The 134988-nt window shown below is 38.6% G+C and overlaps 2 protein-coding genes across 10 annotated transcripts; both read left to right on the top strand.

The window, feature by feature from the left end:
* Window positions 1–41906: 41906 nt before the first annotated feature.
* Window positions 41907–46414, top strand: LOC108707694 (serine/threonine-protein kinase N1-like). The gene is made up of 7 exons (XM_041581184.1): window positions 41907–42155; window positions 42636–42698; window positions 43053–43129; window positions 44302–44444; window positions 44598–44705; window positions 45668–45748; window positions 45927–46414. Exons 1-7 carry the CDS (start codon window positions 42085–42087, stop codon window positions 46122–46124), a joined length of 741 nt encoding a protein of 246 aa, XP_041437118.1. The 5' UTR covers window positions 41907–42084; the 3' UTR covers window positions 46125–46414.
* A 25076-nt stretch (window positions 46415–71490) lies between these two features.
* hipk1.L (homeodomain interacting protein kinase 1 L homeolog) lies at window positions 71491–122813 on the top strand. 9 transcript variants are annotated; one of them, XM_018245259.2, is made up of 16 exons: window positions 71491–72105; window positions 84082–85159; window positions 89004–89127; window positions 95318–95437; window positions 96486–96572; window positions 97279–97463; window positions 98836–99019; window positions 100809–101031; window positions 101412–101536; window positions 106671–106805; window positions 114004–114146; window positions 114439–114624; window positions 115023–115232; window positions 116431–116675; window positions 117572–117708; window positions 120287–122066. In XM_018245259.2, exons 2-16 carry the CDS (start codon window positions 84084–84086, stop codon window positions 120782–120784), a joined length of 3678 nt encoding a protein of 1225 aa, XP_018100748.1. In that variant the 5' UTR covers window positions 71491–72105; window positions 84082–84083; the 3' UTR covers window positions 120785–122066.
* Window positions 122814–134988: the final 12175 nt, after the last annotated feature.

The raw sequence follows: 134988 nt of genomic DNA, 5'->3' as shown, positions 1-134988 counted from the left end.
ACCAATAAGATGTTTTTATTCAGGTGATCAGTAAATGCTACCTGCTGATTGGCTGCTATGCATTACTACTCCTGGGCAAGCTTAGTACCTTTATTACATACCCCCATAGATTCTTAGGCCCTGGACACAAATGTATTCTTTTGGCGCATTCGGCTCCACAGTTTTTAAAAAGCTAGCATAGTAGCTTGAAGCTGCTTAGCGTTTTTACGCAGCAGTCAGCTTTTTTTAAAACCCTGCTGCGTTTCAGCCTCTGCGTGGTAAGACCACACGTGTATCCAGGACCTCCAACTACAGGCCTTTGCATTACCTGAAGGGATCTATAGCAGGAAAATAGAGATAACCCAGACCTTGTGTTGAGTTTAAAGACAATCCTATCTAGGCAAGTAAGTCCCACCTCAAGTAAGAAAAATCCAGATTTGTGATCAGAATATGAGGGCTTTCATCCTATGTTAATCCTTTTTTGTTTATATTAAATACAGGGTAAACCTTAAAGGAACAATAACATGAATTTTTTTTATAAAAAATGTGTTTGCCCTTAAAAAAAAACCCACCTGCACACATTTTTTTTTAATAAAAAATAAGTTTGCCCTTAACGAAAAAAAAACACAGCACATATTTAACTATACATTCGCAAAGACTTTATTAAGAAATATCTTACCGATACTCCGCTTGCGCTCCTCTTCTGAAAAGGTGACGATCCATCCGGCGGCGCTCGATTTCTCCTCTCTGGCTATCTCCTATAGAAGTCAGGGAGGAGAAATCGAGCTCCGCCAGATGGATCGTCGCCATGTCACCTTTTCAGAAGAGGAGCGCAAGCGGAATATCGGTAAGATATTTATTAATAAAGTCTTTGCGAATGTAAAGTTAAATATGTGCTGTGTTTTTTTTTCGTTAAGGGCAAACTTATTTTTTATAAAAAAAATTCATGTTACTGTTCCTTTAAGGCAGTTCAAACAAAAACTGAGCATCTTCTGTACTTAATACACTTCACCAACAGGTGTCAATGTTACTTTAGGTATCAATACCTATTTGATTACCTCCTTTCTCAAAGAGTGAAACTGTGACACTGAGTGCATCATGTCAGAGGCAGGATGCACATTAGTGTCTGTTTAATTTAGCAAATAAACCCGTCTGTTCAATCTATAAATACAGGCTTTTTAACCTTTAGTAAACGTGTAAGGGGATCATTTACTTAGACCCAAGGAAGAGCTGCAAGATTGCCCTTAAGGGGGTATGTAAGTAAAAAACGCAAGCGTTATTTAAAATGGCATTTTTGCGAATGCTTAGCACTGATCGCAATGTAAAATCATTCGCTGTGGAATATTACATTGTGCATTATCGCTGAGCAAAGGTTAACTTTGATACCACCTGCCCTGAAGATTTGTTAAATAATATGTTGTAAAAAAATGCTTTGCTATTGCAAAATCTTATTACAAACAGAATGAGGTGCAGAATACAGTGTCAGAGGTGCACAGGCCAGCCCTGTCCATTATGGCCTGTGCCAGTTGCCACTCCCTTATCTTGTACATCTGAATTATGCCCAGGTTAGGGGATGAAAGGTGTATAAAGGAAGACACCCATGCACCTCCCCCTACAATTGCTCATGAATCTACAGATACTGAAAGCAGGCAGCACTGTATTCATCAAGGTGGTTGCAGGTCTCTGTGCCATAAAATGGAGTGCAGAGACCTGCAGTGATTTTTTAAATCAATAACGCAGTGTGCAAAATAAAAAAAATGACAAACTGTGTCCATTTGCACTTAACACGCTGCTTTTCTGCTCTTAAATGACTCTTTAGAGATGATTGAATGAAGAAGAGTGATAGTTATACAAAAAATGGTGCCTGGGGAAATCAAATACTCATATGCTTATGTGATATTGATATGACCACCACTAAATGGCGTTGCAAACTTTGTAATGACTATATAGTGGGAGGAAATGCAATAAAAAAAAGTTTGCAGAAGATCTAGTAACCCATAACAACCAATCCTGTGCCCATGGTACATTCAGCTACCAGTTTACATTGTGTCAGTGCATCTTCTGTGTTTAAAACCAGGCTGTCATTTCAATGATATAAAAGAATATAAATTAAGGGCATCTGATAAACCTAAAGTTATGGAAACCATTATCTGGAAACACATTATCCAGAAAGCTCCAAAAATGGAAATGGAAAAGCTGTCTCCCATAGACTCCAATTTATCCAAATAATCCATTAATGATTTTCTTTGTAATAATAAAATAGTACCCTGCACTTGATCCAAACTAAGATATAATTAATCATTATTGGAAGCAAAACCAGCCTATTGGGTTTATTTAATGTTTACATGATTTTCTAGTAGACTTAAGGTATGAAGATCCAAACTACAGAAAGATACGTTATCTAGAAACCCCCAGGTCCCGAGCATTCTGAATAATAGCTCTCATACCTATTTTATCCTCTGCCCAAGGAGTGCACAGTTTCCTAAATGCAGAGCAAGGAGCACTTATCACTGACCATAGGACCATTAGCCTAGGAAACCAACACCCAGGAGAAATCGTCAAAATTGAAGCTGGCGACAACTCTGACACCAGCGACATTTGACGCGCATTAAAGTCAATGGGAGTCCGTTAATTTTGCGAATAAATTCGCCCATCACTACATATAAACTCCTTGCAGAGAGTGCCCCTGCTGGAAACAAAGCAACAAACCCAGCTATACAAGGCCACAGTGCTACCCATTGGGGCAAATTCACTAACCTCTGAAAATTCGCCAGTGACTCCTTCGCCCACAGTGCAACAATTTACCAGGCGCAGATTCACCAGGACAATGCTAATTCACTAAAATCCGAAGTTGTGTCCAGGGGGAAGTTAAATTTCAATGAACGTATATGTTGCAGCAAATACATTACACTACACAAGCCCGGGAAACCTTAATAAAATAAAATAGAGTTGTTATATTGCCCTACACATGAGCCCAGTGTATAGTTTATGTGCCATATATTAGGAAATGTAGGGGGGAAGCCGGTTACCCCATAAAATATGCTCTTTTGTAGCCTATCACCCTGAAAAAAGGAAAAGACGCTAGCGTTTTTTGGGACTTAGAAAAATGTTCAATTATTTTTTGAGGAAGTCCTATCTACTCTATTGCACTTCTTCTGGTCTGAGGTGACGAAGGCAAGTCTGGCGCAAGAGGTAACGTTCAGTAAAATCCACATCTTAGTGAATTTGCGTAGTTACATCCATTTGCCAAAGCGCAAATTCGCCAGGCGTTAGGAAGCGAAGTATCAGTAATGCAAATTGTTGTGGAACAAATCCAGGGCAGCAAACTTGACTGCAATATTCTTTATTGGGAAGCAGAGTTACACAATATGTTTCGGGCTATACCCTTTGTCAAGTGTCCCAATAGCCTGAAACATGTTGTGTAACTCTGCTTCCCAATAAAGAATATTGCAGTCGAGTTTGCTGCCCTGGATTTGTTCCACAACAATTTGCATTACTGATACATTGATTTGGCATATCTAACAAAGGATAACCCATGGAATTAAACCAACAAGGATTTTTGGTGAGCCGCACTTATTCCCTTATTCCCTTATTTGTGTTAGGGAGCGAAGTACCTTTGCCAGCGAAGTTACACCGGCGACCGTTAGTAAATTGGCGAAGTTCCCGAAATGATGTCACGCTAGCGAATTTTCACCCATCGTTAGTTACTTTGCCCTTTAGTAAATTTGCCCCATTGTATTATCATGATTAGAGATGTCGCGAACTGTTCGCCGGCGAACTTGTTCGCGCGAACATCGGGTGTTCGCGCTCGCCGGAAGTTCGCGAACGTCGCGCGACGTTCGCCATTTTGGGTTCGCCATTGTTGGCGCTTTTTTTTGCCCTCTCACCCCAGACCAGCAGGTACATGGCAGCCAATCAGGAAGCTCTCCCCTGGACCACTCCCCTTCCCTATAAAAACCGAAGCCCTGCAGCGTTTTTTCACTCTGCCTGTGTGTGCTGAAGAGATAGTGTAGGGAGAGAGCTGCTGCCTGTTAGTGATTTCAGGGACAGTTGAAAGTTTGCTGGCTAGTAATCGTTTTGATACTGCTCTGTTATTGGAGGGACAGAAGTCTGCAGGGGTTTGAGGGACATTTAAGCTTAGGTAGCTTTGCTGGCTAGTAATCTACCTTCTACTGCAGTGCTCTGTATGTAGCTGCAGTGGGCAGCTGTCCTGCTTCTGATCTCATCTGCTGACTGCTGCAATAACAGTAGTCCTTGTAAGGACTGCTTTTATTTATTTTTTTGTTGTTTTACTACTACTACTACTACTACTACTACTATAAGAGCCCAGTGCTATTAGTCTAGCAGTGTTGGGGAGTGGGACTGGTGTGCTAATCTGCTGCTCCTAGTAGTTCAGCAGCACCAACTTTAATTTTTTTTTTTTAATATTCATTTTTTTTTTATTTTACTTTTTTTTATTTTACTACCGCTGTAGTAGTGTATAAGTTGACCTTTTAGGCATTATTTGCCCTGTAGGCATTATTTGCACACTGTTTTCTTCAACCCGCCATCGAGCTGTGTGACCTTGTTCACATTCTGTCTAAATATCCATAATATTACCGTCTCCAGAAAAAACACCGGAGTCACTTTTTTCAAGCAGCCATAATATATTTTACGTAATCCGTATCCACCGCTGTAGTAGTGTATACGTTGGCCTTGTAGGCATTATTTGCACACTGTTTTCTTCAACCCGCCATCGAGCTGTGTGACCTTGTTCACATTCTGTCTAAATATCCATAATATTACCGTCTCCAGAAAAAACACCGGAGTCACTTTTTTCAAGCAGCCATAATATATTTTACGTAATCCGTATCCACCGCTGTAGTAGTGTATACGTTGGCCTTGTAGGCATTATTTGCACACTGTTTTCTTCAACCCGCCATCGAGCTGTGTGACCTTGTTCCCATTCTGTCTAAATATCCATAATATTACCGTCTCCAGAAAAAACACCGGAGTCACTTTTTTCAAGCAGCATTCATATATTTTACGTAATCCGTATCCACCGCTGTAGTAGTGTATACGTTGGCCTTGTAGGCATTATTTGCACACTGTTTTCTTCAACCCGCCATCGAGCTGTGTGACCTTGTTCACATTCTGTCTAAATATCCATAATATTACCGTCTCCAGAAAAAACACCGGAGTCACTTTTTTCAAGCAGCATTCATATATTTTACGTAATCCGTATCCACCGCTGTAGTAGTGTATACGTTGGCCTTGTAGGCATTATTTGCACACTGTTTTCTTCAACCCGCCATCGAGCTGTGTGACCTTGTTCACATTCTGTCTAAATATCCATAATATTACCGTCTCCAGAAAAAACACCGGAGTCACTTTTTTCAAGCAGCATTCATATATTTTACGTAATCCGTATCCACCGCTGTAGTAGTGTATACGTTGGCCTTGTAGGCATTATTTGCACACTGTTTTCTTCAACCCGCCATCGAGCTGTGTGACCTTGTTCACATTCTGTCTAAATATCCATAATATTACCGTCTCCAGAAAAAACACCGGAGTCACTTTTTTCAAGCAGCCATAATATATTTTACGTAATCCGTATCCACCGCTGTAGTAGTGTATACGTTGACCTTGTAGGCATTATTTGCACACTGTTTTCTTCAACCCGCCATCGAGCTGTGTGACCTTGTTCACATTTTGTCTAAATATTGATAATATTATCGTCTCTAGAAAAACCACTTGAGTTACTTTTTTTCAAGCAGCATTCATATATTTTACGTAATCCGTATCCACCGCTGTAGTAGTGTATACGTTGACCTTGTAGGCATTATTTGCACAGTGTTTTCTTCAACCCGCCATCGAGCTGTGTGAGCTTGTTCACATTTTGTCTAAATATTGATAATATTATCGTCTCTAGAAAAACCACTTGAGTTACTTTTTTTCAAGCAGCATTCATATATTTTACGTAATCCGTATCCACCGCTGTAGTAGTGTATACGTTGACCTTGTAGGCATTATTTGCACACTGTTTTCTTCAACCCGCCATCGAGCTGTGTGACCTTGTTCACATTTTGTCTAAATATTGATAATATTATCGTCTCTAGAAAAACCACTTGAGTTACTTTTTTTCAAGCAGCATTCATATATTTTACGTAATCCGTATCCACCGCTGTAGTAGTGTATACGTTGACTTTGTAGGCATTATTTGCACAGTGTTTTCTTCAACCCGCCATCTAGCTGTGTGTATTATCGTTTCCAGAAAAACCAACTGAGTTTTTGTTGTTGTTGTTGTTTTTTTAAAAATAATGCCAGGCAAAGGCAGGCCGCCACGCAGAGGCCGTGCTAGGGGCCGTGCTGCTATGCAATCCTGTGGCCCTAGCAAATTGCCCAGTTTTAAAAAGCCAATGACCCTGAACTCCCAAAATGCTGAAGAGGTAGTTGACTGGCTTACACAGCACACCCCCATCCTCTACCATTTCTAACTTTACCACAACATCCTCCTCATCCTCCACTGCTATGGCCACCCCACGTAACACTTCCTCCACCACCGGTGCCCCTTCTTCACTGGGGTCAGAGGAGTTATTTTCCCATGAGTTTCTTGAACTGAGTAATGCGCAACCATTATTGCCAGAAGAAGATGAAGGAGATGAGGACCTTACACCAGATTTAATTCTGGCAGAGAACACGATAGAGATGGACATAATGAGTGATGAGGAGGAGGTCCCCGCTGCTGCTTCCTTCTGTGATGTGTCAGAAGAAATTGATGCATCTGAGGAGAATGATGATGAGGAGATTGATGTTTTGTGGGTGCCTAGTAGAAGAGAGCAAGAGGAGGGTAGTTCAGATGGAGAGACGGAGAGTCAGAGAGGCAGTAGGAGAATAAGACTTAGAAGAAGCAGGGAGGACAGCCCGCAGGGATCAGTAGGGCAACAACATGTATCGGCACCTGTGTTCAGCCGGCCAACGCACCCGCCATTGCCGCCAATACCGCCAACTCCGCCAACTTCTACTGTTACCGCCAGATCGCACACTTCCAAAAAGTCAGCAGTGTGGGATTTTTTTAATGTGTGTGCCTCTGACAAAAGCATTGTAATTTGCAATGAGTGCAGTCAGAAACTGAGCCTTGGTAAGCCCAACAGCCACATAGGTACAACTTCTATGCGAAGGCACATGAGCGGCAAGCACAAAGCACTTTGGGAGCAACACCTCAAAGGCAACAGGCAAACTAAAAGCCACACTCCTTCTGGTCCAGCATCTTACTGCTCTACCTCTGCTCTCCTTGACCCGTCTGAACCACCCTCCACTCCGCCTTCCACCTTGACCACCTGTTCCCATTCCCAGTCATCTGCCACCAGCCAAGTTTCTGTGAAGGCCATGTTTGAGCGTAAGAAGCCAATGTCTGACTGTCACCCCCTTGCCCGGCGTCTGACAGCTGGCTTGTCTGCACTCTTAGCCCGCCAGCTTTTACCATACCAGCTGGTGGACTCTGAGGCCTTCCGCAAATTTGTAGCAATTGGGACACCGCAGTGGAAGGTACCCAGCCGCAATTTTTTTTCTAAAAAGGGAATACCACACCTGTACCAACATGTGCAGAGCCAAGTTACCGCATCTCTGTCACTTAGTGTTGGGCCAAAGGTCCATATGACTACTGACGCATGGTCCTCCAAGCATGGTCAGGGCAGGTATGTCACCTACACTGCCCACTGGGTGAACTTGGTAATGGCTGGGAAGCAGGGAATGGGTAGCTCAACAACAACAGTGGAGTTGGTGTCACCGCCACGGATTGCACGCGGTTCTGCCACCACCTCTACTCCTCCATCGCTCTCTACCTCGTCTTCTTCTTCTTCTTACTCTGCTGCTGGGTCCTCCTTCTCCTCCTCCACACCTGTGCACCCCCAGCTCCCCCTAGGCTATTCGACGTGCCAGGTACGCCGTTGTCACGCTGTCTTGGGGATGACGTGCCTGGAAAGCAAAAACCATACCGGATCTGTACTCCTGTCATCTCTGCAGTCACAGGCCGATCGGTGGCTGACCCCACACCAACTGCAGATCGGAAAAGTGGTGTGTGACAATGGAAGCAATCTGTTGGCAGCGTTGAGACTAGGCAATTTAACACATGTGCCCTGCATGGCACATGTGTTAAATTTAATAGTCCAACGTTTTGTCTCCAAGTACCCAGGATTCCAGGACGTTCTCACCCAGTCCAGAAAGGTGTCGGCCCATTTCAGACGTTCCTACACAGCCATGGCACGCCTTGCTGACATTCAGCAGCGCTACAACATGCCAGTCAGGCGTTTGATTTCTGACAGCCAGACTCGCTGGAATTCAACGCTCCTTATGTTGGAACGTCTGCTGCAACAACAAAGGGCCGTCAACGAGTACCTTTTTGAACTGGGTGGTAGGACTGGATCTGCACAGCTGGGGATTTTTTTCCCCCGTTACTGGGTGCTTATGCGCGATGCCTGCAGGCTCATGCGACCTTTTGAAGAGGTGACAAATATGGTCAGTCGCACCGAAGGCACCATCAGCGACCTAATACCCTTCGCTTTATTCCTGGAGCGTGCCGTGCGACGAGTGACAGATGAGGCTGTAGACCAGCGTGACGAGGAGCTGGAAGCGCACGATTTCTGGTCGGAATCACCAGAACGAACCCAGGCACATGCTGCAACGCAGGGAGAGGTGCCAGAAGTGGAGTCAGAGGAGGAAGGTGGCTTTGTGGAGGAGGAGGAGGAGGACCAACAGGAGCAGGCTTCCCAGGGGGCTAGTGGTGACCTTTTGGGGACCCCTGGTCTTGTACGTGGCTGGGGGGAGGAGACCGTGGATGATGCAGTCCTTGATAATGAGGAAGCGGAGATGGATAGCTCTGCATCCAACCTTGTGAGAATGGGGTCTTTCATGCTGTCATGCCTGTTGAAGGACCCCCGTATCAAGAGGCTTAAGGAGAAGGACCTGTACTGGGTCGCAACGCTACTAGACCCTCGGTACAAGCATAAAGTGTCAGAAATGTTACCAACATACCACAAGTCCGAAAAGATGCGGCATTTACAAACCAGCCTGCAAAACATGTTGTACAATGCTTTTAAGGGTGATGTCACTTCAGGAACTCATCAACATTCCAGGGGCAGAGGTGCCAGTAATCCTGCCACGAGCACACCTGCAAGGACAAAGCCCTTTGGCCAGTCTGTAACGTCAGACATGCAAATGTTTTTCTGTCCAAGGCAGCGCCACAACCCTTCTGGATCAACCCTCAAAGAACGCCTCGACCGGCAGGTAGCGGACTACCTGGCATTAACTGCAGATATCGACACTCTGAGGAGCGATGAACCCCTGGACTACTGGGTGCGCAGGCTTGATCTGTGGCCAGAGCTGTCACAATTTGCCATGAACCTCTTGTCTTGCCCAGCCTCAAGTGTGCTCTCAGAAAGGACCTTCAGTGCAGCAGGAGGGATTGTAACTGAGAAGAGAACTCGCCTAGGTCACAAAAGTGTCGATTACCTGACCTTTATTAAAATGAATGAGGGGTGGATCTCGGAGGGTTACTGCACGCCGGAAGACTTGTTCTGACTTCTATGCAGCTGTCCTTCTCTTCAAGCCTCATGACTCCACACACAGCTGTCCTTTAGCGTCCTCCTCCTCCCTCCGCCACCGTTACAAACTAGGGTGCAAACCCTACTGGTTTAATTTTTTCTGGCCTCTGTGCTTCAGTGGCTGCGACCAAAAAAATGCCTATTTTCTGCATTTATATGACATAATTTTTCTGGCCTCTGTGCTTCAGTGGCTGCAACCAAAAAAATTTATATTTTCAGCATTTATATGGCATAATTTTTCTGTCAACTGTGCTTCAGTGGCTGCGACCAAAAAAATGCATATTTTCTGCATTTATATGGCATAATTTTTCTGGCCTCTGTGCTTCAGTGGCTGCAACCAAAAAAATTTATATTTTCAGCATTTATATGGCATAATTTTTCTGGCAACTGTGCTTCAGTGGCTGCGACCAAAAAAATGACTATTTTCAGCATTTATATGGCATATTTTTTCTGGCCTCTGTGCTTCAGTGGCTGTGGCCAAAAAAACTGGGCAAACAATGCCTACAAGGTCAACGACGTTGACCTTGTAGGCATTGTTTGCCCAGTTTTTTTGGCCACAGCCACTGAAGCACAGAGGCCAGAAAAAATATGCCATATAAATGCTGAAAATAGTCATTTTTTGCCATACGTTGACTCAACGTATATGGCAAAAAATGACTATTTTCAGCATTTATGTGGCATATTTTTTCTGGCAACTGTGCTTCAGTGGCTGCAACCAAAAAAACTGGGCAAACAATGTCTACAAGGTCAACGTATGGCGAAAAATTACTATTTTCAGCATTTATATGGCATATTTTTTCTGGCAACTGTGCTTCAGTGGCTGCGTCCAAAAAAACTGGGCAAACAATGTCTACAAGGTCAACGTATGGCGAAAAATGACTATTTTCAGCATTTATATGGCATATTTTTTCTGGCAACTGTGCTTCAGTGGCTGCGTCCAAAAAAACTGGGCAAACAATGCCTACAAGGTCAACGTATGGCAGTTGTTTAAAGAGAACAGTAGATTACTAGCCAGCAAAGCTACCTAAGCTAAAATGTCCCTCAAATCCCTGCAGACTTCTGTCCCTCCAATACAGAGCAGTATCAAGCAGATTACTAGCCAGCAAACTTACTATCATCTGTCCCTGAAATCACTAACAGCTCTCCCCCTACACTATCTCTTCCAAGCACACACAGGCAGATTTTTCAGATACATTTTTGCCCTTGATCCCCCTCTGGCATGCCACTGTCCAGGTCGTTGCACCCTTTAAACAACTTTAAAATCATTTTTCTGGCCAGAAATGTCTTTTCTAGATGTTAAAGTTCGCCTTCCCATTGAAGTCTATGGGGTTCGCGAACCGTTCGCGAACCGCTCGCATTTTTGCGCAAGTTCGCGAATATGTTCGCGAACTTTTTTTCCGACGTTCGCTACATCCCTAATCATGATTAGCACAGACCTCTCTGATCTGGACAGCCCCCTAAACTTACATATTTTTTGTTCCTGAGATGTCTGAATAAGTCTTAGTGAGTTTAAGGTTAGATCATAACAATCATATCTCAATTTATACATGCAGCTGATCCAGCACCTCCTCACTTTTCTGTATGTTGAATCTGTGTCAGTAAAAAAGCAAGACTACAATATAGATCTCTTCTATCAAAGTTCAGCATGTTCTTGCGTTTTGCACATAAATTGATATAACCCTGTTTCATGCTTTTACAAACCGCTTCCTCCATATAGATCTGCTTGTTTGACTGAAAATGAAAATATATTCTGTAATTTACCTCAACAGAAATACATATTTTATACAAAATATCTTTATCTTCTCCCCAAATTTCCCCTTAGGCAGCCAATTAAATAATATAGAGCCATGTCAACCCCCAGTCCTCCAGCCATTTATTTTGTCTCAATATCACCACTTTTATGACTCCCCCCCCAATAATTGAGTCCGATTTTTTGCCAATTTCTACTTGGAATGTTTCAGGTGGTGAGGTTTTTGATTTGTTAGATTTATTCTTTTTTTGTTAGTTTTTTTGTTTATTTTTATATTGTAAAACAAATTGTCAAAATATGCCATGATTTACATTTATCTCAGTAAAACACATATGTGACAATAAAGTGTGTTATAAACAGCAGGCATATTTCTGCCAGCAGAGCAACACCTGTCACCTCCAACTACTGATTTCAGTGGTATATGGAGATATTTTTGAGGACTTGAGAATTTTTTTGGCCAAAACCTGTACAAGAAGTAACAGGCAGTTGTTATTTTAGTGGCATGATCTGGTGAAAATACATCAACAAGAAAACGTCTGATGTGCCTTTAGCCTCAAGTTAAACACCTTTCCTGGGATACTGGAGATTGCTCTATGTGTTTGTTTAGAAATAAACTCCATTATAGATCCTATTCAGTGGTTCACTCTTATCTGGGATGTGTGTGTGTTGTCAGTCACTGAAGCAGAACACAAAAACTGGAGCCCCTCACCTGGAGCTAAAGGGATCACATCCTGTCATCTTCATTGTGTAGCACATAAAAGAGTGTAGAGACCCTGAGATTTGGGTGTATTTATCTCAGGCATTTCCCCTTGGTAAATGGACACCTAAGGGCCCTTTAGTTAACTGAGGCAGCTATGTCCCTTGCTGGGTCCACATTAGTTCATGGAGTTTGTCCACTAGATGGCACTGTTTGTCAATATAAAAGGGTTTAGCACCATGCGGTCTGGGTCTGTCCTGGGACTTTGCCTCAGTGTAAGATACTACAGGTCCAGGTCTGCCGGGAAAGTTAGTTAAGTGTAAGATAGTGATAGTAATACAGTAATAGTTGCTCTAGGAGTGAAAGTCAGCACAGGGTAGCTAGTGAGCAGATGTGGCTCCAACGAGGAGAAATAGTGGGGTTAGGACCCCGTGGTATTTGAACCACTAGTGCAGGGACTACAGTGGGTGAGTTGAGGACCAGATAGGATACCAAGACCCAAGACCCCAGGCTGAATACAGTGGGTGAGGTGAGGATCAAGTCCGGTGCCAAGATACAAGACCTCAGGCTGAGAAACCCATGCCTTAGTGCTTCACCAGAGGGATAGTGCCCAGTGAGAGTGGTAACTATTCCCCAAGTCTATTGTTGCTGTAACTTTGATATATATTGAATATTAGCCCGTCTGCTGCACCTTGCCCCCCTGGAGGGAATACTACTGCTTGAAGCTACTCTATGATTACTGTGAACATCAAAGTGCTTGTGAACTACGACCTTGCCATTGTTCTCTGTTAATAAACAAGTTATAGTTTACTGCAAAGAAACTGTCTGGCTGAATATTCTACCGCATTGATCTACACCAGGTACCGGGAGTTGCAGGGAGTTGCACGGGTACACTGGGGGTCCAGAGCACACTACAAGCAGTTTTAGCATGGTCACACACAGCCTTAATACACAGCAAAAGCGACACCTACGGGTGCGCTACACAAGCTTTTCTAATGCTGCTGGAGTCTTCATCCTCAGGAAAGGGATTCCTACCAAAACATATACATTTATAGATAATATCTGTTTACCTAGCAGCTGCAAAGAGTCCTGTTTTGTAGAAATATTTTTTAATTCCATATGCATTTGTAGACAGCGATTTGAGGCCTGGATATCTTTAAAGGAGAAGGAAAGTTCCAAGACGGTTTATTGCCAACATATTAGCCACAATAGTGCAAGCTAGAATGCTATATTTATTCTGCAGAATGCTTTAACATTCTGAGTAAACAGCTCTAGACACTGTCTCTGTTTGTTTATGATAGAAGCTGCCATATAACCTTGGTGTGACATCACTTCCTGCCTGAGTCTCTCCTTGCTCACTTACAGCTCTGAGCTCAGATTACAGCAGAGATGGGAGGAGGGAGGGGGAGAGGAGCAAACTGAGCATGCTCAAGCCCTGCCCTGGAGGTTTCAGCTGAAAACAGGAAGTCTGATACCGAAGCCCATGTGTACACAATAGAAGAAAAGAAATGTGGTGTTTCTTTTGACAGAGGCTCAGAGCAGCATTACTCTGAGGGTTTACTGATGTATTTATATAGACCTTTCTGATAAGGCTTACTTAGCTTTAGCCTTTCCTTCTCCTTTAAAGTGCAACAGATATTGACCTACATTAGTAGAGCAACAAAAGGTGCAGAAGTAGCCAGTGTTAAAGGGGATTTAATTATAACAAATTCATTAAGGTATATGTACTCAGAGTAGCCCTCTGAACTTTTTTTCTTCAATCGATATTCATTTTCTATTGTCATTGGTTTCTAAGGGGGTTATTTACTAAACCTTGAATTTTTGAGGTCATGTAGTAAACCCAGAAATCCCAGATGCTGCAAAAAGCCCAGATCCAGATTTGAGTGCAGGTACACTGGGGAGCTGTGCGTCCCTGGTGCTCCTTATAGAGCGGCTAGGCAGCATGTTGCCCCTAGGAGGACTTTGCTGCCCGAGGCCCGGGCCTTTGTGGCCTTGCCACAATGCCGGGCCTGAAAAAGCCCAAATCCGAAAATCCATCATCTCAGACCTGTCGAGGTCCTGATGAAGGGTGGGTTAATCCCCCCGAAACGTTGATCTTGTTGGTGGCACAATAATATTCCCAAACTGTTAAAAAGTTTTGTGTGTGCGGTTCCGATTACTTCTTTTCGAGGTCCTGTATAAGTCAGTATAAGTCTGCGTTGGGTTTAACCCAATAATCTGACTTTTTCTGTGTTTTTGGGCAAAAACTTGAAAGAAATCCAGCTTTCCAGGAAAAAAGCTAGAAAAATAGTACGATTTGGGTTTTTGCTCGATTTTTATGTTTTTTAGCAATCCGATTAAATCAAGTTAATTCATTAATAAATAAATAAGGCTAAATCGGGCATGGCAGTTTGGTCGAGCTTTTTTTTATAGGGAAAATGAGATAAATTTGGATTTTAGTAAATAACCCCTTTAACGTTAGCAGTTAAAGGAGTTAAAGGGGGGCTTTTGGCTCTACAGGTCTCTGCATGTCAGAGGAAGTACATAGGTAGGGTCACTGAAACTCTGACCTGAACTGATGAGCCAAAAGCCTGGTATATCTTAGAACAGGGGTCCCCAACCTTTTTTACTCGTGAGCCACATTTAAATGTAAAAAAGAGTTGGGGAGCAACATAAGCATAAAAAAGTCCACGGGGATGTCAAATAAGGGCTGTTATTGGCTGTTTGGTAGACCCTAAATGGACTGGTAGCCTACAGGAGGCTCTCTTTGGCAGGACACCTGCTTTTTATGCAACCAAACAAGCCTGGAATTCAAAAATAATCACCTGCTTTGAGGCCACTGGGAGCAACATCCAAGGGGTTGGAGAGCAACTTGTTGCTCGCGAGCTACTGGTGGGGTTGGAGAGCAACTTGTTGCTCGCGAGCTACTGGTTGGGGACCACTGTCTTAGAAGCTACTAAAAATAGAAAAGTTATGTAAACTGCATAGGTGTTCAGAGGACATCTCTGAGTAAGTTTATTTTTTGGGTTTAGATAGTCCTGAACCATTTAAGTGGTTTTTCCATACATACACACTGGAGCAAACTGTACACATTTAAAATCATTTTTTTATTCTATTGCAGCAACAAAAGTTCAAACTTTTACCCCTAAATCTATAAATATCTAAATCTATCCATAGAATGTTCAACTTCTTTCCATCTCTACAAACACACACAAACAGGCCTGTTATTGGGTGGTCTAATGAAATATGGCTTTTGACTAAACACACATGGCTGGACAATTCAATACTTTTTGCAAGAAATAACTATTGCATCTATTTGCACTTCCAGGTGAGCCAGTAAACCATAAATGCATCAACTTGGGTAATCAGTGCCCTGAATGTTTAGTTCTGAGTGAACCCATAGGAGCAGAGTGCATCAGACGATGGTCATATAAAGTTAATTTGCCCGGCAACATTAACCGTAAGGCAGAGATTTTTGAAAGTATTTAGTTCAGGCCCCTTTAGAAGCCCAACATTTGATCAGTGTCCCATTTAAGTGATAACAAGGTTATGGATATATGTTATAAGAAAATTTGCCACAGCCAAGTAGCCATAGTTCCAATACTATCTAGAAAGTCAAGAGTGTGCCTTAAAGTTTGCTCTAATTCATATCTTTCCCATAAGCCTAGGCATACCAGCATTTTAACCACAGTGTTGCTCTCATGAGATGGTCGAAATTACTATATTGCAGATGATTGTGGACTGCAGGCTTGAATTGTATAGGAAGGTGTGTAAGTGGGCAGGAGCGATCCTGGCCCCTCCGCTGCTGCTGCTGCCCCCCTCTGCCGGAAATTCGCTCTTAAAGTACCAGGAGCAACATTTCTGCTGCCCCTGGTACCTAGTGGGGTGCTGCTGCCTGAGGCGACAGTCTCAACTGGCCTCATTGGCGAAGCACCCCTGTAAGTGGGATTTGCTACCCCGTTGTCTCTTTAACACTCAGCATTTAAACTTAAATATATTTTGTATTTATCTTTTATTCTATTATTATATCGACCTCTTTTATGAATGTATTTTGTACACAAGTAGCCCTTCATGAATCAAAATAGACATACATATACATACATACAGACTTGCCCCTAGCCTGATATAAAATTCATATGGTGAACAAGTGAGAGAATAAAAATTGTCTGCGTCATTTTGGGAAGAGTTTTCATTTTGATGTAGTGCAAGAGCAACACACAATGTATCCCTTTCCTTTGAGGCAACTTATTAAACTCCGCAACTTACCATTGTAAAGAGCCCCTTTGTCATTACTCCTCTTCAAATCAATGGCGTGCAGCTGTGAATCCCACTTCCCTGGGTCTCATTTGAGATGCTGGCATTTTCATGCAAATATATATGGAAACGAAGGAGCTGGTATAATTATTATTATTTATTATTAAAATGTATTTATATAGTGCCAACATATTTCGTACTGGTAGCTTGTAACACTCAAGTTCTATAGCGTTAATGTGCTTGTATGGTACAAAGACATATTTCCGTCACTGGGATTTTCTCATAAAAGAAAGAATAAAGAGAGACATACTATTAGGGGCAGATTTATCGAGGGTCGAAGTGAATTTGAGGGAATTTTCGAAGTATAAAAATTTATACTTTATAATATAAAAAATTATCGAATAGGATACTACGACTTCGAATTTACTTTGACTTTGATTTGAAGTAAAATTTGTTTGAATATTCAACCATTCGATAATTGAAGTATTTTACACTTCAAAATTCGACCCTTGATAAATCTGCCCCTTAATGTCTAGCAATCATTAAAGGAGAACCAAACCCTTAATAATAAAAACCCCTATGCTACACAGACCCCCCTCCCTGCTTCAAGTCTCTTATTCAAATCAATGCACGATTGCTAGGATAATTGGGACCTTAGCAACCAGATTGCTGAATTTGCAAGCTAGAGAGCTGCTGAACTAAAAGCTAAATAACTCAAAAACCAAAAATAATAAAGAATGAAAAGAAGTTGCACATTGTCTCAGAATATCACTGTCTACACTATACTAAAAGTTAACTCAAAGGCGAACAAACCCTTTATTGAATTGCATTAATACAGGCAAAAGTGACATCAAATATAATCATAAATAATCTGTTACAATATGAACTTTTTACTTAGCTCTGAATAGCACTGTGTAGTTATATTCTTTTTAAAAGAGATTCTAGTTTGACAGGAAAGGGTGTGTCCTGCTTATTAACTGGTCTTGTTTCTATCACTGCAAGTCAGTACTGAGCAGAGCAACTGAATAATGGTGCCAGTCTGTGACTTCACTGTAACTGTAACGCTATATAAAACCTGCTTATGACACAGCTCAGAAAATGCAGGTGGTGAAAATCCAATAAAACAGGCTTGTGTGCCATTAGTCTTACTGGTCCTCTTATTTGTTGCTGTCGGTTACTAGAACTGGAGCTAACTTATGAAGCTTTTATTAGACTGACCTCTTTAGGTACACGTGCACATGTGTTGCAAAATATGTCATTAACGTTTGATAAATCTAGCAATGTTAACAATGCACATTAAAGGGGAAGTTAATCTTTTTTTTATCGATTATCCTTCCTATTGTCCATATGAAAATGCTATCTGGTTGTTGAGGAGGGAGTCACTGTCCAGCAACCAAAAAACTAGAATAAATGTGAGGTATCAATGTTATTGTTATTCTTTTAATTTTCACTGCATATCTTTCTATTCAGTCCCTTAAGGTGGCCATACACGGGCCGATAAAATCTGCCGACAGACGGAGTCGGCATCTTATTGGCCCGTGTATGGGGCCCCCCAACGGGCTACCCGAAAGTCGGCCAGATCTCGATCGGATGGGACTAAAAATCCCGTCGGATCGCGGCCGCATCTGTTCGTTGATGCAGTCCCGCGATCCGACCACCCGTTACTATTTGTTAGGATCCGATCGTTGGGCACTAGGTCCCACGATCGGATCGGCCCAATATTGTCCACCTCAAGGTGGGCATATTGGGGAGAGATCCGCTCGTTTGGCGACAACGCCAAACGAGCGGATCTCTCCGTGTATGGCCACCTTTACACTATCCGTCATCCATATTGACTTCCCAACTGCTGTCTGGTTTCTGGATTAATTAAGCCCTAGCAACCAGATAGCTTTAAGAATTCCAGGGCCAAAAGCGGAATAGATAAAGAAATTGAAATAATTAAAAATGACAAAAACATTGTCTTACCATACCACTGTCTACGCCATACTCAGTGTTCATTTTTTAGTTAACGCCTAAAACCATTCAACCATCTTGAACTACAGCTCCCAACGCCCACTTCTTCAGGATTTAAGGGAATTCACTGAGCAGTTGATTGATTGCAATTACTGCCAACTTGGATCTGGCCAAAAAATTCCAGGGCTTCTTTATTGGGTTACATAAATAACCGTAAGTAAATCAGATGCTTATGTCGTAATTAACACGGCAGAAGTGATGCCATTCATGCTAATACTGTGATGCACGGCAGATGTGATGCCATTTAAACACAAATTTAAGGGAAGGAAATGGTACTGCAACTTGCACTCGATTTAAAAAAATAGAACCTAATTTGTACATATTGGTGCACTGCAGACACATTTTAGTAGATGCAACTTGGCTTGCATCCGTAGCTATACTGGAAATTTGGGGGCAAACATGGTGATTTGCATCTGAATGGTGCACTTTGCATTACATATGTAAATGAGCTCTAGAGAGTGCTTGTTTTTTTTCCAGTTTGCATCTAGAGCTGACCCTGCAGCTGCAGGGGAGCCCAGGAAGTATAGGGCCCCTTGCAGTCCCAACTAATGAGCACTTTTAATATATATTGGTAAAACAGTACAACCTCTGAATATTTTGGGGGCCTAAAATTGATATACTGTGGGGGCCGGTAACATCTAGTTACACCACTGCTCTCCACCAAAACACATAACTGAGGACTGCCTGTCACTGCTCTGTGTGCATTTAATACTCCTTTACATTCAATACTATCAGAAATAGCGACAGGTGGACAGGGGCATTTTGATGTGTATGCCATTAGCTTTAACGTTATATGATATTTTCAGACAATTTAGTTTAAGACATAGGTGAAACTTGAGTTGATTTTGAGTCGCACCCTGGGGACTGTAATGCACAGGCCATGATGATGGCTTGTCATGATAGTCTGTCATGATGTTATTGTCAGCCGAATGTCTATGTTACTATGTTCTCTTCATTGCTCCTAGGCATTTGACATTTAAAGGAAATGTTGCAAATCTTTCTGTAACTGCTTGCGTGCCATGGAACTAAGGAAGCTGTTGTCCTTTAGGGCTATTCCACACGGGGAGATAGCGACGCGTTTGCGGTCGCGGCGACAAAGCGCGGCGACAGTCGCCGCGACCGGCGCAGGCGACAGTTTTGTATGGGCGCCTATGTAAAAACGCCTGTGCTAACCACACGAGGCGATGCGCTTTTCAACAGTCGCCTGAAAATGCCTCGCCAGGCTTTTTCAGGCGACTGTTGAAAAGCGCATCGCCTCGTGTGGTTAGCACAGGCGTTTTTACATAGGCGCCCATACAAAACTGTCGCCTGCACCGGTCGCGGCGACTGTCGCGGCGCTTTGTCGCCGCGACCGCAAACGCGTCGCTATCTCCCCGTGTGGACTAGCCCTTAGTGTATATAATGCAACATGATAAATGTGCGTGTGCATATTAGACTCATCATGCCGTTCATTAGTATAACGTTTGTTTTGCCTTTTTTTTAAATAAAGACGTCTGTGTCTGATATGTATTTCCCAGTGCAGTTAAACAATAGTAATAATTATGTTTACCCATGGAAAGATGACTGTTTATAAGACTGTGCAGATTCCAGGCCCATACAATGTGCAGATTGCAATCTATTCCTGGTGCCTCAGGGCACCGCTAAATACACAGGAACCTGGACAGACTTTCTTCTTTCACATTCATTGCTTTAATCAACAAGTCAATCAAACATCTGCATTTACAACCTGTCTCTCAATAGAAGTAAAACATTTGTAAGGGTAAGGCCACAAAAAGTAACTTTGGGCAACTTCGGAAAACGAATCATCGCGTTTGATTAGCGTCTGCGTTTTTTCATTTTAGCCGGCGCAGAGTGAGGGAAGGCGTTTGGGCAGATTGGTCGCCGCTAAGACGAGGCGATGTGTCGCCAGGCGACCAAATCTCCCCAAAACGCCCAGTGTGGCCTTACCCTAAATGGGATTATTGTTTTTATTACAATTTTATTACAATTAATCATATTGTTTAACTTTTTTTAATGAATGGAACAAATTATGTACAAAACACTATATAGTTAAATACCATTACATTGGAGTATTGGAATATGCATCATTTGTATATTATGTTTGTACTGAAAAATCAAGAAGCTAGTCATTTGACACCTTTATTAATACATGAAATTTCAAATATCCTTCATTTCCTGGGGGTTTATTTCCTGTCATGGGAAAACGTGTTTTTTTACAAAATGCAGTCACTGAATGTGGATAAAACGAAATGATCGTCGACTTCAGGAGAACTCGCCCTACTCACACACCACTCAACATAAATGGCTCCACAGTAGAGACAGTAAAGAACACCAAATTCCTGGGAGTCCACATCTCTGACAGGCCCGGACTGGCAATCTGTGGGTTCTGGCAAATGCCAGAGGGGCTGCTGTATGGTTCCATAGAAAGTTACCATATAGTGGGCTGGTAGGGGGCTGTTTGGGCCTCTGTACTTGGAATGGCAGGGCCTATTTTGACTCCCAGTCCGGGCCTGATCTCTGATGACCTCACCTGGACCACCAACACCGCCTCCATCATCAAAAAGGCTCAGCAGCGTCTTCACTTCCTAAGACGACTGAAACGGGCCTGCCTTCCGCCTCCCACCCTCACAGTGTTCTACAGGGGCACCATAGAGAGCGTCCTGACAAGCTGCATCTCCATCTGGTACAGTAGTGCCAGCTCTGCTGACCGGAAAAGTCTACAGCGGACTGTCAGAGCAGCTGGCAACATCATTGGAGCGGCTCTTCCATCACTGCAGGACATCTTCCACAAGCGCTGTGCAAGAAAGGCCTCCTGCATCGCACTGGACTCCACACACCCCTCACACGGACTGTTCACGCTGCTCCAATTCGGCAGACGCTTTCGCAGCATTAAAGCCCGAACAACCAAGCTGTGCAAAAGCTTTTTTCAGCAAACTATCAGACTCCCCAACTCACTGCCTGTCCTCCTACTACATTCCAGACACACCTGAACTGTGAACGTAACTTTGTGAGCTGTTAATTTATTTGCACAATTCTAAAGGTTTACACATGTATATATCCAATTTCTGCATATCTATTGCACATTTCATGTTTACATATTTATTGTGTTATTTCTAAGTGCCTTTTTCTAATATGTACTAGCTGGAGCCACGTCGTCTCGTCTCACTGTGTATTCGTATACTGCTGAGATGACAATAAAGTTTACTTTGACTTTGACTTTAACTATTTGGAGTTAATTGGTGGACTTGAAAAATCAAAGTTTTTTTTGGGAAAAACTTTGAAACCAAATTTATCAAATGTGCTATTCATTTGAATTCGGCCAAATACGGGCCTATTCGATCTAAAATGGACCTATTCGACCAAAAAAAACTTTAACTTCATTTCGGTTGGTCTTTTTGAATTCGAATTTCGACGTTTTTTCAATTAGAAATTCGACCCTTGATAAATATGAAAACGGTACACAATAGTAAAAATCCAAGTCCTGTAAACCCAAATCACAACTCCTTCAGCTGAGCTGGCTGTTAACACACCAGTATTACATCTAAAAAATATATATATTTTTTGGTTCAAGAATAACATTTTTAAATGGTAGAATGAATTACTTGCAATGTATACAATCATGACAGAATCCCTTTAAGCTAAGGAGGTATATGTAGAATTGAAACAAAAGCACTATATGATATAGTAGCAAAATGAGAAAATGCTTTAGGAATAACTGTGCAGCTTCCACTCACTGCTCATGTGCAATGCAACGAGAAAAACCCAACACGATCTACAAGGGAAGCCGCAATACTCAAACATAATTCAGACGCAAACAATATAATGCAATAGCCACTGGGGCCAAAGAAGAAAACCTTTCACCAAGCTTATAGTTTCTACTAGGGGTCCTTCTATCCCCTGACCACAGTTAATTATTTTAAAACGGAATTCTTCACTGGTTAATGCATAAAGTCAAACTGTATCAGGTGTGTAACATAATACATAACTGAATTATAAATAGAAACATTCATTAAATATGAATAGAAACATAATTTTGAACGGAAAGGTAAATTCACCATGAGGAGGGGACAGCTGGGACTGCTGTAGCGTGTTTGGCAAATTTTAGGCTTTTTTCTTTTATGCAACAATATCTGGCTCTGGCTGGTTCTGGGCAGGCAAGTTTATATTTTGGCTCTGGTGACTCTTACACTAGACACTGCTCTATTATAATAGACCCCTGGCCAATTATATGTATGGACCCCCAAAATGTCTGTACCCCCAAAAAGGATGATGATCCTGTCCTTAATCCTATTTATTACTGGGTTCCACTCTCTAAGGAAAATATCAAAAAGGTTTAAAATAACACAACAGATAATCAAAGAAATAAATGATTAAATTGTTACAGGTATCAGATCTGGTATTCGGAATCTTGTTATCCAGAAAACTCAGAATTATGGAAAGGCCATCTATTTTAGACTGCATTTTGTACAAATAATCCAATTTCTTTAAAATAATCTCCTTTCCTTTTTCTCTGTAATAATAAAAAAGTACCTTGTACTTGATCCAAATTAAGATATAATTATTCCTTACTGGAAGCAAAACCAGCCAATTGAGTTTAACCCTTTTTCTGCCAGCCAATTTGGTCATTTGCAAACTTTTATTGCCAGACAGTTTTTGAACATTGAGGGGCAGATTTACTAAGCTCGAGTGAATAGTTCGAATCAAAAAATATTCGAATTTCGAAGTAATTTTTTGGGTACTTCGACCATCGAATTGGTCAAATTAGATCGAATTCGAAGTAAAAATCGTTCGACCATTCGACCATTCGATAATCAAAGTACTGTCTCTTTAAAAAGAACTTCGACTTCACCAAATTAAAGCTACCAAAGTCCAATGTTAGCCTATGGGGACCTTCCCCACCACTTTTCAAAGTTTATTTTGATGGAATAAAAATCCTTCGATCGATTGCTTAAAATCGTTCGATTCGAACGATTTCATCATTCGATGGGACGATTTTTATTTGATCGTTCGATCAAAGCTTTTGCGCTAAAATCCATTTTACTTCGAGGGTTTTTAACCCTCGAAATTCAACCCTTGATAAATCTGCCCCTTAGTGCTCTTTCACTTTATGGATCTCTCCTGGAGGGGACATAAGGTTTACCCAGGAAAACAATATATTAGAACAACCTAAACTTACAAAATATGCTAGAATGTTGATTCAGTTCCACTTCTGTAATACTTATAAGATTCTTACTATCATAAAATTGAACAGATATAGTTAAAACACAATTTATTTTATGCCTGAAATTACAACTGGTTTGGATAGGCCCATGTCTCCAGAACACGGCAAAACCAAATAGCTCTGCTCCGGAAACCTGAATACCTCTGATTTCAAGGCCAAAACCTCCACTAACAGTTAGTTTAAAAACTATAATTTTTTGGAAAGCACAGATTTTGATGAATATAAAATAAGTAAATAAGTCTACTACTCCACCACAATGCTTTCCTATAGTTATAACATTTTCTGACATTTATGAAAAATGACCTAAAAGCTTCTACTTTGCTGCATCCTATCTCCCACATATCATTAGATATCTAGATAAATCACCCAATTACACAATGTTTTATGTACGAAGGAAAATCACCCTTATAAAGCTGGCCATAGATGTAAAGATATTTAAAAGATCTGATCGTCATCGTGAGACCACGATTATCTCGAAAGGATCGTACGAATTGTCCATCAACTAAAAAGACCATTTCAGGTGATATTGCCAGGAAAACAAAGGGGAGCTGCCTGCTTGGCCCTGCAAACATAAAGATAAAGATTTTTTAACCTGGCCGATCAATTTTATGACAGATGTCGGCCGAAAAATCATAATATGCACGATCGTTCGAATCCCACTAACCGCACGATAATTTTGAAGGATTGGTTGGACTTCGCTAAAATCAGTCGTTCAGCAAGAGAGATCTTTGCGTCTATGGGGACCTTTAAATATCAATGCCAGAGGTCTACTGAACAGTTTGATGCCCCATATGCGTAGATTTACCAAAGTATGCAGTATGTATGGACCCCAAATGAGTATGCAAATGGAGAAAAAGTTTGCAAAATAAAAATAGAGCAATCTTCATTTAAATGTGTATAAGTGTGTGTAAGAGTTTTTCTGGGAGTTCTAATTTCACACTTTGATAAATCTGCCTCATTGTGCACAGATTTATAATGCAGTAATAGTGTAATACAATGTAAACTTTTTATGAAAAAAGTCACATGTGAATATTAGTACTTGTTACTGGGGCCCCAGTGAAAGGACAACAACATTATAGATTTTTCCTTCGTCATTTAAATGGCACTTGACAGTTCAAAGCTAATTACTAATTGGTTTGTATGAATTACTAAACCAATGCAAAGTTTGTCCATGTTACTAAATAACTACAAAGGATTAAAGTGGCCATAGACACGAAGATCCGCTCGTTTGGCTATCTGTACGTTCCTATGGCCGAACGATTGGATTATGATGAGAGCGCAATGGGCTCTGGCGGGACAGTCGGGACAAAATCAAACCTGTCCGATCAACCAAACGACCGATCGCCGCTGGACTTTCCACACACGGTCCGAAAATCGTACGAATCCTCGATTCGTACAATAGGATCTTTGCGTCTATGGCCACCTTAGATACACTAGTCTGTGTGGTGTTCAGCCATCTTCTCTCATATATCTTATCAAATTCCTACTTAAGGCATCCATACATGGACCCATTTTCCATGAAAGGATGGATACCTTATCAAGGGGCATACACTGTGTGGCTGCCTGTTCTGATAATCTGGGCTGATACACCTGCTACTTCTGATTCACTTCCTAATCTTCCAATGCACTGCCAGATATGGTTCATCAAAAGATTTTCAAACATGCCCAATCCAAGATATATGTTGGGATCACCGGGCCAGAATACCTAAACTGAAAATCGTACAAAGCTTTAAATATATATATAATTGATTTGTATATGTCAATCAGTTTAGCTCAGTGGAGCTTCGGGACACTGTTACACAGTAGTGATGGGCAAATCTAACCCATTTCTCCAAAAATTTGCGAAACAGTGAAAACTCACCCAAATGCAGTGAAGTCTATGGGCAACAACATTTTTTTTTCACCCATGGGTGTCATTTCCATAGTGAAACTTGGCAAAAATGTTATCTCATCAATATTACACAGACCTGACTTCTGGCTATGGTCCCAGTAGCTTGAAAATGAAGTGCTAAAGTATCCAAAACCAATTCCATTGACGTCAGCGTCCTATTGTCTGCAAGTGCTTGCCTAAAAATGTGGTAGTAAGCAAAGCAATGCTCAATTAAACTAAACGTATTTTGTGGGAACCAATAAAGGTAAGAAAACTGGAGTTTCACTGAAAAGAACAAAAAATTGTATTTGTGAGACCACATACAGGTAGACCCTTTGTACACCATCATGGCTAAATTAAGATAGTGTGTAAACCCCTCTCCACCACCACCATTATTTATTTCTCTGGTGTTAGTCTCCTTTCTTTACTACCAAGACTTCCCTTGTAAACTATGAAAATACATGATTTGTACAGATGTAAAACACTGCAGACATGCAAATGTATGTCACTCTTTCCATACCATCATTTGGCCAAGTAGCACTATTAATCCATCAACAGATAGATATCAGAGGAGCTTAGCCTGCAGTGAACTCCATTTTCTGGCTCATTAGAGAAGGAATGCCAGCCTGCATAATGATTATATTTAATATCATGTTAATGAAGCTAAATGGATTCCCTTTGTGGATCTAAGTAGGGGGTTGTTATACTCCAGGCAATTCACAGACATTCCCATCCTAAGACATCATTCATGGACCAGTCGCTTCTAATTCAAACAAGTACACTGAAAGTTGCTTTGCTTAATTCAGGCTCACTAGGGAAGAAAATAAAATAATCTGCTTGTGTGATCTAAATCTCTAATTGTAAGTGCACACAAATGGCCCGGCACTGGAAATCTTTCTATACAATATCACAGTACATTTTATACACAAAAATATATAGTATATATATTAGGGCAGGCTGGCAGTTGTGGGGATGGTGGCAACATGGTGGCTCAGAGGGTAGCACTTCTGTCTTGCATTGCTGGAGTCATTAAATTAATTCTGGCTTGTCTGCTGTCTGCAATGAGATTGTATAGTTCCTTGTGCTTGGGTTCCCTCTGAGTACTCCAGTTTCCTCCCACACTGCAAAAATGTATATATGCAGGTTAAATGCCCTCTGATTAAATTGACCATAATGTGTTTGTGAATGTAATAAGGACCTTAGATTGTAAGCTCCACTGGGGCCTGCATTACGCTGTGCTAGATTCAAAAGGGGAATGCGGGGGATGCACGTAGGTTTCCTCTCCCCTGCCTTGTGCATAATTCTGAGGTGAGTCAGATCTCTTTATTGGCACCGATTGCCCCTCCCCCAATGTAGCTCTCTGCAACATTTTGAATGATTGCACAAGGGGCTCCTCATAATCTGGCCATAGACAAAAAGATCTGTTGAATCCTCGATTTGTATGATTTTCGGAACGTGTGTGGAGTGTCTAAATTTAATCTTTCTGAGAATGAGAGGGTTCTTTATTTTCAGATCAAAGAGCATTTGCGTCTATATTTTGATGCGAGATCTTTGGCATTCTCTAGACATAATCTGGCCCAACTAGTGAATAAGATTATAGAATCTCCTTTTTGTAATAAAGTTAATTTTATATCTAACAATTTCATAGATTTTCTATTTAAGTTGGAAAACCGTTTGCAGCTTTCATCTAGTAAATGGTCAGAGTTTTTGAATTTTACTATCACATGGGGACTGCTTATTACATCTCTAAAGAATTATAACAATAGGTTTGGAGCTGAAAATTGGAGATTGCACCATTTTAAATTAATCCATATAGGCTTTAGTTGCTGTTATAAAAGAGCTGAAGACTTTAAGAGCATTTTTTTCTGCCCAAAATTTAATGCTGAAAATGTAGACACGTTTCATTATTTTTGGTCATGTCCTTTAATATCTCAATTATGGGGGAAATTAGAATAATTAGTTTAGAAAGAGAAATTATGTTGTGCCTTATTTTTGCTCTACTAGATTTAATAGATGGTGATATAGGCTTCATCAATATAGGCTTTCATAATGATAAGGAATTACTAAATGTATCAAATCTTTTCATGAATGCCACAAGAAAACGTATCTCTGTTTACTGGATAAGGAAGGAGGTTCCTACTTTAAGGGTTAGTTCACACGAAGAATTCGGGGAGATTTTGTCGCATGGCGACTAATCGCCTCGTCTTCTGAGCGACTATCTCCCCTAACTGCCTCAGCGTTTTTTCCCATAGGTTACAATGAAAAGTCACCTGCGCTAATGCACACGCGCCAATGCATTTTCTATAGTCGCCTGAAGTTGCCTGTGTGAAAACGCATCGCCTTGTGTGCATTAGCGCAGGCAACTTTTCATTGTAGCCTATGGGAAAAAACGCTGAGGCAGTTAGGGGAGATAGTCGCTCAGAAGACGAGGGGATTAGTCGCCAGGCGACAAAATCTCCCCGAATCTCCTCGTGTGAACTAACCCTAAAGGAAGTTCTGTCCTCTTTGGGCCAGTTGTGTTTGCAGGAAGCTTTACGATTTGACTATAGGAATAATAAACCCTCTCATTCTTTTTATCACCTCTGGTCTAAATATTTAGACTTATTTGATGGGTCAAAGAAGAGGTTACTGTTCAATTTAGGGTTTATTTAACATCTAAACAAGTACGGTTAATTTATTTAACTTAAAATAATTCCAGGATTATTTTTATTTTATTTTTTCATTTTTTTGTGTGCTCTGAGTGTTATTTTATGTTATTTTATGCTGTTTCCAATTCCGGAATTTATAATTCACGCTTGAACTTTGAAGTAATTTGTTGTTTACTTTGAATGATTTGACTCATGTCATATGGAATCTTTACACTTGTATTGTAATATCTTATACTTGTTTATGAAACTAATAAACATCTTGAAAAAGTTAAGTCGGCTGCCGATAATAAAACATAAACTTTATGGACATAAACTTTTGTACGATTGCTGTTAGGGGCAGAACATCGGATGATCTGTTCTTTTACTACAGGTATGGGATCCGTTATCCGGAAACCCGTTATACAGAAAGTTCCGAATTACGGAAAGACCATCTCCCATAGACTCCATTTTAATCAAAAAAAAATGATTTCCTTTTTCTCTGTATTAATAAAACAGTACCTTGTACTTGATCCAAACTAAGATAAAATTAATCGTTATTGGAAGCAAAACTTTTTTTGGGGGTTTATTTAATGTTTACATGACTTTCTAGTATACTTAAGGTATGAAGTTCCAAATTACGGACCCGTTATCCGGAAAACCTCAGGTCCCGAGCATTCTGGATAATAGGTCCCATACCTGTACTTTATTTCAACTGAAGGTTAGTGGCAGGTTGGGAGATCGTGAAGTCCAATTGTTCAAGGATTCAAAAGATCGGATCTATGCGCCTATGGCCAGCTTTAGAAAGAACCACTGCATTCACAATGCCCTTGCAAGCTGGCAGCCTCTTCATGTCATAGAAAACAAGGTGCCACGGACAGTCACTAGTTCTGTCAGACAAGAATCAGGAAGGGACAATACCTCGTTAAAAACATGTTTCCCATGCAAAAATTATGGTAGGTAAACATGGTGGGTTTTTAGCTTACCTTGAAAAAGGAACTACCTTTTATAAACAATTATATTTTTCTCTGTAAAGCTGGCCATAGATGTAAAGATTTTTAAAAGACCAGATCGTCGTCGTGAGACCATGATTAGCTCGAAAGGATGGTATGAGCGTACGAATTGTCCATCAACTAAAAAGACCATTTCAGGAAAACAAAGGGGAGCTGCCTGCTTGTCCCTGCAAACAGATAGATTGCACTGGGACCGATACAGATTTTTTAACCTGGCCGATCAATGTTCTGACAGATGTGGGCTCGAAAAATCTTAAGATGTTCGATCGTTTGAATCCCACTAACCACACGATAATTTCGAAGGATTGGTTGGACTTCGTTAAAATCGGTCGTTAGGCAAGAGAAATCTTTGCGTCTATGGGGACCTTAAGAGACAAAGGTTGAGGTCGAGGATGGTATGAATAAAATCTTTACACATTTTACTTGGAGACAATGATTAGATCCTTGCCTTGGATGTTAAATAGATAAAAAGATACCTTGATCTACTGCCACAACATTTATTTTATTTATTGCTCAGCTAATTACAGACAGGGCTGCCATTAGAAATCACGGGGCCCCGTACAACAAAATTTTTGGGGCCCCCTGGGCCCCTCCCACACTGACGACCAAGCTCCGCCCCATATCCCGCCCACATCGCAGTTAAAAGACCACACAGACATCAGCGCTAAAAAAGTAACCCCCCCCACACAAGTTGTAAAAAGCTATTGATGGTCAGGGCCCCCTTATAAAAATTTTTTTTTTTTTTTAAAACATTGGTGGCAGGGGCCCCCTTATAAGTTAAAAACAAATTGGGGCCCCAAAAAAAATTAAAAAAAAAATTAATTTTTTTTTTTGAAAAAAAAAAAACATTGGCGGCAGGGGCCCCCTTATAAGTTAAAAACAAATTGGGGCCCCAAAAAAAAAATTTGGAAAAAAAAAATTTTTTTTGAAAAAAAAAAAACTGGTGGCAGGGGCCCCCTTACAAGTTAAAAACAAATTGGGGCCCCAAAAAAAAATTTAAAAGAAAAATTATTTTTTTTTTAAAAAAAAAAAAAACCTTGTGGCAGGGGCCCCCTTACAAGTTAAAAAAATTTGTGGCCACCAAAAAGAAAATTAATTTTTTTTTTAAAAAAAAAACCCAAAAAAAAACAATGGTGGCAAGGGGCACCTTACGAGTTAAAAAAAAAATTGGGGCCCCAAAAAAAAAGTTTTAAAAAAAAGATTGGTGGCAGGGGCCTATAGAATATTAAAATAATACATTGGTGGCCAGGGGATTAAAAAAAAAAAAACCACAAACTGGTGTTCAGTAGGATTGAACTCATGGCTTCAGTACTTCAACTTCCCCTCCTTTCGTGACTTCGGGTCTTTTCACCGCTTCAGGACTTCAATTTCGGCTGTTTTCGTGACTTCGGGTCTTTGCGCTGCTTCAGGACTTCGGCTTCGGCTGTTTTCGTGACTTCGGGTCTTTTCGGCGCTTCGTGACTTCGGGACTTCGGCTTTTTCCGTGACTTCGGGTCTTTTCGGCGCATCGGCTTCGGCTTTTCAGCACTTCCGCATTCGGCACTCAAGAGGAATGACGTACGGCTCGGGCGCTCGTAAGGGGGGCCCGGATCTTAAAAAAAATGCAGCGCTGCCGGGCCCCCCTTCATGCCCGGGCCCGGTACGCTTGTCCCCCCTGCCCCCCCCTGATGGCGGCCCTGATTACAGAAACACAGTGATAGGGGTCATTTACCATGATTCTGGCCATACACTAAAATATTCAAGCTGGCAAAGTCGCCAAATAAATGGATTTATTCCTGATATTCCCACACTGAGGTTGGATTACAACAATGACAAATGCAGGCTGTATTTTTTAAACCTGCTCAAACAATATCAGTCATAACTGCACCCCTTACTGCACATTCACTGAAAACTTACATCTGGTTCACAGCTGTGATCTGCACCTCATGCTGGATTAAAAATCTAGTGCATGGCACAGAGCACATTGCTGGTCGGTGCAAGGCAGCTCTGCAGGGATGGGTGGGATGGGTGCAAATGCAAATTACATGGTGGCTTACTCCTGCAGTGCAAACTGAATCACTGGTTGTCATGGTATTAAAGACAGGAACTCTTGTTTACTATTAGAAGTGCACAATAGCTAGACACAAAATCATGATCATTTTGTATGTTACAGCACCTTGTATAAAAACCTTTTCTGCATTTAGCACCATTTAATTTACTGTGCCTTGTAATGCAAATGAGGTACAAAGTATGGTGCAAAGGATGAAGAAGAGCAAAGATGTTCTCTGCTTTACACTTTAGGGTCTGGCCACATGAGTATATTCAGTCACCCGAAGTTTCCTCGTGAGGCAACATTTGAGGGTTTTCTTTCTCTCAAAATTCTTATACTGGAATTTTTTGAGATTTTAACATTCACTTTTTATTAAATAACCCCCAAAATGTTAAATACATGATCATATAGCTGCTTTTTTGAGCCGGATGAAGGTAAAAAAAAAACCCAGCCTGAAGCCAGTGCCAGTTATCCCACAAGAGGGTAAAAATTCCTTCCTGACCCCAATTGCAAGTGGAAATTGGCATTTGTTTTTTTCTTTTTATAGTTTATTTAATTGTTTGCCTTCTTCTGACCCTTTCCAGCTTTCAAATTCGAGTCACTGACCCCATCTAAAAAAATGAATGTTCTGTAAGGCTACAAATGTATTGTTATTGCTACTTTTTATTACTCATCTTTCTATTCAGGCCTCTATTATTCATATTGCTGTCTCTTATTCAAATCAATGCATGGTTGCTAGGGTAATTTGCACTCAACCATTGATAAATATGCCATTACAAAACCTAGTGAAATCAGGGAAATGTATAATGTATAAAATAAAGGTGGGACCACAAACAAACAACAATGTAAAATAAGGGAAAACTTAAAATTGATGTTTTACTGTTGTTCCTTTATAACATAATGTTGATGCTATTAAACATTTTCTTAGCATTGTTTATCTCAATTCAGTTATTAGTTAACATAATCTTTAGTCAATAGGAATACTTCCTGTGCACCTGGAATAACATGGTGATGTCATAATAACCAGGCTTTGTTGCTATGGCAATGGCATTATGTCACAATTACCTAAGCAGCTTGTTGATCTCACCACCTGAAAAGTATCAGTTGCAGATTAGCCACCGAACGGATTGCATCCCAATTCTTTGGTGCTAATAAGTGACTATTTAATCATTACCTAATTTCAACATCGGTAAGTACATAGATATTTCTAAGCTGTCTACATTACTTTATTGCTAATTAGCTGGTTAATTACCAATTACTAAGAGTTATTTCATATACAATACAAATAATTTTACACTGTGAGTAGATTAGAAATTGGCTTAATTATATGTAATATCCACACTTACAAAGATGATTTTTTTTGTTTAATGACGTATTTATTAGTATTTTAGAAACATAGATCTATTTTTCCCAAGGAAATATTATTAAAAGATTCATGTTCAATTTGATATCCTAAACTCATTGTGATGTCATAATAATCAGGCGTTGTTGCTATGGCAATGGCATTATGTCACAATTACCTAAGCAGCCTGCTGATCTCACCACATGAAAAGTATCAGTTGCTGATTAGCCACCGATCGGGTTGCATCACGATTCTTTGGTGCTAATAAGCGACTATTTAAGCATAACCTAATTTCAACATCAGTAAGTACATGGACATTTCTAAGCTGCCTACATTACTATTATATATTTATTAGTATTTTAGAAATAAAATATTAAAAGGTTCATGTTCAATTTGATATCCTTAAACTCTGTTTTTCTTTTCTAAATTAAGATTAATCAAAATGAGTGAAAGAATTAGAAAAATCTTCAGAAACATATTTCGACGGAAGAACAAGGTAAGACTAAAATTTTAGTATTATTTAGGGACCAGTGACATTTACAAGGGTACAGCCACCATGATGTTCTCATAGAGACTTGTCCCTATTCCTCTATGTAAATGATAAAGATTTATTTAAAGGAAGTAACGCAATGCACAACATTCATTTTGCTTTCACTACAAATCAATAGCCCATAATTCATTCTAATTCAACTCAATTGTACAGGAATAAATCTGTATATATTTAGTCTTTGACCCATAAATGTACGATGTTTATTGTACAGACATCAATACGATGCTATATATGCACAAGGCAGATTTATCAAGGGTCGAATTGAAGATTAGAATTTTAAATTCGAATGTCAAGTTTATTTAAGGGCATATTTATCAAGGGTTGAATTTCGAATTGAAAAAACTTCGAAATTTGAATTCAAAATGACCAACTGAAATGAAGTCAAAATTTTTTTTGGACGAATAGGTCTGTTTTCGATCGAATAGGTCCGTATTCGGCTGAATTTGATTCGAATTACTAGTACATTCGATCGAATTCGATTAGAATTTTTTCTCAAAAAAAACTTTTTCAAATATTTCAAAGTCCAACAATTGACTCAAATAGGTTCTAGGAGGTCCCCCATAGGTTAAAACAGCAATTCAGCAGGTTTTAGATGGCGAATGGTCTAAGTCGAATTTTTAAAGAGACAGTACATGATGAATTTCAATATTTGAATTTTTTTCAAATTCAAATCGGATTTGGACCTCCTACAATCAATTTGTATTTTAATGGACTTTTTTCATTCTTTTTGGTAAAAACATTCGATTCGAATTCAATCAAAAATAGTTTTTTAATAAGTTGCAATTGGTAATTTTCCCCCCGCAATTTCAAATTTATGGGAATTGATAGGAGAAACTCCCATAAACTCAAACTTCAACCCTTAATAAATCTGCCCCTTTGTGTTCAGTTTAGGATTATATTTAATTGTTTGCCTTTTTCTCTTGCTTTTCTTCATTTACTAAGGCCAACATTGAAATTCAAGAGAAAGAAACATCACTGAGCCCAGAACCTACAGTTGAGAAAGCTCCAGGTAAGGAATCTATAGATTTATATATACATTTATTTCTATTATGTAAACTATATTGTACTCTTTTCATAACAGTATTCACTTCTGTTCTACTGTATCTATTAATTCCTATAAATAAAGATGATTTTTTTTCTCTATTTTACATTATAGAAGGAACCAGGAAGCCTGGAAATCTCAGAAAACTCAGAAAGAGAATTTCAAGACTCTTTGGATGTAGGAAGAAGGTAAGGGTGAAAACTTCTAGGGAATGGGAACATAAATCATCTGCCAATCACAAGCCCGTACACAATTCCAGAGCAGAATCTGATTGGCATTTTCATTTATTGAGCTCAGTGCTTTAGTGGTTGGTATTTAGCCCTTGAGCCAATACTGTTTGTGGGAGTCTTTAAGTCATAAGAGCAACACAATATACAAATACAATATACAATATTCAAATTACAATAATTGATTAATTGTGACTTTTGCTTGTCTCTTCCATAGCAATGCAGTAGCGATTTTGCAGATGAACCAGAATTTCCCAAAGAAGATATGGAAGAAGCAGTTACTCCTGGTAAAGATTTTTAAGGAAAAATAAAGAGCAAATATGATCACAACCCTGCCTAAAACATTGTGTATCCCTAGATGCTTAATTTCCATCTCAGTGCATCTAAATACATCACTCACATGCAAAATAATTCTAAATACACTCTAATATAAGGGATTGCGCTGTTCTAGGCAGTGATAGTTATGTCCTTATATACATATTTCCTACTGTAGTATTAGAACCGCCTTACTAAAAACCAACAGGGATTGTGGTCTTTTGACAAAGGCTCTTGGTCTCACCCAATTGGGATATATATGGTGGCGGAAACAAATAATTGGTATTGGAACAGAACCCAATATTCTCAATGTTTGTAAGAACACATTCTGTAATATTAGTATGGTTGATATTATATATATATCTGTTGTTGTTTTCACAGTTACTTCCCTGGAAGAGGAAGATATTGAAATCATTAAGCTTGATGACAGTCAAAGATGGATGGAAGATGAGCAAGAGCTCTTTAGGCCGCTCACTCCAGGTAAGATTAGTAAAGAATTGGAGTCTCTGATCATGAGCCCATTTATGTACATGGCAAAGTTACCATGACCTGGTAGCACATCAAATACCTGGAACTAAATCAAGTCCTGCTCTGTCTGTAAATCCCTTTAGGCCAATATCCATTTGCCCAATCATTTTATCTGTACAGTTTCTAATGATGTTTGGTACTAAATAATGATCTATTTCTTTTTATTCCCCAGCTCTTTTTAGGAGACAGTGCTGGATGGAAAATGTAGATCCTGCCTGGAACCCACTGGTGAGTTTTATGTTTGAGAAGGATAAAAACTATGGTTTTATTCTGCTCATAAATTATGTACTGCTTGCCTTTATTTTAGTTTGTTTTATTTTCTCCTTAACATTATCTTTGTTTACTTGCCTTCACTATAGGACTATAGCACAGATATTGCCTCTATACCTGTTTGCTACCAGGAAGATGACTATATTGAAGTCATTTCACTGGATGACACTGAAAGCGAGGAGATTGAGATTGAAGTACTTAGTCCCATCACTCCAGGTAATGTTTATAAAGAAGAGGAGGTTAGGATTAGAGAGGGCAAATATGATCATAATCATATTTATGTAAATACATCATTTAATATGTAGAGTTTCTAATGGTGTTTGGTACAAACTGATGACTTATAGTTGTCTTTGTCTTTTTCTCTAGCTTCTTTTAGAAGAAATCGCTGGATGGAAAATGAAGATCCTGCTTGGAACCTGCTGGTGAGTTTGGTGTTTGGGAAGGACAATAAGACGCTGTTTTATTATTCCCATGGTATTGAGTAAATGTGCTTCTTGCATTCATTGCAATTTTATTTTCTCCATTAATGCTTAATGTTATCTTTTTTTATTTGCCCTTGCTATAGGTCTCTAGTAACAACGTATCATCTATACTTGTTTTCTATGAGGATGATATTGAAGTCATTGTGCTTGATGACAGAGAGTGGATCAAGGAAGAGAAAGAAATAATTAGACCGGCTTTTAGGAGACAGTGCTGGATAGAAAATGAAGATCCTGCTTGTAACCCACTGGTGAGTTTTGTGTTTGAGAAGGATGATAAAGGAGATAAGAATGGAAAAATATCCATGAGAATTGAATAATATCCATGAGAATTTAATTTTGTCTATATAATAATGATATTAGATCACATAAAAGAACCAGGCTGCTATTGTCTTTATACTGGTCAGGGAACTGCAATGTGGGGGATAGGGAGCATTATCTGTAATTCATTAATAATCTGTTGTTGTGATTATTGTTGTACTGACTCCATAACTTGGTACTTATAAGCAGAACTTAGTATGGATCATATACTATGAACTATGGTTTTATTATTCTCATGGTATTAAAACTGTGTACTTGTTGCATTCATTTTAGTTTTATTTTCTCCTTATTTTCTTAACAGTCTCTTTTTTTTATTTGCCCTTTCTATAGGTCTGTAGCAACAACATAGAATTTACACCTGTTGTCTACCTGAAAGATGATGAAACTGAAGTCATTTCACTGGATGACATAGAAAGAGAGTGGATCGAGGAAGATATTATTAGACCGATCACTCCAGGTAAAGTTTGTAAGAAACAGGATATTAATGTAAATGCAGGGGAAGAGCATTTCTAAATGTAAGGTCTTGGCCTGCCCTAAGTAGTAATATGGTAGTTATAAAGTTCTATTCATATTTCTACTACAGTGTCCAGAGAATGTGGTCTCTTGATCAGAGGGTCTTGGACTGACACTACTTGAAGGCTTGTTTGTTTGTTAAAACTGCTAGTAATATTATAAGCCAGACTTTACCCACAGCAGAAGCCTGTTACATTTTCATTTTATTTCTGCAAAGAGTTACCATAGTAGTATCTGGCTGAGGGAGCATTATCATTTCCTAATAGCAGATTAAATGCCTGGTACTAAATCAAGTCCTGCTCTGCCTTTAAAACCCTCTAGTCAATAAGAGAGGCTTTTCCTTTGCCCAATCATTTTATCTGTACAGTTCCTAATGGTGTTTGGTACATAGAGATGACCATTATTTGTTTTCCCCCCAGATTATTCAAGGAGAAGTTGCTCAATAGAAAACGAAGATCTTGCTTGGGAGCCACCGGTAAGTTTCCTTTTTGGGAAGGATAAAAGCCTGTTTCCTCCTGGGGAAATTGCCTTTATACAGGTCTTACAACTGCAAGATAGGGTTAGGATTAGGGTTAGAGTGACTTTTAGCTTTGTACAGTGAGTCTCAGTGCTACTTAATACAAACTGAGTCAATACACTCATCACCACAACTCTACTGACACTATATTATTTTTGTACTGACAATAACCTGATACTCATGAAATTGGCTTTATCTTTTCAATACATTGTAGACCTTGGTTTTATTAAATAGTGTACTTTTTAGCCCTCGGTTCTTAACATGCTTTTTTCTTTCTCCTGACTACAGAGCTGTAGTAGCAACATCACACCTATGCCTTTTGGCTCCCAGGAAAACGATGAAGTTGTATTATTTAAACTTAACGACAGTCAAAGAAAGTGGATCGAGGAGGAGCACGAGCGAATTAGAATGATCGCTCCAGGTAAAGTTTCTTTAAGAGCAAATATGATCCAAAACCCATTTATAGAAGTGAAAAGAGATGGGTTTGGTCTGGCACCACTCGGGGACTGGTTGGTTGAGAATTGCCAGTAAAAGAATACGTCCAGCACAAATCACGTAATCTGCACAAACAGATCCCATAAATGATCACTATGGATACTGCAGGCGTAACATGTTCTGCCAGCAGCTCAAATGCCTGGAATGTATTTCAATTTCTCAATTGAATGTCAGATTCTTCTATATTCCAATCATTCCATATGTACATTTCCTAATAGCATTTGGTAGAAACTGATGCTCAGTAGGTTAACTGCTATTTGTTCTTTTTTATTTCAGCTTCTTTTATTCAAAGTTACAGCAATGAACATGAAGTACCTGCCCAAAATGATTCGGTGAGTTTAATGTTTGTAAGGGAAAATCCTAGGCTGTGATACCCAGAAATTACAGCTTATACTAAGCTATAGAACTTCTTTCAATAGTGAGGCTTAATGGCACCAAATGCTACACATACTCTAGTATTCTCTTTATCACATCTATATAAACAATATATATATATATTACTTGGGATGCACTGAATCCACTATTTTGGATTCGGCCGAACCCCCGAATCCTTTGCGAAAGATTCGACCGAATACCGAACCCGAATCCTAATTTGCATATGGTGGGAAAGGGAAAACATTTTTTGTTTCACAATACTACTTCCTAGTATTGTGACAAAAAGTCACACGATTTCCCTCCCACCCCTAATTTGCATATGCAAATAAGGATTTGGATTAGTTTTAGCCTGGCAGAAGGATTCGCCCAAATCCGAATCCTGCTGAAAAGGGCTGGATCCTGGCTGAATCCCGAACTGAATTCTGGATTCGGTACATCCCTATATATTACATTACCTTACCAAGAAATGGGGACTGTAAGTGATTTGACAGTGGGGTTAGAAACAGATATATTTTTACAATTCTGACTTATGAAACCTTTGTAGTGAATGATACAGAGATAAATGAAACGAAATGTTTTGGAATATTTCAAACACAACTTGCATCTAACATTAATGGAAGTGAAATTAAAGAATCATAATGATTAACATTTTATTTTCTCTAAAAACGTATTTTATTCATTCGAATAGGACTCTAATAGGGACGAGATACTCTTCTCAGTGTTTGCTCCGGAGGCAGATGAAAATAAAGAAGAGAGGGCAGAATTTTATTCAGTGAATCGAGATAGAAATGAGGAAGAGAAGATGGAAAATGTAGAAAGGATAGATAGCGAGAGAATAGCTCTGACCCCTCCAGGTGCAGTTTTTTAAAATAAATATTTGTTATTCTGAGTTTTATTCTGCTTTCCAAGCACAATGATCATCACAGTTAGATCCTTATACTAAATATATATTGGGCTGGAGATCTCCATTTCCACACTTTTTATATATATATATATATATATATATATATATATATATATATATATATATATATATATATATATATATATATATATATAATGAATGAAAGAGACCGCACTCACAGGACTTTCACAAGAAAACAAGCCCCAAAGGCTTTGGGGCTTGTTTTCTTGTGAAAGTCCTGTGAGTGCGGTCTCTTTCATTCATTATATATCATTTTTACCAGCACCAAGGCGGCAACCATTTTGTTGTGGAGTGCACCAGTGTGGGTCTATATATATATATATATATATATTCACATCACAGACAGAGCAGTTAAACTTTAAGTATATGGAAGGTGCAGGTATAGGATTGGGATCAGCCCCTCCTGGACAGAAGTCCTGTGTAGCCAAGAAACCTACAGACTTTAGGCAGGGGCATAACCTTTAGGCAGGGGTGTAACCTTTAGGCAGGGCTGTAACCTTTAGGCAGGGGTGTAACTAAAGAGGAAGCAGATCCTATGGCTGCAGGGGGGCCAGTAGGTAAAGGGGCCCCATGATGCACTAATTAATGATCAATTTCAACATATATTGGTAAAACAGGACAAAATCTATATATGTTGGGGGCCCTAAGATTAATTTGCTGTGGGGCCCAATACCATCTAGTTACGCTACAGACTTTTTATTCACACTCACTTCCAAAATATTCTGGTGGTTGCAGCGGCTTCTTTCTGAACCATTTCTTTTTTTTTCTTTTACAGGACTTCTAAGCTTTGCTCATCCTGAGAACCAGAGGGTAAATCTTCATATTTGATATTTTAAAACAAACTTCCAGGAGATTTTATTCTTAAATGACATCATGAGCCTAAATTAATGGTATTCCCTTCTCCTCCCTAGAATACTCGCTTTGATACTACGATCCAAAGGATTGATACTGCCCTGAACCACACAAGGTATGGATATAAGATCTGTCTGTTGCTTTCTTGGTGTCCATTTTGGATGGCATATTGCATGAGGTCTTGTTGATGGTGGATATATGTTCCATTAGATTGCCTGTTATACAAAGGATTCTTAGTCTAGAACTGTGAAAGTTCTACCAGTGAAACAAACAAAAGGGTTAATCAAGTGTATTTATTTGCTTTCAGGCTTGTGTGCGGAACCCTACCATCTATTGATGACTTCAACATCCAGTCACTACTTGGTGAGGGATCATATGGAAAGGTGAGTTACTTTGCCTTTAAATACGATAGATCTTTATGAACATACTCAGGGGTTTTACACTTGGAGGGTTATTTACTTAATTCCAAATTTTTCCGATTACTTAGATAAAAAAGTCCAACCAAACTAGAATCCTAATTTATTATTGCACAATTTAATTGGACTGGGGAAAAACTTGATTAAATCGAGCGAAAACCCGAATCGTGCAATTCTTTCTGCCTTTTTCTTGAAAAGCCCACATTTTTCAGATTGTTGCCTGAAATAGATTTTTGGGCTAATTTCAGTGCAGACCACATAAACTTCGAAATAGGATAGGAACCTCTCCCATTGATTAGATAAAGGTCTGAGATGCCGGATTTTTGGATTCAAACTTTTGCAGCATTGGACTTTAATAAATACCAAAAATTTGAGTTTTGCACCAAAAAGCCCAACCGGACTTTAGTAAATAACCCTCTTGAACTTGAAACACATGAGCAATATATTGCATAACATCCAACTCTTACACTTTTGGCACATTATGGGGGACATCAAAAGTCTGCATAAAGTTCAGTATCCCCTAGTGGCTATAAGTTACTATGGATTACTAGGCCCGGTGCAAACTGTCATTAAATGAACCCCTAAAATACCAGTTTTGCAGATATGCATTACAGACAAGTAATCTACATGAGCAAGTCTTGTTGCTAATTCATTTAATTGTGTGTAAGATGAAACATGCATTGTGTATAAACGCTGCACTTTTTCATTTCAGGTCTATAAGGCAAACTACAGAAAAACAGGAAGGGCCGTTGCCATTAAGACTATTGAAAGCTTTTATATGGATCAACCTACGGCGTTTGCTGGGTGAGTTATTCTTAAACGAGAACCAAATCCTAAAAATGAATATGGCTAAAAATGCCATATGTTATATAGTGAACTTATTGCACCAGCCTAAAGTTTCAGCTTGTCAATAGCAGCAATGATCCAGGACTTCATACTTGTCACAGGGGGTCACCATCTTGGAAAGTGTCTGCGACACTCATTGTACTCACATGCTCAGTGGGGTCTGAGCAGCTGTTGAGAAGCTAAGCTTAGGGGTCGTCACTAATTATCCAGCAGAAAATTAGGTTGGTCTGTAATATAAGCTGATGCTACAGGGCTGATTATTAAATTCTGATGCTAATTGCACTGGTTTCTGTGCTGCCATGTGGTAATTATCTGTATTTATTTCTAATCAGCCTTATATTGTGACATTTTTATTTTATGTGTACTGTATTTTGTGAGTGGGTCCCTAAGCTCAGTAAGTGGCAGCAGCACAGAGCATGTGCAGTGAATCAGCAGAAAAGAAAATGGGGAGCCACTGGGGCATCTTTGGAGACACTGATCTTTACTGCTAAACGGTTGTGGTTGCCTTGGGCTGATACAGAAGCACAAAACATCATGTACAACATTTCTAGCTACATCTTTAGTTAAGCTTTAGTTCTCCTTTAAAGACTGAATTTAAGACTTTAAATAATATTATATTTTTCCATAAAAATATATATCATTTGCTGCCCTGTAGTTTTAGACATGTGATGCTTTTAAAATAAGAAAAGGCTATACATAAATTCATGTTTATTAATTTTGGGGATCACACCATAATTGTCACAGGTGGATTTATATTCGAATTGTATTTGATTCTTAATACAGCTATGGAACTATAAACCACAAACCCATTACTTTGAGTTAATAAATGATATATTGGGGGGGTTACTTTATAAACGGGCCTCCCCGTTAAAGGCTCTGCCCCAGTCTCAGTTGTAGAACTAGTCCTGTGTATGATTCTCCTGTATTGAAACTGACGTTGTTATTTCTTTGCCAGTGTTCTCCGAGAGCAACGCATACTGCTATTGGCCAAGAAGGAAAATTGCCACTTCCTTACTAGATTATTCGCCTCTTTCTCTACGGAACATTATATCTGCCTGGCTATGGAGTTTGTAGAAGGGGGAGACTTGGCATCCCATTTGGTCAGAAACGGAATGTCACAGGAGAGAACTAGGTAAGCACCACTGGGAGTTCTAGGGAAGGTGGCAGGTCTTATCCTTATGTTATTCTCACCATTGCACTTAAATAGCACCATTGTCATTGAGATATCCATAGACAGTGTATGGGAGATTGCTTCTTTCCCACTAGACAAGCTGGAACTTTTTGTACTTCCAGTATTTCCCTGGGAATTAATTCCATAATAAGATCAGTCGACAGGAAAATGCTTTGATCATTCATGGCCCAAGGAAAACTGTCACTAACATTTTTATAAGAATATCTAGATCCCAAGAAGTAAAACCCATCCCTCCATTCATTTCAGTGGGAAGTACAATAGAGGATTTAAGAAAGATTTCCCTACCATTAATATCCCAATCTAGGTGCTCCGTAGGAAGGTGACACAGACAATGACCTGCTTAATATTTACGTTCAGGAATAATTTGTTGCACTTATAAATTAATTACTCTAATATATTTGTGTTTTTTTATCTTTATAGATTTTATTCCGCCTGTATTGTACTTGGGCTGCAGTTTTTGCATGATCGGAACATCACCCATAGGTAAGTACTACTGAGCGTTGGACTGGAGGTCTGGGATCAACCAGGGCATCCCACACAACCCCCCAGCCCCACTCACAACCCCCCTCTCCCAGTCCCCTGCCCTGCACCCGAGCTCTTTTATGTCTAATCATGATGGAATAGGGGTCAGTAGAGGAGACCAGGGAGTGGCACAAGTAGTGGGTCTGGGTTTGCCCACTGGGTTTTTTTCCCCCATTGCCCCACAGGTCCAGTCTGACCCTAATTACACAGCCGCGTCCCCAAAGTCTTTGACATTTCTGCCTTATTTAGCTTCTTTCTACTTAATAGAATTTTTTTTTAGTTTTATTTTAAAATGTTCATTTGTTTTCCTTGCAGGGATTTAAAACTAGAAAATGTATTACTGGATAGAGATGGATACGCCAAAATTACTGACTTTGGCATTAGCAAAGAAGGTAAGATTTCTAGTTATAATTCCATAGCACTAAACTCTAGATAGGAGGGATTTATTCAATTTGTTCAAACCAAATGGATGGGCAAATGGACACAACAATGAGTGATGTATCTGCCTCTGACACACAAACACAACTTTCCAATCACACTCTCATTTTATTTCAAGACAATAAAGGACGTGGCTATGGTACTTCTATGTATATGTCACTAGTAAGAAAAAAACACATGACCAGGGGCGCTCCGCCAATGAGGCGAGCTGAGCCACTCGCCTCAGGCAGCAGCACCTGAAAGGATTCCAGGGCCGGCTAAAAGCCGCTCCTGCACCTTTATGAGCCGAATGTCCGGTTTTTAAAGCAATCCTCTCCGCAATAGTGTTTCTGCCTCCCCTCCCGACATGTAAGCTGGAATCGGCGCTGCACATGACTAATTGGAAAACTAATTAATGTGTCCAGTTTATAGTCATTTTAAGGCGGCATGAATGGCAGAGGTAGAACGGCTACTGGAATTTGTACATTTTCCCTGTGTCTTAGTGATGTGTGGCCGGCCCGATACCAGCGGGTCCCGCAGGTCGGGTTGAGTTCAGGCCAACCTCTCACCCCCCCTTTGTGGCTTCCGGCTTTATAGCTGCATGCCTGGTCTCCCTGCCATGTTTGTGATGTTATTGGCAGGGTGGGCGGGTCTATGAAGGGAAGCCGGAAGTCGGACTCGGGCGTTGCGGGTGGTGGAAGGGAAGGGGGCAGCACATAACTACTGTATCTGTGTTGGTTTCCTCCCAGTGGTGTAACTAGATATTACTGAGCCCCACACCAAATTATTTTTAAGGCCCCAAAAATATTTAGAGGTTGATCTATTTTACCAATATTTATTGAAATTGTATATAAATTAGAGCCTCATGGGGCCCCTATACTTCCTGAGCCCCCCTGCAGCTACAGGGTCTGCTTCCTCTATAGTTATACCCCTGTTTCCTCAACTTCCCCCAGTTTCGACCCTCAGTTGAAATGTACCCCCTTACATGCAAGTTCATTGTAACTTAATTGAAACTAGTTTGTGTATCGTGCCTGTGACTCAGGGGCAGAGACCAATAAAAATGATCATCTGTGTTCACACTCTATAAATAAAGGAAAATAAATGTAGAAATGATCCAACTTGACTGACTTTTTATTTTCTACTTCAGGAATGAGTTTTACAGACAGAAGCCAAACTCAATGTGGAACTTTGCCGTATATGGCCCCGGAAATGTTTACACAGTTTCCCTACACAAGATCAGTGGACTGGTGGGGATTGGGAGTGTGCATTTATTTAATGCGCCTCAGTCAGGTAAGTGCACTTCAATAGATTCCATGGTGCTTGCCCATAGATTTATTGGGGTTATGGACTTAATCCTAGAAATACAGGCCCATAAATGATAGCGCTTTGCTATTGTTGCAAGTTAATTCCCTAGAAAACCCTAGTGTTCTTTTTGTCTTGCAGATACCGTTTACAGGAGATGACGCTGATGAAATTATTCATAAAATTGTCTACGAAGAGCCGATATATCCGCCATCCCTAACCCCGGAAATCTACAAAATAATAACACAAGTGAGTTCTAATGTGCAATGTGAGACGGCCCCTTCCATTATCACTCACACCCACGCTTATATTTGTCCTTACTGTTAGACACACAGTTTTACATTCTTATTATCAAATTATATTATACTCTTTTCCCCTGATTTCCCTGGAACTCCTGGTCAATTTACTAGTTGGATTAAAACTACCAAAAATTAGGCAATTTGGGGAATTAAAAAATAATCATCCTCAGGGAATCAGGTCTGTGCCATGGAAATGTTTGTACAGGCATGGGACCTGTTGTCCAGAATGCTCGGGACCAGGGTTTTCCAGATTAATGTAAATTGCATCTATCTACTTAAATCAGCCTAACGATCATTTAAAGATAAAATAAACCCAATGGGATTGTTTTGCCACCAATAAGGATTAATTATATTTTAGGTGGGATCAAGTACAAGCTACTGTTTTATTATTGCACAGAAAAGGGAAATCATATTTAAAAATTTGGATTATTGGGATAAAATGGAGTCTATGGGAGACGGCCTTTAAATCATTTAAAACTTTCTGGATAACAGGTTTCCGGATAACAGACCCCATACTTGTACTGTTATATTATTACAGAGAAAAAAGAAAATCATTTAAAAAAAATAATTAATTATTTGATTAAAATATCTATGTGAGATGGCCTTCCCGTAATTTAAGATTTCTGGATAACAGATGCCATACCTGTTTATGTTTAGCATTTTATTCTTCCATTAAATAAAATATATGTACAGTTACTATTTCTGAATGTCCAGCCTATAGCAAAGGTCCAGCTCATAAATGATTCCCCCTTTGAGGACATTGTGGTGGTCAAGTCCCCAGTTCTATAGGTTACAAATCCCTTTAGATTGGAATGGTCTGGAACCCACTTATAATCTTAACTTGTTGCTAAGACGATGCTGTCTGTGTATTGTTTAATTAGTTTTAATTTGTATGTTATTTCTTTTTTGCAGCTATTGACCAAAACCCCATATCGTCGCCTTGGGTCTGACAAAAATGGTGCTGAGGATGTAAAGAAAAGTGATTTCTTTGAGGTAAGTTGTTTAGGCATCTTGATTAGCCTCCATGTTTGGAGTGATTGATGCAAGTCCCTCTATTTATGCCTTTTATTTGATATTACTCACATCCTCTATACAGTTTTACTCTGGCCCATCTGGATTTATCTTACAAGCACAGAATTGTAATTGCAGTTTTCTTTCTCCTCTTTTCTAGGGATTAGACTGGGAGGCTTTACAGAAAAAAGAAGTCCAGCCTCCATTTGTTCCTAATATAAAAGTTCCAGAGATCTGCACTGAAGGAATTGCATTGGAACCACCAGATATTACATTACCGCTGTTAAATGAAACCAAAATGGCCTTAAAGGAATTAGATTATCCAGTATGTTCAGAATCATCAGAAACGGAAACCTGAAAAAGTATACCTACGGAAAATGGCATAAAAGGAAGACGGGTCTAAGAGATGGATAGAAAAACAGAGCCAGAGTGATGTTCATGAATTATTCCAGTTAAGGACGGACAACTTATGAAGAACATCAAAGGACTTTTACTTGCACCTGGCTAATTCATTGAAAGGAGCGAAGACCAATCTACAAATACCAAATAAAAATGGACATCTCACGTCCAATTTAAAATACATTTGTTTAAAAGAGTATTATTTGTTTGCACGATGTTCCTTATCTTTACGCCATGGCATTTCTCGCAAAAAATGTTTTCACCATTCTGTAGGCCAAGAGTGTGACTCCTGACCAATAGCATGTTTTCCTTACTTGTTTATATGGTAGTCCTAACCCCCCAATGGTAACTAAAACACACTCCCAGCCCACACATAAGTTAAATATATACTCCCCAAGTGAGTGAAGTGATACATTTTGCCAGGGCAGGCATCAGGAGGGGACAGGTGTCCGGGAATCGTGTTTCCTTCAGTCTGGGAATTCATAATTATAGCAAGCAGGCAGGAGCCATTTTGTGGACACTGTTATTAAGACAAGCCTTGTATCATCTCAGAATCTTGTTTGTGCACCAGAATGGGGGACCCGATGTCCATCCCCATGCCCTGGCTACACAATTAAATGGTGAAGAGAACAGGGGAATGTGGGGAGAGCAGTGACATCTAGTAAGTGCTGAATGGAAAGTGAAATAATTGTTAGGGGCAGACAATATTTGATTGATAGCTGAGATTTTTAAATGAGCTTACTACAGCTATGAATGCTTTAATAAAAAATAGAAATTGGAGTTCATGTTTAATTTCAAAATTACTTTTATTATACAGATTTTTGTGTAAGGGTGACAGATCCACTTTAAAGGGGTGGTTCACCTTAAAGTTAACTTTTAGTATGTTATAGAATGTCCAATTCTAAGCAACTTTCCAATTTGCCTTCCTTATATATCTTTTATAGTTTTTTTTCATTATCGGCCTTCTTCTCCTGACTCTTACCAGCTTTCAAGTAGGGGTCATTGACCCCGTCTAGAAAACACATTTTATTACTACTTTTTATTATTTCTATTCAGCCCCTCTCCTATTCATATAGGAAATCTAGCTGTGATTTTGTTCCTTGTGGTGCTACAGGAGTCTTGTGTCTGGGCTACAGGGGAGAGCACATACACTATGACTGGGGTCAGGACAGACTGGGCTGTGAGACCCCTCCCTGGGCCCTTCCCTGAGCCACAATCCCACACAGAGGAGAGGTTGGGGGGTTTATTTGTAGGACACAGTGATAAACACAGCCTGCCATCCAGGAGCAACTTCATAATATTTCACATGGTTTTATCTCTGAGCTGCTGAGGGGAATCCCCACCTATGTGGCAGTTACTTCAGAGTCCTGAGAAGAACTCTTTGTGGCTTTCCATGCCCTGAGAAGAGCAGTTTTGTTCTTCAGAGCCCTGACAAGGACCCCCTTTCCTTCCACACCCTAAATAGAGTGAGCTTTTCTGCCACTGGGGTTCCCTACTGACTTGTCACACACACTAATATATGGGACTAGGGTTGCCACTTTTGTTGGTGCCTATACCCAAACAAAGGGGGGTGGGCGGATAGCATTAGGGGTGGAGCAGTGGTGATATAAGAGGCAGACACATTGAAGTAGGTGGAGTTATGACCCTAGGGTGGAGTTATTTCATCACTAAAGGCCCTATACACAGGCCGATAAAAGTTGCCGACATACCAAGTCGGCAGCTTATTGGCCCGTGTGTGGGGCCATCCGACGGGCGTCCCCGATCAATATCTGGCCCGTGATCTGACCTCCCATATTGCCTCCATTCTGAACTGATCGTAGGGCCCACGATCGGATCATCCCAATATTGCCCACCTCAATGCGGGCATGTCGGGGAGAGATCCACTCCTTTTGCGACATCTTCAAACAAGCTGATCTCCCTGTGGATGGCCACCTATAGACACAACTACCTGGCTTTCCATCCAGTTTTCTCAATGTTGTAAACCGAACAGAAAGTTTTGATGTCCAGTTTAAAACCACACTGGTGGCAACCCTATCTCTTATCGATATTCTGCCTGATGAGTAAGCCCAATCCTTTAATTACAGATATGGGATCTGTTATACAGAAATCAGTTATCCAGAAAGCTCTGAAATCCAGCAATGCTAATTTAGAAATATAGTTTTTAATTTTTATTGATTTGCTCTTTTGTTGTTGTTTCTGTAATAAGACATAAACCTCACTTGATAATTTATTGGCCAGATTAGTGTTCGGTTTTCACAAGGCTGAAAACCAAACAGAATCTTGAGACCCGAACAAGCCTTAGAAAAACCGTAATGTTCGGGGCAAAACCGAACAGGTGGCAACCCTAGGCTCCACTCACTCAGACCCCTGACCTCGCCCACTGGCTCGGTCACGTTGCATCAAAAAGAAAAAACAAATTACGTGTGGGGACAGCGCTGGTGGGGGCGGTTGCAGCTGGGATGGGGGCCGGGAAGGGATGTGGGGGCAGTGCTGGTGGGCCCCCGGACCTCCAGTCCAGCGCTGCTTTCGAAATTGCTCCTACTTGTGTTGCAGAGTACATGTGGGATGTCTCTAGCACTGACCGTTAGATCAGATTGCCTTTTCTCAACATTTTATAAATGTATATTATGGGGCAGATTTACTAAGCTCGAGTAATTTTTTGGATATTTTGACCATCGAATAGGATACTACGACTTCAAATTTACTTCGACTTCGATTTGAAGTTAAAATCGTTTGAATATTCGACCATTCGATAGTCGAAGTACTGTCTCAACAACTTTTTTAAAGTTGTTGGCTTCAAATAAAAATCGCTAAATCGATCGCTAAAAATTGTTCGAAACGTTCGATTAGAAGGATTTAATCGTTTGATCGAACGATTTTTATTCGATCGATCGAACGATTTTTATTCGATCGATCGAATGCTATTTTTGCTCTAAATCCTCCGAATTCGATATTCGAATTCGAAGGATTTCAATTCGATTTTCGAATTTCGAGGGTATTAACCCCTCGAAATTCGACCCTTGATAAATCTGCCCTTAAATGTTAAATTCATTAAAACAATTAGTTATCATTGTAACTAATATTGCCTGATTAAAAAACAAACTTTGCTAAAAAATTGCCTCCTGAATTTGATATATTTTTAGTGAGTGCATAAAGCATTATTCTAAATTCAGCTCCATGTATTGTACTGTTTATCCAGCGACCTATTCATATTGCTTTATAAACAAAGAAATGGCACATAAACAACTTACTTCTAGCTAAGAAGATAACTAAACATTCCAGATTCCACACACTCATCTTTCAACAGCACTTGAATAACAATCCATACATAGAGCACTACAGTATTGTTACCGGACTGTTCTATACAGATTGCAAAACTAATTCCAGTTTAAAAGTTATTTTATTTTTAACTTAAATAAAGTATTGGTAAAAACATGAATGAAAATAATTGATCTGAGCCAACATACTGTTACCTTGTACAGATACAAATACAGATTTAGTCGCCTGGCGACTAATCGCCTCGTCTTAGCGGCGACCAATCTCCCCGAATGACTTATCTCTGTCTTGCGCCGGCTAAAATAAAAAATCGCCTGTGGCATGGCACACGCGTCGCTTCGTATTCCCAAGTCGCCCGAAGTTGCCTCGCGAGGAAACTTCGGGAGTCCTCGGAATACCAAGCGATACGTGTGCCATTTCCGCAGGCGACTTTTAATTTTAGCCGGCGCAAGACAGAGGTAAGGCATTCGGGGAGATCGGTGGCCGCAAATATGAGGCGATTAGTCGACAGGCGACTAAATCTCCCCAAATTGCCCAGTGTGACCGTAACCCTTACAAGTCCTTTCATATAAAAGCTACTTTATCTTAATTTATCTAATGATTTTAAACTTGATATATGTCACTGAGTCTAGAGATAGAAAACAGATTCATTTCACTAAAAACACAGGGTTCCCATAATGTGGACCAGTACTGGAGCCCATATCTGATCTTTAAAATCCTTGGCCATACAACATAGCACTTCTGTGACACAGGATATGCAAAGATATATTGCTGACTAATTAAAACCCTCCAATTGTTTGGCATCCAAGCAAAAAAGGAAAGGTCAGTAATTTACCTAATCCTTACGCCATGACCCACGTGACAAGTCAACCTTTCAGCACTGACATCACCAACGTTTGATCTGATTCACAATTTTACAAGTACATTTTGTTTGTGAGCCACAAGGCAAAGTATTCTTTTTTCTGATAAAATCTCACTAATAATGAATGTCTGCTTTACTTAAATTAGGAGGATGTTTATTATATGGAGTCCAAAGGCCAATTGTTATAATGGACATAATTGTTAAAACAAAATTCAAGCCTGAGTGCAGCTGCCAGTTTGACTTCACAGACCATGGAAAAGAACTTAACAATTGATATGTTAAATCTGTTGTGAATTTTGCCGCCGTTCTCAACAACAAACATAACGGTACATCTGTACTGGAAATGTGAACCCATTTAACAGTTCAACTCTTGATCAAGAAATAATATCAAGAAAATAAAAAGTGAGTGAGTGAGCAATTGTTTTTTTTAATAAGGGTTACATACAAATGACAAAAGTGGCATATTTAATTAAATATATATTTAATTAAAAGTGCGAACAGAAATTGTAAAGGGGTGGTTCACCTACTTAGCAACTTTTCAAATGGTCTTCATTTTTTCTTTTAATTGCTTTCAAATGAGGGTAACTGGCAGCCAAAAAACTATTGCTCCACAACACTACAATTTCATTTGTTACTTTTTGTTACTTATCTTTCATTAAGGCCCTCCTCCATTCTTATTCCTCTCTCTCTCCACTGTTCGGTTGCTAGGTTACTTTGGATTAATTTATTACTTATCTTTCTATTTAGGCCTCCTCTGATCAGGGCCGGATTTACATAGCAGGCGCCCCTAGGCCCCATCCCCTCCCCATCCATTGTGCACATGTGCAAATTTTCAGCATTGAGTACGGAGTTCTGGGGATTGGTGAACAGGAAATTTTAAAAAGTATTGTATCTCCTGCAAATCCCTAGTGCTTCCGAACCACTGCGGGTGTGGTTGGGTGGCATGCTGCCCCCCTAAAATTCTGCGGCCTTAGGCCCCTGGCTTTCCACAAATGCCTCTAATCATATTCCTCTCTCTCCTCACAGCCTAGTTGCTAGGTTAAGTTGGACCCTAGCACCAGATGGCTTCTCAAATTCCGAACTAGAGAGCTGCGGCACAAAAAGCTAAATAATTAAGAAATAACTAATACAAAATAAAAACCAATTGAAAATTGCTTCTGAATATCATTCTCTACATCATACTGTTTTGAAGTTTAACTTTAAGGGGTACATTTACTAAGCTCGAGGGAAGGATTAGAATGAAAAATACTTTGAAGTTTTTCTTTGGCTACTTCGACCATCGAATTGGCTACTTCGACCTTCGACTATGACTTTGAATCGAACGTTTCGAACTAAAAATTGTTGTATTTACTAAGCTCGAGGGAAGGATTAGAATGAAAAATACTTTGAAGTTTTTTTTGGCTACTTCGACCATCGAATTGGCTACTCGACCTTCGACTACGACTTCGAATCGAACGTTTCGAACTAAAAATTGTTCGACTAATCGACCATTCGATAGTACTGTCTCTTTAAAAAAAACTTCAACTACCTATTCGCCAACTACCGAGCACCAATGTTAGCCTATGGGGAAGGTCCCCATAAGCTTTCCTAGCTTTTTTTGATCGAAGGAAAATCGTTCGATCGATGGATTAAAATCCTTCGAATCGTTCGATTCTACGGATTTAACGATTTTTCCTTCGATCGTTTGATCGAACGAAATGCGGTAAATCCTTCGACTCCGATATTCGAAGTCGGAAGAATTTACTTCGAGGTTCGAATATCGAGCGTTAATTAACCCTTGATATTCGACCAATAGTAAATGGGCCTCTAAACTTTTTATTTACTTTTTTTAACTTTTTAACTTTAAAATCGAAGTTAATTTAAAGCAAAGTTTGTGAATGTGCATATGTGCTGATGAAAAAGTCAGTGCATCATTTTCTTCAACACTCTTTCAATAGACCTACTTCTCTGTATAGCACAAGAGCCCTCCCATGGTGCCTTTACCATCTAATTGTGGTGCCTGAGGAGCGGAGAGATTAGATGGCATGCCCAAGGCATGTCCATTCAAGAATAATATCCAACCCTCCCTGAATGCAATTAGCTAATAACTGTGACACTCCCTTTTAACTGTTTTTTAACCATTATTTTTTAAGCTGTTTTTAAAATTCAAAATAAATTAAAAAACAAGAAGCCATCTCCACAGTTGAAACATACCACTTCAGGGGTATGTTCAGCATCTCATCTTAGGCATGGTCTATATCCAAACACGGTAGAAAGTTTTTAACAAGAGCTGACTTACTGGTACAAATGAAATGTTATAAAGGGCAGCATGGATCATGGATCATAGTTTATGCAGTTCTAGCTCTAAAGCATAAATATACCATAGTACAGCCATTTTGATAAATATATCAAAGATAATGTAGAGCTTTATACAATTAAACTAGCAATACTACCACTGATGACCCTAATCCTTTACCCAACTCTTCATCAGTTAATTACTGGGAGATAATTCTTGCAGTCTTTGATTCTTTTTTTTACAAGCCAAAAACTGAAGCTGCTCTATGTTTGGTCTTTGCAAGGTAGGTAATTACATTATTAGTATACAACCCCCTCCCCCCCTTTGTTGTGACTGTTTTGTTAGGGAGAGCACATTATGCGGGGGTAATATCTGTGGTACACTGGTAATTGAATTATCTACGTTGCAAGGACCAAACATGGATTAACTTCAATTTCCCTAAAAACCTAGATTTTTCATGATTAAAATAATTGACAAGTTCTGACCTCATGTTGAAGAGGGGGTATAATGGCCATTTCGACATATAAGTGGTTTAAATGGAAGCTCCGGAGTCTGATTAGCACCTTTACCTTTAAATTCATTAAAAGAGCATAGCTGACTCTTTGTCATCCTGTTATATATTACACATACAGTGTCATCGAATATTACTCCTCTCACATTTATGTGGGATGATACAATTATCATTTTTAATAGTTATGTCAAAGTCTGAATAACTGTAAAGCCCCCACCAAAAGATATTTTGCATGGCACAGAAACACTTCTTAATGAACTTGGTACCTTTTATCTGATAAACTTACTGGTCTATGCTTCCTCTAACCGCTAGCACACCTGGCATCACAAAACCCACAGTAACATTTCATCTTTGCTATTTTCCATTTCATTATCTTTCATTTTTTCAGTCTGGTGTACTCTGCAGTATTCTTTAATTGTGAGGTTTCCTGGCACATGGAGTAGTTTTGCAAGCCGTGTTTATAAGTGGCCCCAAAACGCAGCTCCCAAGTGCTCAAAATAGCCCCCCACATATATATATATCTATATATATATATATCTATATATATATATATATATATAATACACAAAAGCCATGAATATCCTGTAATTTATATCCTTATAAACGGTGAGTTCTGATGTCATCAGTTATAAACGGTGAGTTCTGATGTCATTTCTGTCACATGACTCACCGAAACTTGTGTATTATAATAAATAAAGTACCCCCAGTTGTAAAATATGAGGATATTAGAAGTTACCTCGGAGTTTCCTGACCTGTATAAAAACACTCGGCCTTCGGCCTCGTGTTTTTATATGGTCATGAAACTCCTCGGTAACTTATAATATCCTTATATTTTACAAAAGGGGGTACTTTATTCACTATATATATATATATATACACTGAAATAACCTTACAAGAACGCCTGCCTTAGACAGTGTTTTTCCATACATCGCTATGAGAAGGGCTGTACAGTGGTGGTGAGACAAGCCTTGAGTGCCATAGGCCTTATGAACAGAGGCGGATGTAACTGTTACATGCATTTCAGACTGTATCTAGGTCAGCTGTCAAGCGTGCTGCATCTTTTTGATCTATGGAACATGTTTCCTGTATTCAGATGTTCCTGTTTTCAGTTTTCTTAAGGAAGCCACAACTTTGAATATGCAGTTATTTCCACTCTTATGTGCTACTATAAAAGGCAGTACTGTAAAGCTGGCCATCCATGGTGAGATCAGCTTGTTTGGTGTAATCCCACACGCAATTGGCCAATAATTGTATCACAAAGTGGGGCTTATGTACCCCTGTTGGATTTTTTTTAGACCTGCCTGATAGAAATATGCCTGTTTTTTGGCTAGGCAGGTCAGTGGGATTTATACGTGGCACAACAAGCTGTCAACCCTGTATGATCAAAATGTGCTACAATGAACTGTATTTTAGCAGGTATGAATTCTCACATGTGATATTATCCTGACTCCATGATAACCATGTCCCTGTTAAGGGCAGAGAAACACGCTGCTTTTTCAGGAGATTAGTCGTCCAGCGACAAATCGCTTCTTCTTTGGCCGACTAATCTCCCCAAACTGCCTTCCCGCCGGGGGGAAGGCAGAAGTTGCTGGAAGTTGCTTTCCGAAGTTGCCTCACGAGGAAACTTCGGGCGACTTCGGAAAACCGTCGGAAAGACAGTTTGGGGAGATTAGTCGCCCAAAGAAGCGATTTGACGCTGGGCAACTTCTCTCCCGAAATAGCAGCATATGTCTCTGCCCTAATAACGATTTTTAGTAAGTGAATGGCAGACCACCAATCCATATTCTTTGGGATAGGGCATGTTGAAAAGTTTAATCTTTGATGCACCATATGTATCAGTATATGGCAGATATAAACAGGAACTGCAGCGTGCAGTTCTGTGTGGTATCTAACGTATTTCTTGTGCTATCTGTCATGTATTAAATAACCCCAACCCCAAGCTCACATAGTCCGTGCAGTGATCTAGAAAGAGAATATGTATAGATATGAGGTCAGGCAAATGAGTAAAGGTCAGCCAAATTGTGACCCTAACCCTGTGTGGATGTACTATTAGGCAATGGCACTGTATCACAGAAATAGGGAATGGAATAAAAATAAAATGTGGATGCAATAAAACTTACTAAAGTCATTATTTTGGCACCACCTTTAAAAGGGATGTAAACAACACCAAAATACAGTTTTGCCTAGTGAATCTAGAAGAATGTAGTTCTAAGCAATTTTCCACTATACACAAATTCAAAAAGTTTAGTGGTTTTATAGGTAATTGTAAATGAAATTGTTACTGAAATTAGTACCTGTATGTCACTCCTCTGCACTTTTGGTTCTGACTAATGAAAAAATGTAGGAGAAATGAGTTGATTACATATCTGTGAAAAAGCATGCAAGGCACTGTAATAAATGGAGTCTTGGCTCAAGGTGAGCTGACCTCTGCTATATTTTATATATAGGTATGGGACCTATTATCCAGAATGCTCGGTACCTGGGGTTTTCCGGATAACAGATCTTTTTTGTAATTTGGATCTTTTTAACTTAAGTCTACTAGAAAATCATGTAAACATTAAATAAATCCAATAGGCTGATTTTGCTTCAAATAAGGATGAATTATATCTTAGTTTGGATCAATTACAAGGTACATTTTTATTATTATAAAGAAATGGGAAATCTTTTTTAAAAATTTGGATTATTTGGATAAAATGGAGACAGCCTTTTCATAATTTGGAGCTCTCTGTATAATGGGTTTCTGGATAACAAATATCATACCGGTGATTTTATTTTAAGTCCGAACCCAAAAGGGACACACAAATACTGAATTGAATCGCGTTTTGATTTACAAATAAATAACTTCAAATCATTGAAACATTTTTATTAATGTATTCGGGAAAGTTGATTTTCTTTTATCGAGCAATGGGCTTCATTCAATTAATATGGCTTGTTACTATATATCAAGTAAAAAAGATTACATTGCAAAATGTACATGTTTGAATTTATGATGTTTCCCCCCATCCTACAACTTTTATTACATTTACCCATAAGTGTTTTCAAGCACATCTGGACTGGTGATGCCTCCATCAGTGCTTGTTTTAATGGAGGTCACTGGTTGACCTTTATATGGCAGGATCCACCTTTCCTGTACAGCCCCTATTGTAAGCTACTTGAAGGCCAAGGGGCATATTTACTACAGTGTGCAGTATAAAATATGCCAAACTTTACACAAAAAAAAGATTACAATTACATTGGCGAATATGATCTGATTATGACAAATGATGGTGAAAGCTTGGGTGAGCACATATATACTGCCCTAGCTAATTCTAATTATATTACTTATGTTCTGATATAGCAGTGTTTTCCTATTGCTGGAACAATTTAACCATAGGAACTGTACAAAAAATTACAAAAAAGTATTATTTCTACTGATATTTTGGCACATTATGCTTGTAATAGTGCAATTATGATGGTTAGTAAACACACAATGTTTTCAAGACATTAGAGGAAGTTTAAATTTGCATTTTAGTAATAATGCCCTCAAATGACAATATTATTGCAACTATGCCATCAAAGTACAAATCGCACCCATTCTACTTGCTCAGCAAATCTGAATAGATACAGTGTATGGGTCTTCTTACCCTCATAAATACTGTATACATTTAACTTTGACCATCTTGAAAGATTCATGTGTGAAACGAAAGCTACAGTGAAACCTCAATTTTACAAGTTTTCCTGCATTTGGCACCATTTTTTGTAGCCACACCAATATATAATGCATAATGCTTTTTCCATGATTTTACATTTTCCCGGATTTTACACCATATTTTAAATGAAAAATTGACAATAGAGGTACTTCTGTATATAAAACTGTCAGTAGTTGGCATAGTTTCCTGTAAAAAGAGGAGCTTTTTCCTTTTTCTCTGCGAACATCATCTACTCTCACTACCCTGTGTCAAGGGTGTAACTACAGAGGAAGCAGACCCTGCGGTTGCAGAGAGCCCAGAAGTGTAGAGGGCCCAGAAAGGTCCTAATAAGTGAGTAATTTAAATATATCTTGATAGAATAGGTCAATTTACAGGTTTTTGGGACCCTAAATTGAATTTGCTTTGGGGCCCATTGATATGTAGTTACGGCACTGCCACATGAACCCTTCTAGACTGGGTATTTTCAGGGCATGGAGCTCCCAACCCAACCTGTCTGCTAACATACTTACATAGGAATATTTTTATATTCTTTCCATAATACATAACAGCATCAATTTAAATTGCATTGTCTCCATCACTATGTAAATAGGTCACTGGCTTTGTGACTCAGTGGCAGAGGTGATAAAAGCTTTATTTATAGCTTTTGCATTTAAAAACAGAAACAGCTATCTGATTGCCATTCATTGAATACTCACATGAGTTCACTGAGCTGGCTTTATAAATTCTAACAATGAAAAGAAAGCCATTTTGAAATGTCATCATACCATAACATCTGAAAAAGTCGGAAAATGTTTTAGGTTGGATTATACAGTAAATGTAATAAATCATAATTGAGGAATTATAAAAACTCGTGATTTTGGATTAAAATGGTATAGGGATAGGCATGATATATTGCTTCCTTCTGGTAATAGATGCTATTTTTCCTCATTACTCTGAAGGATGAAATAATTCCTGTAGTTCAGTACTCTGTTACTGAAAAAAGGCCATGGAGAGACGAGGGCAAGGTTTGATCTGGATAAAAGGACTTTTTGGGTTGCAGTTGCTCTTATAAGTGAATTTATTTATTATGCTCCTGAATCTTGGCAATTAAAGTCCTACTGATGGTTGCCTGAGAGTTTGTAAGGGCAAGTATCAGGCCACTTGAGTGTTCAGTTAGGGGTGAACACAACTACAATGCATATGAGGTCCAAATAGGGTTGCCACCTTTTCTGGAAAAAAATACCGGCCTTCCTATATTCTTGGCGTTTTTTTCCTATTAATAACATTGGCATCAAGCATCATTTTTATTAACAAGAAAATGTTAGTACACAGATAATCACAATCCATAGTTGCCAGGTTACTTTCTCCAAGTGCTAGGCGTATGCCAAAACATCTGTACATGAGGCTCAGTGTATCCTGGATATGGACAAACGTATTACTCACTTGAGGTTTTGTGATGTTTTCAACCCACCATGTAAGCATGCCAAAAAGAGAGATTACAGGTGCACAATAATTCCAACAGTTTGGGTTTTTAGGGAACATTTTAATGTTTTAACATGTTAATTAAATCAACAAATTGTGGAATCCTGTCCCACTTTTAGTTTAGAAATTAGAATTTGCACATCATTCCTTGATACTAAATACATTCTTGATTTTCTATTTTACAGATATCCGAGGGTTCAAGTTGCAATTTGCATGTTATTTATAATTTACCTATGTGCATTCAGAAGGCTTTTTTTAATATCCCACTATGGTGCAGTGGTTATCATTGCTGTTTGGTCTAGTCCCCATGTCTGGTTAGTTTCCTCTGGGTACTCCACAGAGTTTAACTGACCTTATTTAAAGTGTGTGTTATAGTGACCCTAGATTGTAAACTCCACGGGGGCAGAGTCTATGTGAACGATATATAATCCCTGTAAAGTTATTTAGAATATCTGAGCTTTATAATAATATAATAATTCTTTGCCAGCAGATATTCTATTTCTATGTCCATGTTGTGTTTTAAAGGGGCAATGTATTCAATGAGTTCAATAAATTATGCCTAGAAAGAACACACTTTTGGCTTAATGTTTTAATTATGAAAAATATCTATCTATCTATCTATCTATCTATCTATCTTTTGTTGTTTTTTTAAAGCCATACAGGACAGAGAAACAGAAGCTACTCCATGTTTAATCCTTGTAAGGCAGATAATTAGAATGGGCCAGTTTACAACCCCTCCATTCTCCTTTCTTTTTTGCAACTGTTTTATTAGCAGGAGTCCATTATGCAGGGGGATTATCTGTGCACTGATAATCTAATTATCTACTAGGTCTGATTCTTTTGGTAGGTGTGCTTATAGACAGACCAAGAAAATTACATGGCATTCCTTTACAGGGCCTGTTTATCATGGTGTGTAAAAAACAAACAAATATCACCATCTGATCTCCAGGAATCGGAATCCAGGAATAAAAATGATATATATACAGCAGGGGTCACCAACCTTTTTCACATTTAGATGACAGGCAACACAAGCATGAAAAATGTTCCTGGTGGTGCCAAATACTGTACGTGGACTGGCAGCCTACGGGAGGCTCTGGTTGGCAGTACATCTGGTTTTTATGCAACCAAAACTTGTGTCCAAGCCAGGAATTCATTAATAAGTACCTGCTTTGAGGCCACTAAAAAAAGTGTCAAACCTCTTTCTTTTTTTATTTTTATATACAAGAAGGAGTACATTATCTGTTAGTTATGCACTTGGTGTCGCATACAAGTCATTAGGGTTGAGGAGACTGCCTCATACAGATTTAAATAAACAAAAGGAATCCTGGGAATGAATTCCAAACAAGCTCCAAGAAAATCCCATTTACATGGGTTTATCCTATAGGCTGAAGCTCATCTACTGGGTGAGACTATAAACATCAGATATCGTTCTATGGTAGTTTATAATATATGATAATACATGATTATGTATGGCCATATTAAGCATATGGAATCATCTCTAAATATTTCCATTTTGGATAACTAAAACAACCATAATATGGCACTATGGCAAAGCTGTACATTTGTTGTAGGACCAAACATCTATGAACTGGAACTAGACAAACCAGAACAGAGTTACGAGCGTCACACAGAATATTCATGTACTTATTTCTGGTCCATGAACTGTGGTGGCATGTGGTGTCTCCAGGGAGTTGCACTTTCAGCAGGTGACAAAATGTTAACAGCCCATGACTTGGGGGTGGAGTTATTTATCTACTGAAGAGGAATCTGCACCTGTGGGGGGAAGGACTTGAAAATTTCTAACACTTCACCCTCAGCTCCAGTTTTAATAATGTCCAGTGGAGAAAATTTCCAGTAAAAGTTTATGCTGTAAAAGTGTATACATACATTACATACAAGTATATACTGTGTATATATATATATCTATATATATATCTATATCTATATATATCTATATATATATATATATATATATATATATATATATATAGTGTATTGATCTGCCACTTGGTCTATACTGCTGCCTGTGTGCTGAAGGTGTTAGCAATAGACACGTAATGGCATGTAGAGACGCGCTGTTTTCACATACTTCTTTAGGGCTGAAGGTGTCAATAGACGTACTTACGTGCCAGTACAGTAAACTAAAGAAGTATGGTGTCACTATATGCAGTTACGTGTCTATTGATTCAGCACACAGACAGCAGTATAGACCAAGTGGCAGATCATTTCACTAATGTGCCCAAATATTACTGCTACGATTACTCGATTCCTGTAATTTAATGTTAATGGTTCAAAGAATGTCAGGCTGTATGGTCGGCCCCCACACATTTTCACCTCACCAAATCTGGCCCCATTGCAAAAAGTTTGGGCATCCCTGGCCCAGGGGTTATCAATGTATAGATTTGCCTGGGTGTTTGTTGAACATCAAAGCTTGGGTGAATCTGCAAGCAAAGGGAGACTAGGAGACATAAATCTCATCTTGCTTTTTCATTTTGTTACAACACGGCTTCTAATAACATGAACACATTTTAATCAGTAAATAGTGGATAATTATGCTGAATATAGTACAGGCTAAAGTAGTACCTAACCCTCCTATTATGGGATAATGCAGAGGATGAAATCATCATGATCTTCTGTTCAAAATATTTCCTTCCCATTTTTATGTAAGAAAATCAAAGTGTTAGCTGTAGTCCTCAAAACTGTTATGTTATAAATGTCCAAACACAATTACTCGCCATCACATGACTCTAGGCACTAAACTTCTGCACTCACAAACAGACAGAAACCCACCCATTAAAACTAAACATCAATTTTATCTTATTTCTTGCCTGTCTGATTTGTCGTGTAGTTAAGACTGAGTTGGTACCTTTCTAATAAACATTTCTGGGGCTTTAAATGTATTTTGTTCTTTTGTTCTGACTCCTGAAACCAAAATATCAGCTCTCCGCAGCTGGCTTCTGCTACATTGTTGCAAGAATCAAATGTTCCCCCCAGTCTAGACTGTTACAGCAGCAAACCAACTTTATATCAATACCCTTGGTGAGATATTGAGCAGTCAGGTGAATATTATTTGTGCTACAGTTTATTTTCAATACGTGGTCATTAATGTTTTTCATGTGTAGTATTCCCTGTTTAGCCACTGCAATGAATGGTGTGTCATGTAGTGCTTGAGGGTCACAGGTTAATAATTCTATATTTCATTTTACATTTATATGTGTGTAAGTAAATGTGTCTTCATACAGGTTCTAAATAAGAACTGAAATGTTGACGCTTACTCAAATGTAAAATAATGTAAACTAAAGACTGAGTTTTAATGGCTATGTGCTGTATCTACTCTCTCTCTCTCTCTCTCTCTCTCTCTCTCTCTCTATATATATATACACACACACATATAAATACCGCCTACGTAACCTAAAGGAATTTACATCCTGAAAGATAAACTTTTCTCAAGTCCATCTGTATGTAATGGAAGTCCCATTCTTAATACCATCTCAAGGGTATATTATCACTCTTCCCTCTGTCAGACACTTTATCACCACCCTGTGACATTAAGCATGACAACAGAAACCATAGTAACCAATGAGAGGTGACACCTAAGTGTGAATGGAAAAGCAACCTGAATTAGAACATAAGTGTCCTTTGTATCTCATCAAGGTGGCAAGGGAATAGCAGAGAAAATAAACATGAGCAAAAGGAAAATGACTTTTATACATTTCACTACATGTGATCATTGAAAAAGATCTACGTCTAGGGGTTGTTCACTTTTGAGACAACTTTTACCATGATGTACAGAATGATATTCTGAGACCATTTGCAATTGGGGTTTTCATTTTTTATTATTCATGTTTATTGAGTTATTTATCTTTACTTCAGCAGCTCTCCAGTTTACAAATTCAGCAATCTGGTCGCTAGGGTTCAAATTACTTTAGCAACAATGCATTGATTTGAATAATAGGCTAGAATATGAATAGAATTAGTATAAATTAGTTCTAAAAATTAGCAATAACAATACATTTTTAAGCCTTACAGGGCATTTGTTTTTTAGATGGAATCAGTAACCCCCCTTTGGAAGCTGGAAAGAGACAGAAGAAAAAGGCAAATAATTAAAAAACTATAAAAAATAAATCATGAAGACCAATTGAAATGTTGCTTAGAATTGGCCATTCTATAACATACTAAAAGTGAACTTAAAGGTGAACCACCCCTTTAACAGAAGTAACTTCAATATATTTTTTATTTTACTCAAAACACACTTATTGATAAACACGAAATTGGCAAATATAGCCATCTCTTTTAACCCTATACAATTTTACTATAACTATTTACTATTGCCTCAGATACAAGTGCAAAAGCTTCTATGCACAGATCACTTGTATATAGGGTCATGTTAATGGCAAACAGCAAAAAAAAGCTTTCCATTCAAAACAGAAACTATTATTTTCAATAGGTGATTATGATATTGCACTAAAATGTATAGCTACTAAAAGTATAAATAGTGGACTCTATGTACTGCAAACTATGCAAAGGTAATTTCTCAAATTCTTATTAAAATAGTTCTTGTTTTTTTTACGGATTTTTAAGTATCAACCATTACTAGCCCTTAGCCTCATAGGCAGTGAATATCAATTAAAGTTTAAATGTTTCATGCTTTGCCTATATCCAGGCAGCCGGAAACGCTGTTTTAAAAATTGTAGGATATGATATTATAACAGGATGCCTTTAAAAATTATAGGGACCTGTCATGCTCAGTATGCAACAATGCGGGTTGTTGAATGTCTCTTATCTCCTTCTGCTCTGTGTGAAATAAACACTGGCAGCACTCTTCCTTTGTTATTCCTCATGCCTAGAAAGGGGGAAGATGAATAAGATTTAAGACTGGGAACAAAGGCCCTTCCAGAGAGGAGATTAATACGTGTTTTGATGCCTTCTTTCTTCTACTGCCATTTGACATTAATTATCAGGTTTCTGTCTATACTGCCCATCCCTTGAGACAGGAGACAGTTGCAAAACAATGTTGGAAGACAACAGTCAGGTGACCTCACACCACTGCCTTGTGAATAATCTTAATTTTCTGTATGAACTTTCTGCATTGAATCCAAATCAGCTTCTTACTCTAGTCTTACTCTAAGTTGTAAATATTAGAGTTTTAATTTTTGCATAATTTGTCTGCAGTGTTTAATAAAACTATGAACAGAGAATGTTCAGATTTGTAGAAGGGCATTTTCAATACATATAATACATCAATAAAAATAAACATGTTGTATCTAACACAGGAGCAGCCATATAATTTCTTACTTCCCTTACAATAATAATGTCTTTTCCCTGACCCAGCATAATCCATATTGATGGCAAACAAGCATATATCATTAGTTTGATTTAGATTTCTTTTTGTTTGTTTTTAGTCCCCATGACTTCATAAAGAAAATACCTGTCTGAAAGAAAATATGGGTTTATCTTGCCATGTTTCACATCGTAAAAATAAAAATTTGCACTTGCACTTGTCTAGGAAAAGATTTAACAAAAAGGGTTTTTTCGATATACTAAATAGAATTTAGGAAAACTCTAAAGGTGGCCAAAGACGTTAAGATATTTTTATTAGTACGATCCAACAAATCCGTTGGTTAGTGGGCACTGAATGCCCTAATGCCTAACGTTTTTTTATCCAACATCAATCAGAAAATCGGTCAGGTTAGAACATTTTCATTGTTCACAGTGAAATGTATCCATTGTCCAATTGTTTGCAGGGCCAAACAGGCAGCTACCCACAGTTTCCCTAGCTTCATTTAAAAGTAACGTTTTTAATTTGTACATTTAAACAATCGTTTCAGGATAAGGTCCTGCGATAACCAAAAGATCTTTTAAAAATCTCAATGTCTATGGCCACCTATAGACAAAAGAGATGCCAAATCAGGATTCAGTTTACAATGACTAGGCCCCATGGGGATCCTTTAAACTGGGTGTAGCTGATTATGGTAATGCTCTTTTTTAAATGTTGAAATGCAAATGTGTCTCCCTGACAATATAATTGTTGGTGATATAAAGGGGGTTTTCCAGCAAGTTTCACTGGATTATTTTCTAGAGATTTTTGGGACGACAGATTAATTAACAATCAAATTTAAAAACAATATTATGAAATGATCTGTGATGGTTAATAGTGAGAGCCCCATGAGTGTTTGTTTCAACAGAACTCAAAATGGAGCTCCCATACTTCCTCTACTTGAACATGTTATAGCCTTTATTGATCAAGTCATTTGCATTGTGTTAGATGACTAATATACACGGCCTCCCATATAATTTTGTACTGTGCTATACTCCCCCCTCACACTTTTCCAAACCTTAAATTTGCTAATTTGTAGCACATACATCCTTTTTCTGTTTTTTTAAAAATAATTGTTGCTACGCTAATAGGCTCGCCGTTATCTTTCCTGAGATCTAAGAACACGGGAAGCTGTTGGTTTTAAATCTCTGCGGGAAAACAGAATTTTACAAAGCAAACACATCCCTGTGACAAAATGATTTACACCTTAGTGAGGCCTTTGCAGCTACTCCAACCATTCTCCTCCCTGGGGTTTGTTATATTTTATCTTGCAGCTGATATTCACTCCCCCAGCACAAGGACTGGAAAAACACTTCAAGGATTTCAAATATTCAAATCCTTATCAGTTTGAAAGCATATTTCTACAAACAAAGGCAATACGCCCGTGTACAGCAATTGAGAGAGTTGTGACAGGGAGCTTTGATATTGAAACTAGGCAAACAAACATGTCAGTCAGTTTGGTCAAATGGTTATAAAACATATTTCAGGCTATATTTACTAAAGAAGAAATTTGCCAAGGTACACATATTATGCCTTTCAGCTAGACAAAATTCCTTCATTTAAAATAAAACTATTTGTGTGATGTGCTTCTCAGTAAATAAAAAGCTGTCAAATTATTCCCTTGAGCTTTTACAGAGAAGCAATAAACTTCTTATGCAATTTCAAACAAAATTTCCTTTCATACAAATATTTCACTTGAAAAAGTACTGTCATAGAAAAAACTAGTCTTAATTTTAACAGTGTGTATTATTAGATGAAAATATAAAACTATCAAATACTTAAAGGGGCATATTTACTAAAGGGTGAAAGGGAAAATGTGGTGTAGCTGTACCAAAAATAAGGATTCCACTCAACATGGCTAATTTACTAAAAGAAGAATACAACAATTCGAATTGCCAGTTTATTTTAGTGTAATTCGACTAGTGAATAGTCCAAATTCAATTTGCATTTAAAAAAAAAACAAATTCAAACTTCTTCATGTACTGTCTCTTTAAGAATTCGAATTCAACTATTCACCATCTAAAAACCTGCCGAATTGGTGTTTTAGCCTATGGGGGACCTCCTACATGGACTTTTGAAGAAAAAAAAATTTTTTTGGTTAAAAAATTAGATTCAAATTTGACTGATTAGAGTTTGCAGCTCAATCCTATTCACCCAATTTTTTTTAAAAAAAAACTTTTTTTTATAAATTTTGATTGTTGGTTTTTTTTTCGAATTTCGAGTTTATGGGAGTTAGTGGGAGTTTTTAGAAACTCCCATAAACTCGAAATTCGTCCCTTGATAAATCTGCCCCAATTGTTGGAGAATTAACTTGCAGTGGCATTATCTTAGATTCACATCTCTTCTCCAGATGCAGTTTCTCCAGTGAATATTCTCTGATTCACTAAGAGCACAAGAATTTTATCCAAGAGAAATTGCTCCAGTGTATGCCATGTAAAAATGTTTTGCCTTAGTTTTGGAATTCAGATATATAAATGACCTAAGAAATAAACTTGCTAGATTATATGCAACAATTAGTCTTAGTATTCAGATACAGGAATGGAACCTGTTATCCAGAATGCTCGGGACCTGTGGGGTTTCCAAATAACGTATCTTTCCGTAATTTGAATCTTCATACCTTACATCTACTAGAAAATCATTTAAACATTAAATAAACCCAAAGGGATTGTTTTGCTTCCAGAGAGGATTAAATCATATCTTAGTTTGGATCAACTAAAAGGCACTGTTTTATTATTACAGAGAAAAAGGAAATCATTTTTAAAAATTGGAATTATTTGGATAATAATTACGGAGACTATGGGAGATGGCCATTCAGTACTTTCTGGATAACGGGTTTCCAGATAATGGATACCATACCTGTATCTAAATGACCTTAAGAATATACTTGTTATTAGTCATGGGCGAATCTGACCCGTTTCGCTTTGAAACACGGGAAAGTTACATTACAATTTTGTTTAATAAAAACTAGTGCTGGTGTGGTGCTTCCAGGCGGTATTCTTGTATGTAACTAGAGTGATACAGAATGGTCTACCAGTTGTTAAACAATGTTCATGTGTTGAAAGAGGAAGTAGACATGAAAAAAAATCTTGACAGGTAACAGGGGAAAATATCTCTTTATTTACCAACAAACTGATGTTAAACTCTCTTGGTTTACATGGCTATATAATACTACTATATTTAATAAATAAAGTTTTTTTTTAATAAAAGGAAGACAGGGTTAAAGGTGGCTACAGTTGAGACCTTGTTAGATTGGGATTTGGGAGTGTGGCCAAATATGTCTCTATTTTTCATCTGTATATGTTGGCAAGAATATGCAGAGATAACTTTTAGATTAATGGATCCTAACACCGTCAGCTTTAATTTACATTATACAATGTACTTTGAGAAAAAAAACACAAAAAAAAAACAGGAAAATAAACTGCACAAGGATGAAGCACAAAGTCAGCTCAATAACCACCCTGTAATGAGGAACTTTATACAGGTATGGGACCTGTTATCCAGAATGCTTGTGACCCGGTGTTTTCCGGAAAAAATAATCTTTAAAAAATTGGATTATTTGAATAAAATGGAGTCTATGGGAGATGGCCTTTCCCATAATTCAGAGCATTTTGGATAACAGGTTTCCGGATAACAGATCCCATACCTGTATTTCAGTTGTAATCTCTCCTTCGAAATTTTTAATGTCAGAACTTTAAGAATACACAGAACACAAACATATTACAAAAAACAAATATTTCAGTGTAATTGATCTCTTATATGGATTTACTGAAGTGATTTTATAAGTCATGTGCCTAGAATTGTTATAACCACAGTAACACAAAAAGCACCACCGCCTACTTTCACAATTCCCTGTTAGAATTTACAACCCATAATTGCTTTGGGTTCTTGGTTTGTTTGTTTACTTTTTCCGCCCCCTCCCCCCTTGTTTTAACCTCATTTGTAAATTTGTCAATATTAACAGACGTTTGAAAAAAGGAATATATAAGTTTGTATGTCTATTTTATTTATGTAGTGCGAAATAATAGCTTGCTCATGGCAACGCCATCAATTTTACAGAAAAATAAACACAAAAGTGGATTTTTTCTTACTAGTAATTATCAAGACAACCATAGATTTAATTTTAGTAACTAAGTACATAAGCCATATCTTTCACGAATCCCCTCCTTTCAGACAATGCGGGTAACTTTGTTAAAGGGAGGAGGTGTTGATTTTGGTGTTTTGTTTTCCTGTAAACCACCTCTAATCATAAAAGTTCCAAAATACAAGGTTAATGGAAGTTAAGCTAAGCTATAACCAAATGCATAAGGTGATTCAGGTACATGAGAGGGGCATATAAACATATTGTTAGGAGACAAGGGATAAAGATAATTGCAGGGGGAAAATGGATTTATCAGAAAACAGTTAGGGGCAGATTTATCAGGGTCGAATTTCGAAGTAGAAAAAGCTTTGAAATTTGACCATAGAATTGGAATACTTCGAAGTTTTTTTACATTAGATTTGGCCATTTGCGGTCAAAGTAAAATCGTTCGATCGAACGATGAAATCCTTTGAAACAAACAATTCGAAGGATTTCAATCCGAACGATTTTTCTTCAACTTCGAAAAACTTAGAAAAATGCTCTAGAAGGTCCCCATAGGCTAACATAGCACTTCGGCAGGTTTAATTTGGTGAAGTATTGAAATCGAAATCGAAGACAGTACTTAGATTATCGAATGGTCAAATATTTGAACTATTTTACTTCGAATCGAATTCAAAGCCGTAGTATACTATTCTATGGTTGAAGTATCCAAAAAATTACTTTGAATTTTGAATTTTTTTACTTCGAAAATTCCTTCGAATTCACTTCGACCCTTGATAAATCTGACCCTTATTATCTACAATATAAATGCTTGGTTTATAGTCCAATTCAACTTGAATCTATGCTTTATGTATGTTTTAGGAGGAAACTAAAGTAACTGTACATGGAGGAAACCCCTGCAAACACAGGAAGGAACATACTGTAATTATCTAAAGATCTCTACAGGATTACTAAACTAAGTGTGTGTCTACTCAGAGCGAAGCGTAATGGAGATAGGTTTCGAATAGCCTGCTTTTGCTTTTTTCAGGCTGATCTCCCCTTGGCTCAGGTCTGTGTAGCCTCACACAGGCAGAAGCCATACAGATACAGGAAGCTGCTGATTTCAGGGGATCAGCTTCTCTCCACCTCATTAATATTGCTCAGGTGGAGAGAAGCATTTCATGTCCTAGTCTGCCGTTGCCCTTAAAGGTGGAAAAAAAATGCAGAAAAAAAATTCTCCCTTTTACTGCCAGATATTTGCCTACTAAATCCGGTGGCAGCACTGGACCAAAATACAGTGTCTGACCCACAAACACCAATTTTACCCGCAGTCCGGCGCTGACCCAAACATCCAACGGAGTCGCTGCTATGATTTTTCAATGAGGCTTTATTTCAACACTCTATGTGATATACATTGTCAGTGGGTATGTGGTTAGTCTTACTACATACAGTACCCACTGCCAATGTATATCACATAGTGTTGGATGTTTGGTCAGCGCCGGACTGCGGTTAAAATTGTTGTACAGAAGTTCCAGATTGAAGTAGCTGGATTCCCGCGAGAGCAGCGTCCGACAGGGAGACGCTGTGCTGCACGAGGGTGAGCTCTGCTTCTTTTACACATCCATAATTTGTGTCTGACCCACAAAACCTGAAATCTGTCTTGTAGTTTACATTTCCTTAACCTTGCTAAAACCCACTTGTTCCTATGGGCATTGTTTTGTCCAGGCCTGAACTGGTAAACTGACCGCTCCATTTCAAATTAAGTGGGCTGCTCAGAAAGCCACCAAAGCTGAAATCCACCGAAGCTGCCACAAGGAGCCAAAGAAGTTCCACAGAGCACCATCTATTTTTTTTTGTTTAAACCTCTAGCCAGTGGCGACCAAAGTTTTTTTAAAAAATTGTTATGGTGGGCCCCTGTCTACCAATTGTTTTTATGGGCGACCCTGGCTACCAATGTTTTTTTTAATTTTGGGGGGCCACCAATGTTATTTTTTCTTTAATGGGGGGACCCTGGACACAAATTTTTTTAATTTGTAGAGGCCATCAATGGTTTTCAGGGGGTCCCATGAGGCTCAAATAAAGAGCAATTTCAACTTATACTTAAAATAGGACGTCTTTATGTGTTGGGGGCCCTAACATGAATTTGCTGTGGGGCCCACTACAGCAGTGGTCACCTGCATGATTTTTTTTGCTGTTAGCTAAAATATAAGGCATTGAGCTTTTTCAAGCAATATTATACTGGCAGGGCCACAGCTATGTTTAATGCCAATGTTAGAATTGGGGAAAAAATTAAAAAATATATAGGAACACTTGTATTTTTTTTTACAGGAAAGGTGACAACTTTAGTCACAGCTCCCTTTTTTGGGAGCTCAGCATGAGTTGGCAGGAAAATTCTGTCAGTTTGTGCATATTCTTAGCCAGTGTTGGACTGGCCCATCGGGATACCAGGAAAACTCCCGGTGGGAGAAAAAGGACTGCGCATACAGAACGCATTTTAGGACATCCTGCAGCGAAATACCTGTCCTTCATGCGATGTCCTATGCCTTCGGAATGGCGCATCAGTTGCTTTTATCGTCACTCATTGTCCAAATCTGCAATCACACCTCCGTCCTCTACCCTCCCTTCTCAGCTGTCAGTCATACGAACTTCGCCCTCAGCCTTCCGCCCACCATCCTTCTCCCTCCATCCTCTGCTAGGGTTGCCACCTTTTCTGGAAAAAAATACTGGCCTTCCTATATATTTATCTATTTTACCTATTAATAACATTGGGATCAGCCATCATTTTTACCAGCCAGGCCGGTAAAATACCGGCCAGGTGGCAACCCTATCCTCCGCCCTCAGTCCTCTGCCTTTCGTCCTCAGTTCTCTTCCTTCAGTCCTCTTCCTTCCGCCCTCACTCACCACTTTAGAAACATAGGGGCAAATTCACTAACCTGCGGAGTTTCGCAAGCGCAGGCTTCGCCACACTTCGCCAGGGCGCCGCTAATTCACTAAAATCCAAAGTTGCGCTCAGGGAGGCGAACGGTAGCGAAGTTGCGCTAGCCTTAATTCGTCAAGGAAAGCAAAGTTACGCTAGCGATGCCTAATTTGCATAAAGCGCCAAGTTAAAGTACAATGGACGTATATGTAGCAGCAAATACATTACACTACACAAGCCTGGGAAAGCTTCATAAAATAAAATAGAGGTGTTATATTGCCTTATACATGTGCCCACTGTATAGTTAATGTGCCATATGTTAGGAAATGTAGGGGGGAAGGAGGGTACCCCCAAAAAAATTTACAATCTTTTTCAGCCCATCACCCTTAAAAAAGGAAAAGATGCCAGCGTTTTTTAGGACTTTTTTTGAAGCAATCCCTATCTACTCTATTGCACTTGTGAAGGTGGTGAAGGCAAGTCAGGCGCAAGAGGTAACGTTCAGTAAAATGCGCAAGTTAGTGAATTAGCGTAGTTACATCCCTTCGCCATAGCGAAACTTCGCCTGGCGTAAGGGTGCGAAGTAGTGCTAGAGTAGGTCCACTTCGCTAGCGAATTTACGCCAATCGTAAATCGTCGAAGTAATCGGCGAATTTGCACTAGCGTTAGCCGCTTCGCACTTTAGTGAATTTGCCCCATAGGTACAAGACTGTAGGATGAAAAGAGAAATCTGAGGGGGGGAGTGCTGAAAGGAAGAGGAGTGAGGGCGGAGTTCATATGACTGACAGCTGAGAAGGGAGGGTAGAAGACGGAGGTGTGATTGCAGATTTGGACGGTGAGCGATGGAAAAAAAACAACCAATGCGCCATTCCGAAGGCATAGGACATCGCATGAAGGACGTATTTCGCTGCAGGATGTCCTAAAATGCGTTCCGTATGCGCATGACCAAGACTTGCGCACTTAAACACGCCCCTTAACTATGTGCGTCATGCTGGTCCTTAAGCTCCGCCTTTTTTTCCAAGACATTTCCCTAAATGACGTCTAAAGGAAAGTTCCATTGCTAAATGAATTCGCGGCCGAATCGATTGGTTACGCCTGCGTGGGCTATTCACGCTTCCATTTGTTGGGTCTGAGCGTCGGTCGTGAAAGGTTCAGTGCTTCTCTGTTCCTCCCAGTGTAACCCCCTTACACCCTTCCTTCCCCCTCTTCACCCCCGGCTACCGCTCCAACTGGTCCGGCATTGTGTCTCTGTATATAGCCAAGAAGTCGCCGGGCCCTGGTGACGGAGACCGGGGGAGGAGAGGGAGCGGGCGTCACGTTCTCTACAAAGCCAGACCTACAGACTGGGCCTGAGCGCGGAAGAGAAGTGCTCTTGTTCGAGGGGAAACTCGACGGCTTTAGGACGGAAGTATTTGTCTGCCCCGGGCTCGGGACGGTGCTGCCCGAAGGTGGGGAGCAGAGGAAGCAGGTTTCCTCCCCGGGGTTTGATGATGAACCCGCGGTGGGGATCCGGCACGTCCCAGGCAGCTCCTCTCACCAGCGGCTGATCTTCCCAACACACCAGCGGTGAGTACCTGGGTGAGTAGGGCCGGGCGGCTTTGTCTATAGATTTATTTATTTACTGGCGCCACAGCTGCTCAATTGGCTGCTGGAACTGTTTCAAGATCTGGAGAACTGAAAGTTGCCTCTGATTCAACACACTCTGATCCCTGTTATTTACATTCTATGTCCATGTCTTCTCGAAGCCTGTGAATCTACATCTAGAATCTTAAAAGTGCTTCTTCAGCCAAAAGCTGTCCCAATTAAAAAAATTTCCAATCAACTTTCCAATATCCATTGCATTGTCTCTAAACTTATTTGCAAATGTTCTCAAGGCGGTGGAACCCAACTGATGAATAGCCCTGGGGGAGAACTCTCTTCTCTTCCACATTGTCTCATCCAGACAACAGTCTGCTACAGCTTTCCATAGCAATTGCATCTAAAAAATAACACCTGAAAAGCCACTGCTGAATTTTACATTTGACACGAACATTTGAAATGCCGCGGACAAACTTTAGTCAAGGTATAATGGAAAGTTGTTTAGAATTAGAATGTGTTTGTTTTGAATTAGAATGTTTTTTTCATATTGCAACAACATTTCCTATTTTTACAAGTGTGTTCCAACTGTTGATTTGGTATCAACAGCAGGTTTAATCCAGAGATGTGCACAGTAAGAAAAAAGAGAGATTAGGCCGCACTTTAGTGCTCTGCCATCAGCGTTCCCAACAGGTCACTGACCAACACCTGACGCGTTTCGGGAGTCCCGAAACGCGTCAACTTTTTGTTGAGCCAATATTAATCCTGAGATGGTTACCTTTTTCTTGGTAGTAAGGCACACGTTTGCATTTAGCTACACGTTTATGCTGTAGCAATTATATCCAGCTCAGGATTCACAGTAAGGTACAAGATAAAATGTTAATCAGCTAGCAGGCCTGAATTAGGCAAATATAGCTAACAAGTTCTGGGCTGTGATTCAAAATAAGCAGAAAGAAGAAAAAGTTTGTACCAGTGTCACGATAAAGCTCCTGCGCCACAGCTTCTGTCCCAAATAAGAAGCAATGCAAATGCCAAATCTTTAAGGTTGTGGACAAACAGGAACATAAAACCGCAGAAACTGTGCTGCAAGGTTTTTTTTATTCACTATATATGAATAAAAAAACCTTGCAGCACAGTTTCTGCGGTTTTATGTTCCTGTTTGTCCACAACCTTAAAGATTTGGCATGTGATTCAAAATAGACCCTGGGACATAGAGTCCCAAACAGCCCCCCCCCCCACAAGCCTAATAAATAGTGACTGTCTGGCAATTTACAGCAGCCCCTCTGGCATTTGCCTGAACTCACAGATTGCCAGTCCGGGCCTGTATCGTAATCAGATTTTAGCATTATGTGGCCAACATTATGGAAAGTACAGCAGGTGGTGCTCTTGTTGAAACTAGCAAGGTGATTGTGTAACAGGTGTAATGCAAAATTCTGTACGAGATTGGTATGGGCAAACGTATCCTGATAAAATTAGTTTTAGTGTTTGAAATGGAAAGCCTAAAAAGATTAAATCTCATTATATAACTTTGGGTCTCCTGATGTTACTGAGCAAATATATATCAAATGGTAGGGTAGTCTATAAATAATGTAATGGTGAGTTATAGGGACTCGCCTCAGTTCTCACAGCTTCAACAATTACAACAATACTGACCCCATATGGCCCACCTTGCGCATTTCATACCATCCGGTACCATCAAAGTCACCTATGACTAAGTACCGGATGGTATGAAACGCATAAAGTGGGCCATATGGGGTCAGTATGTACCTTTTTAATGTGATATTGAATAAATGTTTGAATTTTAACTAATATTCAGTCATGGGACATATCAGATATAGATATATATATATATTTTCTGATGTTACTGGACTTCCCAACATTTGATTATATGTTGAAGCGTCCTGTTAGATACAGTTCATCAGCTTCTGGGAAACCAAGCTTAAGAAACAGGGCTGTAGAACGAGTGAAGCTTTACAGCAAATGACACTTACTGTGGGCCCCATCTAATGTCCTGTGCAGAAATAACACTTACAAGCAAGCACACATGTGCTTTATGGTTTGCATGTAGAATTGATTGAAGTGCACATGCTGGGAAGTCTGGCTTGGTTTTGGATTTTTGGGTTCTCTGCAAATCTGCGAAAGATTCAACTATTTATTAAAATTAACCTTTTGCATGATGAGGGAAAAGTAATTCTAAGCAACTTTTAGATACATTTTAATTCAAAACTTTCAATGATTTCCATGTTGCTGCTAGTATTCTCTGTCTGCCCTTTGCTATTTTTGTCATTGCTTGACTGATTATAGAAACCGTGCAGCACGAATCTGCTCTCTTCCAGCCAAGACTCCTCATTCCCACAATACGGTGCATGCGTCAGTCTCATTTTTCTCAGGCCTGTTAATCACACGGCATAGAAGGCATTGCAGTAATTGGTGACTCAAAAGCACTACCTCATGCTTTCAATTAAAATTATAAAAAAAAAAGTCTTGGCTGGAAGAGAGCTGACTACCAATACGATGAAGGATGAACAGCCAGAATCAGAACAAACCGCAAAGAACAGCTAGGGACTAAAAGTTCCCACTGCACTTTCATGACATGCAGCTATAATTTGAAAGTGCACTCTATTCATGTGATCGCATATCAAGGAAAAGCACTGGCTGATTTCAAACACTTGCCATTCACGTAAATGGAGTAGCCTTGACGATTGTACCTGGCTTTACTAAAATGTCACAACATAACTCCTGAAATGAACTCCATTCATTCTTCTTTCTGGAAATGATACTTTACTTTTCGGTGATGAGTGTCCCTTTATTTGCATAAGGCAGCTGGATGAACCCCTAGTCACAACAGTTATTTTTGTGCACACAGTCTCCTGAAATACTGCTAGATGCCTCTTGTAATATGTACCACGCGATACTGGACTTTTTATACAGGTATGGGACTCTTATCCAAAATGCTCAGGATCGGGGTGTTCCAGAATAATGGATCTTGTCATAATTTGTCTATTTGAAATTAAGTTAAACATTAAATAAACCCAACACACAGGTTTCATTATATTGGATTCAATATATCTTACTTTGTATCAAGTACAAAGTACTTTTTCTTTGTTTCAGAGAGAGAGGATTTTGTCAGTAAGTAACTCTCCTATGCAATAAAATCTTGGTATACGTCAACAAAATTTGCACCAGTGGGAAGTACCCAACTGTATTGCACATGGATTTTTCTCATCGGTTTCTTTAGCAACTTCATGTTTGTATCCATGAGGCTTTTAGAATTCCCTGGCAAGTGGTTACATTTCCTTATGACAAACACCCCCTCCAACTATAGTCAGGTGATCCCACTGGTGTCTAATAAAAGGGCAGCCAAGTTTGGGAGTTTTACTTTGAAAGCAGCTAGTAAGTTGCAGGTAAAACGTATTCGTCCCTTTTATAAAATGTATAATTAAACCATAGAATTCTTAATGAATCAGATGAAAATTGAGCATAGGACTGGCCAGATATGGGATGACTTTGACGTAGTTGGCCAGCTTAAATATATTGCAATATATGGACAAACAATCCCTGTTTTGTTTAAAGGGTAAGGCATTTTTCAGTAGCAGTATGCACAAAATGTCGCTGTCTTAAATATATTGATAATGGGTTGAGTGCAGAGGAATCTTGTATTTGTTTATACATTTCCTTATGGCAAGACCATGTGACTTCTAGTTGCTTTTTTAATAGTTTCTGTAAATAGCATTTGTCTGTTTCTGGCATTCAAAGTGAGTTTATTACATAGAGCTATTTGTTTTTGTGGTTCAAAGCCTTATTCATTAGTTTAGCAACTTGATGGTAAATGCTAAGAAGTCACGTGTTGCTGTTTTTGTGGCGGAAAGCCCTATGGTAGCAAAGTCCTAAGAAGATTAGGTTGCAAAGAGCACATTAATCAGGTCTGTGAAACGCTTGGGGGACTTCCTTTATTACTGAAAGAGGATCAGATTGTGCCAGATGTGTGCATATAAATAAATGTGTATGTATTCATGTATTTAAACTTGATGTTTTAATATCAGTTTGTAGGATACATTTTTATTGTTATTTGATTAGCACTGCAGGACATAAAGGGGCCGGCCTTCACCAGTGTGTTGTATGCCATAGGGATTGAAAGCTGATATTTTTCTCCATGGTGATGATCTGGGAATTCCAGAAAAGAACACTGATACCAATGAATCACTGGAAACCCCACATGCCTTAAAGGAAAAGCATGCTTTTCTTTAAACTAGTTTTTATTTTTAAAACCTGTATACATAGATTGTTCTGCAGAGAGAGAACAGTAATAACCTGCACCTGTAGTGGTTATAGTAAAATTGTACTTAGGCATTAATGTATAAGTTACCTGATGGTCCGATTTATCCTGAAGAAAGCTTGTATGCATTCATTGATTTACCATGAAATAATGCTCTGTCCTAAAGCTGAGCTACTTGAGAGTTCTGGTTTCTTTTTAAAATGGTGGTATCATTGGTAAAATGTTATTATGCAGGATACTGGTGTTAGTGCACAGTGACACATGTAAGTACTGAATTGGTCTCTAGGCTAGGGGATGAACCAGCAGCTATGATCAGCTAAAGGACCAGTAACATCAAAACATTTTTTTAAAAAAAAAATCGTTGGTATACAACGAAAAATAAACACCAAGACAAATAAAAATTGCGAAGCCTTATTAAGAAATAACTTACCAAAACACCACTTCCGTTCCTCTTCAAAAAAGGTGACAGGGCGACCATCCATCTTGTTGTGCTCGACTTTCTCCTCCCTGGCTATTTTACTGACCACACCTTCCTAATTCTGCTGCCCCACAGCCAAGGCTAGGGATCCCCGCACTTTCCCTGGCTGAGGAAGTGCTACTTATCCAAGGTGCTTCTTACGACGAGGTCAGATCTTAGACTGGCCTTTACACCAGGCATCTTTCAGTTGCCAATGTGACCCGGGGCATAACCTTGGAGTGGGAATCCAGAGGAGCGGGGATTACGGACAAGTGCTCGGCTTGCTGGCATTGGATTCTGTGCCTCGGTCCTGGCAGTTTTCGGGAAGAGGATGCCAGACTGCCGCTCATACCCGCTTGCCCTGTACCGACTCATCTGCCTTCATCACTTCGTGCCCATCCTAGATCTGCTAGATCCCCATCACTGCTGCCCCAATCAGTGCCAGTCCCGTTCATTGAGCGCCCGCCTGTGCTGTGGCTGCTCCTCTCGGGTTCAAGGCGTGAGTCAGTTTGTGCTGCTCTATGACTATGCCCACCATAGCTGCGCCCCAACACTGCCCGAGGATCAGCCTTTTCTGATGGATGCATCCGGTACTTTCCGACTGGAGCTGAATGGATCCGAGAGAAACAAACCCGTTAATGGCTCCCTGATAAATCTGACCCTCCCGGCAACTGGTCCTCAGCGCAACTGCTTCTTGTACAGCTGACAGCAGAACTGCCCCAAGTCTTCCTCCCTTGTTAGGGTGCCAGGCAGCTCACGTGCAGAGCAGACACTAGTGAGGCCTCACCCCCATAACTCTGCACCCGGCGCAAATAAAGTGCAATGAACAAGTGCCCGGACAGTGCAGAAGACAACTGCAGAAAACTCGGGGCAGTTGTCAGGTTCAGCACTATTGCCCAGTACATTCAGGATTAGGGGGCAGATTTTTACGAGGAGATTGTAAAACTGTAAAAGAGGGTTCCCCAGCCTGGCCCTGGTACAAGAGCCGTTCCCGTTACCTGCACTGTGCTGTTGATAGCCCGAGGCTGCGGAGTTACAGTCTGGGATGCAGCTCACTTTGATCTCCTCGTAAAAATTGAATTCGATGTCCGAGCTGCTGTGCTGCCCCTTTCATTGTCCAGTCCTTGGCAGCACAGTAGGAGGGAGACAGGGCAGCGCAGTGCGGGGGCTGGGGGTGGGGGAAGAAAAAAACATGAACATAGGAGTAATGCTGGGAAGTGGGGAGCAACTGGCAGGCAATGGTGATGTGGGCTTGAGGATTCGACATGTGCCCCCGCAAAAGAAACCAAATACATCGCTTAGAAGTGCTGCCTCAATCTTGCCGGCAGAGTAGAGTGGCCAGGAGAGATAGCCAGGGAGGAGAAATCATCTGCTGCAGAATGGATGGTCGCCCTGTCCCCTTTTCTCAAGAAGAGCAGAAGTGGAGTTTTATTTTTTAATAAAGGCTTTGCAATTTAAAAGTTTAATTTGTGTTGCTGTTTTATTTTTCGATGTATACTAATGAATTTGTTAAAAAATGTTGATGTTACTGGTCCTTTAAGTTTTGATCAAGTAGCATAGCTAAGGGCATAGATTTGTGTGTTAAATATTTTCTTTTATCTTTATCTAGTCATATGAGTTGGAGTTGCTCTACTGCTTATCTCCACGAATGCCTTCTCTTTAGTCTTGCATAGACCAGTGTTTTCTGTTGGCGATAGATAATACATTTCTGTAGATGGGTGAAAATAAAAATCCTCTCCACCCCATGTAATAAAAACAGGGTGACCAAATATTAGGTTTCCAGTTTAATCCTTGGAATAGGTTTTTAATTTTTTCTTTTTTTTTTTTTTTTTAAGATCCCATGTTGGGACCTGTACAGTCTTTTTTTTTTTTTTTTTTTTTTTTTTTTTCAAGGTAACCTGTAACTTGTGCGTTTCCAGTACTTTCTTTATCTTTATCCTTATCTTTATTTCTAACAAAGCTCTTAGTGGGAAGCCAAGTACAATTTAATGTTCTTGCAATGATTGTATTCAACTGCTTGAAGCCTTTTGCTCCAGTTTTTCTATTTTAACCTTTTCTTCTTAAATTATTCATTGAATTTTCAGGTTAAATGGATGTGTGTGTATCTTCGGGAGACCAAATTCCCCCGAGCGGATCTTTCCCCGAAATGCCACTAACGGCATGGCTATATCGGGGGTAATTCGGCCGTATGGCCGAACAATCAAATTACGATGCGCCAAGGGGCTCCGACGGGTCGGTCGGTTAAAAATCAAACCTTCCCGATCGATATCGTGGCCAGATATCGATCGGGAAGACCCGTCGGAAGCCCCCATACACGGGCAGATAAGCTGTCAAATCGGTCCAAACAACCGAAGCTTTATCTGCCCGTGTATGGCCACCTTAACTGTTCTAGATATTCCTGGAACCACAGCAGTCTGAATGCTATAACACTGTTTTTGTACATATGTTACCTTTTGATTACGGGTGCCCATGATTTTAAGTTTTTTTTAATCCTTTATCTACATCAGTGGTATTCAACTGTTGGCATACTATTATATGCAAAATATGTAATAGATTATTCACTATACTATGTTTGAGGGGCCAGTTTATAATAACATGCTGTAATCCAAAGGGATAAGTGGAACCTTTGAGCATTCTTAGTACCATACACTATAAACAATCTCTTGAGGGGTTCCAGCCTGACAGTCCGACCTAAAACCAAAAAAAAAAACCCACATATTATAAAGCATTAAATTGTTGTATTCAGTGATTGTATATAAAGATCTTACAGCATTTGCCATCTATAATGATTCTTTCCTGCTTAAATACAGGGTGTCAAGTCATAGGTTATTTAAGGATGTCCGAACTTCAGATGAATGTTTTGTATTGGACAGAGAAGGGGTTGAGAAACAGTATAAAAGCGCTAGAACAGGAGTACTTTACAAATGCAAGATCTACTTTTAGTCATGATTTCCCATAATGCGCTACATTCATTCTGGCATTCTGCTCCATGGAAAATATTACTTAAACATTGATTTATACCTTTGATATAAATGATTTATCAGAAAATGAATATTTAACAAACAACTAATCGTATGTAACATAATAAATATCTGAAAAGAATTAAATAGGTAAGGGGTATTTTCACAAGCCGTTTGTTGACAGTGTCTTGAGATCTACTGATCACCAGCTAAAGGTTTACTGATAGATCCTGCTCTAGAATAAGTACTTATTCAAATAATTTAAAATAATTGACTAATCCTGAGAACATTTTAGCCTGCTTTTAAACTTGGATGTTTTAAATTAGTTAAAACTAAAATTGGGGTGTGGCTTGTTTGCTTCTTCCCTGGGCTGGTGCTCTTCTTCAAAAAAGCACTGCCCCGGCATTCTTTTCCACCATAATGTTCCATTGACCAGTCATCCACTGCTTCACTACTGGTTTCTCTGCTGCCCATATGCCTAGCTTCCGTAGATGCAGGGGATGCCTGGAACATTAACAAAATATGGAGACGCAGCGTTCAGAGGAAAAGTATATTGGGCTGGTTTTGAAGAAGGAGGAGCGATTGCCCTGGTTAGGAAAATGTCACCCCTTCAGTGACTAAACCTTTAATTTTAATGTAAAGGTAAATGTATGTGTGATTAATTGCCCCTGCCCAAAATCGCATGTGGAGTCAAAGGTTCCTACCAAACCACATTAAACCAACCCTACTGCTTGGCTGTATCGCTTTTATCATGACAACTATTTATCCTACCAGTTATGGGCTAAAACAATGGTAATAGTTTAAAGATCCAGTAACGCTAGGAATTTAAAATCCCTTAAAATAAATGAAGGTACAGTTAAACAGTATATATTAATACTGAAGATTTTAAAGCTTTTTCTCTGTAATAATAAAACCGTACCTTGTACTTGATCCAAACTATATATATATATATATATATATATATATTTATATTATATATTTATTTATATATTTATATATTTATATATTATATATATATATATATATTATATATTTATATATTTATATATTTATATATATATATTTATATATTTATATATTTATATATTTATATATATATATATATATATATATATATATATATATATATATATATATATATATATATATATATATATATTTATATATATATATATATATATATATATATATATTTATATATATATATATAAAAAATATATACATAATACTTTATACATAAATACTTTGACCCAGCACCCACGTTCATGGAAGACTGGTTTAGAGTGCAAGCGTCTGATTCAGGTTATAATTTAATCTTTATTGGAGATAAAACCAGCCTATTGGGTTTATTTAATGTTTACATGGTTTTCTAGAAGATCCGTTATCTGGAAAACCCCAGGCCCAGTCATTCTGGATAACAGGTCCCATACCTGTACTTGATACACATTTAAGATTTTACCTGTCTCCAGCAACTGCAAATATTATTGGAATTATTGGTAGTCTTTTTATATATGAAATGCAGATCGGGTGAACAGACACTGCATTGAATAATGATCTGACTTCTGTAAGTCCGATATCATTTGTAAAATAAACACCATTATTTATCAAACCTACATGCCTTAATCTGAGGGTGTGGTGTCTTAGTGAATATGTACCAACATCACAAGTACTAAAAGGAGAAGGAAAGTCATTGCCAAAAGTTAGACATCCCCAAGTGATGGTATTTAATTACATGACACCCTGGGCCGGTGTTCCTATTAGGAGAAGACTGCATCGTCTTTCAACTTATTTCTTCTCACGGCTGCGCATGCACAGTAGAAAAAAAAAGCTGGATTTTAACTCAAAAGCTGCCTATTTTGTTCTACTGCGCATGCATCTGCTCTGGAAATTTGGAGAGTAAAAAGGCAGGAAGACAATCATTCTGTGGTACAGACCTATTCAATTTTGTGAAAGTGCAACTAACTTTTTTTTTCATGAACGTTAGGTTATTTTAAAAAAACAAACCTTGGGACTTTTTTTTTCTTTAATCAGGTTAAAAAATACTCATGAATATTTGTTTTTGCCAACATAGATTTTTCATAAATAACCCCCTTAATGTTTTGTTTTATTGTTATTGAGAACGTTAACTTTTCAAATTCCAAAAAGCTTACAAGCAGTTCTCTTCATACAAGACTTCAAGTCATGAGGCTGAGTTTATGAACTTTGCCTTTTTTGTGGCAGCAGTTATATTTAACTGGATGAACAGCAATTACACTAAATAATTCATGACAAAGAACTGCTTTTCACATTGATCTTATCTAGCAAGTTTCTGTTCCAAAGATTCCTTTGTATGTGGCGCTCATTCGCATTTCCCTTTTTAGTAGTTGGATGCCTCTTGAGAGTTGGAAATTAGCTTTTGTGTGTTAGTTAACATTATACATTTCATGCGAAGGCAAAATGTCATTCCCTGGGAGGTCAGAGCTGCATAAATTCTTTCATGCCCCTGGGGAGCTTCCGTTTGGAAAAATAAACACCAACTCTTCCATGCTGAGATTTTTTTCATGGTATCAGATGGTTTGCTGAATTTTCCAGATTACTCCACCCCCCCACACGCCTCAAATGTATTTATTTATACTAAAGTTTAAAATTCCTTGGTTTATTCATTGTGTTAGTTGGGACAATGTTAGCTTGTTTCTTTTTTCATTCAAAACAAAAAAAAAAACAGTCCAGATTGTCTTTTTTTTTTTAATATGCAAACTTAACGAGTGCAATTTGCAACATTTTGGATTTTAATTGGTTATGTTTGGTGGATGATCTGAGCTTCCTGTGTTTTTTGTAGTCATTCAGGGTATCCTGTTATCTAGTCTTTTGACTGCTTGATCAACTTGTGTGATCTAGTTTGATGCAGATCCATTCATATGTTGGTCAAGTTAAACCATGTCCTTTTAGGCTCACTCTTTTCCCTGTTGTCAAGGCAGAAGTGCAAGGCTCTGTCCAGTTGCATTATTGATCATTTGGCCATGATTTCTTAATGGGTCCTTGAACACAGACTGAATTGTGTTGTTGTCCTTGAAGGTTATTAAGTTTCCTTGACCAACAATGACTCCTATTGCATCCACACTTCTGGTTCCTCTCGCCGCTCAAGTTGAACAATTGAATCAGCAGAGATTTACTGTGCATTTTCAATTGCGGACATCATTATATGAGTAGGAGTGTTGCTTTTAGAGACTGGAGGTTGCCCTAGTGCAGGGGTCCCCGACCTTTTTTACCCGTGAGCCACATTCAAATGTAAAAAGAGTTGGGGAGCAACACAAGCATGAAAAATGTTCTTGTTGGTGCCAAATAAGGGCTGTGATTGACTATTTGGTAGCCCCATGTGAACTGGTAGCCCACAGGAGCGTCTGACCGTACACCTGTTTTTTTATGAAATTAAAACTTTGCCTCCAAGTTGGGAATTCAAAAATAAGCACCTCCTTTGAGGCCACTGGGAGAAACATCCAAGGGGTTGGGGAGCGACATGATGCTCGCGAGCTACTGGTTGGGGATCACTGCCCTAGTGAATGCATTGAAGGGGTTTCAGCCTATTTGTGTCAATAACGGTTAAAGGAAAACTATACCTCCAAAATGAATACTTGAACATCAGATCGTTTATTTCAAATTAAGTGGCAAATTAAAAAATCTTATCAAACTGGAATATATATTTAGGTAAATATTGTCCTTTTACATATCTTGCCTTGAACCACCATTTCGTTATGGTCTCTGTTCTGCCTCAGAGATCACCTGACCAGAAATACTACTAACTGTCTGTTAATTGGCTCATGTGACCTAACAAGTATAGTTTGTTTGTGTGCACTGTGAATCATACAATCCCAGGGGGTGGCCCTTATTTTTTAAAATGGCAGTTTTCTATTTATGATTACCCAATGGCACATACTACTAAAGTATATTATTATGAAAATGGTTTATTTACATGAAGCAGGATTTTTTAATATGAGCTCTTTTGTGAAATATATTTTTATAGAGACCTACATTGTTTGAGGGGTATAGTTTTCCTTTAAATGCTAGAAATACACTGGATGATTTGATAGTAATCTTTGTGTCTTGTTTCACATGAAAAATGTATACCTAATTTATTGAATTAAACTATTTTTTGCCTTAATAAAAGTCTAAATAGTTTTTTTTTTAGAACCGATTTGCAAAATGTATCTTGCTTGTTGGAAAAATAGATACTGTTGAAGTCAATTTGGTTAGAAAAGTAGGATTTTAGTAAGGATATTAAAATATTTTTATATATTTTTTTCTTGTAGGTATGGCATCACAGCTGCAGGTGTTCTCCCCTTCTTCAGTATCGTCCAGTGCCTTTTGCAGTGCAAAGAAACTCAAAGTTGAGCCTTCTGGCTGGGATGTTACAGGACAGGGTAGCAGCAACAAGTATTACGCGCGCACCAAAAACCTCCCAGTTGCTCAAAGACACGCAAGTTCATCTCACCAGGTAGCTGGTTTCAGTCTATCTGCCTACGAACCCAATCTCCTAATCCATGCAGCAGCTGCTGAGCACATTGTGGTAACAGCTGCAGACAGCACAGACAGTGGCCCCACCACTTCTCTCCAGAACAGCCAAATCTTAACCCATAGAAGCAACGTTCCTTTGCTGGACCCTTACCAAAAATGTGGACTGAAAAGAAAAAGTGAGGAGGTAGACAGCAACGGTAGTGTACAGATTATTGATGAACGGCCACCTCTGATGCTGCAAAACAGAACCGTGGTGGGTGCTGCTGCCACGACCACCACTGTAACCACTAAAAGTAGCAGTTCCAGTGGCGAAGGAGACTATCAACTGGTCCAACATGAAATTCTTTGTTCCATGACAAACAGCTATGAGGTGTTAGAATTTCTGGGAAGAGGAACGTTTGGTCAGGTGGCAAAATGCTGGAAGCGGAGCACCAAGGAGATTGTAGCCATCAAAATATTAAAAAATCACCCTTCCTATGCTAGGCAAGGGCAAATTGAAGTGAGCATCCTGTCTCGCTTGAGCAGTGAAAATGCAGATGAGTACAACTTTGTGCGTTCGTACGAGTGCTTCCAGCACAAGAATCACACTTGCCTTGTTTTTGAGATGCTGGAGCAGAATCTTTATGACTTTCTGAAACAGAACAAGTTCAGTCCACTACCACTGAAATATATCCGACCCATCCTTCAGCAGGTAGCCACTGCTTTAATGAAGCTTAAAAGCTTGGGCCTAATTCATGCTGATTTGAAACCTGAAAACATTATGCTTGTGGACCCAGTGCGTCAGCCATACAGGGTGAAAGTTATAGACTTTGGATCTGCAAGCCACGTATCAAAAGCAGTGTGTTCCACTTACTTGCAGTCTCGTTACTACAGGTAAGATTGTTTCTACTATGAACAATGGGCCAAAATGATATGTACCTGTTAATGATGGCCCTTTTGATTGGGCAGGTGGGCAGTGGGGAATTCATGCTTTGGTGTTCCAGCTAGTGATGCTCCAAATTCAGGATTCGTTCGGAATTTGGCCTTTTTCAGCAGGATTCGGCCGAATCATTCCGCCCCGGCCGTACCAAATCCTAATGTGCATATGCAAATTAGGGGAGGGAGGGAAATCACATGACATTTTGTCATAAAACAAGTTAACATTTTCCCCTTCCCACCCCTAATTTGCATATGCAAATTCGGTTCGGTATTCAGCCAAAGCTTTTGCAAAGGGTTCGGGTTTTGACCGAATCCAAAATAGTGGAATTGGTGCATCCCTAGTTCCAGCGTCTAACATAGACAGCGTTTCCACTTATTTGATTTGGCTGTCTGCAAGACCAAGTTTCCTGACTTGCTATAGCCCTTTATTTTAAAGCCTGAGCAGGGCTGAATATAGTTGCTCTGCATTTCTGCGCAAACTGTAGCCTGATCCCCAGTGCACCAACAAGTCCAGGCAATTGCAATGGAAATGAAAGGCAAGTCGTTTACCGCAATGGTATTTATACACAAATGGAGTAAAACTTTGATTAGTTTCTACATACCTATAGGATGAGGACTTTTCTCATTCAAAATAGGTTAACTGCTGTCTGGAAATGTTAACGTGTATAAGCTAAATATTTGGACACAAACATTTCCTGGTGTTTGTGGACCTTCAACATTGAGTGGCAGAATAATTTGAAAACGTTATTAATGATACTTTTTCAGTATTGATACTTTTTCAGTATTTTACACATCTTTATTACAACTTGTGTAAAAAATAAAGTGATAAGTCATTTCCTTGTATATTCTTGTCCACCTGTCCTACAGAAATTTTTTTTTCTACCCCAAATATTTTGTTTATTTTATTCTGAAAAGTTTTGGTGAAGGGAACTATTCTGTGAAATCTGATATCTTACTAAAGCAGCCTTTCATCTTTGTTTCAATCCCTTCTGTAGATATAGCCTACCTTGAAAACAGATTACTCAACATTTGCTTTTCAAAGTCTGCAATTGTAATTTTTTCTTTGGATGATGATTCTTAGCTTACATAATCTTCCTTACCCTGGCTGACCTGAATTTAGCAGTTACATTGCCAGTAGCACAGCAAGCGTCCCTAGTTAAGATAGAGGCATGTTTGGCAATGAATTTCTGAACAACTGACAGTTTAGCATTTGAGCTTTAATACACATGTGTTTGCATGCATTTGTGTCTCTGCTGCTGCCATCCCCTGTTCCATTCCATCTTTAGGATGCCATGCATACTAGCCCTAGACGTATCGTTAACACTGAATGAGTAGTCTTATGAATTAATGAGTGCAACACTGTTTTGCCATGCTAACCTCTGAACACAAAGAGCTGTCAATTTAAATAAGGGTGTGTTTATGGGTCATTTGTCATCTTTAAACGCCAGTCTACATTTTTTCCTTCCCCTGTTTTTTGTTCCAGTTCAAAATTTCGCTACCATAATAACAGGGGTCACTGACCCATCTAAAACACAAATGCTCTGTAAGGCTGCAAATGTGCTGTTGTTGCTACTTTTTGTTACTCATCTTTCTATTCAGGCCCTCTCCTATTCATAGTCCTCCAGTAGTAGGCATCTGTCCGGTTTTGAGTCCAGTTTTTCGAAGGGCTGCCTGGGTCAAAACTGCCTGCACGGTTTTCCACATTTGGAAAACTGGGCAGGGTTCCTTATGGCCAATCACGACCGCTATGTCATAGCCCCACCCCTGACATCACAGCCTCCCCCCTGACTCATCACCGCTCTGCCCCATTACATCACGTCCCCGGCAAAAGGTGGTAACCCTATCTGGAGCCCTTCTCAGATGTCACTCAGGAGGGCAATGATTTTTGTGCACATGCAATAATCACCTGCGCTGGCTTCCTTTCATGAGATTGAATTTGAGTTCTAATTTTGCCATAGATGTTATACTTCACTTTCAATTTAAACATTTTAATCCTTGTCCTTGCTTTCCATTGTACACAAACACCCACAACATCCCTTGAACATGCTCTTCTCGTGAATTTTAGGTAATTAAGAGTTGCTGTAGCAACTATCATAGTGCAATAAAAAGTTAATGTGTTTACCACTGCGCTAGTGTTGGCAAAAACACTACAATAACAGATGGCAGTTAAGAGATAATTTACCAGTTGTATTTAATTTCTGCAGTCTCGCGTCTTTTTTTTTTCATATGAAGGACATTTAAAGGAGAAGGAAAGCTCCAAGACAGTTTGTCAACAGATTAGCCACAATAGTACAAGCAAGAACACTATATTTATTCTGCAGAATGCTTTACCATATCTGAATAAACAGCTCTAGACAAACAGTCTCTGTTTGTTTAGGATAGAAGCTGCCATATAAGCTTGGGGTGACATCACTTCCTGCCTGAGTCTCTCCCTGCTCACTTACAGCTCTGAGCTCAGATTACAGCAGGCATGGGAGGAGGAGAGGAACAAACTGAGCATGCTCAAGCCCTAGCCCTGGAGGTTTAAGCTAAAGGCAGGAAGTCTGATACAGAAGTCCATGTGTACACAATAGAAGGAAAGAAACAGAGCAGAGCAGCATTACTTTGCATAGTTACTGGTGTATTTATATAGACCTTTCTGTTAAAGCTTAATTAATTTTAGCCTTTCCTTCTCCTTTAATGTAAATCATGTATAAACAGTGCTGCTTAATTTTTTTTTTTTATATTTCTCTTTAAATAGGACGAGATCTGTCCTAACACATTTGTGTGCCATGGGTATGTGAACCTTATGTTTCAGTAAATGGTGTGCCCCCCACCTTTGGCACCAGTAACTGCAACTAAGGGGCCTTATTATGTAGTTTAAATGAAAATTTGTTGAAAAAAAATGCAAAATTATCAATCAGTGTTTTATTTTACTCCATATGAACACTAGACTTTCCATTATTACGTACAAAGGTCTGAAGCATTGGTAAATAAGCTCCAGCGGAAGTCGCACAAAAAATAAATTAAATAAAGTGACGCCATTTTTACTCGGCGATGGGTGCTGAATTGTTCCACCTTGTTTATTTATTTATTTTTACAACAAATTTCATGATTTGACATGGAATTTCAAATCATTAACTTTTTTCTGCTTTAACTATTATTTGATAAATAGACTTGTGTTTAGGGTCGTGGAATGGCTGGATGTTCTCTTGATCTTTGGCTTGTAGACCCTGCATTTTCCTGTAGGATTTACTGGTATTGAGAATTCATTCAAATGCATTGATGATGATACATCTTGTCGATACACCTGCTATTTTCCTCTTCAATTGATCAAAAACTTTGACTTTGTTAAATTTGTTGCTCATTACCTAGCTTTAGGACTTGCATGAAAACCAGGTTATGCGTTTGTATGTATAACATATTAAACATCCCAAAAGGAATCACAAACTTTTGAATATCACTTTATCAGCATACTCTTGTCTTCATCTTTCAATGTCAATGGAATGTAAGATTTAATTTTTGTCCTTTTAATATAGAAATGTAATACCACCTAGCCTTTACTTTTCAGTTACACACGCAAACAGTAAGCAACTAATCTTCCAGTTTGTTGTGCACTATGGGTGGAAACGTACTCAAACATCGTGATGGGCATGGGGATGGTTTTTTTTTATATAGGCATCTGAAAGCTATTGTAGCCTTTAAAATCTTGTAACTACAGTAAAGCCATCTCCAGGCCCCAAGCGTTCCAGTCTGATATCTGTGTAGGTGTGTGTGTGGTTTTTAGCATAATTTCCTAACCTTATATTTGTTTATACAGAGCCCCTGAAATCATTCTTGGTTTACCGTTCTGTGAAGCGATTGATATGTGGTCATTAGGGTGTGTCATAGCAGAACTGTTTCTTGGATGGCCTCTGTACCCGGGAGCATCAGAATACGATCAAGTAAGTCCATAGTAGTGATAAAATATATTATATTAATGAACTTCCAGATGCATTTTTTTTTTTAAAAAAAAACTTTTTCTCATTGTAATTTACAACACAGTCCAATGAAAAAGTTTGGGAACACCTCTTCTTTTTTTATTATTGGCTGAGCTTTCAAAATAGCAACTTCCCTTTTATACATAATATGGCTTATGGAAACAGTAGTATTTCTGCATTGACTTTAATTTTGCTGTCATGAATAAATTTAGACAGGTGCATACATTTTGGCACCCCAACAGAGATATTGCATCAATACTTAGTTGAGCCTCCTTTTGCAAATGTAACAACCTCTAGACGCCTCCTATAGCCTTTGATGTGTGGCTTGTCTGTAACCGCTCTCACAATCCTCCGTGTATGACACTCCTGTATTTTTTTTGGCCTGCCAGACCTGGGTTTTACAGCAACTGTGCGGCATTCCATTTCCTGATTACGTTCTTTACAGTTTTAGGGCTAGTCCACACGGGGAGATAGCGACGCGTTTGCGGTCGCGGCGACAAAGCGCCGCGACAGTCGCCGCGACCGGCGCAGGCGACAGTTTTGTATGGGCGCCTATGTAAAAACGCCTGTGCTAACCACACGAGGCGATGCGCTTTTCAACAGTCGCCTGAAAATGCCTCGCCAGGCTTTTTCAGGCGACTGTTGAAAAGCGCATCGCCTCGTGTGGTTAGCACAGGCGTTTTTACATAGGCGCCCATACAAAACTGTCGCCTGCGCCGGTCGCGGCGACTGTCGCGGCGCTTTGTCGCCGCGACCGCAAACGCGTCGCTATCTCCCCGTGTGGACTAGCCCTTAACTGACAGTTTAAACCTCTGAGATGGCTTTTGTAGCCTTCCCCAAACCATGATAATGAACAACCTTTGTTTTCAGATCTATTGAGTGTTGCTTTGAGGATCCCATGCTGTCAATCTTCAGAAGAGAGTCAAACAGAATTACAACTTGCAATTGGCCACTATAAATACCTTTTCTCATGCTTGGACACACCTGCCTATAAAGGTCAAGGCTTAACAAGCTAATACAGCCAATTTGGTGTTGCCAGTAATCCGTATTGAGCGGTTACATGCATTCAAATTAGCAAAATTACAAGGGTACCCAAGTTTTGTACAGCCAGTTTTTCACATTTTATTTCATTTCATACAACTGAATACTGCTTCACTAAAAATCACCTAGTACAGAGATGTTCCTGGGAAATGTCACTGTTATGCAGGCTGAGAGGCGTTTCCAAACATTTTCATATGACTGTATCATATGAATATGACTGTATCTGAATGTATGATTTCCTACTTGTTTTCTAGTTTTCCTAATTAAAAAAAAACCTGTTCCTTTAGCATTAAACTGGAGGTAACCAGTGAAGTTGGTCTCCTTAAGGAGACCTAAAGCTTAAAGGGATACTGTAATGGGAAAAAAAAATTTTTTCAAAATGAATCCGTTAATAGTGCTACTCCAGCAGAATTCTGCACTGAAATCAATTTCTCAAAAGAGCAAACAGATTTTTTTATATTCAATTTAAAAATCTGACATGGGGCTAGACATTTTGTCAATTTCCCAGCTGCCCCCAGTCATGTGACTTGTGCCTGCACTATAGGAGAGAAATGCTTTCTGGCAGGCTGCTGTTTTTCCTTCTCAATGTAACCGAATGTGTCTCAGTGGGACATGGGTTTTTACTATTGAGTCCTGTTCTTAGATTTACCAGGCAGCTGTTATCTTGTGTTAGGGAGGGGGGGGGAAGGGAGGGGGTGATATCACTCCAACTTGCAGTACAGCAGTAAAAGAGTGATTGAAGTTTGTCAGAGCACAAGTCACATGACTTGGGGCAGCTGGGAAATTGACAACATGTCTAGCCCCATGTCAGATTTCAAAATTGAATATAAAAAAATCTGTTTGCTCTTTTGAGAAATGGATTTCAGTGCAGAATTCTGCTGGAGCAGCACTATTAACTGATTCATTTTGAAAAATTTTTTTCCCCCATGACCGTATCCTTTTAACTAAAGAAGTGGAGCTGAAAAGTTTACATTATATTTTGGTCGCTAGCAGCCCAATGTAACCACAGTCTTCTAGCCCCTGCAGCTCCCCATCTTCTTCTCTGCTGATTTACCGCACATACTCTGGGCTGATGTCCGTTACAAGAGCTTAGGGACCAACTCGTGATATGTTTACGTGCAATATAAGTGTCACAATTCAAGACTGCTCAGTAAATAAATACAGTTTATTAGTACTTGGCAGTTATGTAAGCCTACATCAGAATTTAATAATTAGCACTATAGCTTCTATGACAAGCTGGTGCAATAAGTTAAGAATATAAAATATGGGTTTTCTTACCATATTAATTTTTAGGGTTTAGTTCCCCTTTAAGCAGATTTTTTTTCAGTTTTGGCTAGGCATTCTTTGCAAAATCCAGTTGGGGATGCAATTTAGAGGTTGTAGGTATTTGTTTGCAAAAAGCTTGCAGCAGACTTGTCTCTGATAAGTAGAGATGCACTATTTTGGATTCGGCCGAACCCCCGAAACCTTTGCGAGAGATTCGGCCGAACCGGACCCTAATTTGCATATGCAAATTAGGGATGGGAAGGGGAAAACATTTTTTACTTCCTTGTTTTCTTACAAAAAATCACACGATATCCCGCCTGCCCCTAATTTGCCTATGCAAATTCGGATTCGGTTCGGCTGGGCAGAAGGATCCGGCCAAATCCTGCTGGATTCGGTGCATCCCCTACTAATAAGCAGGGATTACCTGTAATTTCAGTGCTGTTGTACACTAAGGGGCAGATTAATTAAGGGTCGAATTGAAAATTAAATTCAAAACTCTCAAATTCGAATTGGGAATTATCTAAACTCGATTTGTTTTAATTAGAATTTGAGATTTATCATACTCTGGCCCTTTAAAAACTCAATTTCAACTATTCGCCACCTAAAACCTGCTGAGTTCATGGAGAGGTCCAGTGACCATTTTTATGCTGTTAGTAGTAGGGATACATCGAGGCGCGTTCCAAGCATCAACGCCGCCTGAGTCGGCGTTCGCAATGCCGCCCCCAGGCTTACTTTAGGATTGCCGACGGGAGGTCCGGTGGGAGGCACATTGCTAGCGCAGAGTTTGAAGTATCGCTCTCTGCGCTAGAAAAGCCGAATTTACGGTTTAATAACCGGAAATTCAGCTCTTCGAGTTACACAATCGGCTTTTTGCCGCCTCTGGTAACTTCTGGGGAGCTGCCGTCTGAGGCAAGGTACTCACCTTGTCTCATGCCAGAAACGTCCCTGGATGCATCAAATCCACTATTTTAGATTCGGCCGAATCCTTTGTGAAAATTTTTTTTACTTTCTTGTTTTGTGATTAAAAAGTCACGCGATTTCCCTCCCTGCCCCAAATTTGCATATTCGAATTTGGTTCGGCCAGGCAGAAGGATTCATCTGAAACCTGCTGAATCCCGAACCGAATCCTGGATTCGGTGCATCCCTAGCTAGTAGCCATCCTGGCACTCGAATTGAGTTTATTCGAATCTAATTAGATTCGAGTTTTCGGGTCGGAAATATTAGTCTGAGTTTTAGAAATCCAATTTTTTTAACAAATAACCCCCATTCGAATTTTGAGTAAAATCGATTGAATAGAGTTTAAAAAAACTTCATATGAATTCAAGAAAACTTCATATGAGTTCAAGATTTTTTTAATAAATGTGCCTCTAACTGATCTGCCCATACCTATGTCTGCTGTGGCCTAAATTATTATACGTGTTCCCACGCACACAATGGCTAGCATTCGGCTATCTAGGATAAAATTATCTGATCTGTACTTGATTTAAAGGAGAACTAACCCCCCAATAAATGTCTCCATCCACAGGCATCAAATGAGCCCCCTATCTGCTCCCTCCCTGCAGGGTCTATTTCAATAAACTGTGCCTCTCATAGTAAAACTGACCTATACAAGCAGAAATGCACAGCGGAGCTAGCAGGCGCTCTTTAACTTTTTTTTTTAAATCAAGGTGGTAAACAATAAATAGCTCACATACTGGGTGGTTTCCTTTAACAGAGAAGCTACATGTGTTCTGAGAATCCTATCTGTAATGTGGGTGGGGTGGTTGATGGTTTTTCCTTAACTACGATAAGTTAGATTCAAAATGTGTTTTCCCCTGAAAGTGACATCAAGTGATAATTTTTCTTTTAAAGTTTTTAAAGTTTCTTTGCAATATTTGACTTCAGCTTTCTTTCTAGCACAGTTCCAAGAACCCTTTTTTCCATCTTTGCACTTTCTTTGGAAGATACTTTTTTTGCTCTTACTATGTTTTAATGCATTTCATTCACTGTTGTTCCCTTAGAAGGCAGAAACCAAAGGGCTGCAGACTCAATTTGTATCTTCTTTACACTCGTGAGAGTAGAGGCTATAAAAAATGCAAACCCATAGGTTCTTCGAAGGAAGACCGGTTTTGTTTCTTTTCTCATTTCAATAGAATATACAACATGCGGTATTAGCCGTATATAGAATTCAGATAGTAGTAATCTTCTCTTCTAGACATGCATTTTAGTTTCTTCTTATTAGATACTAATCTCAGGCTACTATTTCGTGTTTTGCTGGTTATTACCATGCACACAGTGGAGCACACTTTATTTAAAAATTAAAAATGTAGTGCTCATTTTTGAGCAATGTGAGTGGATTCCCAGCCAATTAGGGGCTAATAATATCATTTGACTGCTGTCACAAGTAGAAGAAGCCAAGTAGTATTTGCTTATTTTACTGTGCATGTTATTACATGGACTATGTTTATGTTCCACATTGTACTTGAAATAGAAAGATGCTACAAATTGTTTTACCTGTGTTTACAGCATATAGTACTATGTATCAAGTTTCAAATTAAAGGGATGTTCACCTTTCAAACACTTTTTTTTTTTCAGTTGTTTTCAGATTGTTCACCTGACCTTTTTTCAATTGCTTTCTGTTTTATTTTTGACTATTTTTTCTGAAATTTAAGTTTCAGAAAAAGTGTTTAAAGGGAACCCGTCACCCCAAAAAAAAAATATTCTAAATCCGATTTTTATCATGTTAGTCAAGCAAAATGAACTTTAATTACACTATATAAATTATTTGAATCTTGATTCCTTCAGTCTGGGAATTCATAATTATAGCAAGCAGGAAGGAGCCCTTTTATCATGTTAGTCATGCAAAATGAACTTTAATTACACTATATAAATTATTTGAATCTTGATTCCTTTAGTCTGGGAATTCATAATTATAGCAAGCAGGCAGGAGCCATTTTTTGGACACTGTTTTTAAGACAAACCTTGTATCATCTCAGAATCTTGTTTTTGCACCCGAATGGGGGACCTGATGTCCATCCCCATGGCCCTGGTTACACAATTAAATGGTGAAGAGAACGGGGGAATGTGGGGAGAGCAGTGACTGAATTGCTGAATGGAAAGTGAAAGTAATTTCTTGCCCCGCCTCCAAGGCATAGAGGGGAGGCAGGCAATATTTGATTGACAGCTGAGGGTTTTAAATGAGTTTACAACAGCTATGAATGCTTTAACAAAAAAAAAAAAGAATTTGGATTACATTTTTTTTATTTGAAAAGGACTTTTATTATAGAGCTTTTTATGTCTGGGGGACTGGTTCCGAACTGCTCTAATTTGCTAAATTAGTTGATACATTTTTCAGCAGCATCTGTGGAACCATTTTATGAATTCTAAAAGTTGCCTTTAATTAAACTCAGGGATTCTGGTCAGCAGGACCAAAGACAAAAAATGTATCAACTAATGTATCAGTTTAGAATAGTTTACATAGTCTAAAACCCCTCCCCCCGAGTTGCTTCAGAAAGACCATAAGAAGGTGAAAAATTTAACTTCAAACTCCGTATTAGAAAAACCGTCACAAATAGAAAATAGAAAGTAATTGAAAAAAGTGTTTATTTCTGTTGACCTATCTGAACAAAAATGAAGTGAATGTAGTGTCTGAAGGTGAACAACCCTATGAAATATCTACCCTTTAACACTCCCAACTCCCTAGATCAAGCTTTTTAGTCAATTGAACAGACCCATAGTATTTTGTTTTAACAACTGCTCTCCTCTTTATGCACAAAACCTTGTATTGTAGCTTTCAAAGTATTATTGACTTGCCTGTTGTGGATGTCGATAAATTGCAGATTTTAAATTGCGGTCATCTGTTTTTCAGATTCGATACATATCCCAGACTCAAGGCCTTCCAGCTGAATACCTTCTGAGTGCGGGAACAAAGACCTCCAGATTTTTCAATAGAAATCCAGACCTGGGCTACTCTTTGTGGAGGCTAAAGGTTTGATTAGAACTTTGAACCTTTCCTCAAAATGCTTTTCAAAATATCTTAAATAAATTGAGTCTGTTATATTTTGCCAGGTACCTTTATGTAGGATGCTTTGCACAATAGCAATGTTGCTTTTAGCTTGAGAGACTGATAATTAATCAAGGTTATTTACATTTTTGTTTAGCATGTGACAATTATTTTCAAGAGGCACCTTAGCCCAAAGGACCACAAAATATATATATGTTACATATGCATCGTCTTTGGGTAAGTCCACATTGGGCGTTTTGGGGAGATTTGGTCGCCTGGCGACTAATCGCCTCGTTTTTGTGGCGACCAATCTCCCCAAACACCTTCCCTGACTCTGCAATGAAAAAATGCTGGCGCTAATCACACTTGGAGGTTAGTTTTCTGAAGTTGCCCGAAGTTTTTTTTAATTTTAGCCGTCGCAGAGTCAGGGAAGGCATTTGGGGAGATTGGTCGCCGCAAAAACGAAGTGATTAGTCGCCAGGCGACCAAATCTCCCCAAAACGCCCTGTGTGGCCTGACCCTTATGTCAGTCTTATTCCTACTCATGCATCACTGCTTTTGGCAAAATATATGTTGAAGTAAGAAGGTCAGAGAGGTCATCCAAGGTATGCCTATTGCGAGTCTTTCATCAGCCCCCCCCCCCCCAAGCTATGAACATAAATTTAAAAAATGCAAAGTTTGTTTAGGGTTACTTATTGGATTCTTAAAAAAGGATTATCATAGGTCTACAGCACCAGTCAGAAATGTGTTTTTGCTTTGTGCCTTCGGGGCTATCATTATTTGTACATTTGGAATGTGTCTGTGATGTCATCAGTAAGAATCCAATGTTTATATTGTCTTAAGGGGAAGTTTGTAGGCCACTGTCTAGGTTTTTTTTTTTTTTACATTTGTGTCAAGGCACTTGAACGTCCTGCCTTGGGGCAGAGCTGTGCAACTGGTGGGCTCAAAGTCCCCAGCATGAATAGATTAAAAGTTATGTATATTTCACTCTTGAGATGTTCATAATAAATTAAATATTTCTTCACATATCTAGGCTCCAGATGAACATGAAATGGAAACTGGAATAAAATCGAAAGAGGCACGAAAGTATATCTTTAATTGCTTGGATGACATGGCTCAGGTGAGTGTACTAGATATTGAAAAAATAAGTGTGATAAAGGCAACACCCTCTTCTATCCAAATTATAAAAAAAAGTCAGGGGCATACAAAGCATACTGCAATATACAATGATTTAAACTACATAACCCTATGTACTAATGAAAAACGTATTCCACAAGACGGTAAATATTTATATAGATATACTTTATGTGGCAGAGAAATCGTGAATTAGATTTATATGTTTAGGTCATTTTGTTATTATTGTAATTATTATAAATTACAGCTATACTAGTAAATTTTGTGGGATTTGATATATATTCTGTCATATAACATGCTTGTTTATTTCTAAGATAGATCCCAATCAGTGTGATACTATGTTTGCTTTTTACTTATGCCCAGACAAGTTGCAGCAGTTTAGGGAGTGCTCCTCGGGTATTTTTTTTGGGAGGAGAAAGACCATACCTGCTTCTCTCTTATTTGGCATGACCTCTTCAAAAGAAACATTCAGCATTATGGGCTTTTAAGTAATCTGTAGGCCTGTGTTTAAAAAAAATCCCCTTTAGTCAAACATCTGCTTACCTATATATTGAAATTCTGGGAGCACCAGGGTATATACCTTATCGGCAAGCGTGTGCAGTACCCTTGGAATGTAGATCATCTGCACTCCCCCATTATCAACCTTGTAAATCTAGCAGTCTGTTAATACATATTTTTCTTCTTTTTGTAAGGTGAATATGTCTACAGATTTAGAGGGCACAGATATGTTGGCTGAGAAAGCAGACAGGAGGGAATATATTGACTTGTTGAACAAAATGTTAACCATTGATGCAGATAAGAGGATAACTCCACTGAAAACCTTAAACCATCCCTTTGTCACTATGACACACCTACTGGATTTCCCACATAGCAACCAGTAAGTATTTATATGACCGACTGGATGTTGTCTGTTTTTGTATTATAAGCAAATCTTTGTGTCCTTTGTGCAACAGTCACATTTTCTTTTAACATTGAAGATCTTTCAAATTAAGGTATTAAATAAATAATTTGATGCAAAAGACTTTAAGTGAGAATGTTATTGATGATTCACAATATGAAAACAAAATGCAAATTTAGTATTTATTATCTTAAAAGATCTCTAATTGCTCAGTGTAGAAATGATGGATCTAGTGGTTTATTTTCATATACATATAAAGGTAGGTACGAGATTACACTATTCTTACTCTTAAGAATATTTAACTGTATCTCTTGATATCACTGTAACCTTGGATATGATTCTTGTCCAAGAAGTCATCTAAGCCATAAAGACATTAATACAATCTGTGTCACAAGATCACCTGGCAGGGTATTCTACAACTTCACTAACCTTACAATTGAAATAGGTGGCCTCTTATTCCTTTTACCAAATTAATTGCACATCCTTGCACTTTTTCCAGCTCATTCATTTCCATAAGGATTAGCCCACAAATCTACACTTAATGCTCAAGATGAGGGACAGAGACAAAAACTTTTTATCCTTCAAGTTAATGCCCTTTTTTTAAACAAGACTGATTTTTCTTTAGTAGCCACGGACTGACACTACCTAGTGTTGCAATATTTGTTATAGACAAAAAAAAACTTAGAAGAATCCTTAGAAGAAACTGACTTATATATAACTCGCATTTACAGTTGAATTTTTTTCCCTTTTGAACTCCCATACATTTAAACTAAATTTCATTCTTTCGTAGATTTTACTTTGCTACAATACTGTAAAGGGGGAGTTTAAAGGACAAGGAAAGGCAAAAAATAATATCCCATTTTTACTTTAATGAAAAAGAAACCTATCTCCAATATACTTTAATTAAAAAATGTGTACCGTTTTTTTGACTGTATGCAGTGAAATTCTCCCTTCATTTACTGCTGTGAATAGGAATTGTCAAATGGTCCCTAACTGCTGAGCAGGGAAACAATCATACTTATGAACAGCAGGGGGAGCCCCCGCCTTACTTACCAGCCATGCAGAATTCAAGCAGCTTTGTTTATGATAATCCCTAAGCAGCCCAGACCACACTGAGCATATGCAGGGTCAGGCAAAGATGTTTAACAAAGTTACAAGATGACAGCCCCCTGTGGCCAAATTTGAAAGCATAAATAATTTGTTTTATTAGGCTTTGTGGTGCAGTGAGTTCATGCTTATGTTTCGTATACAAAATACAGCATTTCTAGCCTTATTCTATTTGACTTTCCTTGTCCTTTAATCACCAATGTGTATATTGGCATTTATTAAATATTTTGATGTCTCGTTCAAGAGAATTTCTTATTTTCCCTAGTGTGAAGTCCTGTTTTCAGAATATGGAGATATGTAAGAGAAGAAGTAATATGTATGATACCGTGAATCAGATCAAGAGTCCATTTACAACTCATGTTGCTCCTAACACAAGCACAAACTTGACTATGAGCTTCAACAACCAGCTTAACAGTGTGCACAATCAGGTAGAGGATGACATTAATCATACATTTTTGAAGGCAAATGTTGTTGGCAAAATTTGTAATTCAAGTATAGGATCCCTTATCCGGAAACCCGATATCCAGAAAGCTCCGAATTACGGAATGGCTGTCTCCCATAGACTTCATTTTATCCAAATAATCCAAATTTTTAAAAATGATTTCCTTTTTCTCTGTAATAAGAAAACATTAACTTGTACATGATCCCAACTAAGATATAATTAATCCCTATTGGAAGCAAAACCAGCCTATTGGGTTTATTTTATATTTACATGATTTTCTAGTAGACTTAAGGCATGAAGACCCAAATTACGGAAAGATCCATTATCCGGAAAACCCCAGGTCCCGAGCATTCTGGCTAACAGGTCCCATACCTGTACTTTTCAAATGTAATTGTATATACTCCAGCCCTTTTGCCTTCAGTGGTTTAAAGAGCCAAACATTTATTGAGTTTATGTAATATTTGTCTAGCCTCTGTTTTCCTTAAATGGACAATAAGGAGAGATTCCATTGCGCATTCTTTTTCATTTTTGCGGTAATACCCTTAACATAAGAATCAGTTCACAATTTTTCTGTATCCCAGCACTTTTGGCAGGATTGGGTCCAATCCCAAATATACATCTGGCTTTCAGTTAAAACCCCCTTGAAAGTGCAGTCTTTGGCCAGAGACCTCTTCATTTATATGTTACACATATGTGGAAATATTGATAGTCACAGTTGTAAGTATACCTGGGGCAGCACCCCAGTTTTCACCCCAGATCCCAAAGTAACTTAGATTCAAGATGGACTTCAAAATGTGTATAGGAGAACAGATTGGCATTTTCTCCAAATCTGACCCAAAATCTATAACTCAGACTGGACTACCTCTGCCAATGCATCCAGCCCCATCTGGGGTGGGGAGCTCCATATATTAGGAACCACTAAGTTAGTGAAAGCTGAATCATTCCCTGTAGACTGAGTATTATTATCTAGTAGTTTTCCATCATGTGGCCCTGGTCTCGATTAAATTTCCACAGTAGAATTTTTTAAATTTTTCTAAATGTATTTGTAAAGACCAATGATATGTAAATTTTAACATTTTATGAAAAGTAGTAGGGTAGGCAGATTTCTTATTAAGGTAATCAATGTCAGTATGTTCCACTACTCATATAGTTTTTAGCAAATCTTAAATTATAAGAAAGCTCACAAATAGATTGGCTTATTGCACAATATTTGTTGTGCAATAAATATAGGTATGTGAATTTTACAACAAATAACATTAAATATATGCTTACCAAAAGACAGTATTTTTTTTTTTTTAATTTTTTTCATTAGTTTCTTTAAAGATGGCCATGCACTTGAAATCTTATGTTAATATTCTATGATTTGGTCATTTGTGTAGATGGCCAAATAGCCCCCACAAACGTATCTGAGCAGAAGCAAGTAGGCTCAGAAGCTTCTCTTTTTAGCTTCTGCCAATGCCCCATCCATACACCAAAAAGGCACTGACAAAGGAAATTTTCAGTTTAGACAAAATGTGGTCTAATTCATTATGTTCCAGAGAAACAAGATGCGGGTATGCATTCTCTAGAAAATTATAGCAAAGAATGTGGTCAATAAATGCAGACTATACATAAATGCAGTCTGTCTAAATGAGAACAGAATATCTTGCTTATCTTTGGAGACATGACTCGCAGTAATGTTCTATTATTTTTTAGTAAAGTTCTGCTCTTTACTAAAGTGTTGCTATTAGAATTACACCTGGTATAACATCAAAATGTGTTCATATTGTTTGCAGGCTAGTGTTCTGGCTTCAAGCTCGACTGCTGCAGCTACTCTTTCCCTTGCCAACTCTGATGTCTCGCTGCTTAACTATCAGTCAGCATTATACCCACCAGCTGCTGGTCCAGTTACAGGAGTTACTCAGCAAAGTGTCTCTCTGCAGCCTGGAACAACTCAGCTGTGCACTCAAACTGATCCATTCCAACAGACGTTCATTGTCTGCCCTCCAGCTTTTCAAGGTATGCCTAGGAGGCTTCCTATATTTTGTATGCATGGGAAAGTACTTTGCATTGTTTATGTGCACTTGTGTCGTAGATTTCCAGTGGCTGAATGAATAAAACCTTTTTTTTTTTTTAAGCTCGATCAGTCAAGTCAGTTCTATAAGAATTTAGATTTTTTTATTTACCATATAGTAATTACTACGTAAAGTGATTTCTTTGTAGCTGAAAGTTTTCTAGAAATTAAGCAAATATGTGATAATAGTGACTTTTCAGATGAAAAATATACAGCATTAATTTGAGCCTCTCATAAGCAAAATATATAGTGTGTATATATGTGTTGGATAACCCTGCCAGTAGCCTTTGCTTTGTTTGTATATATCATTTGTGTGTTCTTCAAGCTGCTGGACTTCAAGCAACAACCAAGCATTCCGGGTTTCCAGTTCGAATGGACAATAGTGTTCCCATTGTTCCACAAGCTCCAGCTGCCCAGCCACTCCAGATCCAATCTGGAGTTCTAACACAGGTAATCTGTTTGGTTAGTCTAAGTAGTATACTGTGGCTTATTTCTAAGGAAAAAATGGGTTCAATCTATATAACTGCTGATACTGTTTATTTTTACTAAGCAAGTCAACAAATCGAGCAGTCAAAAACAGGGCTGCTTGTTAATTATTGTATTTATTAAAACTGATTAAATCAGATTGTATCCCTATACTAGAGCCTTGGACATTTTTGAAGAAAAAAAAAAACATTGGGCAGCAAAACAGTTTTTCACACATGGCATTTGTAGTATCAGTTGTGTTTTATTTTTTAACCTCATTGAGTAAATAATGCCATGTGTATTATTGGCCTATGATATTATCACACTGTAATCATTTTAGGGCTAACATCAAATGGACCAGTCCCAGGTTTGGCATTGTCCTTAGGGGCAACATCAAATGGACCAGTCCCAGGATTGACACTGTCTTAAATCCCTGCTTGTTCTATAAATTTTGCAATTAATTTGTGAAAGGGAACAGTTAGCCTCATGACATGAATCTAAATTCATTTTAATGCAGTACAGTAGCTTGTTTGCATTTGTTTTATGCTTTGGTGATTCCCCTGTCTTAATCCCATAGAGAGTGCAAGTAGTCATATTTTTCAATTCCTTATTTGAAATCCCTGCCTAACCTTTTAACCCATACTTTCAACTATTTGTTTTTATTAAATGGCATATTATTTCATTATCCAATATTGAAAACCGACAGCCAGACACATACTGCAAATAATCCAGTTAGCAATTACATTTGCATATATCTTTAAAATGTGTAAACACGTAATGCATATTGTAAGATTTCTTAGGATTACAGTTTTCTTTCATTATGCAAAAAAATCCTGACTACATTTTTTTCCTCTAGCCTAATAGCTTTGGTCTTAAAATACATGACAGCTTCCATTGATCTCAGAGAGCAATTGTCTAAAAATACACAAGCCTGCTTTTGTTTTGATTAAATTCCATTATTTAAAAAGCTTTTTAATACTGAAACATGGCCACTGAAACACCAGGCTTGGAAGTAAAGCACATTTTAATCAATTAGATTGCATGCTTTTATGTGTATGCACAACTCTACCTGTTTTAGTTTCACACTTGATGCCCTTCTTCATTTTATGTAATAATTACTGGAAGAAGGAAAATGTTGTTAATGCAGCTCTATACATTTAAACTACTAGCTACATATGTTCAATGCGTGTATAATCTGTTCTGTTTAAGAATTTATAACACGCAAGGTATTATAATATTCAGTGAGAGCGATTTGTAATGGGAGCCTGTTTAAACCATAAATTTGCTGCTGTTTGAATTAGTCAGTGAAGCCTGTAGCTGCTTATGAGAGAACCATTAGCAAATTGCTTTCATAAAACCCAAATAGTGAACAGTAGTGTCATTTTATGCTGCAGCATCTTCCTGTTTTTTTGAAAAACAAAACATGACCAAAAGTATGCATTCACCCTTAAAGGAGAAGCAAAGCTAATGAAGCAGTTTATTGCCAAGAGATTAGCCACAACAATTCAAGCTATAACACTATATTTATTCTGCAGAATGCTTTACCATACCAGAGTAAACAGCTCTAGAAGCTCTCTCTGTTTGTTTAGGATAGCAGCTGCCATATTGGCCTTGTGCGATATCACTTCCTGCCTGAGTCTCTCCCTTCTAACTCAAAGCTCTGGGCTCAGATTACAGCAGGGAGGGGAGAGAGCAGCAAACTGAGCATGCTCAAGCCCTAGCCCTGGAGGTTTAAACTGAAAAACAGTAAGTGTGAATGAAATGCTGTGTAAATTTTGACAGAGGATTCTGATTACTTTGAGGGTTTAAAGGTGTTTTTATATAGACCTTTATGATAAAGCTTACTTAATTTTAGCATTTCCTTCTCCATTAAAGAACTGACCTTAACATTTTAAGGAGCAGTGCTTACAATAACTGGTGCTAATTAAATCTGTATGAATTTCAGTGTGGCAATTATTTGTCATTGTAAAGATCAAGATTGTTCTTCTTGTGGGCCAATGTTTCTCATCCATCCGCTAAATATTTAACTGCTTGTGTTCTTTTGCAAGCAACCATCTGGAATAATCTGTTCGGGATTCAGGTGCTAATGTTTGACGATTCTCTTTGTACCGTTCCATAATCATAGCTTCCTGAAGACTCTAATCCTAGCACTTCATAGATACCCACTTCATAGTACAGTATTTATTCCTGTGACTCTAGCCTTGGGTGAATGGAATATGTGGGAGGGAAAAAAACTGGATGGAACAGTCTGGTGCAATTACACTAAGGGGCCTATTTGTCATGCGGTGTAGAACAACAATCGCCGGAAAAATGGTGTAAATAAATGGTGCCAAGTAAGTTCCAGTGAAAGTCATTCTTGAAAAAACGCATATTTTTATGCAGAGGTTTGCCTAGAATGCATACATAGCTTAGACAAATATGCAGTTTTTTACATAGGCCACTGGCAATGTGTGTTATATTTTGTTGCTCTTTTTTTAAATTTATTTATTTATAAATATGCCCCTAACTCTGGTTGCAACTGTAGACTTTATGGCGTAAAGTGCAATTTAAGGGAATAGGATGGATGGAGCTATACTACACCAGTGACTAGCTGCGCTGCATGGTTAATAGGTGCCAACTGTCTACTAGAATGAGGGCGTCTTCCAGTTAATTTAATACAAAACACTAGCTGCAGTTTGATATTCTGATCTGCAATAAAAACATTTTTTATGCAATAATTTGCATATCTTTTAAAAAGATTTTTACCTTTTCAAGGTTTTCTTCCAGCTAAATATTCTATACTGTTTTTTAGTTAACACTACACAAAATCTGACTTTGCATTTTCCAAATTGCTTAAGGGGAATTTAACGCTTGTATATTGCGATATTTAACAAACCTCTATTTCTTATGTTATTGTTGAAAGCAATTATTTCTTATTTAACTGTAGCATAATAAATATCTGAATGAAAAGCATGAAATAGGAGGGTGATTTAGACAAGCTGTTTGTTGACACAGATCTTCACCAGCTAAAGGTCGTTTGGTAGATCCCGATTAACCTTTTGGGCACCCCTGCTTTAGCCCTTTAAAGGAACAGTAACACCAAAAAATGTAAATGTTTTAAAGTAATGAAAATATCATGCAGTGTTGCCCTGCATTGGTAAAACTGATCTGTTTGCTTTAGAAAAACTACTATAGTTCATATAAACAAGCTGCTGTGTAGCAATGGTGGAAATCGAAAAACGACTATATGGCACAGGTTAACTAATGGATAACAGATAACACCATTAGACAGACAGACAGCTTATCTGCTATGTGAGCTTTTTCTCCTTTGAATGGCTGCCCCCATTGCTGCTTATTTATATAAACAATAGTAGTGTTTCTTAAGCAAACACAGCAGTTTTACCAGTGCAGGGCAACACTACATTATATTTTTGTTACTTTAAAACACTTTATTTTTGGACGTTACTGTTCCTTTAATGTAGTTAGGCTCTTGCAGGGTTAACTTAATCTTACACTTAATGATACACTGTTACCATTCGAAGCTTAGCCTTCACGGTTTTGTGATACATTCCAGGTATCGTAAAATAACTGACAAAGCCACATGTTGTAAATATGCATTAGCTAAATACATTTTGAAGCTAAATAAATTTTTTTTTTTTTTTTTTAATTTAATTTTTTTAAAAAAATGCATTAAATTGGGTATAAATATTAATGGCTGAAAAAATATTTATACACACTCGGCACAAGATGCCCTTGAAGCTGATAATTTGTGCAGTAGTGTTTAAGGGGTATCAAATTTGTTATAATAGTTCTTTACAGTTCAGATTAACTTGACAAACAAATGCTGGCCATATATGAACATATTTGGTAAACAGTTTGGCTTATTTTAGCCATACTGCCTATCCATCTCGGCAGAGGTGCAGTCTTGGTGGACTGAATGGCTCAAATGGAGGGGCTCCAGTTCAGACTACTGTACAAGTCAACCCTTGTCACCCAGACACACAAATCTGTTTAATAAAACTCCTTTTAAAATAAAACATGAAATCCAATTTCTATTTTTTATTAAAGCATTCGTAGCTGTTGTAAGCTCATTTAAAAATCTTAGCTGTCAATCAAATATTGGCTGCCCCTCCTCTATGTTTTAGGCATAGTGGCAGGGCAGACAATTAATTTCACTTTCCATTCAGCACTTCCTAGATGTCACTGCTCTCCACACATTACCCATTCTCTTAGTTCTGTAGCCAGTGCATGGGAATGGACAACGGGTCCCCACAATCAAGATTCTGAAATGATGCAAGGCTTGCCTTAATAACCGTGTCCACAAAATGGCTCCTACCTGCTTGCTATAATTATGAATTTCCAGACTGAAGGAAACAAGATTCAAATAATTTATTTAGTGTAACTAAAGTTTATTTTGCTTGACTAATGTGATAAAATAGGATTTTGAATAATTTTCTATGGTGACAGGTCCCCTTTAAGTAGTATTTTTTTTCCCTGTCCTTCGAAACAAAATAGTTTGACTGTATAGCCTTTTTTCATATATCTGCTCCCTACACAACGTGACGTTTATATTTATGTATGGGATCTGTTATTCAGAAACCCATTATCCAGAAAGCTCCACATTACGGAAAGGCCGTCTCCAAAAGACTCCATTATTATCAATAATCCAAATTATTAAAAATGATTTCATTTTTCTCTGTAGTAATAAAACAGTATCTGGTACTTGATCCGAACTAAGATATAATTACAGTAATCCTTATTGGAAGCAAAACCAGCCTATTTAATGTTTACATGATTTTCTAGTAGACTTAAAGTATGAAGATCTCAATAACGAAAGATCCATTATCTGGAAAAAAAAACCCCAGCTCCTGAGCATTCTGGATAACCGGTCCCATACCTGTATATTTATTTATTTTTTTAACATTTTGTTTACCTTAAATATTTTATCAAGTTTTATGGATTTGATTACAATGTCTCCATTTCCCCATATTGCTCCACAATGACCTGGTTTCTTTACACATTAAGTAGTCTCCATCTTTTAAGTTTGAAGAGCTCTGATCACCTTGTAGAAGGAGTTCCACTGGAGTTCTAATGGTATTGTAAAACCACTGTTTTATTCACTTCCTAATCTACGTTTCAGGGAAGCTGCACCCCACTAATGGTAGCAACTCTTCATCCACACGTAGCCACCATCACTCCGCAGTATGCGGTGCCATTTACCCTGAACTGCGCAGCCGGGCGGCCGGCGTTAGTTGAACAGACTGCTGCCGTACTGGTAATTTGTTTCACTTGAATGTGTACTCTAACAGTCTCTTATACATACTATTTTGTATTCCTTTCCTCCTGATAGACAACTTTTCAGAAGAGCATGGAAGCATGTGCTCCATCTTGTGGCTGTGTTCTTGCAACATTTTTAAGCAGCGCATTCTTAATGTTTACTTGTTTTCTTTATTTTATTCCTCCCAAATGATTTGCTGCGGTGCTGTCTGCCTCTTACATTTCAGCCTGGCTTTCTTTAAAGCAGCAGGGCTAATCGGGGAATTAATATTGGTTTTGCTTTCTACAGTGCAGCTTTTATCTTTTTCAACCAATGAGCTTGTATCTTTTCAAGGTTTCTCACAATAATATTTGTAATTCTGCAAAATAAGGAGCAAATTGTTTGGGTTACACATGCTGTGTTCTGGAGTTTACCATTCTTGATTCCTTTCAACTTGCTTACTCAACCTGTGTTTTAAACCTCTGAGTAGTGTGCACAAAATGACCATCTCTATTTACACCCCCCATAATATAGAAACCTTGCTTGAGGACAATGCTCTCTGGTCGAGAACCTGTTAGGCTTTTAACATGCATACATCCTGCCACGTTCTGCCTCTTTGCATGTTAGTTGGATCAGATTTTACACTGAGAACAAAATGCCCTGTTAAGCAGCTTGCGTATGCAAAGCATATGTGTGTTGTTTTGTTGGAGGCCATATTTTACAGGGTCTTGTAAGTTTCACTGTTTGTATACTGCATGATGTTGTTTGGCACAAGACTCCTAAAAATGTCAGTTACTTGTCTCTTGTGTTTTTTAGCAGCCTCCAACACAATTTTGTTAAACCAGTTTGTATTTTTTAAGGCAAATCAGCCTTCAGTCCACTTTTTTTTGAATGACCAGCTAAAGATTGGCATAGACTGAAAATTTGTTCAGTCAATGTGTTTATCATAGGGATGCACCGAATCCAGGACTCGGTTCTGGATTTGGCCAGGTTTCTGCCTTTTTCAGCAGGATTCGGCCAAATACTTCTGGCCGAACTGAATCCTAATTTGCATATGCAAATTAGGGGCAGAGAGGGAAATCGTGTGACTTTTGTCACAAAACAAGGAAGTAAAAAATGTTTTCAACTTCCCACCCCTAATTTGCATATGCAAATTAGGGTTCGTATTCGGCTGAATCCTTCGTGAACGATTCGGGGGTATGGCCGAATCCAAAATATTGGATTCGGTGCATCCCTAGTTTATCACCACTGCATAACCAGAGTGCCAGTGTGATCCATATGGTTCAGTGTCTTACTTAATGCAGATATTCCAGAAGTGGACAAATCAGCCACACTTGTCTGCCAGCAGTTGGGTCTAATAACTGAAAGAAAAGCTGTTTGGGGGTGCTCTGTTACCAATCGGGCTTTGACAGCAATTGGCAACCTGAAAAGGAGGGTAGAACTGAGCTTGCTGAGCCCCCAATTATTTGCCATAACTGTACAAGATAATGGATTATGAACCACATGGCTTCTTTAACTTAAATCTCAGATTAAACTATAGTTTTAAATTTTATATCTTAAAATGAAAACCCAACAAATAATGGGGCTAGAAACGCTGGACCATGTTTTCTGATTTTCTACAAACACAAAGGCACCACCTCCCTACAGTAGTGAAGACTGATGCAATTGCATTGTCTATACACTGAGCCTAGCAACTGTCTAATACACTAAGCGCAAAGTGAATTGTCTGTTGTCAAATTAACATTTATTTGGCATAAGATAAGGGTCACTGTTTTACTAATTACTAACTGCAACCCAATATTGTGCACTGCCTCACTTATGTAAGCTACTAACTAGACTGATTTATATATTTTGGTCAGACAAGCCAGCATTTTGGTCCTGTATATTAGCCAGTTAAGCTGGCCATAGATGTTGAGATTTTTAAAAGATCAGATCCTGATCATGAAACCACAATCTTCTCGGAACGATCGTACGAATTTACCATCAACTAAAAAGACCAATTTGCCAGGAAAACAAAGGGGAGCTGCCTGCTTGGCCCTGCAAACATAGATAGATTGCACTGGGACGACAAAGATTTTTTGACCTGGCCGATCAATTTCCTGACAGATGTCGGCTGAAAAATCGTAAGATGTACGATCGCTCGAATCCCACTAACTGCACGATAATTTCGAAGGATTGGTCGGGCTTCCCTAAAATCGGTCTTTCGCAAGAGAAATCTTGCGGACCTTAAGTTCCTGCATTGGTTTTAAGTGGCTGATTCGGCGGGTAATATAATATATTACTTTAAAAATTAAATTGTTTTTAAAGTAATAAAAATATAAGGCAGTGTAGTGCTGCACTGGTAAAACGATTGCGTTTGCTTTAGAAATACTACTATTAATTATATAAATAAGCTGCTATGCTATGTAGCAATTGGCGCAACCATTCAAAGGAGAAAAGGCAGATAGCAGATAAACTCTGCAGAACATAATGGTTTGGTATCTGTTATCCACTATTTAACCTGTGCCAAAAGCCTTTTTTCAATTTCTGCTATTGCTACACAGCAGCTTGTTTATATGAACTATAGTAGTGTTTCTGAAGCAAACACATACGTTTTACCAGCGCAGTGCAACAGGACATTATATTTTCATTACTTTAAAACACTTACATTTTTTTGCTTTTACCGTTCCTTTAAGCACGCTAGAGAACACTGAGCAAGTAAAGTGTCGCTTAAGACAGAAAAATGGCCTAAAAGTAGAAGAATTGTGTGCTGCGGGCATAACTTTAAAGGCATGGATGATTGTTGTCATAAGCCTAATACAGTAACATGTCCAGTGCATAAGCCTAATTCTTGCTTAGCTTCAGATCTTTAAATTACAGAGCACTGCACAGTTCTTGCTTTCTGTCCTATGCATCTTGCTGTTCTTGAATAATGTTGCTATCCGTTGCCTTATCAGCAGTGCATTACTGGCACCTTCAGCAGTATTATGTTTAGCTTCAGTCCTGCTTTCTAATCTGCCTTCAATAAGTGTTTTGTTTTAAATACAAAATGGCAGAACTTTCCACAGTCTCTCTAGCTGAAGCAATAAAGCAGCTTTCTCTGTCGCCTTAATGATACTGCTTCCTTGAGATGCTGAAATTATCCTTTTTTCTGTTAAAATTAAAGGTGAGCTAATTTTAGGTTCTAAGAGATTTTACAATGAAACCTCAGTTTTACATACCTCAGTTTTACATACCCTGATTTTAAGTTTCCTGCTGTTTTTCTGTAGTCCCAACAATATTTGATGCGTAATACATTTCCCTGATTTTCCACCATTTTTTTCTGGAACCCTGAAAAACGTAAAATGGGGGTTTCTACTGTATATATAGATTTGTTTAAAAAAATTGCCAAGTATAGATGGATGTTTGGCTACATATGATGCTGCACACCTAGGTAATTGGCTGAACTTGTATATATCAATCACAGAACAGATTTAAAACCTGGTAATACATCAAGTTTGAAAGGAGAACACCAAGGCTAATTAAAGTATAGCAAAAGTGCTGCTGAAAAAAATGATTGTATAGACATGAGGCAGGAGTTGTGTATAATAAAATTATAAAATAGTTTCAACCATAAATTTATAATTTGCTAATCCACCATATTCACATCAAGGTAAACACCATATGTACTGCCAGATAGTAACATCCTATGAAAAAAATACAACCAGGTTGTGGTTGTGTTATGGAGGCTTACAAAATTTCAGGATTTTAAATTTGCATAGATTCTCTGGAAAGCAAAGGATTTCAACTACCAGAACCCATCACTTCAACATGGAACAATGTGATGGAGGCTAAATTTTTAGGTCACACAAATAACTGCAGTAGTGTCATCTCCATCCCTCATATGGAATGCCTTATTAAAAGAGCAGGGAGCCTCCCATATAAGTGCTTTTTTTTTAATTGCTAATGAACTGTGCCCAGAACAGAGAGAAATAAATGCCTGAAGAAAATTTGTTCATGGCCATAAATTTTGAACTGCAAAATTCAGGAAGATGCCACTGAGGAGGTAGACTGAAGTTAACTCTCAAAGGGGAACTTTCACAAAAAATGAAAATTTAATATAAGCTGAAGTAAGAAACTTTCTAAATATAATCCATTAAAAATTCTGCATTGTTTCTGAAATAATCAAGTTTATTTTCACTATTCCTTTCTCAGCATCTGTTTCTCTGCATTCTGTCTTCATGCAGCAGTTGGGTTTCAGATGAGTGATAAAATATATCTTATAGGGGGAGGGCTCCCTTTCCTAGAAGATGTATTAGAGCTTAATCAAATAACCAGACCCGGATTCCTGACTTCCGCGCCCTGAGGTGGCTTCACGCCGAATGGACCTAGCGGACGCCACGTTGTAGGGTCCTAGCGCCTGGCAACTTCGCGCATGTGCCGCATCGCTGCTGATTATCGCTTTTTTAGAATGTGGTTGGGCGTCTTGCTGTCTGAGGGCCCCCAGTCTTTGTGGTCTCACCAGAAATCCGGGCCTGCAAATAACTGTTTCCAGTACAAACAAAATTAAACAAAATAACTGCCTTTTGCACAAATTCTGCATGTAGAGAGACAGGATTTCTGGTGATTTTAATAGAGTGATCTCTAATACATCTTTTAGGTAAAATGAGCCCCCCATATAAGATATATTGGATGATTTATTTGACACACAACTCCTAAATGAAGACAGAATGAGGAGAAACAGATGCTGAGAGAGAGATAGTAAAGATAAACTGGATTATTTCAGAAACAGTACAGAATTTTATGCTGAAGCAAATATTACATTTTCATTTTCGTGAAAGTTCCCCTTTAAAAAAAAAAAAAAAAGCAAAATAGTGTTTTTGTTTTTATTAATTCTAAACTGGGAAAACCTTCTCTACTGAAATAATTTCCTTGTGGTGTGTGTTATGTTTTTGTTTGTTCTGTTCTTGCCAGATACACGTGCAGGTTTTTGCCATATTTGTAAAAAGTTTCCTCTTTTTTTTTTTTTATTTTAAAGTGACATGTACCAGTCCAAGGCCGGACAGGCTCATGCACAAACCAAAGATCTTCTTTCCTTTACAAGTAATCTAACTGGCTCACCTTTAGTTTATAAATCAGCATATCGTGGATTAGACCACTTTTACTGCTTTGCATCGATCCATTGCTAAGCTTTGCATATTTTGTCCTTCCTTTGTCAAAACAGTTCGTCGCTTGGAACGCCAGATTTCTGCATCACGTTTGGGATGTCCGTTCTTGCTCTATATTAAACTATATGCTTTGTCTTGTGCAGGTGTTGGCTTTTTGGAAAAGAAGCATGTGTGAATTTTTAACATGCAACTTTACGTTTGTTTACATTTTACACTGCAAATTTTGTGTCTGAAGGCTTCTTGCCAGTACCATTCATTGGATGTGGATCTGTGGCTTGCAGAAATAAATCAGTCTTAATTCTCTGTATGGAAGTAGAAATGTTGTGCTGCAGAAGGTTTATCTTCGTTCAACAACCAGTTACGGTTTGCATAATGATGCTTTCTTTTGCTATTTCCTTATGCAAGTAAACCAACTTTTGCTTTGGCACTAGAATTATTTGGTATACATTTTTAGAATTAGTATATAAGCACTCATATTACAGAATTCGGGTCCGTTTCATGTTGCATTGGAGCTCATATGTTTTCTAAAGCCTGAAGCTGCTATGTTGACATAGATGCCAAATCATCATCATCATTTATTTATATAGCGCTGTCAAGATACGCAGTGCTTTGGATCTTTGCCTCACCAAGTGGTGGACCAAATTAAATAGATCTAAATTTTAAGATCCTGTATCAGTGATTTAATCCCATGGAGGGCTATTAAGTGTCATTGGCCACCGGGCAACATCCATGGAGCATTCTATCCTGCTGGATAAATTGCTAAGCATTCCCTAATTTAAATATGAATGAGAGATGGGATTATTTTGGGCCCATGCATTTGGCCCCGCAAGAAAAGCGCTGATTTTTTGTTATTGTTACTTCGAGGCAAGCTGCATACAGGGGAAATGTTTTCACTGATTTGGCTAAATGTGCAGCAGATATCCCTTTAATTCAAAGTGTGCCCAGTTTGCTATTAACAGCACAGGTATGGGATCCATTATCCCAAAGTCCATTATCCAGATACCTCTCCCATAGACTCTGTTATAATCAAATAATCAAATTTTTTTTAAATTATTTCCTTTTTCTCTGTAATAATAAAACGGTAATAAAATCAGTAGTTTAGGGTCTGCAAGTACAAATTGATAACTCGCCACACAAGAGAAGAGGCCCAGGTGCACCGCCCCGAGCCCTCAGCACAGGGAGCGGACAAACCGAAAAAAAACTTTGGAGCGGCACGCAAAGAAGGCAATCTTCCACCAGGCAAATACATTCAAAGTGAAGAGTTTGTGTCCACAGCCTTACGCGTTTTGTGATAAACACAGCCTATGCTTAAGTGTTTATCAAGAAATGCGTAAGGCTGTGGACACAAACTCTTCACTTTGAATTTATTTGCCTGGTGGAAGATTGGAGCAGGCACTCAATGAAGGCAGCGTTTTTTCAATAATAAAACAGTACCTTGTACTTGATCCAAACTAAGATATAATTAATCCCAATTGAAAGCAAAACCAGACCATGGAGTTTATTTAATGTTTACATGATTTTCTAGTAGACATTCTGGATAACAGGTCCCATACCTGTACTTTTATTCCAATGGACACCACATACAAAAAACTTGCAAGCTTAAAGCATAGCTAGCCTTATTGTAAAAAGAAATCACATTTATATTTGCTAGAAATAGATTTGACCTGTAAAATGTGTCCAGTTAATCTACAAATAGCTCCCATGGCGGTAACTAAATAAATAAGCAATATTTTTGTATGATTACTGCATCCGTTTTAAATGGGCACTGAGGAAAACTAGAATGCAGTCACCTAATTTGGAAGTCACACTGCTCCATAAATGCATTTCATGTATTTTCATTTGAGCAGACCGCTAATATAAATATATATATGTATATGTGCTTGGCTTCAGTAAAGAACAGACCTTTCTGCAGTACTATACATTATACCAATTTCTCTTTTTTTTTTTTTTTTTTTAAATCTATATATGAGAGTTATCTCTGCAAGGCAACAATCCGCAGGTGCATGGGGCGGTCTGGCATAAATATTTTTTTCCATAATCTTGGTTAAGAAAAAGTCTGTTTGTGTCTTCCCCTCCCAACTCTCTTTCAGCAGGCATGGCCTGGCGGAACACAGCAGATATTGCTGCCCTCTACTTGGCAGCAGCTTCCTGGTGTAGCATTGCACAACTCTGTTCAGCCAACCGCCATGATTCCAGAGACAATTGGGAATAACCAGCAGCTTACAGACTGGAGGTATAGTGTTGCTTGCTAAACTAAATTAGCTTTTGCTTTTACATGAGGACGTTTTTCTAATAGTCTAGAAGCAAATGTAGAGTTTGAAAAATTAATCTGTCCAAAAAGCTCAATGAAACAGAAAAAAATATTTTTTTTCTTACATTTCAACTCTGATTTTCATTGATGTTGGTTGAAGAATTTATAGATTTAAATTTTTTTAAAAAGTATAGAGCAGTTGGTGCATCAAAATGAATTTTGTGCAGTGAATGGCTTGTTTAGTTCTGAGTGTTTTCTACCCTATTTCCAACAGAAATGCACATTCCCATGGGAATCAGTATAGCACACTGATGCAGCAACCTTCTTTATTGGCCAACCACGTGACTTTGGCAGCAGCCCAGCCCTTGAATGTTGGAGTGGCTCATGTAGTTCGTCAGCAACAGAATAGCAACACATCAACAAAGAAAAACAAGCAACAGGCATCCCAAAGCAGTTCAAAGTAATGTTATAGCATACATTTGACTTTATACAGCTGGTCAATTTCAACTTTTTCCACTTTCTCTTAGCTTTATATCAACAAGATAGGAGGTGATAAAATTACAAAAATTACCCTTCTGCTTCATTGTGAAGCAGAAGCGACTGGTACCTTTAGTTGTAAATGCAGCTGTAGTATTTGCTGCCTGTTGGAAGGTAACAGACTTAATGAGCAATCATAAGGGCAATGGCAGTTTCCAGAAATTTGCCTCATACACTCTGCATTGCCCCATGATTGCCTTAAATTGTAGTCATGGTAGTGTACAATTGCACTTGTGGATTAGGCAGTTGGAAAATTTCATACATTGTGTGTATATAGGGTTCAATCTTTTGGTTAATGTTTGTTTGGCTTTAATTTTGTAGGGGTCTCTTATCCTTGGATGTTGTCCCGTCACAAATTTATTCACTGGTTGGAAACAGCCCATTTCAGGCCTCCTCTTCATACAACCCACTTCTCCCTCTCCAAGAACGACAGCCTATCATTATTCCAGATACGCCCAGCCCTCCAGTCAGTGTTATAACCATCCGTAGTGATACTGATGAAGAGGAGGATACAAAGTATAAACCAACAAAGTAAGTATTCCTTTAAGAATACAGGTTATGGCAGCTTGAAATGAATTTCAGAAAAGTACTTTGCCACCATGTAAACTTCCAAGCACTCTTAGAATTTTTTCTATTGACGGACTACATTTCTAGCTGAAACTTTACACATAAAGCTGATTTTTCATGTGCAGGGACTGTAAATAAAAAATAATTACAGAAATGAATGCTCTTACCTGTAAGCATATATTTAATTGCTACTTGTATACACTCTCGTATATTTTGCCATCATTCCCCTCTTATGTTTAAAATCCTGTCAAGTAAATAGATGAGAATATACAAATAAATATGTTTACATGTATCAATACTAATATGCAAATAAGGAACATTTTGCTGTCTGGATGAGCTATGAAAATGACCAGGTTAGTCATACATGAAGTTGCAAATTTTTTTGTGAATAAAACAAGAATTTTCATGAGATTTGCAACCGATCCTGTAATTAAACGAATATACTCCAAGAGGAGAATATACATGGCCACAATGTTATAGTTCTATTTTCCAATACATTTTCTATACATCTGGGAGAGTGCTATATGTTTTAAATTCTGCATACACTGGTTTTTAACTAATTTATAATTTTAAAATGTAAGTTTTAAGTCCATGGTGCTCTTGTTTAGTCCTAGTGCTTACTAATCTAATTGGTGCACACTGAGAGTTTCCTCTTGTGGGGTGGGACTTTCCCCACCTTTTGGTATATTGGATACCAGGAAATAGTTACCTGGAGTTTGTTACAGGAGTGCACTGTTACAGGCAACTTTTGCATGCAAGTCAGTGTTCGGACCTTTTGCTGCATTTTTGCCCTACTCAAACATAGTGTCTGAAAGCATCCCTTGTACCATTACCCTGAGAGAGTGTGAATTGATTCTTAGTAAGAACTAAGTCCGTTATATGCTATACAGCTGATTTCAGCTTGAATGCCTGCTGCTATGCCTAAAACAGCTTATTTATATGAACTGTTAAACGTGTTTCAAAATTTTTAGCAGTGTAAGGTAACATTGTTATATTTACATGCATACAAACTTCAATTTTGGTGTTACTGGTCTGATTGTAACAACAAAATTGCTTTTCCTGTGGAAGAATACCTACTGGCTGTGGAATATGAAGTGTAGCCCAGATGGCATAGTTCTTGGATATGATGTTTTGTGTCTAAAAATTTAACTTTTATTTTCAGCTCTGGAATGAAGCTGCGATCCAATGTTATCAGCTATGTCACTGTCAATGACTCTCCTGATTCAGATTCATCAGTGAGCAGCCCTTACCCGGCAGATCACCACTCTTCAGTTAATGCACTGACTGGTGTGTTTGGTATTTCAAATAGCCGAGCAGCTCACAGCCAGAGTTCAAACTCGCGTACAATCATTGTGCCACCACTGAAAAGTCAAATGAATGACTGCCCATTGGATACCCAGCTAACAGGTAAGTCTTGCAATACAGTTTGATCAGAAATATTTGTGTAGTTCGAAACTCTGCCTCTTTTTTATAATGAATTCTCGCATAGCGTTTACAGTTGCTTTTATTCATGTATAATACACAAAAGCCATGAATATCTTGTAAATGATATCCTTATAAACGGTGAGTAGTGATGTCATCAGTTATAAACGGTGAGTAGTGATGTAATTTCTGTCACATGACTCACTAAAATTTGTGTATTATAATTAATAAAGTACCCCCAGTTGTAAAATATGAGGATATTATAAGTTACCTCGGAGTTCCATGACCTGTATAAAAACAATCGGCCTTCGGCCTCGTGTTTTTATATGGTCATGAAACTCCTCGGTAACTTATAATATCCTTATATTTTACAAGAGGGGGTACTTTATTCACTATATAAATTTTTAGCCCAATACAAATGTTATATTTTCCTCTTGTAGAAGACAGGACTGAAGTTTTGACACTTGGGCTATATAACACATGGCACCCAGTGTGGCTCCCAGGAGTCCAATGACCATCAACAGTTTTTTTTTTTTTTCTGTCGAGTTCACAGCAACTGTATGACAGGGGACAGGCTCTACGCGCTTTTCTTCAGCCATATGGTTTTTCTTTTAATGTCCTCACTACGTCTACTGTTTCCCACTGCTGTTAAGGGTCTATAGAAAATGGCACCTCTGCAATACTGTTTATAGGGTATAATGATACATTTTAACTGCAGATTAATACCTAAAAACCAGTCCCTTTTAAAGACATAATAGATTTTGTAACTGCACAAACTGCATACAATCAATTATCAGAAAACCAATTTTATTCTTAGAATTTTGCTTCACTTGCTACCCGTGATATGTGGTTGATATTTTCCCCCCCCTGCTCTCTCACAGGTGTTCTAAGCGGTGCTGCCAAGATAACTAAAACCTGTACTGCTACAAACGGACAATCATCAAGCAGCTGCATCACACAAAGTATGTATCGCTCACATCGCATGCTGAATGGAGTACAGCCGCTCAACCTCAGCCAGGTAATTATGTTCAAATACTTCTGTTTTTGTTTTTGCACAAATATCAGAAATGCCAAAAAATAAACACTCCCTCTTAGGATGGCAGGCATTCAACCCCCTACCTCACTCACCTTGTTGGCATGATGTGTTCTGGAACTTGCTGCTTGCTTTCTGATTTCCAGTCCGTTCACTGCCCAGTAAAAAAAAAGCAGTAGCTTCAAGTTTCTCAACAAAGAATTAAGCATTACAATTGCCCTTTAACATTGGGAAAAATTGTACTTCTGAAGATCACCCTGATGGCTTCACATTCACAGCACTAGCATGGTCTGCTGTCAGTTGTCTGAGCTTAGGCACAATTTACATTATACTCTTTTTGGTCATTTAAATTTCTTGTACATTGCTTTTATGATAGATGCCACCTCAATTTCTGCCAAAGTGTGATGATTTTTAAAAAATGCTTAAAGGGGTTGTTCACCTTCCAAACACTTTTTTCAATTCAGTTGTTTTTAGATTGTTCCCCAGAAATAAAGACCTTTTTCAATTACTTTCCATTATTTATTTTTTAAGTTTTTTCCAAAATCTAAGTATAAAGTTTAATGTCCCTGTCTCTGGTGTTTGAGTCTGACAGCTCAGTAATTCAGGTGCAGGCTCTGAACTGTTACAATTTTGCAACATTTAGTTGATACATTTCTCAGCAGCATCTCTGGAGTATTAGCAACTATTGTATCAATTCTAACAGCTGCCTGTAATGAAAGCCAGAGATTCTGCTCAGCAGGGACAAAGATAAGAAATGTATCAACTAAATGTATCAATTTAGAACAGTTTACAGGATCGGCGACCCCCCTCCCAGAGCTGCTTCAGAAGGAGAGAAATGACACTTTACACTTCAATATTAGAAAAACACATAGAAAATAGAAAGTCATTGGAAAAAGTCGTTATTTCTGGTGATCTATCTGAAAACAACTAATTGTTTGAAGGTGAACAACCCCTTTAAATGGTAGCCCAATTTCACCCTTAATAATATAAAATAAGTCATCTGTTGTGGACAACAATAAAATGCATGGCTCGTTAAAATTATGCCTTCTGAACCTATTAAGGGGTATATTTATCAAAAATTTAAGTTAGAGATGCTAGAGTAAAATACTGCCTCTTTGTTCATTTCTATGGGATTCTTAAAGGCGTATTTATCAAAGGTGAACTTTCACTTTCACCCTTTGAAAAATACGCCCTTAAAAATCCCATAGTGGACTGTGGTTATCTCTAACTTCATTCTTTAATAAATATACCCCTAAGCGTTTAGTGTTTAAAATACAGCTTTTTTTTTTTATCCATATTCTATTTTAGCCTTTTATTTTGTCTTTTTTTTCTATTAATACTCATACACATATAGAGCTCTGTTTAAAGGTGTGCAATTTATTTTGCACCAAAAGTATTTAATGCTTGGTTGATATTTGTAAACCTGATTTTGCACTATCCAAACGCTAAAATCTAATTTCTAAAATCAGTACCGTAAAACCACTTTAAAATGTAAATTATTTTTTTTACACTGCCTGACCTTACATCACTGGGACAAGTTCAGTTAGAGGAGAAATCCTAGACTCAAACGTGGCCTAGAAAGCAGTGAAAATTTACACCGTTGTTTTTTATTTTTTTTACACCAGACAATCACAATCCACTACACATTCAATTTTTATTTTAGTTTTGTGCAGGGTACCGGAAATACATTTGCCAGTCACACCTGTATTGTATAGCTTACTGTATGCAATGTGTTATTCAGTTATAGTATATGCTTTCTGGGGTTAACACATCCTGTATCAATTGTAGATGAACAGTAATATATTAAACAAACTATTTTGGGCAAATAACATCAATTGCATCTAATGGTGGGCAGTGGGGTAGCTAGCTGTTGGTTAACTATACTTATAATTAGCAGTTACCGACTGCCAAGGGTCTCACATTCATTATTATAAGTGTGTAATTTAAAGGAAGAGTAACATCAAAAAAAAAAAGTATAATGCAAAGTTGCCCTGCACTTGTAAAACTGCTGTTTGCTTCAGAAACGCTACAATTGTTTTTATAAATAAGATGCTGTGTAGCAATGGGGGCAGCCATTCAAAGGAGAAAAGGCTCAGATTACGCAGCAGATAGCAGATAAACTCTGGAGAATACAATGGTGTTATCTGTTATCAACCTGTGCCATATATAGCCTTTTTTCTATTCCCGCCATTGCTACACAGCAGCTTGTTTATATGAACTATACTAGTGTTTCTGAAGCAAACAGATCTGTTTTTTTACCAGTGCTTGGCAACCGTACATGATATTTTCATTACTTTAAAACACTAATTTTTTGGTGTTACTGTTCCTTTAACACAGTGAAGCACTTTGTTAATGTAGTGGTGTATTCTACAACCACTGGTGTACACATCTGTATAAATAGAAGCCATATTATTTAATATAATTTTTTTTGTCCAGGTAGTCTGTAGATTCAGTCTTTGGGCTTGTGAAAATAGGAGTACTCCCCAACTCATTTTTCTTGTATAGGATATTTATCAAAAGGTGAAAAAAAAATATTACATGAACATACTTTGTTTTATTTCAGAACCAGCAGTCATCCATGATGGGAACCCAGGAGAGAAGCATGAACCCCAGTTCTCGAAGGCAGCAGGCTTATGTGGCTCCTCTCCCTCCAATCTCTCAGGCACCGTTCACCTTCCAGCACAGCAGCCCCTTACATTCCACTGTGCATCCTCATCTTGCAGCAGCCGCTTCGGCTACCAGCCATCTGACAAGCCAGCCTCACATGTACACATATGCTCCTACCACTGCTGCGTCTCTGGGGTCAACTACATCAATAGCTCATCTGTTTTCCCCTCAGGGTTCCTCGAGGCATACAACATTTGCCACTCACCCTAGCACACTGGTCCATCAAGTCCCTGTCAGCGTGGGACCCAGCCTGCTGACCTCTGCCAATGTGGCTTCTGCACAATACCCTCACCAATTTGCCACTCAGTCGTATATTGGTGCCTCCAGGGGTTCTGCAATATACACTGGATATCCTCTTAGTCCAACCAACATCAACCAATACTCCTATCTATAGTTCATAATCGACAGGCTTTTTCCAGGATTGACTGTTACCTGGCAGAATTCCCATGAAGCAAGCCTGAATGAAAAGGGGCTTCTCTCCATTACTATTGACTGCATTGTAGTAGTCACATAAGCTTTGTTCAGTGTTAATATTTTCTGTGGTTTCATGTATCTCTGACTTTAGAGCATCCTCATTCATTGCTAAATCATAGTTTGGGACTGGATTAATTTAGGGTCCTGTTTTCTTGCAGATGATTATATGCCATGTAAGCAACTTTTTTTTAAAATTTATATAGAATTTTAACAATTCTGCTTAGCAGTGAAAAGTCAGTCCTATAGCTTGGTAGTATTTTAGGTATTTGCATTTATTGGTTGGAGTCAATAATTTCTTTCACTCATTTATATCTGGTAATTTTTAGGGATGGGCGAATATGACCCGTTTCGGTTCGCCAAAAATTTGCAGCCGGCAAAATGTCGCCGACACCCATTAAAGTCTATGGGTTGTCGCGCTGCGATCATTTTTTTGACGCACAACACCATACAAGTATATGGGCGTCATTTTTGCGGCGAAAAAATTCACCCATCCCTAGTAATTTTAAAAATGTTTATTTAAATTTTTTTATCACTTTTCCATTTTTAAGCTTTTTAATCACATTCCTTTTTATCTTAATTTAAAGGATTTATCATTTTTGACATATCCTTCTTGCATTGTTGATGCAAACCAGATACTGGCAATTAATTTTTCAGTGATTCCTTAAGTGTGTTTTGTGCAGATATATCAGCATCCCTTTCTTGGACATTTTTATCATATTTGTTTTTTGCTTATATAGAGCCAAAAAAAGCAGAGTATTGTAAATACTTAACAGGGTATTAGATGTTAACTTGTGTTAACAGATTCTTGCTGAGGTTGCTTATTTCAGTTCTCTGTATGATGAAAGGGACATTTTTTAAATTAACTGTAGTCTGGGTTAAATCTGATTCAGATCTATAAATTAGTATAGTAGTGCATTTAACCCACACCTAAATATACTCTTATTAGTTCAGTTGTTTCTAAACAGGGCATCACAAATACTGACTTGTTCATTTAGGCTAAGGACACATCATCAGGATAATCTATCTTTCTCATCTGCATTTTGTATGCAGGTGGCGAAAAGTAGTTTCCACTATTTTGTGTAGCGCCACAGGCATGGCAATGGCTAATGTGCAGTTACTCTGAGCGGCTTTTGCTGCAACTAATGCATTTTCGTGCCAAAATCTGCTCAGTTGATCTGCACACGAGCCAATGCCATGCCTTTTAAAGGAGAACTAAAGCTAATAGGCTAGAAATGTTGTACATTATGTTTTGGGTTTGTGTACCAGCCCAAGGCAACCACAGTAAGCAGTAATGATCTGTGGCTCCAAAGATGCCCCAGTAGCTCCCATCTTCTTTTCTGCTGATTCGCTGCACATGCTCTGTGCTGCTGTCCCTGAGCTTAGGGACCCACTCATAATATACAATACACGTAGAATATAAATATCACAATATAAGGCTGATTAGTAATTAATACAGATAAGTACCACATGGCAGCACAGAAACCAGTGCATATAGCTTTCTAATTTAATAATCAGCCCTGTAGCATCAGCTTATATGACAAGCCAACCTCATTTTCTGCAAAGACCCCTAAGCTTAGCTTCTCAACAGCTGTTTAGAGCCCACTGAGCATGTGAGTGTCACAGACACTTTCCAAGATGGTGACCACCTGTGACAAGTCCTAGATCATTGCTGCTATTGAGAAGCTGAAACTTTAGGCTGTTGTAATAAGTATATATGCTATATATGCTATTTTAAGCCATAATATTTTTAGGTTTTAATTCTCCTTTTATTGAGCTACAGGAAGGAGTGGATTGAAGCAGTTTTCTCTGGCTATGTACAAAATACAGCTGGAGAAAAACCAATAATCTGCATTCTGTGCCCTTCGTCTAATACTTTAGTGTTTTATTTTTCAACCCTTTCCCAGAAGCGGCTCAGTTTGGCGCTTTCTGACTTAGTACATGTTAAAGTTTGATACATACGTTGATAGTGTTTTTTGCATGAGCTTTAGTAAAATCAATTTTTCATTGACAGATTAGATGATACAGTTCTCTGCAGTATCTGAAGAATGTCCACAACGAATGGAGCAAATTGTAACATTTTTTTAGAGCATCTCCACCTGGCTTGTTCTCTTGCTACTGGGATATGCCATAGGGAGGAATCATTTATTGTTAAAATAGAAAAGTAAATAAAAATAGAGGTTGAAAAAAAAAAATATTATCATTTTGGTTGTTAGAAACAACTGTTCTTACACAAAAGGTGTTTGGAATCTTAACTACTCATTTTAATTGCTATTGGGAATACAGTCACTCATGCAGCTGTATCTCCTGTTTTTTCCATGTTTTTATGAGAAGAGTGATCCGCAATGGAACAGTCGTTCTGACTCTTGACTCAACTTTTAATTGAGGATAAGAAAGCAGTCTCAACAGCAGAGTTCCTTTGAGAATGGCATGTGTGTGTTTTCAGGTGGCAGTTACTTCTGTGTCTCGTCTTTGATCGTGTTACAATGTCATTTTTTGGGATTATTGGGGCATATTGACCAAGGTTTTTTTTTTTTAAATTGTCTGTAGTACAGTTATTCAGCTGTGTATTTCCCCAGCAAAAACATTGCGCACATGATGCAGGCTATATAGGTTACAAATACAGATCTGGTAAGCAGAGCCACATGGAATAAAGTCTTCTCTAGAGCACACCACCTTTCTCTGCTGGTGGAGTCACATCTTCTACGTGTGTACATAACATTGTGCATGGTAAAAAAAACTTTTATCATTTTATCCTTGTAAAGAACATGCAAAAAAAAAAAAGGATTTTAAATTTTCTTATCCAATTTCACATTATTTTAGAGTTTTTGTAATTGTGGTGTTTAAATATTTTACACAATGTTTGAATGAGTGTGCAAAGAAAGCGATGCTTTCAGATCCACAGTGGCCCATAATACTTTGCTGGTTACTCCAGATAGCTTCAGATGGACCCTACTGAAATGCATCAAACTGTTAGTGCTGATACTTGAATCTTTCTATGTGCTGTCAGCTTTTTTTTTTTCTTATTATTTAAAAAAAAAAAAAAAAGTGAATGAGGTTGATTATTAGTGTTGTGTGTTCTTAGGTTTGTTTCCCCCTCTTGATTTGTTTTTAAACCAAAATGAATTGTGGGATTGTATGTTAAAAATACGTTTTTAGGACTTATCACTGTAGCACTGATAAATATATATGAATATAAATATAAAGAGTTTGATATGTACTCGCATTTTAATGTGGGTGAACTGAATATTTCTGATTTGTTTTGCACAGGTATGTATGGTGGTCGTTCATGTATGTTTCACTTAATGTAGTGCCTTAAATGCTAATGTAGTGATTAGTTTACAGTACGCTTGCCTTATAATAGGGCTAGCAAGCCCCTTTAATATAAGCAATTCCCTAAAACTTAGATGTAACCGAAAACGTAAATAACAATGCTGTTGGGCTATTACGGAGTTGCCATATTGCTTTATATATATGTATTGCTTTTAACATGTTTTTTTTTTTTTTCTTGAAGCAATATCTGCTTCTATCCTTTATCCAAGAATTGTTTTGTCAAACACATTGAATATCTACAGATTTATCGTTTCTAAACTGTGTCCTAAATGTGCAATTTCCCCTTGCCTTTCTTTTTTTCTGTGATCGTTGAAGCCTAAACATTTCCTATGAGTAATTTAAATCTTATGTTTATACCAAAAAAAAAAAAAAGTTTAGCTTAGTTCATTTGTTGTACTGGGAAGCAGCATGGTGGGTTCCGTCACAGCATAATGATCTAGTGTCACACAGAACTATTGAATATTTCCTATTAGTATGCTAAGCTGTCCATCAACTATATGCTATATTGTCCGACAGGGCTTTTGTAATTCTACTTTTCATATGTATTTTGCTCTCCCTGTTTAATACAAGTCCGTGAAGCTTTGCAGTCACTCGTCTCTTTTTGCTGTTTAAATTCTTCCGTCCTAAACTGGCACCTTGGTTCTGTTTCCACCCAGTTGTTTGTACTGAAACGTGTGTGTCATAGTAACAAAAGTAATGAATTCCATATATAGTACATCTCTGCTGTAATACCGTAATAAGTTGTTCATGCCTCATTCAGTCTTTGACTTCAAGCTGTCTTAAAAGGAAACCATGGATTTTGCCTTTTTAAAAAGTGTCAAGTAAAATCTTGCACCCCCCAAGGCATAGTGCTTTAAAGGGGAACTATCGCAAAAATTAAAATTTAATATAAGCTTTATCATACAGAAATAAGAAACTCCATACAATCAATTAAATATTCGGCATCGTTTCTGAAATAATCAAGTTTATCTTCATTAATCCTCTCTCCGCATCTTCTTTTCTTTATTCTTTATCCATGCAGCCGTTGACATTCATTCATTGACAGTTAGATCTAATATATCTTATAGGGGGAGTTTTCCTGTCCTAGCATATGAATTAGAGTTCACTCAAATAACCGATTCCTGTACAAAAAAAATAAAACAAAATAACTGCCTTTTACACAAATCCTGCATGTAGAGAGACAGGGTTTCTGGTGATTTCAATAGATTGAGCTTTAATACATCTAGACAAAAGGAGCCCCCCCCCCCCCCCTATAAGACTTATTGAATCTAACTGTCAATGAATATCTGACACCCAACTCCTGCATGACGACAGACTGATGAAAAATAGGGATAGTGAAGATAAACTTGATTATTTCAGAAATGGTACAGAATTTTTAACTGATTACATTTAGAAAACTTCTTATTTCAGTATGCTGAAGCTTATATTAAATTTTTGCAATAATTCCCCTTTAACATGAAACTGGGTTCTCCCTGCTTCTTGCACACTGGACTCCTTGATAGACTAATGCTGGTGTCCCTCAAAATAAGCTGATTCAAATGATTTCCATATATTACAGAACACCTACTGTAAGTTGCCTGCTTAATCAGTATGCAGTGATAATTGAATATGCTTTCCTTTCTGTTCCCACTTTTTTTAACTCTATTCCCCCCCCCCCCAAGCGTATGACATAAGGAAAAAGGTAACTACTACTTGGCCCTGTAGTTACTAATGAAACCCATTTCTAAGCAGCAAGAACTAGTAGCTGCTACTCCACGTGACATAAACCTTTAGCTGCATTTTATTCAAGATGGCATTCTAACAATCATAAGTTACTTTTTTCTTAAAGGGCAAGTCAACCCCAAAATAAAAATGTACCTAATACAAGAAAACATAACTCTAAGAAACTTTCCAATATACATTTATTAAAAATTGTCAGTTCTTTAAAAGTAATTTGTAAAAACAATTGCTATTAAAAAACAGTTTAACACTTTTTTTTTTTGGAATGGAGTTTCCCCTATAGTTCATCTTAAGGTATTCCTATGGCCCAGAGTAGCTGGTAATGGATAGCTGGGCTCAATACTATGCCCTACCTCAACAGTCTGATATCGGCTACCTAAGATACTGTTTAGACACGCTAGAAAACCTCTTTAGCCTATAACAGCATTGGGCCATGGATGTGCTCTATATTAACCTCCCCCCCCATGGGTCTGATATTTTGCTTGAGAATGGAATGGTGGTAACAGGCTGATTTGGCTCCCTGCTTGGATTACAAGATAGGACAAAGATCTACTGATTTTTTGTTAATTCAGTGGGTCCTGTTTATGGCCAGCTTTAGCCTTTCTCATAAGAGCAGATGTTAGATTGAATTTTTATAGTAGACGGCTTATACCATTGATCCAGGCAGTAGATAAAGCTATGACAGAAGGCTTACTGTGCAACTGCAGGGGTTCGGGGTTTTTTTTCCTTCTATTTGAGGATTACAGATGACTACTGTCCTATATCAGCCTGATTTTATTTGCTTAGATAATATTTTGTTACATTTAGGGGCAGATTTATCAAGGGTCAAAGGGAAAATTTGAATAAGAGTTTTTTTTATGGCCAAAATGGTCAAATTCATCTAGGAATTTTTTTTTTTTTTTTTACACTGTCCCTTTAAGATATTGAGTGACTATTCACCACCTTAAACCTGCCGAGCTGTTTTAGCCTATGGGGATGTCCGGAGTTCATGGGAGTTTAAAACTTTTTCAACCCTTAATAAATATGCGCCTTAATGATGGCTAAATGGCTATAATTGGAGTTATCACCGTTTCAATGTAGCTAATTCATTGCTAGGAAATATGTAATATGATAGGGAAGCTTATATATATATATATATATATATATATATATATATATATATATATATATATATATATATATATATATATATATATATATATATATATATATATATATATATATATATATATATAGGAAAGATATTGCTGCTGTAGTTAGCTGAGCTAAATAATTATATCTTGAAGCTAAGTCCTAAGTGACTCGGCAATATAGAATTGTGGTAACGTTAAATATTAGTAGGCAAGGTAGGGACATATGGAAAATGTTGAGGCGCTGAAACAACTGTGTTCTTTGGCCTTAGCATGACTGAGAGAAAGGACAACACAATTGTCATTAAGCTGTACATATTTTTATTGTCATGTCTTTTATTCCTTTAATCATTTGGCATATTTCCCCTATTTTATTCTTTGCTTATGTAGTGTACATACCTATACATATTTTATCCTCCTTCTTGCAAGTCAATATATAAACTGTATCGTGAGCCTTTCTTCCCGATTGAACTGTTCGGAATACAAGTACGTGCTATATTACCATATGTAATTTATGTATTCGTTTATTTGAGTTGAACTGAAGCTAAAGTATTATACTCCATATTAACTTGATGGCGTTTGCTTGCTAACTAATAGTTTTAGCGTCCCATTAAATGTTCTTCAATCTGTGTCCTAATGCAAGCAATAATGACTCCCGTCAACAAAATAAACCTTGTTTCATACTGTCATTTTTTCTAAGATGAGTTGACGCTATATAACTCCAAGCCTAACGTGGAATACTCTTGTTTATTCTCTATTGAATCCAGCATGATTAAAGCAGTGTAACAATCTTGCTAGTATGTTTTAAGATGATGCAAATACAGGTGGATTTAAGAAAAAAAAATGAATAAAATAAAACAAAAAAAAAAATCCCTCAGTTTATAATTGTAGTTTATAATAATACAAGAAAAAAGATTGTCTTAATACCATGGTGAAACCTTGCACTGCATGTGTCTTTTGTTGCTTACCTTTATACAGCAGGTAACCCCTCCCCCTATTAATTTTGGCTTAATGTTTATCACTACATGTAGCAGTACATTAGTATGTAATGTTATGTTCCATTGATTACTGCAATGACTTTTGTTTTTAATATATTTGATATGCTAGTTGCCGTGTGAAAATTGACCAATGCCCATTTTCTAGTTGTGCTTTTATTTTCCCTCCTCCCAAGCAGCTATATAACGTTTCTGGGAATAACTCATCTGTGTTTGTATTGCTGGTGTTATGGGAGAGGGAGGGGATTACACAAAATCAAAAAAAAAAAAAAAGTAGACTTTAAAAATGATGACTAACTATATGGAAAAGGGTCCTTCGTGAAAACCTAGAATATCTTTAAATTCAATGTTTGTCTTTGGTTTTACAAAGTAGCTTGTATTTTATGTATTTTCTACATCATATGGCAAAATGTAGATGAATTGAAATGCATCAATAAAGAGGGGTAATTTTCTTTACTTTTGCAATTGTCTTCAGTATATCTTCATTTCTAGGTTATCATTGGCGAAAAGTTGTGGAGTGGTCTTCAGGAGCAGAGCAAGATTTCTTCTTTTTTCAACAGGAGTTCAATAGAAATGACTTGTGCAGAACATTTTAACATTTTAATCTTTTATTTAAAGGAAAAGGAATTAACATTGCTTTTACAGGAATAGGCGGAAGCTGGACATGTCTCAGCTTGCTTGGGCATTTCTCCCATTGACCTTTTATGCCTGTGATTTTGGCAAATCTAATGACCGTTCATACATTCTTAAGAAATAGGAAGAACAAGAAAGAGAAGCAGAAAATGAAAAGAGTAGAAGGGAAGGAAAAAAAATATTGTATGTAAAAATAAATATATCTATAGGGATGCCAACAATTCTTGGCCCGCTAGCTATGAGGTTAGTTTCAAGGCAGAGATATAGTAATAGTCTGTAACATCCAGGTAAAATAACCAGTAAGACTACCTGAATTAAGCATTTTGTATGGTCCTGTAAACCATCCAAGCATTCCAAATGTTATTGAATCGCTTTTGCTTCCCTGTGTGACAGCTGGTAAGATTCTCCAAGATAAGGACAATGACCAGTTTAGTTTTCACTAATTGAATATCCAGGGGTCGACGTTTTCCATTCCTTGGCAATTATTTGTTTTGCACCTGACAAAATATGCGTGATCAGTATCCTTGTATATTTATTTCCTCCAGCCATACGTTTGTAATGCTTCTGCCGTGTTTATCCTCATTGAGAGGCCTGTGACATTAGGGTATAAACCTGTATCCCAGCTTTTGGGCACTCCCACCAAATATGTAAAAAGGAGTTTGACCGCAGTTTCTGAAGCAACATGATGAGGGTGAGGGGTACCATTTTGCTAAAGTGGCAGGGACCAGATACAGTTGGTGTAGCACTTTCTGTGAGGTTTCCTGTATGGAGATATTGATGGAGCAATGGATGGAATTTTTAATTATGTCCCTTCATGTGTTGCTATTATAGCAGACTCGTAGGTCCCGTTCCCATTTTTTTTTAACAAAATGCAGTTTCTTTATATCCTCTTGGTGGACCATATGGTCATATAGAATTTAAATTTTTTGGGGGAGAATTTGGAGGCACATCAATTCAAAGGAAATTGGGAGTGGGAAAGTTTCTCTACCCACATTGATTTGATATAGTGGCGTATTTGCAAATAAAGATACAACTCTTGATCAGGAATGTTGTATTGATCATTAAGCTGCTGTTCTGAAAGTAAGGATGTCTGTTTTGTAAGGTGATATATTGTATCTAGGTTATTGCGGGGAGAGATGTGGCAAATTTAAGTTATCAAGGAATCTGTCTAATTCCTTGAGGGATCTTTTTGCTGAGCGTAAAGAGCTTGCTAGAAGTGGGCAAATTCTTGAACTATACGGGATGGATTTTTCTGTCAAAGAGCCTGACGTTCTAATTTGTGTAAAGGGAGATTGTATATATTTATTATTTAGGTGTTTTGCTAGCATGGTATCCGCTTTATTCAATTTCTGGAAGCATTTCTGTTTCACCCAAAGGTTCATTTGTTGTTCTATTATTCTTTTGCGCTCTCCTTCTTTGAATTAGTTTTAAGTTGTATGAAGATTCCCCTTATATAGACCTTATGTGCTGCCCATGATGTCGAGTTACTTATATCTGGGGGATTATTAGAGTTAAAGAAATTGTCAAGTTCTTTGCAAAGCACATCCTAGGTAGCGGGGTGAGTTTGGAGAGAGTCATCTAATCTCCATCTAAATTCTGTTGGTTTGTTAATTATGCCAGATAAGCAAAGGGTCACCATTGAATGATCCAACCAGCCACCTGATTTTATGTCTGAATATAGAATTAAAGGTATTTGTAGGCTTATGAAGTAAAAACATATCTATAAGGGAATGTGTAAGGGGAGAGTAAAACATATAATCCCTTTTGAAAGGGTGATATTCCCTCCATGCATCTACTCAGGAGATTTTTAAAAGTATTTTTGCAAATCTGCATTTATTACCTCTACTGTGAGACACAGTTTGGGGTTGTCTGTCTAGAGAGAGGTTCACTACCTCATTGAAATCGCCACCCAGTATCACCTACTCTCTTCCTCCAGGAGTTTAAACATTTTTTTGTAAAAGGCGATTTGGTTATCATTGGGGCCATAAACTACTGCAAGTGTAACTTGTTTGTCTTGGAGCTGGCTGACAAGGATCAAATACCTGCCTTTTGAGTCTATTTTGGATAGAGTTTAAAGTTGATGTGTTTATGGAGGCAAATAGCGTTTATGGAGGCAAATATGCGTTTTATCTACAGAAGCTAAATATACCTTTGGGTAGACATGGTGAAGAAATTTTGGGGTAGAGGTTTTAGAAAAGTGAGTCTTCTGGAGAAATAGAATATTTTCATCTGTACATACTGCCTCATTGCCATTGATCTCTTAGAGGGTGAATTAAAACCTTTGACATTATGCGTAACACAATTTAAAGCCGTTTTAAATACATAGTCATAAGCTTAATGCATTCTATTATTCAATTTTGCCAGTCTCCAAAGAATATATAAACAGTTGACAGCATTCCATAGCTAGCAGTGAAACAATATAGAAAAATAAAAAACTCATAGCATCAAAAACATTTTAACCTCGGTACGTATTTAAGCAGTAAATAGGTGTCAAATAGCCAACCTAAAGTAAAGAGGTATAGTTTAGGGTCACCAGTGTGGGGGGGGGGGGAGTAAATTCGTGAGTGGACCCAAATGGAATTTCAATAAACCCGAGGTGAGTTGGATTTCGTCCAATGGAGAAGCTCCTGATGCTCTCTGGTATTATCTTTCCGGGTAGTGTTCCAAAGTGCAGAAACTGGTCTCTCTGCGGGACTTTCGCAGGAGGCTGGTGAGTGTGGAGAAGTTGCCACAGTCTTCAGTATGCCAAGGCGTTTAAGTAGCACAGTACCATCTTGCAGAGAGGAGATGGTATATGGTTTTTTGTTGTGCGAAAAAGACCAACTGGAAAGGGTACCCCCATCTATACTTAATACGTTGTGCAATCAGAGCAGTAGTTATAGGCTTCATCTGTTTGCGGCGTTGTATGGTTAGGGAAGATAAATCTGCATAAAGGGCATATTTATGGCCTTTGTATTCCAAATTAGGGTCCACCCTAGACACGCTTATGATTGCCTCTTTTGCTGTAAAATAATGGACTTCTGGTGATGGTCCTTTGGGGGTCCCCCCTGCTGTTTCGGGCCCAATGCTCTGTGCACTCTAACTAGTATTAACTAACCTGGAGGGAGGTTGGGATCTAGTTCCGATAGCAAGGCTGATAGTCAGGTAGGTCGCGGATCCTTATATTATTGCGACTGGACCTGGTTTCACTGTCTTCCGCGCAATCCTGCAAGTCTTGTAGTTGAAGTCTTGCAATAGTGGTCTCTTGTTTATTAACTTTAGCGACCAACTCATCCACTTTATCTTCCACCGCGATGGTGCTGTTACCCAGCTCCTTGAACTCCTGCGTCACATGGTCGGTGATTTTTTTCTGCAACCGTTGTGAGCTCAGTCTGAAGTTTTTTGAAGCGGGTAATGAGGGCCGTATCCCCTGAGTATTGTTGAGCAACTCCCCGTTCCGAGTCTGCCTGGTCCGAATCCCATGCTGACGCAGAAGAAGCTCGAGGTGAGAGATCCGCTGCGTTGGGCCATTTCGGGAGAGTCTGGTGGCTGCAATGCTGGAGAAGAAGGCAGCAGTTTTCTCCTTGAACCCAGAGATTTTTTGGGTTTTGAGCCCTTTGGCATTATGTAAGGGGGTCAAAGGTCGGTTGAGCCCCTATTAAGGCTTGTATGGGTGCTTAAATTGTTGCTTAAGGGGGCCCACTAGGTGCGGAGAGGTGAAATAAACATCCGGACAGGTCTGCATCATTGCCACGCCCCCCATTTTCACTATTTTAACTAGGAAACATCTCCACTTAACAATAAAACCAATTCCTCTTTATTAACATGGCAGTTCTTCTAATATTAAAGGGGGGTTAGAACATAGGAACATAGTCTACTTCAGTGATCCCCAACCTTTGGAACCAGTGAGCACTATTCAGAAGTAAAAGGAGTTGGGCAGCGACTCTAGCATGAAAAATGTTCTTGGGGTGCCAAATAAGGTCTGTGATTGACCATTTAGTAACCCCTATGTGTACTGGCAGCCTACATCGAGGCTCTTTTTGTCAGTACACATGGCTTTTAAGCAACCAAAACTTGTCTGTAAGTCTGGAATTCAAAAATAAGCACCTGCTTTGAGGCCACTGGGAGCAACATCCAAGGGGTTGGAGAGCAACATGTTGCTCACAAGCTACTGGTTGGGGATCACTGGTCTATTTGAACAGCAGAAGAAACAGTTTTGTATTTTATATTTATTCTTTTAAATAAATAGTTTTGAAGATACAGACCGTATAAGCTGTGGCGCGCTGCTGCTAAAAGGCTCTCCTCTGCTCTCTGCTGCCTCTCTGTAAGGAATCACCGAAACAAGAAGTCCTTTCTGCCCATACAGGAAGCTGCCTCTGATCTGGTTACTGCACATGACTGCACTCTCCTGCTTCATTTGCATTTCACCGATAATATTGGCTAAATCTTGCCAGCCAATCCCATCAAAGACCTGCAAATAAAACAGGAGAAGGAAGTATATGCAGTTCAGTGTGGTTTTTTGTTTGCCTCCGAGGCTGGGAAATCCCCTACAGAGAGCTGAGAGCACAAAAGAGGTACCTTTAGCAGGGCTGATCCATGGCTTATCAGGTCTATAGCTTCAAAACAGAACATTAAAAATAATTATTTGGAAAAATATTTTTTCTCATAGGGGCTTTTCAAATGTAGAATATGGTTTACGGTGAACATCCCCCTTTAATGTGGGCATCTGCAGTCTGCGTTACTAATGGCAGATTAGTATTGATCTGATCTTGCATGAGAGGTGAGAGAGAGTTTGGTTAGCAAGCACAGGCTGTCCATACTTTCCGACTGTCCCATTTTCAGCCGGAGAGTCCTGCTTTTGACCACTCAACCCGCAGTCCCGCGTTTGTACTGAAAAGTCCCGACTTTCTCTGCACTAAACAGCCAGAAAATTTTTACACTCCACATATGCTCAACTCAAGCGGGGAAAGGCCTGAAAGCCCAGAAGATAGGGTTGCCATATTTTACCGGCAATGTAGCTGCCGGTAAATTTGTAATACGATTAAAAGGAGCCCTCAGCCTGCCCCCAATCGCCTGGAACTTACCTTTTCTTTTGCCTCTTCTAGTGTCCATGGCGTGGCCCCGCCCCTTTTGCCATCACAACCGGCCCCTTTGTATCCCCGCCCCCACCAGCTGGTAAAGCAGTTTAAAAAAGGTGGCAACCCTACCAGAAGACCGTGGCAGTGCTCCACAAGAAGTGCCCTGGTGCCATATTTGAAGAAGAGTAATGCAAGCCTGGAGTAGAAGGTAGAATCATTGGGCTAGAATCAACTTGGCACCCAGCAGTGATGTTACCTTTCCTTCTCTTTTCAATAAGCAAGCATTGAATTCCACTTTTTCTGCCTGAATGTTTTTTTAGTTTCTACTGTAGCCTCTTTGATCATAGACTGCCACCATGTGGTAGCTGGGATTGATTAGCGATCATTTTGAGGATTTAATACTGGAATTTCTCATTTGTAAGTGTAGCGTTATAGTAAGCTAACTTTACTGTGGTCAGTTTAAGCTACTTTCATTGTGGGATACCACCCATGAGACTCTCTTGCCGCAGGAGTAAGCCCTCGCAATGGGGTGTAGTGCTACTGTAACTGTGTGCAATGCACAAGAGATTGGGCGCCAAACTGAGTTTGGGGAGTACGGAACATAAGATAAAACATAGATTAACCAATAGAACAATGCATACTCACAGTACCAAATATAGAATGACTATTAAAGGGCATAACTATCCCTTTACTATACTCAAACTGAGTTCCACCACCCTTAACCTCTGCTGCTTAACAGAGGAAAGGTTCAGCAGCAATGGCCTCTGACCACATGGTCTTAAAGCCTTTTATACTCTCCCACAGTGCCATCTAGCATCCACTGTGAGAAGTACAGGGGTTACATAAACACAAGACCCACTTAGGCGTCCATATTACTAGGGATATGCCTGTCAATAATGTGTAAAGGTGTCTAAATTTTCACATCCCTACATAAGTGATATATTTTTTAAACTGCGTTGTCCTTGTTGAGTAACGAGCACCATATTTAAAGGGCAAGTCAACCCCAAAATAAACATTTGCCTAATAAACGACAACATAATTCTAAACAACTTCCCAATATACATTTATTGTATCAACAGGCTGAGCCATCAGGGCAGAGAATAGAAAGGCACAGACAAATACTGCTTTCAAAACGTTCCTATGCAAATTTAGTACTTTTGCGCAGCTTTGTTTCCATCTAGTGCAGTGGTCTCCACCCAGTCTAGATGCTGGTCCATTTTTTTGACCCGCATGTTCCTGCTACCTGACCTGCAATAGGCC

Source organism: Xenopus laevis, chromosome 2L (assembly GCF_017654675.1).
Source record: "Xenopus laevis strain J_2021 chromosome 2L, Xenopus_laevis_v10.1, whole genome shotgun sequence".
Taxonomy (NCBI): domain Eukaryota; kingdom Metazoa; phylum Chordata; class Amphibia; order Anura; family Pipidae; genus Xenopus; species Xenopus laevis.
This window is presented reverse-complemented; position numbering and strand designations above follow the sequence as displayed.

Bases quoted from the DNA above. Each gene is read 5' to 3' on its own strand.
- LOC108707694 (XM_041581184.1), top strand. From the start codon at position 42,085: ATGGAGTTTGTAGAAGGGGGAGACTTGGCATCCCATTTGGTCAGAAAC. The intron at 43,130-44,301 runs GTAAGATTTCTA...TTTCTACTTCAG, and splicing joins CTTTGGCATTAGCAAAGAAG to GAATGAGTTTTACAGACAGA. The intron at 45,749-45,926 runs GTAAGTTGTTTA...CCTCTTTTCTAG, and splicing joins AGAAAAGTGATTTCTTTGAG to GGATTAGACTGGGAGGCTTT.
- hipk1.L (XM_018245259.2), top strand. From the start codon at position 84,084: ATGGCATCACAGCTGCAGGTGTTCTCCCCTTCTTCAGTATCGTCCAGT. The intron at 101,537-106,670 runs GTAATCTGTTTG...TCTACGTTTCAG, and splicing joins AATCTGGAGTTCTAACACAG to GGAAGCTGCACCCCACTAAT. The intron at 116,676-117,571 runs GTAAGTCTTGCA...GCTCTCTCACAG, and splicing joins ATTGGATACCCAGCTAACAG to GTGTTCTAAGCGGTGCTGCC.